The 107,677-nt window shown below is 59.6% G+C and overlaps 2 protein-coding genes across 6 annotated transcripts; both read left to right on the forward strand.

The window, feature by feature from the left end:
- Positions 1–52,498: 52,498 nt before the first annotated feature.
- Positions 52,499–80,403, forward strand: INF2 (inverted formin 2). Of its 4 annotated transcripts, XR_008201223.1 has the most exons (24): positions 52,499–52,588; positions 64,381–64,780; positions 65,891–66,006; positions 66,081–66,240; positions 66,684–66,717; positions 67,530–67,671; positions 68,492–68,633; positions 68,796–69,461; positions 69,885–70,030; positions 70,107–70,168; positions 70,763–70,865; positions 70,960–71,045; positions 71,527–71,627; positions 72,560–72,630; positions 72,726–72,833; positions 73,106–73,176; positions 73,838–73,958; positions 74,655–74,819; positions 74,928–75,030; positions 75,181–75,342; positions 75,955–76,590; positions 77,008–77,064; positions 78,305–78,357; positions 79,541–80,403. XR_008201223.1 is itself a non-coding variant. In XM_052659568.1 (23 exons), exons 2-22 carry the CDS (start codon positions 64,390–64,392, stop codon positions 77,061–77,063), a joined length of 3,642 nt encoding a protein of 1,213 aa, XP_052515528.1. In that variant the 5' UTR covers positions 52,499–52,588; positions 64,381–64,389; the 3' UTR covers position 77,064; positions 79,541–80,403. The 4 variants fall into 4 exon arrangements, 3 of the variants coding, with proteins under 3 accessions (XP_052515528.1, XP_052515530.1, XP_052515529.1); XM_052659568.1 differs by lacking the exon at positions 78,305–78,357; XM_052659570.1 differs by lacking the exons at positions 52,499–52,588; positions 78,305–78,357 and adding an exon at positions 53,780–53,864.
- Positions 80,404–83,819: 3,416 nt separating this feature from the next.
- ADSS1 (adenylosuccinate synthase 1) lies at positions 83,820–102,287 on the forward strand. Of its 2 annotated transcripts, none has more exons than XM_052660178.1 (13): positions 83,820–84,062; positions 90,262–90,415; positions 93,531–93,593; positions 94,309–94,359; positions 94,548–94,614; positions 95,796–95,903; positions 96,004–96,085; positions 96,706–96,832; positions 97,587–97,741; positions 98,412–98,536; positions 99,060–99,157; positions 100,189–100,338; positions 100,410–102,287. In XM_052660178.1, exons 1-13 carry the CDS (start codon positions 83,871–83,873, stop codon positions 100,460–100,462), a joined length of 1,425 nt encoding a protein of 474 aa, XP_052516138.1. In that variant the 5' UTR covers positions 83,820–83,870; the 3' UTR covers positions 100,463–102,287. The 2 variants fall into 2 exon arrangements, with proteins under 2 accessions (XP_052516138.1, XP_052516139.1); XM_052660179.1 differs by having other exon boundaries at positions 83,821–84,062; positions 90,262–90,364.
- Positions 102,288–107,677: the final 5,390 nt, after the last annotated feature.

Genomic DNA, 107,677 nt, shown 5'->3' on the forward strand with positions numbered 1-107,677 from the left:
GGCCCACGGGGCAGGAGACCCTGCCACTGTGGTGGGGAGTCTGCAGGGGCCTCCGGGGCCTCGCCAGCCTGTCTGAGGGGCAGCCCTTCCCTCTCTGCCAGACCCTCACCCACAGCCCTGCCCCCTAAACCTCACTGCCCTGTGCAGTTGACCTCACTGGTAACTCACCAGCTGGGCAGCGACACAGGAGCCCAGACCTCTGCAGGTGTCCTGACTGGTCAGCAGCGGCCCCTCTGCGAGACTCAGCATGTGGGGTGGTGGGGGAGGCGCTGGTCAGGGCCCAGGCACGCAGGGGATCGCCCCACTGCCAGCCCCACCCCCTGCTCCCCTCCCTGGAGACCCCACGTCCCCTACGGCCACCAGCAGCCCCAGCTTCAAACAGGTTCTTTGAGGGGGAGGAGAAACAATCTCCTTCATATAAATGTTTAATTGGTAATTAATATTTATGAGGCTCTTGAATGACGGGCCGCGGGTTTAATAAATATTAATAAGGATGCGTCTCCTCCGCCCCAGGAGCCGCGTTAATACCTGTTTGTGCAGCGTCCATTATTCACCCAGAAGCTCAGTTCCAGCCCCAGCTCCGGGGGCTCGTGGGGAGGGGAACATCCTGGTGGAGGGGGAAGGGGCCGTGGCGCGACCTCCCGGGCTGCTGAGTCCATGAGACGGACCCCTCTCCCCGACCGCCGGAGCCCCTCCCGTCCCCACCCGGGACGAGGCCAAACGTGCCGCCTCCCCCAGGAAGCCCCCCGCCCCTGGGGCGGAGTCCGCCTCCTCCCTCCTCCTCGCCCCTTCCGCGGGCTGGCGGGGCCAAGCCCAGCGATCTCGCTGACCCCTCGGACCGGAGGGCTGCTCCCAGCCCCGCTGCTGCTCGGCGCCGGAGAGGGCCGCGTTTCCTATTGGAAGCCGGGTGGTCCCGGAGGCCGCGCCCACCGCCCCCCTGTCTCGGGAGCCAGGGCCGTGGGTGGAGCTCGAGCCCCCTCGCGTGGCCAGTGCCGGCAAGACCCCAGCAGGGACGCGACGGGAACGGGGTCCTGGGCTGGGGGGCAGCCGGACACCCACGAGCGCCAACCCCACCAGCGGCCGGCCGTCCACTCCCGCGACCCAGCGCTGACCGCGTGACCTGCAGCGGCCGCCCGGGCTGCCTCCCACGGCCCTGGTCCCGCGGCCCAGGGAATGTCCGCAGGGACCCGGGGAGGAGCCCAGAACCTCTGCCCCCTACCCTGCCCCACCTTGGGGGCCTGGCCTTCTGGCTTTCCTCCTCCCCCCCAGAAACACTCTGGGGTCACCTCTGTGCTGGGGGACCCACTTCCATCCTTAGGGGGCCAGCCTCGCCTAAGTGGCTCTCACCGAGCCTGGGTCCCTGTGGCCTGGTCCTTGTGCCCCGCCCCCTCCGCACCCCCAGGGCAGATGGCTGGTGGATTTCAGCGGAAGGCATGGGGAGCCCCAGCGCCCCCTTCGTCCATCCGCCCCTCCTGTGAGGAAGAGAAGGAGGAGGGAAACGTCCTTCCTGAAGTTTGGGAGGTGGGGGCGGCAGACCCCACAAGCCCCCTCTCACTGCTCTGCCCAGGGTCAGCACCATCCCTGGGCCCCACTCACCCTCCCCCAGCCTGGAATCCACCATCCTCTCTCCCCTGGATGCCTACCCCACACCTGCCCCTCCTGCTGTCCTTAGATACCAGTGGGTCCCAGCACCACCCTGCTTAGAGACCATCTCAGGCTCTGTGGAGAGAGACCAGGGCCCACCACGCCGCGCCCCGCCAGGCCCTGCCCACCCCCACAGCTCCTCCAGGCAAGCACTTCTCTCGCCTCAGAGCACCCCGAATTTCTGTTCCCTGTCTGGAACAGCTTCCCACCCCCTCACTTGTGTCTCAGCTGCTTGGGTTTCAGTCTGACTTGCTTCCTCCCCTGACAGCCCGGGTGGGACTGGAGCCTGGAGACTTGGCTGAAGGAAGCCGCGGGGAGGCGAGAGCCATGCCCAGGTGAACAAGGTCATACCCCAGGCCCACAGGCACCCAGGCTGTACAGACGGGGATCCGGCGGCCAACACACAGGTGTCCACCAAGGTCACGGCTCTGGGGAGGCAGAGAGTTCAGTTCAGTTCAGTTGCTCACTCGTGGCCGACTCTTTGCGACCTCATGAACCACAGCACGCCAGGCCTCCCTGTCCATACCAACTCCCAGAGTTCACTCAGACTCACGTCCATCGAGTCGGTGATGCCATCCAGCCATCTCATCCTCGGTCGTCCCCTTCTCCTCCTGCCCCCAATCCCTCCCAGCATCAGTCTTTTCAGTGAGGCAACTCTTCACATGAGGTGGCCAAAGTACTGGAGCTTCAGCTTTAGCATCATTCCTTCCAAAGAACACCCAGAGCTGATCTCCTTCAGAATGGACTGGTTGGATCTCCTTGCAGTCCAAGGGACTCTCAAGAGTCTTCTCCAACACCACAGGTCAAAAGCATCAATTCTTCGGCGCTCAGCCTTCTTCACAGTCCAACTCTCACATCCATACATGACCACAGGAAAAACCATAGCCTTGACTAGACGGACCTTAGTCGGCAAAGTAATGTCTCTGCTTTTCAATATGCTATCTAGGTTGGTCATAACTTTCCTTCCAAGGAGTAAGCATCTTTTAATTTCATGGCTGCAGTCACCATCTGCAGTGATTTTGGAGCCCCCAAAAATAAAGTCTGACACTGTTTCCACTGTTTCCCCATCTATTTCCCATCAAGTGATGGGACCAGATGCCATGATCTTCGTTTTCTGAATGTTGAGCTTTAAGCCAACCTTTTCACTCTCCTCTTTCACTTTCATCAAAAGGCTTTATAGTTCCTCTTCACTTTCTGCCATAAGGGTGGTGTCATCTGAGACAGCGAAGATCGCCTTAAAAACAGCCAGACTCGTGACATGTGAGCTGTGCCATTCACGACACGTTGTAATCAGCCTGGTCTTTCATTTACAAATGCAAACACAGAACTAGGAAAGCCCAGAGAACTGAGGGAAAGCAACAGAGGGCAGGCCTCCCTGGTGACTCAATGGTGAAGGACCCACCGGCCAGCGTGGGAGATGAAGGAGGCACGGGTCCAGTCCCTGGGTGGAGAAGATCCCCCGGAATAGGAGATGGCAACCCACTCCAGGATTCTTGCCTGAAGAATCCCATGGACAGAGGAGCCTGGCGGGCTCCATGGGGTCGCAACGGGTCAGACACGCCTGAGCGACCAAGGACGAACAAATGCAAGGGAAGCACTAAAATCATAAACAGATCAACTCGTGAGGCGGTGGAGCTGTCACAGGAAACGGGAAGGCTCAGCGAGATCCCGAGATTCCAGAGGGCAAAACGGCCGCCAGGGAAGAGCATCAGAGCTCCTGGCATGAAGTCCATGGGTGAAGATCACGGAAAGGCCAGCAGCTCAGACTGGGCTGAGCACTGGGGGAGGAACCCAGGAAGTGTGGTCACGAAAGTCTGTCTGGACGTGAGACAGAAGCAGGAAGGGGCATTTGCTGTTTGTTCCAGCCGCCAGCTATCCCCCTTGCCCAGCTCCTAGCCTGCGGTCTGGAAAGAGTCAGCATTTCATGTTCCCAGTCTGCCTTGGAGCAAGTGTTGTCATACGACGCACAGCTGGGAGTCTGCTGAGGGGTTTCTGGGCAAGAACTTTCTCTCATACAAAAGAAGAAAGGCTCGTATGGAAAGGCATGCCAGCCTGGCATCCCCTGCTTCCTGCCTTTAAACACTTGTGAAGCTGATGGCTGGAGCTCTGGCAGCTGAATTGTCACAAAGAGGCAACAAATCTACACGGGAAGATGACAGAACAGGAGGAGAATGCAAAGCCTCAGGCCTCGCAGACATTCGGGGGCCGCCGGCCCCTCCCTGGACCTCCGTCCTTCAGCTTCCTGATGAGCACGTGGTAACTGTCCACGGGGCACTGTGGCATACGACCACGTGGTTTAAACCACTTACACCTGGGGCTTGTCACTGGCAGCTGAATAAACCTTTCCAGGACAGGATGAGAGAAGGAAGAGGAGGTCCAGAAGCTGTATAATAGAGGCCCTAGGCAGATACAGTGGGGAGGACGGAAAGAAAAAGAAACAGGGAGAAATATTTTTGAAGAAAATATTCCCGGTAGGGTGACTCTAGCATATGCCAGCACGGTGACTCCAGCTGACTGTGCTGAACCCTGGCTCCGAGAGATTTCACGCGCTGTCGTCATGACTAAGTGAGGCGATGAGGTCAGTTAGCTTGACCGCAGGAATCATTTCACTGTGTGTCTGTATATCGAACCATCGTGCCTTACACCTTAGATGTTTAATATATGAAATTTCTATTTCAAAAATAAAATGAATTTTTAAATAAAACATTCTTTAAACTTTTTTAAGTCAAGAAAATTTTCCTGATCTTGACAAAGACTTGGTCCATTGACTGTCTGGTAGCAATGGTCAGCTAACTGTCAGGCAGGAGTGACTTTTTTTTATTTAAAACATTTTTATTTTATGTTGGAGTACAGTTGTTTAACAATGTTATGTTTGCCGTTCGACGTGTTCAGCAAAGTGATTCAGTTACATACACACATATATTCCCTCTTTTTCAAACCCATTTCCTGTTTAGGTTGTTACAGAGTGTTGAGCAGAGCTGGTGTGTTATACAGTAGGTCCTTGCTGGTTTTCCATTTTAAACGCAGCAGTGTGTACAGTCCCAGCCTGCCAGTCTATCCTCCCCTGCCCACTCTTCCTCCCGGTAACCGTAAATTCATTCTCTAAGTCTGTGACTGTTTCTGCTTTGTAGATAAGTTCATTTGTATCTCATTTTTTTAGATTCCACATATAAGCGATATCATATGATAATTCTCTTTGTCTGACTTACGGAATAGTTTTTTTTCTTTAAAGGACACACACCCAGTACACACAGATGAAAATTCTGAACTCCAGGGATGAGAAAGAAAAGCTGCCGTGGTGAATAAACAGATCGCCTGGTGAGCGGTGCACATCGGAAGGGCAGACGGCTCCTTCGCAACCCAAATGACCAGGAGATGAAGAACCGTCCTCCGAAGGAAAACATCTATGGAAGGAAAACATTTGTTTCCTCAATGCCCAGGCCAATTGCAATTCAAGTGTAAGGGGAAATCATATTGTCAGATACGGAAAGACTAGTAAACTGCCCAGAGCCTCGATGAAGAACAAGAGAACTTATATACCGCCAGCAGCAAAATGAAAAATGAGTTCAAGAAACGGGGAAAATTGGCACGAAGGAATGATGAGGAACAAAGAAACCATGAAACAGAGAATTATTCTTGATAATTATCAGCAATGCAGTCATAACGTTTAATGTGATTATTAAGAAAAGATTCCTAAAATAGTAGATAATTAAAGTAAAAGGCATTAATGACAGCTGGAAACTAAATTCTGGAAGACAGTCGGCCAAACGAGAGAGATGAGGGTGAAAAAGAGAGGACTGAATGGGCGCCAAACGTCACACCCTACTCAAGGGAGGAGACAGGCGTGATCAAGACGCAGTGTGAGTGGGAAACACACTTCGATGTTTCCATTTTAAAAATTTAAAGGACATCTCAGACCCAATGGCTATGACTGCGCATCCACTGCCGGGGGCCCAGGTCCAATCACTGGTGGAGGAACTAAGACTCCACAGGCCACGCAGGGTGGTCAAAAAAAAAAAAAATTTAAGGTTGACCACTAATAAAATATAAATGAAATGTAAGACTTCTAAGAGGTCTGGTGTCTATTCCAACCCTACTGCTCACTGTCTGTGACCTTGCAGGGTGACCTCATTCCTCTGAGCCTGGGAGTAACAAACTCCACCTAAAAGACAGCATTACTACAAACAAAGCAGGTGGAGGTAACGGAATTCCAGTTGAGCTATTTAAAACCCTAAAAGATAATGCTGCGAAAGTGCTGCACTCAATACGCTAGCATATTTGGAAAACTGAGCAGTGGCCATAGGACTGGAAAAGATCAGTTTTCATTCCAATCCCAAAGAAGGGCAATGCCAAAGAATGTTCAAACTACCACACAATTGCACTCATTTCACGTGCTAGTAAGGTTATGCTCAAAATCCTTCAAGCTAGGCTTCCACAGTACATGAACCAAGAACTTCCAGATATGCAAACTACGTTTGGAAAAGGCAGAGGAACCACAGACCAAATTGCCAGCATTCGTTGGATCATAGAGAAAAGCAAGGGAATTTCAGAAAAACATCTCCTTATGCTTCATTGACTACACTAAAGCCTTTGACTGTGTGGATTACAACAAACTGGAAAGTTCTTAAAGAGATGAGAATACCAGACCACCTGAGCTCTCTCCTGAGAAACCTATCTGGGGATGAAGAAGCAACAGTTAGAACCAGACATGGAAAAACCAACTGGTTCAAAATTTGGAAAGGAGTAAGGCAAGGCTGCGTTTGTCAACCTGCTTATTTACCTTATATGCAGAGTACGTCATGCGAAATGCCAAGCTGGATGAACCATAAGCTGGCATCAAGATTGCCGAGAGAAATATCAACAACCTCAGATATGCAGACGGTGACTGCAGCCATGAAATTAAAAGGCGTTTGCTCCTTGGAAGAAAAGCTATGACAAACCTAGTCAGCTTATTAAAAAGCAGAGACATTAATTTGCTGACAAAGGTCCATATAGTCAAAGCTGTGGTTTTTCCAGTAGTCTGGCATGGATGCGAGAATTGGACCATAAAGATGGCTGAGTATTGAAGAAGTGATGCTTTCGAACAGTGATGTTGGAGAAGACTCTTAAGAGTCTCTTAGGTTGCAAGGAGATCAAACCAGTCAGTCCTAAAGGAAAGCAAGCCTGAATGTTCATTGGGAGGACTAATGCTGAAGCTGAAGCTCCAATACTCTGGCCACCTGATGTGAAAAGCCAGCTCACTGGAATAGATCCTGGTGTTGGGAAATACTGAAGGCGGGCGGAGAAGGGGGCGACAGAGGACGAGATGGTTGGATGGCATCACCGACTCAATGGACATGAGTTTGAGCAAACTCCAGGAGATGGTGAAGGACAGGGAGGGCTGGCCTGCTGCAGTCCATGGGGTCGCAGAGAGTCAGACACGACTGAGCAACTGAACAACAACCAGTCTAATGTCAGAAAGCAAAGAGGAACTAAAGAGCCTCTTGATGAAGGTGAGAGGAGAGTGAAAGCTGACTTGAAACTCAGCGTTCAGAAAACTAAGATCATGGCATCCAGCCCCATCATTTCATGGCAAATAGAAGGGGGAAAAGTGGAAGCAGTGGCAGATTTTATTTTCTTGGGCTCCAAAATCACTGCAGATGGTGACTGCAGCCATGAAATTAAAAGACACTTGATCCTTGGAAGATAAGCCATGGCAAACCCAGACAGTACACTGAAAAGCAGAGCCATCGCTTTGCCAGCAAAAGTCCGTCTAGTCAAAGAGATGGTTTTTCTAGTAGTCACGTATGGACGTGAGAGCTGGACCATAAAGAAGGCTGAGCGTTGAAGAACTGATGCTTTTGAACTGTGGTGTTGGAGAAGACTCTTGAGAGTCCCTTGGACTGCAAGGAGATCCAACCAGTCCATCCTAAAGGAAATCAGCCCTGAATGTTCATTGGAAGGACTGATGCTGAAGCTGAAACTCCAATACTTTGGGCACAGGATACAAAGAGCCAACTCCTTGGAAAACACCCTGATGCTGGGAAAGGTTGAGGGCAGGAGGAGAAGGGGGCGACAGGCTGAGATGGTTGGACAGAATCACTGACTCAATGGACATGAATGTGAGCAAATTCCGGGAGATAGTGAAGGACAGAGGAGTCTGGCGTGCTGAAGTCCATGGGTCACAAAGAGTCGGACACAACTAAGCAACTGAAAACAGCAACAACCACGTGTGTCTGTGTGTCTGTGTGTCTGTGTGTCTATATGGAGATAGGGAGAGAGAGGTTTATTACGAGGAACTGGCTTGTGCAATTATGAAGTCTGACAGGGCCCCCTCTGCTGCGGGCAGTCTGGAGACTCAGGGGAGCCAGTGGTGTATGTTTCAGCCTGAGTCAAAAGGCAGGAGACCAACGTCCCAGCTGGGAGACAGTCAGGCTGGAGAAGTTCCCTCTTACTTGACCATTCTCACTAATCAGGCTCCACCCAACTGGGTGAGGCCCACCCCCACGGGGGGTTCAATCTGCTTTACTCCGTTCAGTGATTCAAATGTTAATCCCCTCCAGAAATGCCCTCAGAGACACACTCAAGGTGCTGTTAGACCCAATGGCTGTGCCCTTTGTGGCCCAGTCAAGCTGACACAAAAATCAACAATCACAGGTAGCCAGCCCTCCATCCATCCCCAGACACAACTGGGGTCAGCACTTCACTTCTGAGTTCCTGGCATCTCGAGCCTGTGCTCATGGCCCCTGAATGATGGGGAGACGAGGCTGTCCACGACGGCCACAGCTGATTTCTTTCCCTGGCGTGATGTCAGAGCCACCAGTGGCAAACACGGCCCCGTCCGTGAGGCTCCCGAGCCCAGCCCACAGCAGGCCCTCCCAGGGACTCCCCCACGGCCACGCTGCGGGGCCACACACCGCCTGAGCTTGGCAGCAGCGAGCACCAAAGTCATCAGATCAGAAGCCCCAGCTCCCATGAGCTTGGGAGCTGACCCAAGAGCAGTCCCAGACAATAAGCCCTCTCTCCACCAGCCGAGTGGCTCCCGGGAGGGCCAGAGCACAGCGGGTCTGGGAGCAAGAGAAGCTCCCCCCAAACCCAGGCAGCGCTCAGCACCTCCCTGCCTCCTTGTCCTCAGAGCTATCTTTACTGGGAAAAGATGCGGGGATGCTTGTGTTGTTTTCTAAAATCCTTCAGGAGCAAGAATCGCACACAGTCTTGTAGGAAATTAAATTTAGAAACGAGATGCTCGGCTTGGCAGAGACCACTGCAGAGCCTCCAGCTGGGCCAGACCGACACATTCATGAGACCACATCACAGTTATTAACCTTTTGGTCCAAAACGTATGGAGAAAAGCTGCTAGAAACCCAGGGAGAATTTGCCTAAATGACAGTCACAGTGGGAGACCAACACACCTCGAGCAGCAATTGCGAGATCAAAAAAATTAGTAAAGGAAACGGGACCATTAATAGAGCGGTTAACCACCATAAATTAACAGATATACAGGACTTTACATTCCACAGTGAAAGAAAGTGCATTCCTCTCAAATGCCAAACAAAGAGCACGTATGAGAACTCCCGGAAACTCTCATAGGTTCCTAAGGTCAGAAATCACAGATAGTGCCCCCTAAACATGTGCAATAAACACAGAATTAATGGCAGGTGGTGCTTTTAAAGTTCTGACTTCTTGTGAGCCTGACAGAGCGGAGTCCCCTCCACCTGTCCTGCCACTTGCAGGCTGGGCGAGCCCACGTCCTCCCCTGCAGGACAGCCATGCCGCCGGCTGCACACCTCTGTGTCCTGAAGACGGAGTGCAGTGAAACGCTGAGTATACGTGCCCAGAGACCACTCAGGTAACGTCAGCCAGCGTCGCTGGTGTCAGGCGGGATGCACACAGCCCTCTGAGTTAAAGAGAAAATGAAACGTCCCATTACGGACTCTTGCGTTCGGTAACGAGGGCATTACCTACCAGACAGCAGGAATGCAGCCGAAGCAGCTCCCTGAGGACGACGGGTCAGTCTAGTCTGCATCGTTCAGGCGCGTCCGACTCTTTGCAACCCCGTGGGCTGTAGCCTACCAGGCTCCTCCCTCCATGCGGTTCTCCAGCAAGAGTACTGGAGTGCGTTGCCATTTTCAACGGATAGCCCTCAGGAACTCTGATAGAAGACAGGGAAGAATGACCGTGCGCTTTCCTCTAAGAAGCTCTCACGGGTGGAGCTTCCTTTATTCAGCTTTTGAGATTCGCTCGTGATGCCACACATATCAGAGCACTGAAGGTTCAGAAACGCTCTGGCTCGGTCTTTTCATCGCATTCCGCAGAATCGAGGGGCTCTTCATCGCATTCCGCAGAATCGAGGGGCTCTTCATCGCATTCCACAGAATCAAGGGACTCTTCATCGCATTCCGCAGAGTCGAGGGACTCTTCAATATATTCCACAGAATCGAGTGACTTTTCATCACATTCCACAGAATCGAGGGGCTCTTCATCGCATTCCGCAGAATCGAGGGGCTCTTCATCGTATTCCGCAGAGTCGAGTGACTTTTCATCGTATTCCACAGAATCGAGGGACTCTTCAATATATTCCGCAGAATCGAGTGACTTTTCATCATATTCCACAAAGTCGAATGACTCTTATTTATATTCCACAAAATCGAGTGACTTGAAACCCTCCATAATCCATGATAAGAGATAAATCTTTAATAGGCACAATTTCCTTCTAATTTACCTGTATTTTCATTCCTCTTTGCTCTTAGAATTTTATCTTAATGTAATGTATTTTGTGCATATCTTTGTGAAAGATAAGGAAGGGGAGGACCTGACCCCAGCAAGTCCCACAGGGGCCACCCACTAAAACACATACATAAACTGAAATGTCATTTTCTATACTTCATAAGACTCTTAATTATCTTTATGTTTGAATTAGGCTATTTTTACAGTCATTAGCTCACAATCAAAAGCACAAATTTGGGTGTAAATAATTTACATTATACATTTCGTTAGAAAGCTGACAGAGAAAGTAAGTTTTTGTTGGAAATGCATCTCTTGATGCGATGGATGGGGCTTTTTCCCGCTTAATTCTTATTTCCACGACTGGTTATGACTAATTGTTAAAGAGGTACAGTGCACAGCATCAAATTTACTCCCACTTTTTAGGGTTTTAGCACTTTTGAGGTTAGCACTAAGCAACTTTCTTCCCCATGTGTAGATATAAAGAATCCGCCTGCAATGCGGGAGACCTGGGTTTGATCCCTGGGTTGGGAAGATCCCCTGGAGAAGGGAAAGGCTACCCACTCCAGTAATCTGGCCTGGAAAATTCCATGGACTGTATAGTCCATGGGGTCGCAGAGTTGGACAAGCCTGAGTGACTTTCACTTTCAGACATATGTATGTAACAAAAGGACTTTTGTTACAGCAATTCCAAAAATCACATAAGATACAATATCAAAAATTACTGGAAATACCCTGGTGGTCCAGCGGTTAGGACTCTGAGGTCTCACTGCAGGGTGTACGGGTTTAATCCTTGGTCAGGGAACTAAGATCCTACAAGCGTCATGGCACTGCCAAAAAGAAAAAAATTACTGTTGTGGTCAGCTGATTCGCAGAGCCATGTGCCCCCCGGGGCTGGTGTCCCTCATATAGACAATCTCAGATTCGGGGACCCCTGTTCCCCAGTTCAGAACCACCTGCCAGACAGGGCAGGTGATGCCCCATCTCGCCACCAGAGGGCGTGCTGGGCTGCAAATGGACAAGAGGGCAGCCGCCCCCCTGCCTGCGGAGGGGCTTGCATCCGCCGGGGGTCGGGGGAGGGCAGGGGCCAGCATCAGAGAGCTCAATGTCCCTGCCTTCCGTGTATCTGCTCGGGGCTGCGGTGGTCCTGCCTCAGCCCCTGGTCGCCCCACCTCCTGGCTGGAGGCCTGGCCAACACCCTGCTCTCACTGGCCCCACTTCTGAAGCTCTGGCCGGGAGTGGGGGGTCCCCAGAGCTGGGTGAACCGCACCCCCACAAAGGCCCTGGGATCCCCTGCTGGAGCAAGGACTATATAAGGTCCTGAACTGGGTCTTCTCTCTGCAGAGCTCCTGCCCCCAGGCTCCAGGGAGGGGGTCCCGTGCCCCTTCAGGGAATGGCAGGCTTCCCAGAGTGATGGACAGGGGTCACCTGGACAGACCCTGGCATGGCCAGTAGGAGCCCTGAGTGATCCAGCTGTGGTCCTGCCTTGCCTCTGACCTATGGTCTCAGGTCTGCCTGTGGCAGTTCAGTGTGGGGCTGAGCATGGTTCCCAGGCCCACCAGCCAGCATCATGCCACCCCAGTCTCCCCGAGGGCATGTTCTGAGTCCCTTCTGCCCTCCCCCCAGCCCTAGGCTGGCAGATGAACCTCAGCCACGATGCCCAGGAAGAGAAGGCCCAGCTGGGGTCTGGAGCCCCACAGACCCTCAATTCTTGGACACGGTGCTCCTGACCCAGAGGACTCAAGGACCGGCCTCCCCAAGGTGCAGCCAGTCTGGCCCAGAGCCCTGGCCTGTCACCACCTCCATCACAGCCCAGCCCCGCCTGGGCCCTCGTTGACTCCTGGGCCGCAGTTTCCCCTCTGCAGAGCGGGCTGTTTATGGCTTGTGCTCGGGAGGCTCACAGGTCGGGGGCTGAAGTGGCCTCTGCCGCCTGCACGTGGCAGAAGCTCAGGACGTGGTGTTTCTCCCACCCTCCACTCCCCCAGCCTGGACCCCAGCCAGGAAGGCGGCCAGCGCTTGGGGCACCTCCCTCATCGACCCCACCCCTGGGGGCCGTGGGCCACCCCTGAGCAAAGGGTCCCCACACCGAGCCTCTGCCGAAGCTCCCTGCAACACAAGCCCCGGCCCTGGGAACAAGGGGCTGGGGGCTCATCCTAGGACCCCCGCGGCCCTGAGCTGGTTCCGCGCACAATGGGCGTGCGCCGCGCTGCCCTGCGCCATGCTGTGCTGCCAGCCCTGTGCTGAGCTGCCCTGAGCTGCCCTGTGGTGTGTTGTGCTGTGTTGTGTTGAGTTGTGTTGTGTTGTGTTGAGTTGTGTTGCCCTGTGCTGTGTTGTGCTGTGTTGTGTTGAGTTGTGCTGTGTTGTGTTGAGTTGTGTTGCCCTGTGCTGTGTTGTGTTGCCCTGTGCTGTGTTGCGTTGTGTTGTGTTGTGTTGCCCTGTGCTGTGTTGTGCTGTGTTGTGTTGAGTTGTGTTGCCCTGTGCTGTGTTGTGTTGTGTTGTGTTGAGTTGTGTTGCCCTGTGCTGTGTTGTGCTGTGTTGAGTTGTGTTGCCCTGGGCTGTGTTGTGCTGTGTTGTGTTGAGTTGTGTTGCCCTGTGCTGTGTTGTGTTGTGTTGTGTTGAGTTGTGTTGCCCTGTGCTGTGTTGTGCTGTGTTGAGTTGTGTTGCCCTGTGCTGTGTTGTGTTGCCCTGTGCTGTGTTGTGTTGAGTTGTGTTGCCCTGTGCTGTGTTGTGCTGTGTTGTGCTGTGTTGTGTTGCCCTGTGCTGTGTTGTGCTGTGTTGTGTTGTTGTGTTGCCCTGTGCTGTGTTGTGCTGTGTTGTGTTGCCCTGTGCTGTGTTGTGCTGTGTTGTGTTGAGTTGTGTTGTGTTGTGTTGAGTTGTGTTGCGTTGAGTTGTGTTGCCCTGTGCTGTGTTGTGTTGAGTTGTGTTGCCCTGTGCTGTGTTGTGTTGAGTTGTGTTGCCCTGTGCTGTGTTGTGTTGTGTTGTGTTGAGTTGTGTTGTGTTGTGTTGAGTTGTGTTGTGTTGTGTTGAGTTGTGTTGCCCTGTGCTGTGTTGTGCTGTTGTGTTGAGTTGTGTTGCCCTGTGCTGTGTTGTGCTGAGTTGTGTTGCCCTGTGCTGTGTTGTGTTGTGTTGTGTTGAGTTGTGTTGTGTTGTGTTGTGTTGTGTTGTGTTGCCCTGTGTTGAGCTGTCTTGCCCTGTGCTGAGTTGCCCTGAGTCGTGCAGGGCACACGGCCGCCTGCACCGCATCTGATCTGCCTGCGCAGCACAGCAGCCTCGGGGGCGCCATCTGCCCACACAGCCCACAGCTCCATCGCCTGGATGGGCCTCTTCCAGGATTTCCTTACTTATTTTAAGGCCTTGGAGCCCCAGATCCTCCACATGGAAAGTTCCACGTGGGCGGTTTGCAGACGCCTGGATCCTACAGACAGGAAACACTAACAGCTTAGGGGTGGGGGGCCTGTGACCTCAGACTGGGGCGAGCCTGGCAGGACATTCCAGCCTTTGCCCCAGGGAGGGTGACCTGGAGGTGGATGGACAGACAGTGGGACGGCTCGATGCCTGGCCAGCTGAGACCACAGAGCTGTCAGGAACAGCAGCTTGTGGACCAGAGAGCGGGGGGCCCAGGACAGAGGATGCACCCCCGGAGGCTCACGGTGCCCTCACCGCGGGCCCTGCTGACTGAGCCCAGTTACCCTGGAAATAACTAAAAGCCACAGGGAAGCAGTGAACTGGGCACAGGGGCCCCTCCTGCTCAGTGGGCAGAAGCAAGGCGGTGACCACATGGCTCCTTGCAGCCTCTGATTCCCGCATTTTCAGAGCTGGAGTCGGCCCCTCCTCCTGCCTAGAGGCCCTGGCTGCTCCAGAGGGAGGCGGTTTAAGGACCACAGGCTGGGCACAGGGGATGCCGACGGCCCCAGGTCCGCACCCCTCACCTGCAGACGATCCACTCCCCCCCCACGAGCAGGGGAGTCCCGTCCTGGGGGCCGCCCGGCCGCCTCCTTGTCCCCAACCCGCTCACAGGCACCTCTGTTCTGAGTCAGCCTCCTCCGGCGGCTCCTTCACTAGCGGATGCCGGGTTGTTTGTGTCTAAATCTTATGAAAGCGCCCTCAATACCTGCACACGTGTGATGGAAACGACTGGTGAGTTTGGAATGTTTCTCCATCTCTGGGAAGTATCCCTGAACATATTTAACACAGTCCCTACTCCAGGCTCCATCCCCCCGCGAAACGTCCGTGTCTCTTGGCTGTTCCATCGTCTGACATGTCCCTTCGTGGGTTCTAACGAGGAGGCCTGGGGACAATCTCTCTAAACGCTTGCATGTCGAAGGCAGTCTGTCAACAGCCGCTGTGTGTGCAAGTTACTTGGACAAACGTGAAAACCCAGCTGTCACCCTTTACTGTCCTAAACAGATCACTGCATTTTCTTCCTCCGCATACCATTGCTTTTGAAAAGTCACGGACAATCTGATTTTTCCTTCGCTGATAGACTTCAGGCATTTTGCCTGACTGCAGGATTTTTTTCTTGACACAATAATGTTACAAAAATACATCTCATGCTGGGTCACTCTCCCTGCGGATGGAAATCCTTTCGGATGGAAATCCTTTCAATACTTAAGTTTCAGACCTTTTCATGCTAGGTGAGTCGTCTTGGATTTTAATTTTTAACACCTGCTCTCTTCCGATGCTTCTGATTTTTTGTTTTTCCAGGAATTCCTTGATATGTATGTTAGCTCCTGTTCTTTCTTTCCTAAATACTTTGATTGAGATATAATTTACATGTCATAAAATTCAGTCAATCAAAATGTACAAGTCAGGGGGGTTAGTGCACTTGCCGTGTTGTGCGACCAAACCATCACCGTAATCTGACCTTAGGACATTTTCATCAACCCGGAAGAAAGTGCATGCCTGTCCCCAGGTCCAGCCTCTGGACATACGCCTTCTGTCTCTACTGGTCTGCCTGTCCTGACAGTCCGCACAAACAGAGCCCTTGGGCTGAGTGAAGGAGTGAACCACCTCCTTCACTCAGGGTGGTTTGCAAGGTTCCTCATGTCGTAGCAGGTGTCAGGAGGTCGTCCTTTTCTATAGCTCAGTAATATTTCTGTTATTCGATTCCATCAATACAGCATATTTTGTTTATCAGGGTAAGATCAGGCGGACTCCTGTGATCAGAAACGTGGGGGGCCGTGAAGCGTTGACTCTGGGTCACAAGTCACAGAGGGACTGCGGCAGGCTGGGCTGGGCGTGTGCTCATCTGCCAATAAAACCCCTTGGTTTCTCGGTGCGCTTACCCCGGGGAGGCCAGCCACCTTGCTGTCGGGACAGTTGACCGAGCCATGGCGAGTCCCCACCGTGGACCCGACTTGCTTCCGAAGGAGTCGGTCACCTGGGAGGAGTTCCTGAGCCCCAGTCCAGCCTTTGAAAGTCAGTGACCCAAACAAGCATGGACCACGCGGGGGACCCGGAGCCCAAGCTTCCCGGATGAGCGCCAAGCGCCAGCCCACAGAGCGCGCGGCAGACGTGGCTGGGTGCGGTCGCGTCCACCGTCTGGGGGGCGGCAGGCTGCCGGTCCGGGTCCGCGGGGCTGCGACGCTCCAGCTGGCCCGCTCTTGCGCGGGGTCAGGATCTGACCACAGGCCCTTCCTTTAGCTCACTTCGGCATAAAGCGGGTGCCGGGTGCTCAGAACCCGCAGCGGCGCAGACGCACCGCTCACGACCCCCGAGCCGCCCGGGCGCTGATGCCGGGACTGCTCCCCCGACGGACGGCCCTTCCTGCCCTGCTCCGCAGGACTTAACTTCGGCCGCCGTCTCCCCGCTTCCGAGTCTGGGGCGGTCCCAGCCCTCGCTCCGAACGCCCCGCACTGCCGGCTCAGGGCCTCTGGGCGGCGATCGCGGCTGGGCGTTTGCTGAGCGCGCTGCTCCCGAGCGTCTGCAGAGGTCCTCCCGGCGCTTGATGTCCTCAGGCCCGCCGGACGCCCCCTGCTTCCCCTCTTGCTCCCGCTCCGAGGGCGCCGGCCCCCGAGCTGCCGGCGCGGCCTCCCTGCCACCAGCAGAGGGCCGCCCTGACGCCTGGCTCCCTGCGGACGATGTCCCCGCGCTCTGGTTCCGCCGCCCTGGAGGACGTGGGGGTTTAGGGGAGAGCCGAGTCCTGTGCCGCTTCTAACACATCCTTCCCCAGACAGGGCGTTAGAGAGTTTCAGGACCTGAGAACAAGGAGCATGGCATTGTACCCAGGACCTGGGAGCCAGGAGTCCAGGCTGCGGCGGTGATGGACTGTTATTTGCGGAGAGGGGAATATTAAGGAGATAAAATGCCTATAAACCACGTTGACCTCTTATACTATGTGTATGTATAAAATTGGTAAAAGCTAAAACCTAAAAAAAACAGCGGTGTTGAACCCCACTGATTCTTAGGTCTGTGTGTGTGTGTTAAGTCGCTTCAGTCTCCTGTCCGACTATTGGGAGCCCGTGGACTCAGCCCGCCAGGCTCCTCTGTCCCTCGGATTCTCCAGGCAAGAATGCTGGAGTGGGCTGCCATTTCTTCTCCAGGGGAGCTTCCCGACTAGGGATCGCGAGTGACTCTTCTGTCTCCTGCTTTGGCAGCCGAGTTCCTTACCACGAGCGCCACCTGGGAAGTGTATAAATTTTATAAAAATCAAATCTTAAAAACGAAAGGGAATTGCAAATATGAGCAAGGTACATGCTGCTGCTGCTAAGTCGCTTCAGTCGTGTCTGACCCTGTGCGACCCCATACACGGCAGCCCACCAGGCTCCCCCGTCCCTGGGATTCTCCAGGCATGAACACTGGAGTGGATTGCCATTGCCTTCTCCTCAACGTACATGAGACTACCAAAAATTTTCAGACAGATTTTTAAAGACTTCTAAATATATAAATATATACACATATCTCCATTGAAATCTGAAACTTGGTTAATTGGCTTCACAACAAATCTAATGCAAATGAAGAGGGAACAGTGACCCGGACGGTGATCTGAGAAGGTCCCCCAGGCTCCAGCAGACAGGCCAGGCAGTTCAGTTCAGTTCAGTCACTCAGTCGTGTCCGACTCGTTGCGACCCCATGAATCGCAGCATGCCAGGCCTCCCTGTCTATCACCAACTCCTGGAGTTCACTCAGACTCACGACCATCGAGTCGGTGATGCCATCCAGCCATCTCATCCTCGGTCGTCCCCTTCTCCTCCTGCCCCCAATCCCTCCCAGCATCAGAGTCTTTTCCAATGAGTCAACTCTTCACATGAGGTGGCCAAAGTACTGGAGTTTCAGCTTTAGCATCATTCCTTCCAAAGAAATCCCAGGGCTGATCTCCTTCAGAATGGACTGGTTGGATCTCCTTGCAGTCCCAGGGACTCTCAAGAGTCTTCTCCAACACCACAGTTCAAACGCATCAATTCTTCAGTGCTCAGCCTTCTTCACAGTCCAACTCTCACATCCATACATGATCACAGGAAAAACCATAGCCTTGACTAGACAGACCTTAGTCGGCAAAGTAATGTCTCTGCTTTTGAATATGCTATCTAGGTTGGTAATAACTTTTCTTCCAAGGAGTAAGCGTCTTTTAATTTCATGGCTGCAATCACCATCTGCAGTGATTTTGGAGCCCAGAAAAATAAAGTCTGACACTGTTTCTACTGTTTCCCCATCTGTTTCCCATGAAGTGATGGGACCAGATGCCATGATCTTCGTTTTCTGAATGTTGAGCTTTAAGCCAACTTTTCCACTCTCCTCTTTCACTTTCATCAAGAGGCTTTTTAGTTCCTCTTCACTTTCTGCCATAAGGGTGGTATCATCTACATATCTGAGGTTACTGATATTTCTCCCGGCAATCTTGATTCCAGCTTGTGTTTCTTCCAGTCCAGCATTTATCAGGATGTACTCTGCATATAAGTTAAATAAGCAAGGTGACAATATACAGCCTTGACGTACTCCTTTTCCTATTTGGAACCAGTCTGTTGTTCCATGTCCAGTTCTAACTGTTGCTTCCTGATCTGCATATAGGTTTCTCAAGAGGCAGGTCAGGTGGTCTGGTATTCCCATCTCTTTCAGAATGTTCCACAGTTTATTGTGATCCACACAGTCAAAGGCCTTGGCACAGTCAATAAAGCAGAAATAGATGTTTTTCTGGAACTCTCTTGCTTTTTCCATGATCCAGCAGATGTTGTCAATTTGATCTCTGGTTCCTCTGCCTTTTCTAAAACCAGCTTGAACATCAGGAAGTTCACGGTTCACGTATTGCTAAAGCCTGGCTTGGAGAATTTTGAGCGTTACTTTACTAGCATGTGAGATGAGTACAATTGTGCGGTAGTTTGAGCATTCTTTGGCATTGCCTTTCTTTGGAATTGGAATGAAAACTGACCTTTTCCAGTCCTGTGGCCACTGCTGAGTTTTCCAAATTTGCTGACATATTGAGTGCAGCACTTTCACAGCATCATCTTTCAGGATTTGAAATAGCTCACCTGGAATTCCATCACCTCCACTAGCTTTGTTCGTAGTGATGCTTTCTAAGGCCCACTTGACTTCACATTCCAAGATGTCTGGCTCTAGGTGAGTGATCACATCATCATGATTATCTGGGTCGTGAAGATCTTTTTTGTACAGTTCTTCTTTGTATTCTTGCCACCTCTTCTTAATATCTTCTGCTTATGTTAGGTCCAGACCATTTCTGTCCTTTATCGAGCCCATCTTTACATGAAATGTTCCCTTGGTATCTCTCTAATTTTCTTGAAGTGATCTCTAGTCTTTCCCATTCTGTTGTTTTCCTCTATTTCTTTGCATTGATCGCTAAAGAAGGCTTTCTTATCTCTTCTTGCTATTCTTTGGAACTCTGCATTCAGATGCTTATATCTTTCCTTTTCGCCTTTGCTTTTCACCTCTCTTCTTTTCACAGCTATTTGTAAGGCCTCCCCAGACAGCCATTTTGCTTTTTTGCATTTCTTTTCCATGGGGATGGTCTTGATCCCTGTCTCCTGTACAATGTCATGAACCTCATTCCATAGTTCATCAGGCACTCTATCTATCAGATCTAGGCCCTTAAATCTATTTCTCACTTCCACTGTATAATCATAAGGGATTTGATTGAGGTCATACCTGAATGGTCTAGCGGTTTTCCCTACTTTCTTCAATTTGAGTCTGAATTTGGCAATAAGGAGTTCATGATCTGGGCCACAGTCAGCTCCTGGTCTTGTTTTTGCTGACTGTATAGAGCTTCTCCATCTTTGGCTGCAAAGAATATAATCAATGTGATTTTGGTGTTGACCATCTGGTGATGTCCATGTGTAGAGTCTTCTCTTGTGTTGTTGGAAGAGGGTGTTTGCTATGACCAGTGCATTTTCTTGGCAAAACTCTATTAGTCTTTGCCCTGCTTCATTCTGCATTCCAAGGCCAAATTTGCCTGTTACTCCAGGTGTTTCTTGACTTCCTACTTTTGCATTACAGTCCCCTACAATGAAAAGGACATCTTTTTGGGGAGTTAGTTCTAAAAGGTCTTGTAGGTCTTCGTAAAACCATTCGACTTCAGTTTCTTCAGCGTTACTGGTTGGGGCATGGCCTTGGATCACTGTGATATTGAATGGTTTGCCTTGGAGACGAACAGAGATCATTCTGTCGTTTTTGAGACTGCATCCAAGTACTGCATTTCAGACTCTTTTGTTGACCATGATGGCTACTCCATTTCTTCTAAAAGATTCCTGCCCACAGTAATAGATATAATGGTCATCTGAGTTAAATTCGCCCATTTCAGTCCATTTTAGTTAGCTGATTCCTAGAATGTTGACGTTCAGTCTTGCCATCTCCTGTTTGACCGCTTCCAATTTGCCTTGATTCATGGACCTGACATTCCAGGTTCCTATGCAATATTGCTCTTTACAGCATCGGACCTTGCTTCTATCACCAGTCACATCCACAGCTGGGTATTGTTTTTGCTTTGGCTCCATCTCTTCATTCTTTCTGGAGTTATTTCTCCACTGATCTCCAGTAGCATATTGGGCACCTACTGACCTGGGGAGTTCCTCTTTTGGTATCCTATCATTTTGCCTTTTCATACTGTTCATGGGGTTCTCAAGGCAAGAATACTGAAGTGGCTTGCCATTCCCTTCTCCAGTGGACCACATTCTGTCAGACCTCTCCACCATGACCCGCCCATCTTGGGTTGCCCCGCAGGCATGGCTTGGTTTCATTGAGTTAGAGAAGGCTGTGGTCCTCGTGTGATTAGATTGACTAGTTTTCTGTGAGTATGGTTTCAGTGTGTCTGCCCTCGGATGCCCTCTTGCAACACCTACCATCTTACTTGGGTTTCTCTTACCTTGGGCGTGGGGTGTCTCTTCACGGCTGCTCCAGCAAAGCGTAGCCGCTGTTCCTTACCTTGGACGAGGGGTATCTCCTTACCGCGCCATTCCTGACCTTCAACGTGGGATAGCTCCTCTAGGCCCTCCTGTGCCTGCGCAGCCACCACTCCTCGGGTTGCTCCTCCTGGCTGCCGGCCCTGGCCTCGGGCGTGGCTGGCTCCTCCCAGCTGCCGCCCCTGGCCTCGGGCTCGGGGTGGCTCTTCAGGGTCAGCACCAGGCAGCACGTATGATTTCTGCCCCCGAAGGCACACACACCCACGCTGGGGAGAGGTAACAGGCTGGGGATTTTCCAGAGCTGATAGACTGTTGAGACCTCGGTTTCAGCAAAAATCTCGAATAAGAGAAAGATACTCTGAACCTGCAGGAGCCCAGCTAGAGGGAGCAGCTGGAGCATGGCGTGGGGTGGGGGGCAGGGGCGGCAGGAAGGAGTCTGGATGTAAGAGAGATTCAGGGAGCGGAGAGGCCCCTCTGAGTGTGGAGAGCAACGGAGGGGCAGAGTCCGGAGTGCGGCCGAGGCTGGGGCTGCAGCAGAGTGTTGGAGTGATTTACTGGGATGCAAAAGCCGGCAGGGGTGGGGGACCGGGTAGAGAGGGGGGTGGGGGGCTCTCTTCTGGCCTCTGACTTGCATGGGGAGAGCAGACAGGAGGCTGGAGGCCTGGCAGAGCTCAGGAGAGGGACCCAGGATGGGGTGGGGGGGGCGGGTCAGCAGCAGGCAGTCTTCACGGACGGCCGGGATGGGGCCACCCAGGGAGGGTGTGTAGATGGATAGAGAAAAGAGAAGCTGCCAGGGACCACGCCCTGGGCCCTCAGAAGCTTCGAGTCGGGAGAGGAGGAGCTGGCAGAGGGGCTGAGGTGAGGGAAGAAGTGGGCGTCCTGGATGGAACCGTGTCCCCAGAATCCGCACGTGGGAGCCCTCACCCCTTGGGGACCAGACCTGGAGACGGGGTCTTCAGGAGGTCATCGAGGTTAAATGCGGTCATGGGGTTGGGCCCTAACCCAGCAGGACAGGGACCTCACAGGAAGGGGAGGACACCAGGGGTGTGCGCTCGGAGGGAAGGCCACGTGAGGACACGGAGGGAAGGGTGGAGGAGAAACCCCCCTTGCCGGCACTTTGACCTTGGGCTTCCAGCCTCCGGGACTGTGAGAAGATAGCTTCTGCTGTTTACACCCCGGTCTCAGGTATCTGCGGTGGGCCCAGCAGGCCGAGACCGAAGGGAACCACGACCGCACAGGGCCGGCACCCAAAGCAGGGAGAGGGCCCCAGTGGACAGCCCGCAGAAAGCCCCGAATGGCTCCTCAAGGAGCGGCCTCACAGGAGGCAGCCTCAAGCCCATCTTTAGGAAGGAAGCATCTTCCCAGCTCTTGTGGACACAGCGGAGAGGCAGCCGCCCCGCAGGGACCCAGTGACTTCTGTGAGGTGCTGGGCCAGCCCCCACCATCCTGGGTGACTGCATCTTCCAGCAGTGGCTGCACAGGGCACCCCGCTCCCGGCCCCGTCCTCCCAGCACCTTGTCCGGAGGGAGAGTAGCTGTGCCCTCCCCTGACCTGGGCAGGCCTGGTGATGGCAGAAGTGATGCTCCAGGACTGGAGGCCCCTCCCCGCGTCCCCCAGGCTCACCCACTCTTGGACCAGCCACCCTGCTGCCCGGAAGCCCACATGGAAGGCAGAAGAGAGGCCCTGGCTCACCAGCGAGTGAACCACCGGAAGCGTGGACCGACGTGGAGTGAGCCTCCCTGCCCAGCCCTGCCGGCGCGGCAGACCTTGAGCCAGACAGGCGCTCACTGCCATGGAAGCTTCGGGGCACTCTGCCCATGGCCGGTCAGCCCAGAGCTGTGCTAAGTCGCTTCAGCTGTGTCCGACTCTTCGCAACCCCATGGACAGTAGCCTGCCAGGCACCCCTGTCCCTGGGATTCTCCAGGCAAGAACACTGGAGTGAGTTGCCATCTCCTCCTCCAGGGGATATTCCCGACCCAGGAATCGAACCCCAGTCACCTGCATCTCCTGCGTCGGCAGGCGGGTTCTTTACCACTAGCCCAGAGCAGAACCCGGTTACTCTGCAGAGGGTGACCAGAGATCCCAGGTCATCCCCGTGTCCTGGGTCATCACTGGGGTGCCCCATTTCTCTCTCAAAAGTGTCCTGGCTTGGAGGGTGAGTTGTGAGGTCATCATGTCTGTGCAAAACCAGAGAGCCCACCGAGGTGGCTCCTTCCTGGGAGGGGATCAGGACCCTGTGATCGGGCAGGGCTGGGCAAGCTCCCTTCCTGTTCTTTGAAAGGGGTATGAAGAACCAAACATGAAAAATGTCCCATTACATCATAATTTGGTTTCTGCAATCTTCTTTTCTGGTTTGTGCTTAATCGAAGGTCCTTCAGGGAGGGGTGAGCTGAGTCCAGGAAAGGAAGGGGCTTCCTGGAGGGCTGGATGGGGGCTCCACCCTCCCTGCATGTGGGACCCTGTTGGGGCTCCCCGGGAGGGTCTCAGCAATGTGGCAAGGCAGCCTGGCACCTCTGGCACCCAGCACAGGTGGGTCCTGGATTCTGGTGGGATCCCTGGGTGGTCCAGTCCGGGGTCGGACCCATGTCTCAACCAGATCACAGGCTGCAAAGTGAGACAGGCTGTCCAGGCCTGTGCAGGCACGGTCCTTCCCCTGCCCTGAGCCCCACCCCCAGCCCCGAGCCCCACCCCGCCCCCTGAAGCTCCCAACTGGGGCCCCGCCCCACCCACAGGGCTGTCCAGGGCACCCAGGGGCCCACAGCTGCAGGGCATCCAGACCATCAGGCCTCCTCCTGGAGGCAAGGGCTTCCTCCCCAGGTATCCCACAGTAAGTCAGAAAACTGGGACCTCATGAGCTGCCCTGAGGTCATAGGTCCCCCTTCGAGGGACCTCACAAAGCCTGTTGACGCGCACCCCACCCCACCGCGGCCACCCCAGGGAACTCTGCAGCCCCACCGCCTCCCCACCCCAGACGAGACTTCAGGGGCCTCCGGGGTCCTCTCCAGGTGTCCCCCTCTCAACGACACTTCCCTCTCGGGTTCCAGAATCCTCTCTCCCCACCACGCTGGCCAACCTGCAGGAGCACTAGTCCTTGGGGGCCCCCACTCTGCCACACCCTTACAGACTGCCCCTCAACTACGCTCTCCTGCAATGTACTTAATCTGAAAGCAAACCTCTTTCTTCTGGGACCCTGAGGGATCTAAGGTCTCTGGGGATTTTGAGGAAGGTCCAATATCAGAAACAGATCAATGCAAATCCCATAAGATTAGATTACAGGACAAAAAACATATAATTCTCTCAGGTTATGCAGAGAGAGCACTGACTTAACACCTGTTTATGACATTTAAGATTTAAATAAAGATTTAACACTTAGTTGTGACTTTTTTCAAAAATCTCTCAGCAAATTAGGAATAGAGCCAAAGGAAATATTCCTGACTTGATAAATTCACTGAAAGCCCACCACAAAGGTGTGTTTAGGTAAACAGAGAGGTGGCTTAGCAAGAGGGAGGTTGATCAGGCAAAGCACAGAGCATGTTTCAGGGCCTATTCTGAGGGTGGATACAGACAATAGATAAAGATCGAAACTTTAAATTCACTGTGGACAGTGACTGCAGCCATGAAATTAAAAGACACTTGCTCCTTGGTAGAAAAGCTATGACAAACCTAGATAGTATATTAAATAATAGAGACATTACTTTGTCAACAAAGGTCCATATAATCAAAGCTACGGTTTTTCCAGTAGTCATGCATGGATGTGAGAGTTGGAACATAAAGCAGGCAAGAATTGATGCTTTCAAACTGTGGTGTCAGAGAAGACTCTTGAGAGTTCCTTGGACTGCAAGGAGATAAAACCAATTCTAAAGGAAATCAAGCCAGAATTGAAAGGACTGATGCTGAATCTGAAGTTCCAATACTTTGGCCACCTCATGTGAAGAGCTGACTCACTGGAAAAAACCCTGATGCTGGGAAAGATTGAAAGCAGGAGGAAAAGGGGACGACAGAGGATGAGACAGTTGGATGGAATCACCGACTTGATGGACATGAGTTGAGCAAGCTCCGGGAGTTGGTGATGGACAGGGAGGCCTGGCGGGCTGCAGTCCATGGGGTCACAAAAGAGTTGGACACGACTGAGCGACTGAACGACAAGAACAAAAACTAAGACAAAGGAAAGATAAGACAGCGCCTGAGCACAGCTGCTTCCCACAGGGTTCAGTCCTGGAGCCACTCTCCGTGCGCTGGAGTGTGAGGAGGAAGTGAGCCTCCGTGCGCTGGAGTGTGAGGAGGAGGTGAGCCTCCGTGCGCTGGAGTGTGAGGAGGAGGTGAGTCTCCGTGCCCTGGAGTGTGAGGAGGAGGTGAGCCTCCCTGCGCTGGAGTGTGAAGAGGAGGTGAGTCTCCATGCCCTGGAGTGTGAGGAGGAGGTGAGCCTCCCTGCGTTGGAGTGTGAGGAGGAAGTGAGTGGGAGGTGGGTGGGGGCCAGTGTCCTCTGCTGAGTGGGGATTTTCAGATGAGCAGGAGGAGTTCAGAACAATTGCGTGTTGATGGATCCGCTGTGGAGACACCGGCAGGAACAGGACCTTGAGTGCAGTCAACAGAGACGCAGGTGGGCACGTGTGGACACATGTGCATATGTGTGCATGCACACCAGTTAGCACACGCGTGTTTTCCCTGGCCGTGTCCGCCGAGAGGGCTGAGAAGCAGCAACATCCCAGCAGCAACCAGCCCCTCACCAGGGCCCAGATCTCAGTTTCTAATGGGATTCTCCAGCAGGAGGAACCAGGGCTCCCTAGAGAAATGGCTGATTCTAGGGCTGGGGCAGAGAACATTCCAGAGAACCTGCAGCTTCCTGTCACGCCAGACAGTAGGAAAGCGTCAGCAAGCTACAGGCATGTCCCAGACACAAGAGACCCCTGAAGGGCTCCCAGCGACCAAGACTGGAACAATTTGAGCAATAAAATAAATAGTGCAGGGCTCTGATCCGAAGCGTGAAACAAACATCCAAAGCACATAGCCACGTGAGCCCAAGACGAAATAAACAATAGAGGAGAAGATACAAATCTCACTGTGCAAGCAAGCTGCCTTCCCAGGGCAGAAGCTGCATCCCCCCTCCCCGCTATGTCCTCTGCGTGCTTCCTGTTGCCTCCTAGGCCTTCCCCGAATTCCAAAGGCTAAATTTAATCAGAGACATGAGAAAATACAACAAGAAAGGAAAACAAACAAGACAAAATAATAGAGATAGTTTAGTCGTTAAACCAAGCCTAGGGCCTTCAGTTCTTCTTCAAGGACAAAACGTGACAGCCTTAGGCATGTCTTCTGAGCTGTTTGGCAGATGCTGAAACCTCCACCAGGCAGGAGAAGTTAACGGCATGCCGCCCACAAGCACGTGGACCTCAGGCCGGTGGGAACCAGAAGGACCAGCTGGCCGGAGATGAAAGGCTCAGCCAATGTCACAGTCACAAGGGACAAGTGACAGCGGTGTACAGCTGGGTGAGAGAGACGAGCGTCTCCAAAACTAGAAGACTGGCCCCTGCCTCTTATCCCCGGGTGATCTCCGAGCAAAGCCTGGGAAAGGGGTCGCTGGTTCACCGGGCCGTGAGTCCGCCTTCTCCCTGGGTCGGCCAGCTTCCCCAGCACAGCTGTCTTTCCTCTTCCCCAACCCTTGTCTCTCAGTTTGGAGTTCTTGAGTGACGAGCAGCTGAACCTGAGTTGGGTCACACCTGCAGAAGAATTCCGCATGGTTTATGGACAAGCTCAGGGAGGCAGAAGGCGACCCCCCAGCCCTTGGGTGGCTGCAGCGAAGCCTCCTCCCAGAGGACAGTGTGCAAAGAGGGGAGAAAGGCACTCAACCTTGGAGGCCTCTGAGAAACACACCTCGGCCTGGTGATTGGGACCAACGTCCCGGGTCATATGTCAAGGTGACACTGAGTCCCCGTGAAGAGAAGAGGTGGAAATGGCTCGTTCCCTCTATACGCTTCCTGCCAAGCCGGTGACCGCAGTGTAACCATGAGGAAGACATCAGACTAACCCCACTTGCGGGCCATTCTGCAAAATACCTGCCAAGTCTTCCTCGAGGGTGTCCGGGTCAGGGCAAGTGTGAGAACTGTCTCCCCAGTGAGAACCCCAAGGCCACAGCGTGACCGGGGCGATGTGGGGTCCGCATGGACGGCAGAGGACATTCACATAAACCAAGGATACCTGAACAAAGCAGGGGCTTCAGCTGGTGGCGAGGCATCGACCCCGGTTCACTGGTCACGACAAGCATCTCTCTAAGGCGAGATGTTCACCTTGGGGGACATTCGGCACAGGGTAGACAGGGATTCTGTGCCATTTTTGCACCTTTTCTGTAGCTCTTAAACCTACTCTAAAACAAACAGGCTATTTTTTTTTTTAAGCGCGTTTACTACAGCATCATTGAGACCCATTCCCTACAAGATCCGGAACAAGAAAGGAGGGGGCAAGTGGGGAGCCAGCCCCCTCCCTCCTGTTCCCCACCCCCAGCTCCAACCAGGACCCCCCAACCCCAGCTCAGCTCGTGAGAAGTTGCAGAGTCTGAAGTCCACCGAGGGGCTTTTCCGGCCAGGCTCCCAGGCCAAGACCAAGGCCAGAGGCTGCAGCGCGCAGGAAGAGGCAGCCAGGAGCCCAGCCCTACCCAGTGAGTTACTAGCGAGTTACCCGGGGCTTTCAGCCTAAGGTCAGAGGGGAGATGCGCGGGGCATCGTTTCATACGTTTACCTGGTTTTAGAGTGAAGGTTCATTCTAGCCTCACTATGGGAGCTGGGCAACCTTGCTTGTGGTTCTTTCTCTTTTCTGAAACAATTTATCCAGAAAAGGAATCAACTGATCCTTTAAAGTTTGGTCCCTTGTAGAGCCAGCTGGGCCTGGGCAGGTCTTTGGCAGGCTGGCAGTCTGACCGCCACTTCCGTTTCCTTAGCACTGACTTGTGTTCAAGCCGCCTCTTTCCTCTGGGCCAATTTAGCCTTTCACAGGTTTCTAGTGTACCCGCCCCCGCGCCCCAGGTTCTAAGATTCATCATCTGCAAAGGCGGCGCTGCACACAGGCCTCCTCTAATCTGGAGCCTACTCTGTCTCATCAGCTTCTTTCTAAGGCCCCCACAGCTGGATCCTGCGGATCTTGGCATGTGCTGTGAACACCATTTAATCCTAAGAGCGTCTGATTTCCTTTCCACTCGGCGGTCCCGAAGCGGCCAGGAGTGCTGACGCGTGCGGAACTTGAGAAGTGCCAACTCACCTGCCCTCCATTCCCCTTGTTTTACAGATGGGGAAACTGAACCACAGAGCCGTGCCACGAATTGCAGAGACCCTGCAGGGCAGTCAACCAACCCCTGGGGTGTGGGGGGCGGGGTGAGCCTTTTGCCGCGCCCCTTTGGGGAAGCCTGCGGATTCCCTTCCCAGCGCATGATTTGTAAATGCATAAAATAAAAGGCATCGTGCTGCAGAGCAAACCATTTCCACTGAAATACAGCTACCGAAACAACAGCAAGCGTAGCTGCTTATGCAGTAATGAATGAGTCTTCTCGCTGGTGTGTTAATGGAGATCCAAAGATGGGTCTCATGACCACCAGTATGGAAACACCAACCAGTGCTTCTGAGACCCTGGACCTGGATTCCAGGTGGGGAAGGGGTTCTTCCTGCCAGCACAGGTGAGTACTCAGTTTAGGCAAGGGAGGGGCTTCCCAGGTGGCGCTGCTGGTGAAGAACCCCACTGCCAGTGTGGGAGACGTAAGAGATTTGATCCCTGGGTTGGGAAGATCCCCTGCAGAAGGAAATGGCAACCCACCCCAGTGTTCTTGCCTGAAGAATCCCGTGGACAGAGGAGCCTGGAGGGCTAAAGTCCACGGGGACGCAAAGAGTCAGACGTGGCTGAGTGACTCAGCGCACTCTGCGAAAATAGAAGCTGGGACATTTCCCGTCCAGGTGCACAGACGCCCGGAATTCGGTCCTCAACGCGGTCCAGCTCCGGAAGCTGGAAACTGTTTGCACCTGAGGGCTGTGACCAGCCGGCTCCTCTTCCTTCAACCAGAAGTGTTCTCAGATGACGGTCATCTGAGCCCGGGGTGTGGTCCCTCCTTCCCAATGCCTTGAGGGGTGGGGTGGACATCCTCCCTGATTCCTCTCCCTCCCCACTGACCGCTCCCTGCAGACAGATTTCCCAGGGCAGGGGGGCGGGGCGGGGGGGAGTCGTGGAGCCAGCTTCTTTCCTGTCGTGGCTGAGTTCACCGTCCGCCCTCGTGCGCACTCCCGGGTCCAGGGACGCTTTTCTTGTGCGGACTTGGCCCCACTCTGCGCGTCACAGCTGCTGTCGGGACGCCAGATATCAACCTGACTTGTGCTCTTTGGTGAGAAGTCGTCTTCTCTTTTGGGGAAACTGCTAGAATTTTCTTTTTGTCTCCAGTATTTGGAAACAGAAGCGTGCCTGGACGCCCTTACCTTCCCCATCAGCATCTGAGCCCTCGAATCCTTCCAGCTCAGATCTGGAAAACGTCTCCTGTGTTTTCAGATGGTCCCCACCCTGACCTGGACTCCTGGGGCCGGCATCGGAGACACTCTGTGTGTTTCCTGATCTCGGCTCGCCACAGTTTCTGGCTCTCTGCTGCTTTCCCAGCCCTGCAACCTGCCCGTGGGCTCGGCCGCATCCGTCCTGCTCCCTGTCCTCTCTGTGGTCCGATTCACGTTGACAGTCACAGGCGTCACACTGAGCATCTCTGCTGCGGTCCTCTCACGATTCTGAGCTCGCTTCTCATTCACTCTCTCCTCCTTTATCCGCTTCGGGGGATCTACCCCACGAGCTCCACTTTAATCCCAGCTGCATTTCACACTCGGAGAAGGCAATGGCAGCCCACTCCAGTGCTCTTGCCTGGAGAGTCCCATGGGCGGAGGAGCCTGGTGGGCTACAGTCCATGGGGTCGCTAGGAGTCAGACATGAGTGAGCGACTTCACTTTCTCTTTTCACCTTCATGCATTGGAGAAGGAAATGGCAACCCACTCCAGTGTTCTTGCCTGGAGAATCCCAGGGACGGGGGAGCCTGGTGGGCTGCCGTCTATGGGGTCGCACAGAGCTGGACACGACGGAAGCGACTTAGCAGCAGCAGCAGCATTTCACACTCTTGGCCCACCTGTTCCAACCATAGTGCCTGACTTCGGGGGTGTGGTGGGAAGCTGGCACCGCTTCCTGTGGTCGTGTTCGGGCTCCACAGGGCTGCCCCCGCTGCTCGCCGGCCCCAGAGCCCAGGGAAGGCAGGGACGCGCCCACCTGCGATGTTGTGACTTCTGATAGAAACACATCCACGTTCAGGCTTCGTCCTGTTTCTGGCACAGAGCCTCCAAAACCCTCATTTCCTAAGAGACTGATCAAGTTGTCGTCTGTCTTCTGAATGAGCTGACTTTGGAAGCGTGACGTCAGGAGGACCAACCACGTGATAACAGTTCCCACCCCCGCAGCCTGGCCACGCGTCCCCCTGAAGGGCGTGCCCACAAAGGCCTTGCTCCCGCCGCCCGCTGCCCCCACCCCCACGAAGCTGGTCTCCTTCTCAGGGGCCTCCCTGGGGTCTTGCTTGGTGTTTACCTTCCCCTAAGTGCATTCTTCCTGCTCTCTGTGGTTTCCTGGGGCTGACTGGGGAGGAGCCCACCTACACCATGAGTCCAGACAGGATGGGGAAGACAGGCTCTGGGGGTACCTGCATGGGCAAGGCTGTGGCCCCCCACAGCTCTGCTACCCCTCTTGTGCCATCTGAAGCTTTGCCAGGTCTGTGCCTCCGCACAGCAGGCCCGTGCGGCTAGTCCCAGGGGCAGCATTTCACACTCTACATGGGGGCATGAAGTGCCCCCATCCTGCAGCAGGGCCTGGGCATAGGTAAGGGGGTCTGCCGAGGGGGCCTGATGCACCAGGAGTGTGGCCGAGACCACCCCCTCCCAACACACACACCTGCACTCACACACAAACTCCACGCCCTCCTCCCACGCCTGCTGTGGGGCATTTCCCACAACCGGATTAACTGGGAGATCGGGAAGGGAGTCCAGGGCAGGGAGGGGCCTCGATAAACAGATCCGAGCCCGAGCTTAGCAGGCAGCTCCCCTCACTGCGAGTGCAGTCCTGAGCTGCCGTCCTGCTGCCGGCGGGCACACGCACTCAGGGTCTCCAGCGGCAGGTGGAAACCCCACTGCCTATCCCCACTTCCTCCCCGAGGACCAGGCACCCCCTCCAAGGCCAGCGCTGCTGCAACTGGGGGGCTGGGCTGGGCAGAGAGCAGCCCCGGGTGTGGGAGGATTGGGCTGGCAGACCTGGGGGGTGGCACCTGGGGAAGGAAGAGAGAAGGAGCCCAGGAACCCTCACTAGGACTCCCTCCAGGACAGAGGAGCGTGGCTGCACACCCCGCAGGCCCCGGCCCAGTGCCCGGGTATCGTGGGCTGAACCATGTCCCCCAGCTGCATCGGTGGAGCTCCAGCCCCCGTGAGGCTGTGGAGATGGCGCTGTGGAGCCGGGCGTGCGGCCCCGACTCTGCAGGGCTGGTGCCCTTACAAGAAGAGGAACAGACACCAAGCTCACAGCCCCTCCCCTGTGTGCACACTGAGAAGACGGGGCCTGCCCCCCAGGGGAGAGGTCTTCCCAGAGCAAAGCAGCTGGGATTTAAGCCACATGGCTGTGGGATCTTGGCCGAAACAAGGCCCTTGAGGCTACTGCAACCCCTGGGGCGGCTCCACACTTTGTCCCCAGACCAAACTCCTCTCCTGAGTCAGCCCGCCCTCGCCTGCCCTGAGGCTCCTGCCGCCCCAGCTGGGTTCCAGCAGGGCTGACTCTGGGCTGGCAGCTCACAGGACGTGCCTCCCCACCCCAGGAACGCGGCCTCCCGCCCCCTCTACAGGGCAGAGGACGCCCCTGGTACAATAGGCCTTCTGTCCCTCGGCCAGGTGACCCCATGCTGACATGGGAGCTGGAGGGAGGGCAGCCTCGGCCAGGCGGGGCAGGGGGTGCAGGGCGGGTTCCTCCTGCTGCAGGGCCCGGGCTGCCAGGTCCCGGAGACAAGGATAACGTGGACACGCCTCCCTGAGCTGCAAACACGGCTTCTCCAATCACTGTTCACCCACAGTCACGCGAGGCCGAAAGGAGGCACAGGGGACTCTGGGGGTGGAAACTCGCCTTGATCTGGGTGAGGGTCACACAGGGGTATTTATTTGTCAACAGTCATCAAACTGCACACATTGGGTCAACACATTTTACTGTATGTAAAGCAAACTTCAAAAGCACAGAATCAAAAAGGAGTTGTTTAAAAAATCAGAAAATACAGGCAACCAGAAGATAGTGAATCTCTGTACCCTGTGGTGATAGTGAATGCCTGAGCCCCCGGCTAGGAGAGCAGGCACACTGGCCCAGCCAGACTCCTCTCTCCAGCGGGGACGCGTACATGACGGCCTCAGACCACACGTGGGCCGTGAAGCCTGCAAACTTCTATCAACAGTAAAGCCTGAGTGTGTTTCCACTATGTTTGCCACCACTTTTTTTAACAACTACACCCTTCACACTGTGCATAAACCAAAATCTTTTCCAACAAGTTGCTTATTATTCAGGGGCCTTTCTCTCAGCATCCTCAGGTGCTGCTGCTCGGTGTCTAAGTCCGTTCTAACTCTTTGCAGCTCCCTGGATCGCAGCACACCAGGCTTTCCTTCCTGCACCATCTCCCCGAGTTTGCTGAAACACATGTCCGTTGAGCCAGCAATGCCATCCAACCGTCTCATCCCTGTTGCCTCCTTCTCCTCCTGCCTTCAATCTTTCCCAGCATCAGAGTCTTTTCCAATGAGTCAGCTCTTCACAGCAGGTGGCCAAAGAACTGTAGCTTCGGCTTTAGTATCAGTCCTTCCAGTGAATAGTCACGACTGATCTCCTTTAGGATTGACTGGTTCGATCTCCTTGCAGTCCAAGGGACTCTAGAGAGTCTTCTTAAGCACCACAGCTCAAAAGCATCAATTCTTTGGTGTTCAGCCTTCTTTATGGCCCAACTCTCACATCCATACATGACCACTGGAAAAACCATAGCTTTGACTAGATGGACCTTTGTTGGCAAAGTGATCTCTCTGGTTTTCGATATGCTGTCTAGGTTTATCATAGCATTTCTTTCAAGGAGCAAGTGTCTTTTAAATTCATGGCTGTAGTCACGGTCCACAGTGATTTTGGAGCCCAAGAAAATAAAATCCGTCACTGCTTCCACTTTTCCTCCTTCTATTTGACATAAAGTGATGGGATCAGATGCCATGAGCTTAATTTTTTCAATGTTGGGTCTCAAGTCAGCTTTTTCACTCTCCTCTTTCACCTTCATCAAGAGGCTCTTTAGCTCCTCTTCACTTTCTGCCATAAGGGTGGTGTCATCTGCATATCTGAGGTTATTGATATTTCTCCCAGCAATCCTGATTCCAGCTTGTGCTTCATCCAGCCTGGCATTTCTCATGATGTACTCTGCATAGAAGTTAAATAAGCAGGGTGACAATATACAGCCTTGATGTACTCCTTTCCCAATTTTGGATCAGTCAGTTGTCCCATGTAAACTTCTAACTGATGCTTCTTGACCTCCATATAAGTGTCTCAGGAGATAGGTGAAGTGGTCTGGTATTCCTATCTCTTGAAGAATTTTGTACAACTTGTTGTGATCCACACAAAGGCTTTAGTGTAGTCAATGAAGCAGAGGCAAATGTTTCTCTAGTAATTCCGCTGCTTTCTCCATGATCCAATGAATGTTGGCAACTTGATCTCTGGTTCCCCTGACTTTTCTAAATCCAGCTTATACACCTGGACGTTCTAAGTTCACATACTGCTGAAGCCTAGCTTGAAGGATTTTGAGCATAACCCTACTAGCGTGTGAAATGAGTGCAACTGTGCAGTAGTTTGAGCATTCTTTGGCATTGCCCTTCTTTGGATTTGGAATGAAAACTGACCTTTTCCAGTCCTGTGGCCACTGTTGAGTTTTCCAAACTTGCTGGCATATTGAGTGCAGCACTTTAATAGCATCGCCTTTTAGGACTTGGACCATCTCAGCTGCAATTCCATCACCCGCAGCAGCTTTATTTGTAGTGATGCTTCCTAAGGCCCATTTGCCTTCACACTCCAGGATGTCTGGCCGTAGGTGAGTGATCACACCATCGTGATTCCCTGGGTCACTGAGACCTTTTTTGTACAGTTCTTCTGTGTATTTTTGCCACCTCTTCTTAATCTCTTCGGCCTCTAACAGGTCCTTACATACTCTGTTCTTTACTGTGCCCATCTTTGCATGAAATGTCCCCGTGGTATCTCTAATTTTCTTGAGGAGGTGTCTGGTCTTTCCCATTCTGTTGTTTTCCTCTGCTTCTTTACAGTGTTCATTTAAGAAGGCTTTCTTATCTCTCCTCGCTGTTCAGTTGGATATATCTTGCCCTTTTTCCCTTGAAACTTCTTTTCTCAGCTATTTGTAAGGCCTCCTCAGACACCACTTTGCCTTCTTGCATTCTTTTTCTTTGGGGGGGTTTTGGTCACAACCTTCTGTACAATGTTATGAACCTCCATCCATAGTTCTTCAGGCACTTCAACTACCAAATCTAATCCCTTGGACCTATTTGTCACTTCTACTGTTCCCTGGTGGCACAGATGGTAAAGCATCTGCCTGCAATTCAGGAGACCTGATTCGATCCCTGGGTTGGGAAGATCCCCTCGAGAAGGAAATGGCAACCCACTCCAGTATTCTTGTCTGGAAAATCCCATGATCAGAGGATCCTGATAGGTTATAGTCCGTGGGGTCACAAAGAGTTGGACATGACTAAGCAACTTCACTTTCACCTTCACTGTATAATCATAAGGGATTTGATTTTGGTCATACCTGAATGGCCTGGTGGTTTTGTCTACTTTCTTCAATTTAAGCCTGAATTTTGCAATAAGGAGTTCATGATCTGAGCCAGAGTAGCTCTCAGTCTTGTTTTTGCTGACTGTATAGAGTTTCTTCATCTTCAGCTGCAAAGAATATAATCAATCTGATTTTGGTGATCATTCGGTGATGTCCGTGTGTAGAGCTGTCTTTTGTGTTGTTGGAAGTGGGTGTTTGCTACGATCAGTGTGTTCTTTTAGCAAAACTCTGTTAGCCTTTGCCCTGCTTCATTTTGTACTCCCAGGCCAAAGTTGCCTGTTACTCCAGGTATCTCTTGACTTCGTATTTTTGCATTCCAGTCTCCTATGATGAAAAGGACATCTTTTTTGGTGCTAGTTCTAGAATGTCTTGGTCTTCATAGACCTGGTCAGCTTCACCTTCTTCAGCCTCAGTGGTTGGGGCACAGACTTGGATTACTGTGATATTGAATGGTTTGCTTGGAAATGAACTGAGATCATTCTGTCATTTTTGAGATTGCACCCAAATAATGCATTTCAGGCCCTTTTGTTGACTGAGGGCTACTCCATTTTTTCTAAGGAAGAGATTCTTGCCCACAGTAGTAGATATAATGGTCATCTGAATTAAATTCACCCATTCCCATCCATTTTAGTTCACTGATTCCTAAGATGCCAATGTTCATGCTTGCCATTTCCTTCTTGACCTTGTCCAATTTACCTTGATTCATGGACCTAACATTCCAGGTTCCTAGACAATATTACTTTTCACAGTACTGGCCTTTACTTTCACCACCAGACACATCCACAACGGAGTGCAGTTTCCACTTTGGCCCCGCTGCTTCATTCTTACTGGAGCTATTAGTGATCGCCCTCCTCCGCTCCCTGGTGGCTCAGACGGTAACAAATCCGCCTGCTGTGCAACAGACCCAAGTTCGACCTCTGGGTTGGGAAGATCCCCTGGAGAAGGAAACGGCAACCCACTCCAGTATTCTGGCCTGGAGAGTTCCATGGACAGAGGAGCCTGGTGGGCTACAGACCTGGGGTCACAAAGAGTCGGACACAGGTGAGCAGCTAACACGCACACTTTCCCATCGGCATACTGGGCCGCTTTTGACCCGGGGGCTCAGCTCCCAGCGTCACCCTCTCGCCTTTCACACTGTTCGTGGGGACCTCACGGCAAGAGTACTAGCGGGGTCTGCCACTCGGTCTTGCGGAAGATAGCATTTTGTCAGAGCTCTTCACTATGTCCCGTCTGCCTTGGGTGGCCCTGCATGGACCACATGGTTCGTAGTTTCTGTTATGCGAGCCCTTTGCCAGGACAGGGCGTGACCCGTGAAAGGGAACATTCTAAATAGTACTGCCATAAACACCAGAGCAGCTTGATCTCCGGGCACATTCTGAACTCCTCTCTGGAGATATAGTCCCAGGATTGGGATTGCTAGGGCAAAAGTCACTAGCATTTTAAAACTTTCTTGTGCTTGTTTAAAGACCAGCTGGGAAGCAGAGATTTTGACAGGTTTTGCTTTGTTTTTTCATCGAATCTCTCATTTTATCTTTACAACTCAAAGGAGGCCAAGCCCAGAGGCAGCATCAGGGGCATCATCCCACTTTGGATTTGAAGCTAAACGATCAGCTGCAGACCAGAAAGCAAATAACGAAAAGTAAAGATAATTACTGGATGTCTGCTTCTGAGGGGGCAAGGGTGGGTCCCATACAGAAGGCCATCAGTCCTGAAGCCAGCCGCTGAGAGAGGCACTCATTACAGAAATCCTACAGCAGAGCCAGGGAGCTGTGGGCAGCCTGAGGACTAAATGGGCTGCAATTCTGAAGACGGGAGAACGGTCCATGTGGGCAGATAGCTCACAACCGTCTCGTTCCCCGGGGGACACCTGTCAGTCTGGGCGCCGGGCCGAGGCCTGGGCTTGCCCCTGCGGCTGAGGAGAAGAGGAATCAGCCACACTCTGCACAGTCCTGGGAGCATAAGGGCCAAACAAAAGACTTCAGGGGCCTCAAACCCATCACTGGCCGCCCATCAGCCCCACTCCAAAGCATTTGCAGAATCGTGTCGCTGTATTTGGGAGGAGGCTGACCAGCGAGCTCTCAGGCGAATCTCTGAAGAGGCCAGTCCCCAACCAGGGAGGCCCCTCCTGCCCCAGGTCACGGCCACTCCGGCCGCAAGATCCGCCTTCCTCCAGCCCTATAACTGCCGGACGGTCTGCTCCTAGGTGGCCCTAATCGGACCAGCTCTCACACAGGTAACAACTGCAACTTCTGGACACAGAGACGACTGTCGGACAGCCCCGGAGAGCAGCCAGAACCAGGCAGACGCCGTAGGGGACCGACCCGGGGGAGAGGGGACAGCTGGGGGTCCGGGTTCAGAGGGCAGCCCCGTCCGGGCCCGGCAAGGTGGCTGGAGGCACGCTGCACACGAGGGCTTACTGCCAGGAAGAACCAGAGGACAGAGTGCCCGCAGCAGCTAGAAAGAGAGGACACGTCCCAGAAAGGAGAGAGAGCCACAGACAGGGGGCCCAGGCCACTCCCTGATAAACTCGTCTCGAGCCTCCGGCTGGGCTGTGAGCTGAGCTCACACAGGACCCGCTCCAAGGAGCTCAGCCACACGACGGAGCTTCCCGCCAACCCCCACAGAGGAGGCAGCGGGCGGGCTGAGTGCTCAACCGCAGGAGAAAACAAACCAAAAGTTAATAATCTTAAAGAGAACACAACAGAATCCAGTCCCTGCACCGCGTCATTCACACCCTTCGGGGTGGGGAGGCGGACGTAAGACCAATACTTGGACACAAGCACCACGGTGCCACTGAGACTCCAGAAGAAGCGCTGATGGAAGCCGGGGGACGAGGGGACGGATCACTAAGGTGCTGAAACCACGGAGACAGCCAATCTCGATCCCGCTCCTGGGACTTCCCTGGCAGTCACCAGGTGAGCCTCCACGCTCCCAGGGCAGGGGCATGGGTTCAGTTGATCCCTGGTCGGGGAACGAAGACCCCATGTGCCTCCCAGCCACAAAATAAATAAAGTAAAATTCTGTGCCCTTCAAAAATATCCTTCCGAGATGAAGATGAAATCAGGACTTCGCAGAAACACAGACTAAAACAACCCGTCTTTGTCAGATCTGCACTGAAATGAATATTAAAGGAAATTTATTTAGGCAGAAGGAAAATGGTCTCAGATGTCAACACAAAAATGTAGAAAGAAAGAATGATACCAAAAAGGATGACATGTGTAGGCAGATTGAAATGAATATATACTGCAGAACAACACTCATTTACAGAGTTTAAAAATAAGTCAAGGACCTCCCCGGTGGCCCAGTGGTTAAGGCTCCATGCTTCCACTACAGGGGGTGTGGGTTTGATCCCTGGTCAGGGAACTAGATCTCATGAGCTGCACAGCATGGCCAGAAAAAAATAAGATAAAAATATAAATAAAGCTATATGCATAATGACCGTAACTATAACGGTGGGGGATATTTGCAGTACATGTGCAGCAAATCGCCAGAGACTTTTGTCCAGAATATATAAATATATAAAGAACGTCTACAAATCAACAGGTGAAGAACAGAGGACTCCATAGAAAAATGAGCAAAAAGACCAGAACAGACACTTCACAGAAGAGAACAGTCAAGAGATCAGTAAACACATCAGAAGTGACCCAATCGCATTAATCATCATGGAAACGCAATTTAAAATCACAGCGGAAAAGCCCAATCCCAAAGAACGGTCAACATGATAAAGATGAAAACGTCCAATTACGAGCAAGGATGCATAGTAAGGGGCTTCCCAGGTGGCGCAGTGGTAGAGAATCCGCCTGGCAATGCAGGAAGAGATGCGAGAGACGCAGGTTTGATCCCGGGATCGCTAAGATCCCCTGCAGGAGGGAATGGCAGCCCACGCCCGCATTCTTGCCTGGAGAATTCCATGGACAGAGGAGCCCGACGCGTTACAGTCCACGGGGTCTCGAAAGAGTCAGACACGACCACCGAGCACCTAAGGGCAGACTCTGCAGTAAGCGGGTCCCGCGGTCACCGGCGGCGGTAGAAGCTGGGGAGGCCCCTTGGGGAACGTGCACGCACGGCTGAGCTTTAGCCGACAGAAGGGCGCGGGCGGAAACCGCGCACGTGACTGTGGAGGGCAGCAGGCATCCGAGGCAAAGGCCGGAGCCCCTGGAGAGCCGATCAGCAGGGAAACGGTGCGGGCGGGTGGGTGCAGGGTCCGGTGCAGCGTAAACAACCCAGGCCAGTAACGCCTGTTTCCTGGGCGGGGAGCTGACGGGAGAAGAGCGCGGGCGCCGCGAGGGCAACTGGGATGGTCCCCTGCTGTGCACGCGGTTATAGGGTGAGTCCGGGGTGCCCGGAAAGGCGCGGAGCTCCGCTGACCTCGGGGCACTTTCCTGTGTGTGCATGAGGCATCACCGAGAGCGCAGGGGAAGGGGGCGGAGCCTTGGGGCGCCTCCCATCTGTGTTCCCAGGGGCTCCGTACGCCTGAATCGCTGTCAGTCACGCGCGTGCATGAACACACGGACGCCCGTTCAGGCCTGTTTGCCCGTTTTCCTGTGGATCGTCTATCCTTTTCTTGTTGACTTGCAGACGTTCTTGATATATTTACATATTCTGGACATAAGTATTCTGTGGTTTGCTGCACACGTACTGCAAATATCCCCTACCTTTAATGTTACGCATGGAGTTCTCTCTTTAAATAATGACCCCCGTTTTAAAAAATGACGATGGAAAACGCAGCCCTTCTAGGAACCAGTCTCTTTTGTTAAAATATTTATCTGAAAGTCAGCAAGTTCTTCCACTTAAATCCAGATGAAGCTCAGCGTTTTATTTTAAAGCACTAAAGCTTTAGCCCAAGTTGGTTTTCAGTTATCTCCAAACTTCATTCCACAAATTTGTGAAGCAAGGTGTCTGGGATAGGACTGAGCAATGGAATGATGGTTACCTCTAACTGACGCGGTTTCAAGTGACTTTCACAAACGTTCTTTTCTGTGGTTTTTGCATTAATTTATATTTTAATAACAAGCATTTTCCAAAATGATGAACTTGTGCTTTTGTGCTCCTGGTCGGGACGTCCCCAGCGAGTCACCCTGAGGAAGTTTCTTATCCTTCCTGAGCCTTCGTATTTACAACTTTAAAATGTAGATCATGATATTCCCACATTCATAGATTTGTTTTAAGGATTTCATTAGATCATTTTTCAAAGGAGGAGGGCTTCCCCAGTAACTCAGTGGTAAAGAACCCACAAGCCAATGCAGGACATGGGTTCCACCCCTGGATGGAGAAGATTCCCAGAAGGAAATGGCAATCCACTCCAGTATTCTTGCCTGGGAAATCCCACGGACAGAGCAGCCTGGCAGGCTACAGTCCATGGGGTCGCAAAGAGTCGGACTTGACTGAGTGTAACAATTTTCAGAGAGGAGAAGCCTGTCCTGCACAGTAGCTGTAGCTGCTGGCTGCCTGGCATGAACAGGTAATAAAGTAACAAAAAGACTGGGCCCCTCCCAAAAGGAGATTATAAACCAGCAGCAAGAGGTGAGGGCAAACACCCAAGCCCGGCCCAATAAACCACCTGCTGCCCAGGCTGGCCAGCAGCATGAAGGGCAGAGAAAGCAGGGCCAGGAAGGAATGGGGCGGGGGGGGGGGGGGGGGGGGGGGGCAGGCAGGGGCCAGCACAGGCCTCCTGAAGCACAGAGCACTCGGTGCAGGAAGTCAGGAATTCCTGGACCCAAATTCTCCCAGCCTGAGAGGTGGGGGGATCAGGCCGCAGAACCTGGGGAGGGCCCACTGGAGGGCCCATCCGAGGAAGTCACCAACACCCCCAGAGACTCCCGTGTGGAAATGGGTGCCCTGGACCCGTGCTCTGGCGCACGGGTGGCTTAATGAGAGACCCGAGCTTACCTCAGAGCTGCCGGCAGAGACGCTGCTGGGAGGAGGGCACCAAGGTGCAGCCAAGGGGTGGTGGGACTGATGGCTTATGGCTTCTGTGCAGAGGGAAGCATTCGTCCCCTCAAGGAGCTTTGCCCCAACTCTCAGGGGCAGGAGGAGTCGCCCTCCGACCTGGAACGCTGATGCATCGGTCATCCTGCATCATCCCACCAGCTCAAAGAGCTCCTCAGGCTGGGGCTGCTAGATCACACACAGACCACCTGGTTAAGTCTGAATTTCAGATAGGCAACAAATAAGTATCAGTATAAGTATATCCCACGCAGTATTTGGGACATACTTATATCAGATATTGCGTGTTTACATCAAATATGCATGTATGCATATAAACACTGCATACGTACTTACAGTAAAGTATTCGTTGTTTATCTGAAATTCAAATTGAACTGAGGGTCCTGTGTTTCCCATTACTTCAGCTGGCAACCCTACCCGAGGGTGATGCTATGCCTTTGTTCACCTGGTATAACCAATGTTAACCTCATGCCCAGCACATGGCGAGCTTTCAGTAAATGTCAGGCAGATGGATGGATCCATAAGTAGATGATGAGTGGATAGGTGCATGAATGGACGGACTGATAGACAGGTGATGGATGGGTGGATGAATAGGTGAGGGGATGGGTGGACAGAAGAAAAGATGAATGGATAGATACACGCATGGGTGATGAATGGGCGGATAGATGATGATATACGCATGGACAGATGGACAGATGGATAGGTGTTGGATTCTAGAAGGGCTTTAACAGTAATCCGTCTTAAGTACCTCATGGCAGAGCCGGAGAGCAAAGGAAGCGTCTGCTGACGGGACAGCTGTAACGCACCTCCCTGTCGCTGAGGCCTCCTAGTCAGATTCTGTATGTATAAATGGGAAGCCTCTGTCACGCCCCAGAACCCTGGTGTGCCAGGGCACAGATTGGATGTTCCTGACACGGGGAGGGGCAACAGGACTTGCCAGCAGGCTTCACAGCCCTGCTGGGGTCCCTGACTTCCCAACCTCGACCATCACACAAATGACCTCTCAACTCCCAAGACCACCAAGCTGCTCTCAGACTGCCAACCACCCTCATGGCCAAGCCCAAGCCCACCAGTGTCACCCAGCAGCCCTTCTGAGGCCTCCTCAGTCCTGGGGTCCAGAGGGATACACCTCTCCCACCCAGGGGTCAGGAGCCAGGGGCGCAGCACCTTCCCAGAGAGAGCCACCTCCGCCGGCAGGAGGGGCCCCGCGGCAGGCGCACCTTGCCAGCCCGCTCTCCCTCCGCTCCTTTGCAGAGCAGGCCCTGCTGAACCCGGGCCTCGAAGAAAAGGCCTCCCATTCGCAGCACCCCATCTCCCACCCCCTTGGTGCCTCAACACAGACTGCCAAGGGCGGGTGTGGGGCCCAGGCTGTCCGGAGAGTCCAACCCCAGGATTCTTCCTCCGAGGAATCCAGGCGAGGAGCTGCAGAAAAGACAGCGCTGGTGGGGTGGGGCTGAGCCTGGGGATGGAGAGGCCCTCCTGACCCCGCCCACCCCCACCATGACTCCCATCCATCAATTCCCATCAATTCCACCTTCTCTCCTCCACCAGGTTGGGGTTCTGACCCAGGCACCCAAAAGGCTCTTGACTATTTCTGCATCCCTGGACAAGAACCACACATGGTCCCTGGGGCCTTCGAGTCCCCGGGTCCCTCAGCTGCCTTGAGGGTCCAGAGCGCCCCCACTGCCCCATACATAACATGACATAACAGGGAATTTGCCATAATTCCAGAAGGGTGGGAAAGCAGTGCAGCCTAATGGAGGGGACAGAGTGGGGTGGGGGAGTGGGCAGCCATAAAGGGTGTCCCCTCCACCCCCGACCCGGGCCCAGGGAAGGGTCTGACGCAGAAGCCAGAGGAGGGCTTCAGGGTCTCCCCACTCATAGGTTGATGGTCTCAGGAATGAGCTGCATGGGAGGTTGGGGGCTGCTCAGAGGCTCTGAGCTGAGGTTTCCCAGCCTGGGAACAGAGGCTATCGGTCCCAGCTGGGGGCAGGGCATGCCTGTGCTGGGCTGGACTCAGGAGAGCCCTGCAGGCTCTGGGGTCCCTGGACCGAGCTGAGGGGGTCCCTGAAAAGTCCCCGGGCTGGAGCACCTAGTGTGGCCTGGGTTTGCTGGCTGAGTATCAGACGCCCCTCCGTGCTGGCTTGTGGGGCCCCTCGCGGGGCTGAGGCAGAGCGACATTGGAAAGAGCCCGCAGCGTCCCCAGGGCCAGGCAGGGAAGAAGGGCCCGAGGCCCTTCCCCCTTCTCTTCCCGAGGAGACAGCTGGCGGTGGGAGCGGCCTCCCCCGTTTTCCGGAGCATGACTCAGACGCAGCTGCCTTCTCAGCCCCACACAGCGGCCTGCCCTCCCTCATCCTCCCCAAGCAGGGGACCAGCGCTCCCAGGGCCCCCCAGCTCCACCTGGGGCACGTAGGGCAGAGGAGCTGGGAAACTCCCGCCAAGACCCCCACCCCAGGCCTGGGCAGGGGGAGGAGGAGGCTGCCTGTCCCCGGTCTGCACTGATCCTGCGGAGCCCTCTCCCGCCCCCTCTTGGTACCACCTCTCCAAGCCCAGGTAGTAGGGAGACCGGCGTGTTCTGGCCCCCCAGGTGTCCGCAGTCGGGGAGGGGTGGGGTGGAGCTGGGACCGCGAAGGGAAGGGACCAGGCGCCCGGCAAGGCGCGGTTCTCCCGGGGCGGGGCTGAGGGAAGGGGCGGGGCCGCGGGAGGGGCGGGGCCGCGGGAGGGGGCGGAGCTGAGGGAGCCGGGGGTGGAGGACTAGAGAAGTCTCCAGAGGCAGCAGGTGTGACGGGCAGGGGTCCATGGAGAACGGCGCTGCCACCCCCGTGGAAAGCGGACAGGCCGGCCTCCTCCCAGGATAATGTGGGCCAGAGGCGCTCAGGTCACCCAGGACTTCTCCCGCGGACACTGAGTTCAGGATAGCGTCCCCGCCGCCCGCCACGCCCTGCCCCTGGAAGCCTCCAAGAGCACTCTGGAGGGGAGCCTGGAACCTCTGGACCACCGCTAGGAGCCCTGCCAGCCCACCCCTCCTCCCCCGCCTGGCCTGGACGCGGGCGCACACATGTACACACGCATGCATACACGCATGCACACCCTGAAAACAGAATTCTGTCGTTGGAAGGCCTCTTCCTGGAGCTCTGCCTTCACCCCGCCCCTCCAGTCCTAGCTGACAGTGGGCCACGAGGAGGTCAGCTCACCCTGCCCAGAGCAGCAGACCTGGCCCCAGAGGGGACCATGCGGTTCCCTCCACCGAACGTCCCCACTTGTCCCCCATCTGCACTTGTGCGCAGGACCCAGGCCTGTCCAGCCAGGTAAGGCCTCCCCTGAGAGGGCTCGGCACCTGACCTGAGGGTCACCTCCCAACCAGGAACACCAACGCTCACGTGTCCTGCTGGGTCCCTGGGCCTTCCTGCACCCCAAGGGCCCCCTGAGACCTGCGCCAGAGGCCTGCCTCTGCCCGCTGGGTATCTCCAGCACGGTCCTGCGGTCCCTCCCAGACCTCCCTGACTGGGCTGCTTCCGGCTCCAGCCTCAATTTCTGCATCTGTAGGTTGAGGACAACCAGACCTCACCCCTAGGTCCCAACCCAGCCTCTGGGAGGAAGTGGGTGGGGTGAGAATGTGAAGGGGTGCAGGGGGAGGGGACAGGGATGCACAGAGGGGCCTGGTCCTCCCCAGGGTGGGAGATGCCCACCCAGGGTGGAGCTGGTGCTGGCAGGAGGACCCGGGCTATGGGCTCCAAGCCCGGCCACGGTGCCTGCTCTCTGTGGCCACGAGCGCACCCTTAGCATCAAGGACCCCATTGGCCAACAGGTGGCAGCTGCCGCAGAGCCACACGAAGGTGAAGGAGGCGAGTCTCCGCAGGTGCCTGTGTCCAGCGCTCAGGGCCCTTCCAGCCAGGGCTGGCCTCCTGGCCTCATCTGCCCATTGGATGCCTGCTTCACTTTCTGGGGCCCCGGGCGCTGGCCCACATCCATCAGTGAGGTGAACCACGAAGCCAGGCTACACTGAGCCATCCAGAGACAGCCAGAGAGACACGGAGCTCTTGGGGTCCCAGCCCGGTGTGTCTCCGTCACTCTGATGGTTTTAAGCCCAGGACCCGTGGGAGAGCCAGCCACCCCAAGGGGCCTTAATCTAGGCAGTCAGGGGCTGAACAGGGCCTGAGGCCCCAAAGGAAGGCAGCACTATGATCGAAACAGGCTCTCGAGCGTCCCCAGCCTTTGTAAATTGCCAGCTGTTCCCACAGGCCGAGCTGACTTCATCACCATCGAACGCCAGGGGGCCTGGCCGCCTTCACTGCTGGACACTTGAGTTTGCCCTCTCACCCTCATCCCAGTCTTCCCAACGCCAGGCGGTGCGCCTTTTCCCCCGTAGAGTGAAAGCTGAGCTCCCAACACTCTCCCACATGTGCACGCCTGTCTAACCCCCACCAGATCCCCTATTACAGCCTTGCCTGGGATCTTTCATGCGGGCAGTCAGGGCCCCCCACCCCATCCCTGCTCAAATGTTGAGAAATGGAATATTTCCTGCCATATCTGCAAACAAAGGGTGACGCAGTCCCCAGGGTCTGCAGCCCCCTACTGTGAGCTCATGAGCTCTGGGGAAACTCCGGAAAAGAAAACCCAGGAACCTGGCCCCAGACCGCTGAGGTGCAGATCAAAGGAACGGTTGCAGTGAGCCCAGATTCTTGCATGTTCCCATACACTGTAAAGCACTAAATTCTTTAACCTGGATTATATGGGTTTCTTTAACAATCACCTTTTGACATTCAGACTGTCTAGCCTCTGTTGCAAAGGTAACCTGGCTCCTCCCCTCACCCCCTCAGAGCAGTTCACTCAGGGTCACTTGAAATGTTGCCTCTCAGGCTTGAAGTCCTTAAGATTCCCACCAAATAAGACGTAGCTCTCGACTCTCAGGCTGGGAAGAATCTTCCAGCCAAGAGCCCCTTCGAACCCCTCCTGCTCCCGCGTCTTCTCACCCTGCACGCTCTCCGCCCTGACTCTGATCTCCACCAGGCAGCGTGGGCTGTGGTGCGAAGCGAGATCTTGATTCCCTGCCCAGGGATTGAGCCTGGGAACCCTGGGTGAACACCAGGGATCACAGCCACCAGACCAGCAAGGGCTAGAGGCTAGAAGCTATTTTTCCCTGGATCTTTGTTGCCAGTTAAAAAAAAAAAAAATGCATTTATCACAGAGGCAGAAACTGTAAATGCAGGCACAAAGTTTATTAGTAGAGGCAAGGCACAACAATACATGGAAGAGCACACAGAGGAAACGGTTGCGATGGGACGGCAGCAAGGCCGAGGCGCACACCCAGACAGAAAGGGTGTGGGCACCCGCCGGGAGGAAGGGTGCCGCGAAGAGGCGGTTAGGCCATTTATTTAGGTCAGTTCTTCTGGGTCTTTGCTTACCCTGAGCAAACTCTCTGATTTCTTTTTCCACACCTGACCTACCCCAGGACCCTCCCCTGGATAGGACCCTCACCTCAACCAAGATGTCTCTTGAAGTCTCGAAGGGAAGGCTTCTGGGAAGAGCAAGACTCACTATGACCTGGCATTATTCCTTGACTTTTGGCCCACAAGGAAGCTTTCTGCACATGTGTGGTGTTTCCCTTGCCCCAAAAAGGGGGGAGCGGAGACCCCTTAACTCTTCACGCAGACAGGGCCTTGCCCCTCTTTGTCCCTGACTTGACAGTCACCTTGACTATTGCTGTGACTATCACCTTAAGGTGTTTACAAGAGACAAAGACCGCCTGTTGACCCAGCTTCTGTTTTGACTTCTATTTTGGAGGCCAAACAAGAGGTTGATTGTAAATTCCTCAACTGGAGCCCACCTATCTCTGGTCTCAGGAAATGCTCACAGCTTTAAGTGTCCAGCCTGAAGCCCACATTTTTGTGTCCATGAAATGCAAACAGGAGCCAGTAGTAAATGTCTAGCCTGGAGCCCACCTACCCCTGCCTCAGGGCTCCCTCTTGCCCGCCTGGCCTGTCTGAAGGCACTGTCCCTGCCCCAGTGAAGCTGCCCAGCACCGCCTCCCCTGGACTTGAGCCAGGGCGCCCACTCACACCTCGGACACTGCTAGAGGCACAGATGGGAAGGGGGCCTCTCAGAGGACCACCCCCCACAGCGGGAATGTCACTGCTCTCCCCCTCAATGGGGTCGGGGGGCCCAGCTCTGAGCAGCCAAGGCCAGGCAGCTTGTCAGCCGCAAAAACAGGATCTGGGCCTGGGCCGTCTGGCTACACGGCTCCTGGACCGGACCACTGGACACCACCACCCACCGTCTGCAGCGGTGTGCCTGGCTGCCAGCAGGCTGGGACAGGCCCGGCGCTGTGGAATTCGGCCCGTGGGAGGCACACCCTGGCTGCACGGGGCCCAGCCCGCAGGCCCTGCAGGCCCCCAGCCCACACGGAGCCTGCCCATCCGCCACTCCCCTCCAGCCTCAGCTGCTCTTCCAGATGACGCAGGCCTGAGTCAGCGGCTGCAGGAGGACATGGCCACTTCTCTGCCAACACGAGGTGGGGGGTGCGGGGGGGACCAGAAAGGCCCCGGCCCTGTTAGCTGGGGTCAGCAGGGACCCTGGCCAGGGCTGAACTAACCACACTGCTGCCTGTTCCCAGAGCCCTGCGTCCGTCTTCTGGGGAAAGCTTACACACACACACACGCACACACACACACACACACACACACAGCCCACCCTGGGGCGAGCTGCGGCTGGAGGGGTTACAGCCCAGCCCTGGAGGAGGAACCAGCGGCAGTGAGGCGGGGTCTTTCTGGCCCGGCCAATCCACAGCCAGCTGCCTGCCCATTGCCCAGCACCTCCTGCCAGGCCCAGGAGCAAATGAACACACAGACCTGTGCCTTGCGGGGCGCAGGCCTGGGGAGGGGGGCACCGGGTGGTGGGGACCCACAGATGGGAAGAAACAGCACGAGGGTCAGAGCTCCCCGGAAGCTAAAGCAGGGAGGGGGGTGTCTTGCTGCTGCCCTCCCCCCATATAGCCTGGTGAATCTGGGTCTTAAGCGCTCAGGGTTCAATAAATAAATTGATACAATTTAAAATGCAAAAAGTTAAAAAAAGAACATCCCTTGACCATCAAGGGAAAGATCGTGGCTGTCCCTCGCCTTTGCAGTGCCAGATGTGGTTCCGGCTGCCTCCCACACCTCCTCCCTCCCGGTGTGGTCTAGAGAGGGTTGGGGTAAGACTCGGGGTAGGTAGGACTCACTGTAAGAGTGCCGGGCTTAGGGCCTGGCTTAGCACCCAGCACCCTGCGCACGGCAAGGTTCCTGCCCCCGCCCACGGATCCTCCCACCCCAGGGCGCTCAAGCAGCAATCGGCTGTCCCAGAGCGCTGCGAGCCGCGGTGCTCGGTCCCGGTTCTGGCGCCGCTCGTCAAGTTAGAGCTTGATTTCTAGTTAATCTCAAAAGTATGGCCAAGGTAATCAGAAACTGATGGATGAAAGGAAACGGCGTGCCACCCGGGTGGCCACAGAGAGGAGGGCTGGGTGCAGAGCTCAAGGGGGATGGCGGGCGCGCAGGCACGGAGAGCCTGGCAGGTTCGGAGCTGCACACGCAGTGGGGCCCCACAGAGGCAGAGCGCACGGGGCTGGGGGTGGGGAGGCGGCTGGAGCTCACTCCTACCTCCCACCCCGACATCCTGGTCACTCGGGGCTGCTGGCACGCTGAGCCACAGCCACTCCCCGACTGGAGCTCACAGTCCAGCCAGGGAGCCCGATGGCTGCCCCACAGGACTGGTCACGGAGGGCTGAGGTCCACGGTTCCTGGGAGAGGGGAGCACAGTGATCCTTCCAGGGTGGGGAGGATTGGAGTCAGAGAATCCCGGCAGAGGGGTCCTGGCGGGGGAGTTCCCTGGGAGGTGGGGGAGGGCAGTGAGCAGGAGTGCGGAAAGCCAGCAGAGTCTAAGACCAGGCACTGAGCGGGTAGGAGAGGTGCGGGCAGAGGCTCATGCTTGGGTTTGGGGTTATTTTTAACCCTTAAACCTCCCCACTGTTCTGGAGGAATAAAAGGAGAGTTCTGCTGGGGTCAGGAAGAGGCTGAGCAAGGGGGTGGGCCAGGAGGGGCGGAGACCCCCAAGGGGGTGGGCCAGGAGGGGCAGCAAACCCCAAGGGGGTGAGCCAGGAGGGGTGGGGGCAGAGATGTGTCCTGGGGCCTTCAGGGAGCAGGAAACTAAAGCTCAGCACCTCCAGGGGGCAGAGGGGCCACAGGAGCCCCTTCCTCCGCCCACTCACCCCCAACCCCCCAGCATGAGATCTATAAACTCTTCCTGCACGGGAAAGCTCAGATGCCAGCGGATTCTTCTCCACGGAGGAGAGGCTCAGAGCCTAATTCAAGGATGGCTGGGAGCCAAATGGAGACAGCTATTCTGGGCCGAGCAGGGGGCTGCAGCGGGGCGGGGCCTGGAGGCTGGAGGCGCGAGGGGTGGCTGCTGCAAGGCAGGCCAGCTGGGATTAGAGACCCGAGGCCCAGGCTTGGCCCTGAATCTCTGGAAAAGACAGCCCAGCAGCCAAAGCCAGCAGCAAGGGCTGCGGGTCTGGTCTGCAGTGTCAGCCGCTCAGCCGTGCCCGACTCTTTGCAACCCCATGGACTGCAGCCCACCAGGCTCCTCTGTCCCTGGGATTCTCCAGGCAAGAACGCTGGAGCGGGTTGCCATTTCCTTCTGGTCTGTAGAGTCACCACAAACACTGAACTATCGAGAACTGAGCCATCTCCCTGGGGGAGCCCAGAGTCAGGGTCCTCAGACCACGTGGCTGAAATAGCAGCCCATCAATACATGACCTTGTTCTGTGTTCCTTACTGTTCAAAGACACCGCATTTGGTACATATTGTATTACTGGTTCAGGAGCCCTGAACCCAAGGCTGCTGCTGCTAAGTGGCTTCAGTCATGTCTGACTCTGTGTGACCCCATAGATGGCAGCCCACCAGGCTCCACTGCCCCTGGAATTCTCCAGGCAAGAACACTGGAGTGGGTTGCCATTTCCTTCTCCAATGCATGAAAGTGAAATGTGAAAGTGAAGTCGCTCAGTTGTGTCCGACTCTTCGCGACCCCATGGATGGCAGCCCACCAGGCTCCTCCGTCCATGGGATTTGCCAGGCAAGAGTACTGGAGTGGGGTGCCGTTGCCTTCTGCCCTGAAACTCACATGGACAGGAAACTCCTCAAACACACGTGTTTTCTCTGTGAAGCACACCCAGCCTTCCTGCACTTTTAGGGACACTGGGCACATTTAGGGCTAGGCTAGGGCCACTTGAAACAGGACTGTCTCCCCCCAAAAGCACAAAACTGTGGAAGACTGAGTGCTAAACTGGCCGTGTTTGCAGCGTGAACAAGAAAGCCCAGAGTGGCTCCTTCTGACCTCAGCTGAGGACTCAGAAATTCTGCTGGTCTACACATGTCAGCAAATGATTGCGAGACAAGTATTGATTTTAGGGTTACAAATAGATTGTAGCGAGGAGGCAAGTTCCCAAATGCAGAATCAGCAAATGATGAAAATCTCCTGAGTGTGTGAGTGACCCTCAAAGGAAGAGGCTAGATGTCACTGACCTACCAGAGCCTCTGACTGATCACCCAGCCCACTGTCCCACTGGGGTCCCCCCTCCCCTCCCCAGACCAGGGGTGGGCCCTGGTCCATCCTCCTGCACGAGAGGACGTCCGCCTCCTGCCATGAGAGGGTGTTGAGGTTACAGCAGCCGGAGCTGCCAGGCTACAGAAGAGAGTGGCTGAGGCAGAGGTAGGGGCAGGAGCGGACCGAGGGCCAGAGCCCCAGCCACTGCCCCACCAGAGCTGACCTTTCTGGGGATGAGCAGAGTGGTCAGGCCCGGATCAGCAGGACCAGAGGCGGAGCAGCCCGGGGTGCCACGGCCACTCTGTAGCAGGGCTGGGTCCCACCATTCTTGCTCACCAGGAAGACTTAGTCCTGGATGGATGAGTGGGTGGGTGTGTGGACAGATGGATGGATGGAAGGATGGATAAGTGGATGGGCGTAATGAGTGGATGACTGGGTGGCTGAACCACAGATTCCCAGCCAATGCCAGGCTTCCCTCTTCAGCCTCTGAGAGGGAGGTTCAGGACTCTGCCAGCTCCCCACGCCAGGTGGGTAAGAGTTGGGGATCTGGGGCACGGGACACACCCCTGCTCAGCACTGGTCTCACAGCTGGGTCACCCTCCCCAGCCCAGCCTGAAGGCTGGAAGGTCACTTCCCACCATCCTCCCCTGCCCTCCTCTGTCCTCTGGATCCACAGACACACCCACTGACCACAACCGGCTACAGCCAGGCGCCAGGCTGGGAGACCCATGAGTCAGTGACTAGTGCCAACCGCCCCCCCACCACTCCCTCGGGAGGGTCCAACTGCTGGATCCCAGGGAACAATGGAGAGACCGGAAACCCAGCTCAGGGGAGCTAGGAAAGCTTCCGGAGGTCGGAGGTCGAGGAGAGGGCCAGGGCGCCGGGCGGGGGTGCCAGCCAGCCTTCCAGGCAGAAGCTCGTCGGCAGAGCTAGGACTCGCGCATTCCAAGAACGGCAGTCCCGGGGCAGGCAGCCGCCACACACATAGGTCCGCGGCTGGACGGTGTCCAGGAGCCAGTGCACCCTCCTCGGTGGCTCACCTGGCACGCCCGGCACTCATTCCACACGGGCCTGTTGCCAGAAGCTGCTCCCACACCAGGGCCGAGCCAAGGAGACTCCAGGGGCTGAGGCCGCTGGACCATCAGGGGCTGCGTCCGCCAGTCTCAGCCCTGCCCCTGCAGGGGCGCGCTGGGCACCAAGGGGTGTGTGCTTGGCCCCAGGGAGAAGACGGAGCAAGGCTGTGAAGCCACCTAGACCCCGATCTGAAGGGTCTGCTCCCAGCCGCCTACCCTCTGTGAGCCCTCAACCCCCAGCGCCACTCCCCTAGCGTCCAAAGGCGGCAGGTCTCTGGGGAAATTTGATAAGCCAAAGCCGTCAGTGCAGACGTTTCACCCACTGTTCTCATATCACCCAGTAACCTTTCGGCCGAACTGTCCATCTCTTTAACAGATGGGGAAACTAAAGCTCAGCAATTCAGGTCAGGCCCTGCCAGTGCAAGACCCTGCATAGGGTGGTGTCTCCCCCACCAGGCCTGGGGCTGAAGGCACGCCTGCCCCTCCCCCAAGGGCTGGCCTCCTGCTGGGCCATTAGGGCCTCTTGATGAAGTGGGCACCCCCCTTCGCCACCCTCCCTGCGCCTAGTCTGTAGGAGTGATGAGGCAGGACAGAAAGAGGGGGAGGCACTCAGGCCTGCTGCTTGCAGCCAGCAGCGTCCAGGCCCAGAGACCACTCAGACCGCATCTCTGCTGGGGACCAGGGACCAGGTCCCAGGCTGCCCCCCTGATGGGGACGCTCTGCATTCCAGAAGACCAAGCCGCATGAGGGGACCCCAGGCGTCAGCTCGCGGGGTCATCTGGCCCGAGGGGGCTCCCACGCGGGGTTCAGCGAGCACGGCCCGGGAGGCTGGTCCACTTGCCGCCAGGCTTTGACAGGAAGCCTCGGTGGGTGAGCCGGTTACCTGGCGCGCTGCCAGGGCGAGGTGGACCTGCAGGAGGTTTGTGGGAGGGGGCGGAGCAGCGGAGCCCAGGGAGGGGGGCGGACAGAGAGGGCTGAGGCGGGGGGGTCCACTTCCAGAGCTTTCCCGGGACCCCCACTCCCCGCTCCGTGTGTCCCAACCCCCAGCGCCACCCCCGCCCGGCAGGAGAGAAACTGGGAGGCCCGGGAACAGACCGAGCCTGGCGGAGGTGGCGCGGGTATTTACCGGCTTGGGGAGAGTCCCTGGGCGCCCCGCCCGGGGGGCAGCGGTGGGCGGGGCCTCTCTAGAGCCCCCCCAGTAGACTCCGCCCCCGGCCCGCGCCCGCTCCCCACGTGGCCGCCAGCGGGAGGGGCTGGGCGGGGCTGGGCGGCGCCTCCTCTTCCTCCCGCGCGCCCCTCGGAGCCTGAGTCCCAGCCCAAACCCGAGCCGTGCGGAGCCGCAAGGTGGGCCGGCAGCCCGCGGCCCCCTCATCCGACCCGGACCAAACGCCGGCCCCATCCCCGCCCTCGGCCGCCGTCCCTGTTTGGTAAGTCCGCGCCCTCCGGGTCGGCCTGGAGCCGCGGGGAAACTGAGTCGGGGCCATGGGGCGCTTGCGGCTCGGGAGCGGAGTTGGGGTAGCGGCGTGTGCAGCCCGGGTGGCAGCCCGCAGCCCCGCGGCGCAGGGCAGCTGGGTCCCGGCTCCCCGGCGGGGATCCCGCGCCGCCCCGGCCCCGTAGGCTCCTGCCCCGCCCCAGACCGCTGGCCCCGGCGCGGAGACGCCGCCCGAGCGCGCGCTGCCCGCGAGCGGAGGGCCGAGGGCCGGCCGGGCCGCCGCCCTATCCAGTGCCGGCAGGTCTCCCCCGCCTTGCGGCTGCCACATCCTGACCATGAATCAGCCACAGTTGGGAAAATAAACTTCATTTTCGCGGCCGCCGCCCGGTGACACCGAGCACGCGGTGGCCTGCGGCCCCGTCTGAGCTGCTGGGTCTGTAGGTGCTGGGGAGCAGGTGGGCGCAGGCGTCCTGGGCACTCCTCAGGCAGGCCTTAGGGGATTTAGCCCCGGCCTTACCCTCCGTTCTCCAGAGTAGGGCTGGCAGTCTAGCCCCTGCTCCTCACCCTGGGACCCCTTACTGGGGAAGAACCTGGGGAGTGACCACAACCTCAGGAGGGAATCTGTGCCGCCCCCCACCCCCAGCTGTGCCCGCCTGACCCCTGAGGCCCCAGGCTGCCCCTCCCAGCGGGACACACCAGGAGTCAGAGGCCCTGTGATGGCCAAGCCCTTGCCCCAGCCAGGAATCAGAAACAAGGCCAGAGGTCGGGCACACCCATGCAGGATCGGGAGTGGGAAGTCCCCTCCCCACCAGCCCTTCCCCCTTCTCCCTCTGGCAATGGGAACCGGTCAGGACTCTGGCCTTCTAGGGCTTCAGTTTCCCTATCTTCACCCACAGAGTGGGGACAGTGGCTCAGGCCTGGACCTCCTATGTCGCCCAGCAGTGGAGGAGTTGGGGACCCGGAGCAAAGCCCTAGACTCCCTGGCATGGCTGCCCAGGGCAGGGGAGGGGGCAGGGGGTGGCGTGCATGCTGCGGCCCTCCTGCAGCCGCTGCCAGGGCCTTCGGTCCCAGTCTGGAGTCTGAGACCTCGCACCATTCCCACCCACCCCTTTCCAGCCCAGCATCAACTTTCTGCTCAAAGCCCAGTTGGTACCGTCAGCCCCTTCTGACCACTGCCCAGGTCCACCCTCCCAGGAGCTGCCAGCGCCCAGCTTGGAGCTGACAGGTCATCAGGGCAGGTTCGGGTGGAGGCGGAGCTGGTGTGAACCCAGGTGACCGGTGGGGCTGCCCTCCCGTGACCAACTTAGGTGGCCAGTCCCCCGAAGGCTCTGCTCTTTCGTGACAGAGAGTTAACCACCAGGTGAGGCCCCCACTGCGTGGAGGTGCTGACGGGCTGTCGGAGCTAATTGCACACACCTCCCCCTTAAACCGGGCCGGGAAGCTGTGCCCTGAATAGACTCCGTTTGCCTTTCGTCAAAGTGCAGTTGTCTCCCGGGTTGGAGAAGTGAACTGGTTCGTGAAGGTGGTGGGAGGGAGGGATGGATCCTGGGCAGTGAGAGGGGCATGGCCCTGTGTGCAGGCATGACTAGCTGGCCTGGTCTGGACCCGGGCAGCAGTGTGCCCAGAGGTGGGCTTGAGCCCCTGGCTTGTGAGGGTGGCCAGAGGGGAAACCCAGAGGTGAAGTCCCCGCCACCGCCTGAGGGTCTGTGGGCCGAATGAGTGGAGGAGAGTAGTCGGTGAGCTGGCCTGAACGTCCCCACCTGCTCTGACTGCCACGCCCCCGGGGGAGGGTTGGTTGTGTTTCACCGGAAGAGGAAGAGGAGACCGAGACGGGGTCGTTGGTTGATGGGATCAGTGCCTGCCGTCCTGGAAAGAGGTGCCAATAAAGCCCCTCCTGTGTGCACCAGCCTCTACAGGGGCTGCGGTGCTCACCACGCTGGGGATGGGGGAAGCACTGCCCCGAGTCGGAGAGAAGTAGGCAGCCGGGGGATCCAGCACCTGGAGGCCGGGCTGTCCCCCTGCCCCTCGTCACCCCCACAGTCCCCCAGGAACAGCAGGCACGTGCGTGCAGCCGCCTCAGGGTCCCGCCAGCGATGCTCTGGGAGCTGGGGGAGCTTCATCCTGGCTGAGCAGCGCCCCCTGCCCCTGGGCCTGCAGTGGAGGGCAGGTGCTGGCCCACCCTCGGGGCACCCCCTGTGTGACTCCAGAGCCCAGCAGCCCTTGCAGACAGATGGCAGCGCTGGACTCCGGGAGCCACATGTTCTTCGAGGCAGCGGACCCTCCTAGGAGTAGGGGAGGGGGCAGGCACGGGTGGAGGGCCCCCCCCGAGCTGTCTGAGGACTGAGGGGCTGAGGGCAAGGGCGAGGCCACTTTCCTGCAGCCCCCATCCTCCCCACCCCTCCTTCACCCCCACTCTTTCCAGCTGCAGTTCCTGAGGGCCTCGCTCAGGCATCCCCCTGCTCATGGGCTAGTCCTGAACCCTCCAGCACCCGACTTGGCGAGCTGAGTCCCCATCAGAGCACCCTGGGGCCTGATGGGGAAGGAGGCTGAACTGGGGGACCACCTGCTCCCACAGGCTGTGCCTGGACCCACCCGACAGGGAAGGCAGACCCCCGGGAGGGGCTGTGCGGCCTGCACCGCTAGGAGGGCCGCTCGACTGGGGCCATCGAGCAGCGCCCTCCTTAGATGGGAGGCCAGCCTGCAAACACGCTTGGGGAGGTGCAGGAGAGCGTGTTTTGCACCCCTTCTGCAGATGGTGCCACTGAGACCTAGCATCTCAGGTGAGCGCTGTGCGCTGTGGGTCGGGGAGGCGGAGAGGGCCGTCCCACTCTGGCCACATGAACAGCCCTGGATGGTGCTTTCCCGGGGCTCCTGGGAGTCCGCACTGGGCTGCTGTGGGCAGAGGCCAGCCCAGCCCCTCGCCCCCCAGACAGTGGTGGTCCCCCCACCACACCCACGTACACACACTCTCCCAGCAGACCCCACTGCTGGGGCAGGCACTGCTCCATTCCTGAGCTTGGCCTTGATTCTTGCCAATGCCAGTGGGTCTGGGAGTGGATACCAGCATGGGCCCTGCCCAGCTGGGTGAGGGGGCCTCAGTCTCTCTGTCTGGCCTGGTGCTGGGTCGTCTGGGACCCTGGGATGCGGCCTCAGTGTGGAGCATGCCTCCCTTCACCCATGCGCCTGTACCAGCGTCCCCGTTTCTGCTCACGCACAGCTCTGCACGGCCGCCCGCGCAGGAGCCAGGAAGCAGACATCTGCTCTTTCCCTGGCCCCCGGGGTGGGGGGCGGCGGGGGGCGCTGGCCATCCACCTTTCCTGCCTGGCTCTGCCGCTCCACGTGCACGAGCATAAATGGCCTGAGAGCACCAGCCCGGGGCGCCCAGACCAGCTGCTGCCCCCTTTGGGGACACCCATGCCCCCCACCCAGCCCCTGTGCTTCTGGGCTGTTCCCCGGGGGCAGGACCGGGCCATCCAGATGGAGGCGCCAGTGATGGAGGCACGGCCAGGACCTGGGCAGTCACCTCTGAGAGGAGAGGGCGAGCTGGCCAGGCGGGCCCGGCCCTGTGCAGGCGGCAGTGGCTTAGCCAACCCAGGTCCCTGGACAGCATCCTGGCCATTTTACAGATGTGAAAACCAAGTCCAGGCTGGGCCTGGCCCTTGGTGCCTGGCAAAGAGCAGCGTGCATCGTCTCATGCCCAACACTCAGGATCCTGCTCGCCTGGTCCGGTCGGGCTGCTGGCACCGCCACGTGGGTTGGGAGGCCCAGGAGTGCTGAGTGGGGCCCTGGAAGGCGGTGACCCTCCCGCTCAGCGTCGCCCGGTGAGCCGGCCGAGGAGGTGGCAGTGGGCAGGGGCCCGTACTTTCTGGCAGTGGTGGGCCTGCTTTGCAGCTGGCATCCACGGATCTGTTGGCAGATTAGGGGGCGGGGGTGGCATCAACCTGCTTGTCCCTGGGTGAAGACAGGAGTCAGGGCCAGAGGTGCTGAGGTCCGTGCCCAAGGGACATGGCTGGTCCGCAGCAGAGCCTGGTCTCAGCTGGAACCTGAGCTGTCCCCTGCCCCCGGCCCTGGCCACAGCCCCTGGCGGTGCCAGGCTCTGCAGGCTGGGCCCTCCCCCCTCCCCAGTCTGCTGCTTTGTTCTCCCTCCTCTGGGCAGGCAGCCTGGACCGGGCACACAGGACAGGCGGGCTGGGGCTGGGGGGACCCCTGGGGCAGGCAGTGGGTGGCCTTCAACCCTGAGACTCCCAGACAGGCACAGGGTGGTCCGTGACTGAAGCTGGCCTATCCCCTCCTTTACCCAACTCTGCGGCTCCTCCCTGAGTGGCCTTTCCTGCAGGGTGCAGGGGCCAGGGGAGGGACCCTACGCTTCCTGCCCTGAGCTGTGTCTGCTCTTCGGGGAGAGAACCCGGGCAGAGCGGATGCTGGTGGCGAGCCCCGGGTCTGCGTGTGGCCCAGCAGAGCCTGCAGGTGAACGCTGTGGCCAGACACCTTGCCCCTCGGGGCGCCACCAAGTTCCTCACCCTCTAACCACAGGCCTGCACACATCACTTCCCTCGAGCGCCGCCGCTGACTCGGCGATAGGGGGTGGCAGTGGTGGCCACTGTCCCTGTCGGCCCCCGAGCCACTCCCCGCCCTTCCAGCCTCGGGCCCCCGGAAGCTCGATCAGAACCCGAGACTGGCAGGGGGGCCAGGCCTCTCCCTGTCAGCCCGGCTTGTGCACCTGGAGTGCTGAGCCCGGAGAGGAGGTGACAGCGGAAGGCGAGGACAGACGCGGCCCCTGTGTGCCCGCGGGCCAGGTGGAAGCGAAAGCTGGGCTTCCTGGTGCGGGTGCCTCCGCCCTTCCTGTTCTCTCCCTGCACCCAAACCCGAGCCGGCTCATCCTGGGGGAGGGGGACTCCCAGATCCCCTCAAGCCCATCCCCCAAAACCCAACACCCGCAGTGCCCAGCGCAGGGTGGGCCCTCCTCCCAGTGCGCCCAGCACAGGGGCAGCACCACCCACCGCCTCCAGTGGCAAGCCCTGTGGGGCCCCCGCCAACTCCTGCTCCTAACGAGGACAGTGGGGTCCAGAGAGGTCTGTGTCTATCACCACCCAACCTGACCCAGGTCCTGGGGCACCAGGGACTGAGCCCCAGCCTGGCTCCCCTGACTGCTGGTGCAGCCCGCCCGGGCCCCGATCCTTCTCCACTCACAGCGCAGGAGACCCGGCTCCTGGCTCTGCCCTTTCACCCCTGGTGACCCAGCTGGGGACAGACCCGCTCGGAGCCCAGGTCTCCCTGTGAGATGCCGCTGGCCCCCTTCTGTCAACTGTGCTTGCAGGCTCCCTTTCTCATGGTGAAATGACCATATTCCCCCTGGATGCAGCCTCTCTAGTGTCTGGTGTGTGTCCTGTGTGACACACCCCATTTCATGTGGTTGGAATCCCACACAGTGCAACCAGCCTCCTGGTGGTCGTCTCTGTTTCGTAGTTCGGCGCTGCCCTGGATGTCTTGGTGCCCACCCGCCTCCCCGGCCCCTCTCTCCTGCTGCTGGGTGCCACGGTGGCCAGCCAGCCTCTCACGCGCAGTCAGGCTTGGGAGGCAGAGGCCTCGCACCCTATCCTGAAGACGTAGGTGGCAGTGGGCAGGAGGATTGTGTGGACAGGAGATGGACCAGGGAACCATGGGACCCTGCATGCCTGAGGCCCTGTGGACTGCGCCCAAGCATGGGTGGGCGGTGGGCGGACACTCAGTTACCCCCCCGAGGCCCCCTGTCTGCAAGACCCCCTACCTGGGATGAGCCCAAAGCAGGTGACCCACACAGGTCAGTCAAGATCCCCAGAGGGCTCGGGCCTGGTGCATGACACAGAGACGCCGAGATTCTGGAAAGGAGGGAGACAGGAAGTCACGGCAGGGCAGCCTCAGCTCCCCCTCCCACCGGGAAGGGCCTGGGCTGCCCCTGAGCTCCAGGGAGCTGCCAGGAATGTAATCCAAGAGTTGCCAGGCAGTGGAAAAATTTTGGTTTTGTAGGAGCTAAAAATATTGTGTGGCAGCCCCTGCCTCCCAGTTCCGGAACCCCGCTCCTGCCGGTTTACCGCCCACCCCGGAGACGAGCTCACTCTGTGCGCCCCGCCCCCAGCCTTGCTGGCTCTGGGCCCAGAAGCACCCCAGCTCAGTGCTGATGCCAGCAGGGCTGCCCCAAGCTGTCTCCCCAGCTGCCAGCAACCGTTCCCCGTCACAGGTGCCTTCCTTAGCCCTAGTCCCCACCCCGGCCCCAGACCCCTCACCTTGCACCCCTCACCAACAGGGACTGCGGAACAGAAAACCTCAGCCACTTCCACAAGGTGAGAGGCTCAGTGCCGTGGCTGGGCTGCCCGCCCACCAGGCTGCTCAAAGCTCAGTGGGCCCTGGACCCCTCCAGGGCCTCCTAGCCGCGCAGCTTAGTGTGTGTCCAGGATACAGCCCAGTGTCTGCCCAGCTCAGCTTCACCATCTGCAGGGGCTGGTCTCGGGGCTCTGGGAGGCCAACTTTGACCCTGCCCCCTGCTACACACACAGAGTTTGATTATTGTAGGCAGAGGTAATGGCTTCCTGTTGGTCAGCACCACTGCCCAGGTATGAGGGCACCCAGGTGGAGGGGCCAGCATCACCATGCCAGGCTGGCCATGTGCAGGAGAGCCAGATGGGAGTCTGAGGAGGTGGCACCTGTGTGGGCTGGGTGATGCTGGTGAGCAGGACACCCAGATCAGTGAGTGGACCCTGGGAAAGCTCAGAGGGAGACCCTATCTTCCAGAGTCCCAGTCGGAAGGGGAAGGCATGACCCCTTCCCAGAGGACACCCCACGTTAACGGAAGAAGAAAGATGAACGCTAAGGATCTATGGTCAACATCCCACTAATGTCAGAGACTCGGGGGCTTCCCCTGCAAAGGGCCCTTCCCTTTGTCCGCTGTAGTTTCGGTACGTGGTGGGGTGGTCTGCTTGGAGGACAGAAGTGCTGAAGCACCCGACGTTTCAGATGCTCAAGGTACAGGGTCTGGCCTGAGCCTCTTGAACTTGGACCCTGGGAGCCCCAGACTTTCTCAGCCTGCGGTGCTGATTCCAAATTCCTGCGCAGGCCCAGCCCTTGGCGGGCTGGCCACGCCCCTCGCTTGAGGGAGCCCTGAGCGCCGGGAACACATTCCTGAGCTCGCGCCCCCGCCCAGAGCAGAGCCGCGGCTCCGCCCCTTGGCCCCGCCCCATCTAGGCCTCGGCCCCGCCCCATCTAGGCCTCGGCCCCGCCCCATCTAGGCCTCGGCCCCGCCCAGAGCACAGCCGCGGCTCCGCCCCTCGGGTCCAGTCCCTCGGAGCCCTGGTCTCTGCGCCCGGCCTGGCTGCAGGGTGGGCGCTCAGTCTGTGGACAGGGCAGGCCGGGGCTGAGAGCCTGGCATCCACGGACTGAATGACCACAGCCGTGAGGGCCCTGCGCGCTCGCCCGGTGCCCGCCAGGCCCAGTTTCAGTATGAAAACCCGCTGCAGCCCGGCTTCCGGCTCGCTGCCTCCCACGCAGGGTCCCTGCGTTGTCCCCAAGGACCGTCGCCCACAGCCTGTGCTCCTGAGAGCCGTAAACGTTGGTTCCCTCCTTGAGTCCCTCCAGTGTTCCCTGCAGAGATGCTCAGTCACCACCCAGAAGGGAACAGGCAAAGCTGTTTATTCGGAATTGCGGCAGCCAGGGAATCACCGCCGTGTGGTTACTATATACATAGAACGCTACCTACACACCCTTGACTATATAACACGTATTACTATGTTGAACTATTTTCTGTGTATAGAAAGCTTCTTTACAGGACGGGACTTCCCGGGTCCTGATGGGGGCTGCAGGGCTCGGGAGCTGCACGGCTGAGGAGATGAGGGCCCCCATGCAGTGGCTGGGCGATGTCCTGTCCTGTCCAGCTTTCTCTGCTTGGTCCTCAGTGGGAAGCGAGGACAAAGCCCAGGAAGCTGTGGGTTACTGATGGAGCCTGGGCCGTGGGGGGATGTCCCAGGGCCTTCGGAGGGCTTCCGGGGCTGTCGCTAGAGATAGCAGTCTGACACCCTGCAGGTCTGGCCCACAGGGAGTGGGCTGCGTCCTGGGCTGCTTCCTGTGGGGGTGCTGGTGGTTCTGGTCTGGTGGCTGCCCCTGTGGGTCAGAGTTCTGTATATGGTCTGGCTGAGCTCCATTATATATTCACTCTTTATCCTGAAAAGTGGTTAGAATGTTTCTAGGAAGATGTCCTTGGCCTAGGGCCTGACCAGGTGGACCCTGGACGAGGCTGGCAGCCTGGCAGGCATCACAGAGGGAAAAAAGTCACCCACCTCAGCCTCTGGGTCCCTAGCTGAGCTCGCTCTCCCAGCTGGATGCCCCGCGCTCACTGGGCTGTGCGGGCTGTGGCCAGCGGAGCCCCTCGCACCCTCTCCGACTGGCTCAGTGCGTGGGGGGGGGTGGCGGACACCCAGGGCAGCTTGGCTGCAGGACACAGGGCCTAGGATCAGGCAGACAGCTGGGCAGACCGGGCTGGTCACCAGCTGGGCTTCCCCTCCCCTCAGACCCAGGGGCTCCCCTGTGGGGGGTCTTTTGGGGCAGTGAGCCTGTGGCCCCGGGAATTAGGGGTGTGTGGGGAATCCTGGGCAGCTCTGGTGACCCGGTGGCCTCTGGGAGCTTGTTTCTCCGCGTCAGGGGACCCCTGGGGCTCTTGGCTGGAGACACACTTGGAGGCCAGAGCGCTGGTCTGGGAGAGTTCTGCTGGGTCCGCCCAGCCTGTGCCAGGCAGCCGGGGCCTCGGGCCAGGGGAGGCGGGGGCAGGAAGGGAGGGTCAGCTCTGGGTGCTCCTTAAGCAGCGGCACCCACGGCCGGTGGCAGTGTGTGCGGAGATCTGTCTGTCCGTCCGCCGGGCTCTTCGAAGTGCTGGTGGGAGTGCCCCTCCCCCACACCGCAAGGCTGCCTGGGAGGGGCAGCTGGGCTCGTCGGTGGGCAGCAGCGATGAGAAGCCAGGGGAGTGTGGGGGGCAGTCCCAAGCAGGGCCCAGCCTGGGTGGGCAGAGGCAGCCGGAAGGTCCTTCGTGTCTGGGTGAGTACCTGGGGGCCTGGAGGGTGGGTTAAACCTTGCAGTTGTGGGGCGGGCCAGGTCCAGTACAGGGCCCAGGCCACAGGGGCCCCTGGGGACACCCCGCATGTCCCCACCCCCACCCCCCCAGCTGCTGCAGCAGCCTGACCTGGGGCTCGGCCGGGGTCTGCTGAGAGGGCCGGAGCTGGGGGTACAGTGGTCAGGGGCCCCCCGCCCTGCCCCAGCCAGTCTGCCTCCTGGGAGGACCCAGGGGTCCTGCAGGGCACGGGGGAGGATGAGGGATGGGAGGGCCCCTGCAGACAGAGGAGGGGCTGCTGAACTGCCAGGAGGCCCCCAGGGGGGTGGGGGGAGGCTCTGGAAACTCAGGTGTTTCCAAAATCTTGGCTCCCTGTCCACCAATGCCTAATAGAAGAAAACGGAAACAGAAAACGGAAACAGAGTTTGGTGGAGAGAAACGGGCGGCTTTACCATTTGCCAGGCAAGAGGGAAACCGGAGGCTAGTGCCCCAGGAACGCTGCCCCCCTCGGGAGAGGGAGAGGCTTTGTGACCTCATGAAGGGCTTGCCTTTTTTTTTTTCTTTTCCCTTTCTTTTGCAAAATTTCAAAGTGGTCACAGCTGACATTGGGCAACTCAGCTGACATCACCAAGTCTGGTGTCCCTGAAGTTTTCGACTCCTGATCTTTGTGAAATGTAGAATGCTACAAGCGTGGGGCTTCCCTGGTGGGTCAGTGATAAAGAACACACCGGCCAAGGCAGGAGACCAGGGTTCAATTCCTGGGTCAGGAAGATCCCTTGGAGAAGGAAATGGCAACCCACTCCAGTATTCTTGCCTGGAGAATTCCATGGACAGAGGAGCATGGTGGGCTACAGTCCATGGGCTGCAAAGAGTCAGACACGACTGGGCGACTAAAGCAACAACAGCGAGAGGGGAGGGGGAGGATAGTGCCCAATACAGAGCAGCTGGCGCGAAGCCAGAGAGCCCAGCCCTGCTGAGGGCAAGTCTACCTGTGAGTGCTCTACGCTAGTGGCAGCAGGTCAAGAATGACTGAGATTTTTAAACTCTTAGGCCTGTTCACGCTCTTTTCCCAGCCTGTTCATTGTTGCCTTCCTCTCCTTGTCTATCAGGGAAGTCTCATTTCTATTTAAGAAAAGCCTCACGTCTGTTTTTGCTGTGGCAGATTCCTCACTGCTAGCTCACCCCTCCGTATCAATGGAGGAAGGGAAACAGGCGTCATTCACGTCGAACTGAGGGCAAAACTTCAGTTCTGCTCCCATTTGACACACACCAGCTTCCTGGCCCAGGGGCCCGTCTATCTCCTAATTCACAGGGGAGGACACCGAAGACCCTTACCCAGGTTGTGGGGGAGGGCCTCCAGGAGTGAACAGCGAGTGCTGGGGACCCCAAGCCCTGCCCAGCATGGGCGCCTGGGCCATTGCCCCTCAGCCTGTCTCACGCATGGCCCCAGCTGGCCCCCGGGGTCTCCTCCGTAACTGGCCAGAGCCAGCAGCCTTTAGGGTGATGCCACAGTGGGCGCCAGCCTCTCAAGGGCCCCAGGCCACCTTCTGGGGGCCAGCCTCGCTCTGCCATTTCCATCTCTGGGACTCTGGGCACGTGTGTGACCCTGCTTCCCTGGGTGCCACCTCCATTTCCCTCCTGTGAAGTAGGGGGTGTACCGTGACCCCCCTCCAGGTGGTGGGAGGTCAGGGGTCAGGGTGGGCAGTGCCAGCATGAGGCCCCCCGGCATGAGGCGCAGTGGTGTCACCGTGCCCTGCCCCTTGAGCCTCCAGCCCAGGAGCTCCACGCTGCCCCGCTCACATGCTAAATACAAGGCCATACATGGTCACAGAAGAGCCTGGGCTACCTCTGACCCTCTGGGCCAGTCCCAGGGCTCGGGTTGGGGCCCAGATCACAGCCCTGGGCCCCAGGAGAGGGACCCAACCAGTTCTCGTGATGACACAGAGAGACTCCCCTCCATTACCACTCTTCTGGTCTGAGAATGGAGTGTTTGGGAAAGTCCTGACCTGGGCCACCCCCCACCCTCTGGGGGATGTTCTCTGGGCAGCCATCAGACTGCCTGTAGCTGAATCCAGGTCAGTGTCCGAGAGCCCCGGGCCTGGGGGACGCTGGTCCCTGCCCCCTGCACACTGACTGACAAAGTGAAGCCCACAGAAGCTGGGGCCTGGCAGGGCTGCTCCCCAAAGGTCCCTAGTCGTGCCTGGAATCAAGTGGGCCTTGCACGTGACCCTGGAGCCAGCCACATTCCTGGTGCCGTGGGCAGTCTGGAAATGCCCCGGGTGTGGAATTGTCCCCGCCCACCTATCATCCCCATCTGGGCCTGTCCACTGGGCAGGGGACCACCCTGGGGTCCAGGTGAAGGAGCCCCAGACACACTTTCTGCTGCCTGAGCACCACGGGGTCAGTGGCCTTCCTGCCAATGAGGCCTCCTAGGGTCTTGGTGCCTACCGTGAGGGCAGGGGTGCGGCCTCCTTGGTTGCTATGACGACCGAGACAAGGGTGGGTGTAAGAGGCGCTTGGCACAGGGGCCGCCTGTGGGGAGCGGGAGGCCTGGCGGGATGAGGGATTGCCAGCACAGCGGGTCCCCCGGGCATCAGCAGGCGAGTCCTCTGTCGGGAGGTGGAGACACGGAGCAAGGGCCACCGCCTGCCCCCGCCTCTCTGGGCCGCGGGTGCCCTGTAGGCCCCGGGCTCACAGCCGTCTCCTCCCGCCCGCAGTTGAGCAAGATGTCGGTGAAGGAGGGCGCGCAGCGCAAGTGGGCGGCGCTGAAGGAGAAGCTGGGGCCGCAGGACTCGGACCCCACGGAAGCCAACCTGGAGAGCGCCGAGCCCGAGCTCTGCATCCGGCTGCTGCAGGTGCCCTCCGTGGTCAACTACTCGGGGCTGCGCAAGCGGCTGGAGGGCAGCGACGGCGGCTGGATGGTGCAGTTCCTGGAGCAGAGCGGCCTGGACCTGCTCCTGGAGGCCCTGGCGCGCCTGTCGGGCCGCGGCGTGGCTCGCATCGCCGACGCCCTGCTGCAGCTCACGTGCGTCAGCTGCGTGCGCGCCGTAATGAACTCCCAGGAGGGTATCCGGTACATTCTCAGCAACCAGGCCTACGTGCGCCAGCTCTCCCTGGGTGAGGCCCGGGCACGCGCGCAGGGTGGGAGGGACGGGCGCCCACTCTGAAGCCCGGACACTGCAGCGTGATCCTCCGCCAGCTGCACCTGGTCACCCGCTCTGCTCTGTGACTTCCCCTGCGTTTCCGCCCAGCCCGGTGCTAGTCCAGGCTCTGCCCCAGCCTGAGGTTTCTCTGGCCTTGAGGGCCCGGTCCACACCGTGGCAGTCGGAGTCAACTGGATCAGAAACATGTCCATCTGAGGCGGGGGCCCCTCCACTCCGCCTGGTTTCCAGCTCCTCAGGTCTGGGCCACCCGCTGGCATCATTCTCCACCCCCAGCCCCGCCTCTGCACTGGCCTCCTGGGGGCGCCTCCTCCCCACTCAGGCTGTGGTGCCCATGTGTGCCTGCCGAGTCCTGCTCACCCTCTGAGCTCTGGCTCACTCACCTATTTTAGGGAGTCTCCCCAGGCTGTGGCTAGACGTAGTCCCCAACCTGGGGGAGACCCCAGGTGGCCCTTGGTGGACAGTGGTCACTGCATGCTCTGCCCGCCAGGGTGTGTTGCCCCCACTGATGCGTGGGGCTCCAGGGCAGGCAGGGCCCAGGTGGGCGAGTGAACCAGAAACCACCCAGCTCAGGCCCAGCTGTTGCCGTCTGCAGAGTCCTTAGTGCCTTAGTCTCAGCAAGGTCAGCCAGGAGACACCCCCAGAGCTCCCCCAGCTCCGGGAGTGCGGTGGGAGGCAGGGGCCACGGGGACAAGGCGGCTTCGTGGGCTGTGAGTCGCAAACACGGTTGCTCTAAGTTTGGAGAAAACATGGGCTCAGTGCTGGGAGCAGTGCCAGTGTGGGCCTTGGGCCCAGAGCCCGCAACTTAGACCTGAGGGCTGTTGGGAGTAGAACCCCAGTGACTGGGGCCGCGCCTGCCTCCACACCCCTTCTGGGGGTCCTGGGGGCAGCCAGCATGTCCAGAGACCAGTGCCTGATGTGGGCAGTGGGCCCTGGTCTCTGCCAGCCCAGCAGGTTGGCAGCTGCAGGGTGGGAGCCTGGGCCCGGCAGCGGATGCAGGCATGGGGAGGGCAGGACCCAGAGGAGGGGGCCCCGAGCCCCTCTGAGAGGCCCCTACCTCTGGCAGCTCTGGACACGTCCAACGTGATGGTCAAGAAGCAGGTGTTTGAGCTGCTGGCCGCCCTGTGCATCTACTCGCCCGAGGGCCACGCCCTGACCCTGGACGCCTTGGACCATTACAAGGTGAGCCACATGTGGTGGAGGCCGGGCCGGAGCCTGGGGGCACGCTGACCCCTGCCCGCCCCCCCACCCCGCAGACGGTGTGCGGCCAGCAGTACCGCTTCAGCGTCATCATGAGCGAGCTCTCGGACAGCGACAACGTGCCCTACGTGGCCACCCTGCTCAGCGTGGTCAACGCCATCATCCTCGGCCCCGAGGACGTCCGCGCCCGCGCCCAGCTGCGCAGCGAGTTCATCGGTAACCTTGACCTCTGCACCGGGCCCTGGCCACTCGGCCCGCGCTGCCCACTTCGGGGACGATGCCCCTCGCCCCTCTCCAGGGCCCTGGGGCAGGCTCTGCTTGGGCCTGGGAAGCCTCCTGCCCTCCCGCTCCCTTCAGTGGACGCAGGGCCTCAGGACCCCTGGACAGTAGCGCTGGAGGGATCCCGGTGCAAGGCTGCCGCGTGGAGGGAGGCAGGCCGGCTGGCTGACGTCCAGGCCTGGCCCTGCTGGCGTGACTGTTCCCCGGGCACCACGTGTGTCCAATGAGATCTTTCCAGAGCCTCATGCCTCCAGCGACCCGAGGGAGCGGGTTCCCCTCCTGCCCTACAAGCTGGGCACTGTGGGTGGTGGGAGTGAGTCCGGGGAAAGGGCGGAGGGGAAGGCGTCCCACGTGCCGGTAATTTGCTTACCCCTTCCCAGGGCTGCAGCTGCTGGACGTCCTGACACGGCTTCGGTGAGTCCCCACGCACCTCCCCCCCACCCGGCTCCCAATTAGCACCTTCAGGAGGGCCGGGAGGGGGCCTCCCAGAGTAGCCCTGACAGGCCCCCCCATCCTGGGGCCAGGCCCAGGGAGGACCCAGCCTGCCATCCCTAGCTGGACAGGCCATTCTGTGGAATTTCCCCCAGCAGCCAGCAGCTGCCCCAGAACCAGGGTCCCCGGGTTTAATACAGGATGCGCAGTTAAACTGAAGTGTACGCAGACTGTTCCATCAGTGTGTGGCCCAGATATCGCACGGGACACACTTAGACTGTTTATCAGTCGATGTTTAAAGAAGCCGGTGTAGCTGAGAACCCCATCCTGGTCCTAACCAGGACCACGCTCCCCCCGGGGAGAGGGCGGGGGGGCCACCCCATGAGGAGGCTCCCAGCTGATGTGACTGGGGCTGAACTGGCCTTAGCGGAGAGAGGCCTGCTGGATGTTAGGACTGGTCAGGGCTGGCTTTGGTGGACACAGCACCCCAGCTCAGGCCAGCGCTGAGGCTCGGTGGGCCCCCCAGAGGCCTTGGTGCTCCCCTGCCCTCCGCCTCACGCCCCAAGCAGCACAACCATGCTGTCTCTCCCTGCAAGTGTGAGAACTCACGTTTTCTGTCCCAGGGGGCGTGAAGCTGACCCAGAAGCCCACCCCACAGATCACCGCGCCTCCCGCCCCTGCTGTGGGAACCTCAGGCCCTGCCCAGGGTGGTCTGCGTGTCTGTCCAGGGAAGGGCAGCTGGCATGGGGGGCAGCCAGCTGAACTCCCCGGCCCCCTCCCCTCCCCCACCCCAGAGACCTGGAGGATGGGGACCTGCTGATCCAGCTCGAGACCTTCAGGGAGGCCAAGGCCGAGGACGAGGAGGAGCTGCTGCGGGCCTTCGGCGGCATCGACATCAACAGCCACCAGGAGGTCTTCTCCGCGCTCTTCCACAAGGTGCATGCGGCGGGCAGCGCCTCCCAGGACTCTGAGGGGGCCCAGGGCTCAGAAGGGGCCGAGGGCCTGCCCCGCTCACACCCCGCCCTGCTGGGCCTCAGGCAGCTCGAGAGCCACACCCCGAGCCCACAGGGGTGGGGGACTGGAGAGGCGGAGCCTGGGGCGGGAACCCAGCAGGACAGGGTGGCTGCGTGGTCCTGGGCCTAGCAGCCCGGCCACTGTGGGGTGGTCCCAGGGGATGCTGGGACAGTGAGAGGCTGAGACAGAGCTGAGTTCCAGTCCAGCCCAGGCCCCATCTTCGCTGAACCCGGCAGCTCTCAGCCAGGGGCCGGGGTCCGCAGAGGCCGTCCAGAAACAGCTGGAGACACTGGGGCTGTCACCCTGGGCAGGGGCGCTTCCAGTGGGCGGGGACCAGGGGCGCTGCTGACACCCCACAGGGCACAGGCAGCCCCACCGCGCTGACCCGGCCCTGATGTCACCAGTGTGCCCATCGGGGAGCCCTAACTCAGGCTCATTCCCGGGGCTCCCCTTGCAGCTCAGCTGGTAAAGACTCCGCCTGCAATGCAGAAGACTTGGGTTCAGTTCCTGGGTGGGGAAGATCCCCTGGAGAAGGGCATGGCAACACACTCCAGTATTGCCTGGGAAATGCCCATGGACAGAGGAGCCTGGCAGGGCCTACAGTCCATGGGGTTGCAAAGAGTTGGACACGACCGAGCGACTACACCACCACCACCTGGGGTGTAGGGACCCTCGCGGGGAGGCCGGCGGGTGACGCCCGGGCGGTGACGCCCACCGACCTGCACCCCTCGCCCGCCCCCAGGTGAGCTGCTCCCCGGCGTCTGCCCACCTGCTCTCGGTGCTGCAGGGCCTCCTGCACCTGGAGCCCAGCCTCCGCTCCAGCCAGCTGCTCTGGGAGGCCCTGGAGAGCCTGGTGAACCGGGCGGTGCTCCTGGCCACAGACGGTGAGCCTGCGGGGCTGGGGGAGGAGCACCAAGCCCGCAGCCCCAGCCTGCGCCCCCCTCCCGGACCCCAGGCGGGTGGGCAGACGGGGTTCTCGGCCTGCGGGTGGAGGAGGCCAGCCTTGGCCCCTGACCCCATCCTGAGCCCGGACGTCCCCACCCCAGGCCAAGAGTGCACCCTGGAGGAGATGGTTGAACGCCTCCTGTCCATCAAGGGGCGGCCCCGCCCCCGCTCCCTGGACAAGGCCCACAAGAGCACCCAGGCCGACCTTGGCCAGAGCCAAAGGGGCAGCTCCCCGCAAAACTCTGGCGCCCCGACAGCAGACCTGGGTGGCCAGCAGCCAGCCGCGGCCCTCGGCAGCCCTCTCGTCGCCAGCAACCAGGGCGAGCGCGGGCCTGCACCGCAGCCAACAGCCCCAGAGCAGCTGGAGCGACCCCCGCCCCCACCGGCGCCCCCGCTCCCTGGCCCCACGACCGCGCCCCCTCCCCCGCCCCCTCCCCCACCTCCCCCTCCGCCGCCGCCCCCGCCCCTGCCGAGCATGAGGGCTGCATTCCCCTCGCCCCCGCCGCCCCCGCCACCCCCACTGCCTAACTCTGCTGGGACCATACCGCCCCCACCTCCCCTCCCGGGCCTGGGGGGCCCGCCCCCGCCGCCGCCCCTGCCCTGCGTCTCCGGGCCCCCTGCCGTGGGCGACGTGGAGGAGATCATCGTGGCCCAGGTGGACAGCGGCCTGGGCTCGGCCTGGGTCCCCCGCCACCGGCGCGTGAACCCTCCCACCCTGCGCATGAAGAAGTTGAACTGGCAGAAGCTGCCATCCAGCGTGGCCCGCGGTGAGGCCCAGCCCACACGGCTTCCCTCCCGGGGCAGGGGGCGGGGACAGGTCGGGGGTCGCCCCTCCGGCCCCTGTGCTCCCACACGCCCCCTGGAGGCTGCGGGTCTCTGCTGCTGGGGCCCTGCACTGCGCGGGCCCAGGGGCTGGGCGTGCGGATGCCAAGAGAAGGTCAAAGCCAAGGGTGGCTAGAGGCCAGGTCGCCGGCCAGCCTGGACACAGGGCCCTGGGCACCCGCACGCACGTACACAGCATGGCATCAGCTGGAGGGCTTCTGTGGCTGGGCATTTATCAAGTGCCTGCTGTATGCTTGCCTTGGGCTGGGCCCCAGGCAGGGCACCCCTACCAGCCCTCCAGGCCTGCACCACCTGCCCCTGGACTTGGGGGGCAGGCATGAGCCTGACTGGAGGCCCCTCACCCACAGAGCACAGCTCCATGTGGGCGACGTTGAGCAGCCCCGACGCCGAGGTGGTGGAGCCCGACTTCTCCAGCATCGAGCGGCTCTTCTCCTTCCCCACGGCCAAACCCAAGGAGCAGGCGGTGGCCCCGGCCAGGAAGGAGCCCAAGGAGGTAGGGATGGGGCCGGGGCTCGGACAGGGCTCTGTAGCCGCCCTCCAGGTACTGACGGGCTGGGGCTGTTTTGCAGATCACTTTTCTGGACTCCAAGAAGAGCCTGAACCTCAACATCTTCCTAAAGCAGTTTAAATGGTGAGCATCCAGGATCTCGATGGGTCAGAAGCCCTGCCTCTGCCGTGGCCCATCTTGGGCTCAGCAGTGCCCTCTGCAGGCCGCCCTGGGAAGTGCACACCCCGTCCTTGGGACTGCAGTCAGATAATAGCGGCAAAGGATTCCTGCCGGGGGCCCTGGAGACCACCAGTCCTGCCTCCCTGGGGAATATGAGACCCAGAGAATGGCAGGGACCCCCTAAAGCCACAGACGAGTGGTGGCTGCGGCAGGCTGAGGACCTGGCCCTGCCTCCCTGCCCTGAGTGCTTCTTAGCTGCAGGTGCCCTGCCCGGGAGCTCACTGGGTCCCGCTCAGCCTTCACCCTTTGTCCTGAGCAGCCCCCTGGAAGGAGGAGGCAGGGGGCGGTCTGGCAGCTGGGGAGTGCGTCATTCCGCCGCGACCTGGGCAGGTGGCCCGCCTTCTCTGTGCCCTGAGACTCCCTAGGTGGAGGGAGAAAGCTTGCTGTGACCGGCGTGGGGCTGTGGGCCCAGGGCCATCCCAGGCAGGCAGGGTCCCAGGAGGCCAAGGGCTGTGGCTCATGCTGTCCTCGGCCACCGCCACCCTCTCGCCCCTCCAGCTCCAACGAGGAGGTCACTGCCATGATCCGGGCGGGGGACAGCACCAAGTTCGACGTGGAGGTCCTCAAGCAGCTCCTCAAGCTCCTTCCGGAGAAGCACGAGGTGAGTGAGCGGGGCAGCAGGTGAGCCCGGGCCCCTCCTGCAGAGCTACGCCTGTGAGTGGGCTGCAGCGAGCATGTGTGGGTGCCTCCCGCAGATTGAGAACCTGCGCTCCTTCACGGAGGATCAGGCCAGGCTCGCCAGCGCCGACCAGTTCTACCTCCTCCTGCTGAGCATCCCCTGGTGAGCCGGCAGCCCCGGGGATGGAGCTGGGCCTGGGCTGTGCAGACCCCTGTCTGGGGTTCCGTGAAGGCTGGGGGCTGACAACTCTGGTGCAGCCCCCAGCCTTGGGTCCCTCCAAGGGGCCCTGTGGGGTCCAGCCCTTCCTCCAGGCCAGGGACATCGTGGGGGTGGGTGGTGGGCAGGGCTCCGTGGCCTCCTGCAGGCCAGCCCAGGCCCTCCTGTGTGACCCCTCTGCTCTAGGAGGGGACTGTCCCACAGAGGGCGACCGCCCTTGTCCTCAGCACCTGAGGGCTTGTCCAAAGTGCTTTTGCTGAGCCCTCTCAGTCCTGCCGGATCCCATCTGGGGCCTGGCTTGGGAATGTGCTTGTTAAACCAGGCCAGGCCATGAGACCCCTGGCAGCTCCAAGCTGAGAGGACCCTGCGGGCCCCAGGCAGGTGGATGGGGGCCACTGGAGCCTGAACTCCTGCTCTGCCGCCCCAGCTACCAGCTTCGGATCGAGTGCATGCTGCTGTGTGAGGGCACGGCCGTCGTGTTGGACATGGTGCGGCCTAAGGCCCAGCTGCTGCTCGCCGCCTGTGAGAGTGAGTGCAGCTGCGGGGCTGGGCGGGCTGGCCCTGGACGGCGCCTGTGGGTGCCTAGCTTCCCCTCCCCACAGAACACCGCCCGGTCCTGAGGGCTGTGCCACGCATGCACAGTCACGTGTGCACATGCTGTGTGGGCGTGCACACACACACACATGCCCACACACATGCTCTCACACATATGTGCATGCATGCGCCCACACGTGCATGTGCTCAGAAACACCCACACGCTCTCACGTGTGCACACGCACACTTGCACACTTGCACACATGCAGACACGTGCATGCACACGGGTGCACACACATACACATACACACAGATGTGTGTGTATACGTGTGCTATCATATACATACACCGGTGCCCACATGCATGTACACGTGTGCACACGCTCTCTTGGACACATGCAGACACCTGTGCGTGCACATGCTCTTGGTACACGTGCACATGCTCTCGCACTCAGGTACACATGCATGCGCATACATATACATGCACGTGCTCTCTCACATGCACAGGTGCACACATGCATGCACACGCTTTCACACACGTGCACACACATACCTCTTTCCCTGAGTGAGGAGCCAGGGAGTCACCACAGCTGCGCGGCAGGGACGTGGACAGGCTTGGCCGCCGAGGCACAGCCCGGTTCTGCAGGCACAGCCCGGTTCTGCTGGGCATGCATCCAGGGATATCCCTGTCACCTCGCCCACAGAGCCGAGAGCCAAGGTGGCCGCAGGTCCCAGAAGGTCTTCTCAGCATCCTCGCCCACAGAACGGGCACTGGGGTTCAGGGAGCGCTGCTGGCGGCACGCCCCAAGCTTCCTGGGGTCAGGGCTCCGCCGTCCTGCCCCTCCCTCGTGCCCTGTGCCCCTGTCCCACCCTGGGCGGAGCCTGGGGGCCAGGCCGGGGGGCTCATGAAGGGACCTTGTCCCACAGGCCTGCTCACCAGTCGCCGGCTGCCGGTCTTCTGCCAGCTGATCCTGAAAATCGGGAACTTTCTCAACTACGTGAGTGGACAGCACCCAGCCCGCCACTGCTCCCAGACCCCCGACCCCACCCCTCCAGCAGGCCAAGGGACTCCCTCCCCGCCCTCCCCTCGCAGGGCAGCCACACTGGGGACGCCGATGGATTCAAGATAAGCACACTGCTGAAGCTCACGGAGACCAAGTCCCAGCAGAGCCGGGTCACACTGCTGCACCACATGCTGGAGGTACCGGCAGGGGGCGCCTCCTGAGTGCAGCACACGGGTCCAGAGGCCCCAGGGGCCCCACCCAGCCCCCCAGGTCTCCCCTTTGCAGCACTGCCTCACCCTGCAGCCCCCACCCACTCTGACCAGCCCCTGTCCTGCCCCAACCCCGGGACAGCAAAACCGTGAGAACTGCAGTCAGGCGGGACGTGGACCAGAGCTACTGAGGGTGGGGCTTGCATGGTGGCCTTGAGTGTGTGGCCTCAGTGGGCCTCACTGGACACGTCATGCTGCAGGAAGTGGAGGAGAGCCACCCTGACCTCCTGCAGCTACCCCAGGACCTGGAGCTGCCTGCCCGAGCCGCAGGGTAGGTGCCTCCCCTCCCCCGCCCACACCCCAGCCAGTGCAGGTGGGCTCAGCTGGGCTGCTCCCGTACTGGGGCAGCCACCCTGGACCCTGGATCTGCTGCCTGACAGTCATCCCACTTTGGCACAGGACCTTGTGTCCACTGTGGCCTGTCCCTGCACAACCTAGAGGGAAGGGGAGTGACCCGGCCACGGTCACACCAGGGGCTGGTCTAGCACAACCCCCTCACGAGGCTGACTTTCATGTCAGGTCCATGCTTCCCCCATTATACAGTCAGGGAAGCTGAGGCCCCGGGAAGTAGGGTCAGGGCTGTGGGGTCACATAGCCCCAGGGGCGGCTCTGGGAGGGCAGGGTCCACACTCAGCACTGGCTAGCCCGGCTCCATGCCACCGTGGAAGGTTCTCTGGTCCTGGGGAGGCTGAGCCTTGCAGAGAGTCAGGCAAGGAGGGCAGGCTGAGCCGACAGGGTCACTGTCCTGACACCACCCGCCCAGCACCTTCTCAGGTGGGCGTCTGAGCCCACACTGCTCAGCCCATCCTAGACCTCTGACATGCCTCTGGCAGCCACTGTGCTGTTGGGGGCCACTGTCCCTGAGGGTGTGCCGTCCGGGGGCCCCGCTGTCCTAGCAAGGCTGGACAGCAGCTTTCAACTGGCGCCTTCAGGATCAACCTTGATGCCGTCCACTCGGAGTCCAGCACTAACCTGAAGAAGCTCCTGGAGATGGAGCGGAAGGTGTCCTCCTCCATCCCGGAGGTGCAGGAGCAGTACACCCACCGCCTCCAGGCGAGCGCTGGGCGAGCACAGCCCTTTCCAGGGTTGGGGTGTCTGCCGGGCCTGGGGTCTATTGTAAAGTGGGAGCTCGAGCCGGGCGGGTGAGCCTGGGGAGGAGAGAGCAAGAGCGAGGGGCCCTGCAGGAGAGCAGCCCCTGTTCCTGGCCCCCAGGCGGTTTCCGCAGCTGAGGGGTCTCGCCTGATGTTGGGCTGAAGGGCTCAGCGCCCCGGCCCTCAGAGCCCTGGCGACCACTGCCTGCAGAGCCTGTGCTGGAGGCCGTCCTGCTGTGGCCGAACCCAGCGCTCTAGAGGCTCCCGAGCAGGCGTTTCCTGAGACAGTGGGTGGGGCCCTGGCCCGGCCCCGCCCCGGCCGGCCCCGCCCCCGCCGGCCCCGCCCCTGCCCCTTCGCAGGCCCTGACCCCTCCCACCGCAGGCCCCTGATCCCCGCCCCCTCCCACCGCAGGCCCCCCACCCCGACCCCGCCCCCTCCCACCGCAGGCCCCTGGCCCCGCCCCTCCCACCACAGGCCCCCCCCTTGCCCCGCCCCCACCCCGCCCTGGCCCCGCCCCTGACCCTTCGCAGGCCCTGACCCCTCCCACCGCAGGCCCCCCCGACCCCGCCCCCGACCCCTCCCACCACAGGCCCCCCTGGCCCCGCCCCCTGGCCCCCCCAGGCCCTGACCCCCACCCCCCGCCTCCCCCCTACATAGGCCAGTATCACAGACTCACAGGCTCTGGAGGAGGTGTTCCAGGTTATCGAGCAGAAGCAGCTGGAGCTGGCTAGTTACCTGTGTGAGGATGCCCAGCAGCTGTCCCTGGAGGACACGCTCAGCACCATGAAAACCTTCCGGGATCTCTTCCTCCGCGCCCTGAAGGTGGGTGGGAGGATGTGTGGTGGGTTTGCAGTCGCCGCTGTCTCCAAGCAGGGCGGGCAGAATTGGGGTGCCGGAGGCCTGGGGTCACGGACTGCGTCCGTCCCGCAGGAGAACAAGGATCGGAAGGAGCAGGCGGCCAAGGCTGAGAGGAGGAAGCAGCAGCTGGCGGAGGAGGAGGCCCGCAGGCCGCGGGCCGCGGGCGGCAAGGCAGGTGAGGCGAGCGGGCAGCGGGCGGCTGGGGACCGCCGAGTCTGGGCTGTGGTCTTTCCGCCCTCCTCGAAAGTCGAGGAGCCACCGCCCCTCCCTCTCGGGGGCTCTGGGGACCCTAGGCAGTGTCCCTGAGGGTCTCTGGGCTCCTCAGCCAGGAGAGGAGGCGGGAAGCAGGAAGAGGTGTGTGTCATCGACGCCCTGCTGGCTGACATCAGGAAGGGCTTCCAGCTGCGTAAGACGGCCCGCGGCCGAGGGGACGCAGAGGCAGCCAGCAGGGCACCCACCACCGACCCCCCGAGGAACAAGGCACCTGGTGAGACCCTCCACCACCTCCCGCCACCCTTCCCTTCCCACCATCCTTGCAGCCTAGTGCCTTCCTTCCTCTAGGAAGCCCTCCTTGATTGCACAGGTGAGCCTGCTCCTCTTTCCTGTTGCCCTGAGATAAGGGACACCTCACTCCCATGATCCTTGCACACATCTCTGCTGCAGCGGAGGGTTCCCTGGTTGCTGTGATAGCCATTCGTTTGGCCCCCAGGCGGGCGGGAGAGCTGGGCCAGTGGGCTCGTTGACATATGTCCTGGGGCTCAGAGGGTCTCTGAGGTGGCTGGCGGAGGCGGAATGAGGCCCTGGGGTGGGACCCTCCACTCCTGGCCAGGTTGCCTTGGGGGCTCTGGGGGCAGGAGTGATATATGTCATCGCCGTGGGCCCAGTGTGCCCTGATACCCCATGCTGGGTACAGACCATGGAAACCAGGGCCCAGGCTTGCCCCGTGGGAACCCACTCGACCACCAGGGAAGGCTTCTCAGGGAGGGGGCTTCACAGGACAGGCGGTATTGACTTGGAACATCCTCAGCAGGGCCCTGGGGGTTGGGATCACTCAGGGGGTGGGGCCTGTGCCCTCCACTGACCAGTACTTCATCCACAGCCACCACCAGGGATGCCGTGGGAGGTGCCAGCCCCCCCAGCTCTGAGCCTGGTCTGGATGCTGCAGCCGCCAGGGAGCCCCAGAGCTGGGACCTCGCGGATGCCACTCCCACCAGCCTCCAGCCCACTGGAGACTCATCAGAGATGGGTGGCCCTGGGTCCCTGGAGAGGCGCTCTTCCTGGTACACAGATGCCAGTGATTTCCTGCCCATGGAGGACCCCCAGGGCCCCCAGCCCCCTGCAGGGGCTTGGCCAGTGGTACTGGGAGACGCTCAAGTCCTGAAGCCCCTCGACTTCAGTGCCCAGCCCCCCAAAGCCATGGATCTGAGGCCAGACGCTGAGGAGCCCCTGGCCGCGCTGGGTGCCTGCCAGGCCGAGGCCAGCAGCACAGATGAGGGCCCGGAGGATGCAGCTGCCCACTGCCGCCACGCCGGCCTCCCCGCTGCAGGCCCTGATGAGGACGGGGACGGGGAGCTCACGGCCCCAGACTCCGCGCTGGACACCTCCCTGGACAGGTCCTTCTCCGAGGATGCGGTGACTGACTCGTCGGGGTCCAGCACCCTCCCCAGGGCTCAGGGCCGGACGTCAAAGGGCACAGGCAAACGGAGGAAGAAACGCCCCTCCAGGAACCAGGAAGGTAACTCAGGCTCCCTGTCCCCCCCCCCCCCCATCCTGCGGAGCAGGGGTACCGGGTGGGCGAGTAAGCAGGGCTGGGGGCATCGACACGTGGTCCAAGCTCATCCATCCCACGCCGGAGCCTGGACCTCCCCTGAGGCCGGCCGCTGCCCCTGAGAGTGGGCAATTCCCCGCCCGCCCCTCCGGTCTTCCCCCAGAGGAGACAGCAGTGTCCCTGCACTGGGAGGGCCCCGCCTGGCAGCTGCACCCCTAACCCACTACCTCTGCCTGGTGATGCCAACCCCAGCCGGGTGCGGCGGGGGGCCTGGGGCACGGCTGCGCTTCAGCTCAGCGTCCATGCGGCCCCAGCCCCGACTCTGAGTCCAGGGTCGCTTGTGAGGGACGAGCTGTTGAGCGCATTTCTTTTATTTGGAAGCAGAGGTTGCCCCCGACCCTGACGATAATAAAACAAAAAGGCTCTGTGTGATCCAGTGAGGTAGGTACCCGCCTGGCGCTCAGCACTAACTGTAGGCAGGGCCAGGCCCGCGCCGGCCCTCCTGAACACTAACCGCTTCCCCCAGCCCTCCCCGGGACCCTCCTGGCGCCCGGCTTCCCCTCCCGCCCTCTCGGAGCCTCGCTTAGCTGCCTTCTCTTCTCTTCCTGGGGCAGACGGGGCCTCCGCTGCCTGCAGACAGGTGAACGGGGCTCCAGGGCGCTGAGGGCGGGAGAGAGGCCCTCCTGCCTGAGCAGCTGGCTCACTCCCGCCCCCAGGGCCTCCCCTTTCCCCGCGTCTGTCCTCAGGGCACCCTCCTCTGGCCCTGGTGCGAGCCACACGCATCCCCAGGGAGCCAGCGAAGGGAAGGCAGGCTGCCCGCCCCTGCAGGGGTGCTCAGGCCTCCCTTCTAGTGGGGAGGAGACCTAGGGAGGGGCCTGTAGGCGCCTCCCCAGTGACGGGCTCCCGGCCTCCCAGAACCCCTGAAAGTGGGCGGGCCAGCTGGGGTCTTTGACAGAGCTCACAGGTGTGACCAGAGCAACAGGTCCGGGCCCTCGCCGCGCCCCGGCCTGGGCTGTGGACCATGACCAGACACGGGGACTGGGAGCCCTGCGGGGTCCAGAGCTGCACGAGGGCGGCCCTGGTTCTCCACGCACCTCCTGCCCGCCGGACTTGAGGCGAGGTCTAGCAGGTGCTGGAGGCTGGGGCAGGGGTGTGGTCCGGGGCAGCTCTGGCCACCGGGCACAGCTTTTCCCTCTGCTCCAGGGGTCGCCCCTGGGGGGTTCCCAGCTGGGCTTTCTGCTCTGAAACACTCGCCTTCACTTTACAGGAGCCCTGCACAGCCCTCAGGGCCAGGATCTGGCCTTGCAGCCCCAGCTGCTGGCCCTGGGTGTGGGGGACCTTGGGGGTTGCTTCTGTGGGTTTGGGGACAGCAGCCACATGTGACCCCTGTCTGGTGAAGATCACTGAGCCCAATGTGGGGTCTGAGCTCCCTCGAGCTCTGCCCGCCCCGCCCCTGCGGGCCTCTCATCCCTGGGTTAGGAGGGAGGAAGGGCCCCTCCTCTTTGTGTCCCCAGCTTTTTGTTTGGAAAAAAACTTCAAGTTGAAGGAAAATTTGCAAGGAAGTCCCAGTGGACACCATCTACTGTTCACCTTGAAATTTCAAAAACATGCAAAATATAGGAAAATTGCTAATATCTGCTTCCTTCTCCCACCCACACCCCCTCCCCATGCGCCTTCGCAGACCAGTTTGAGTCGTCAGGACATGCTGCCCCTGGGCTCGTCCCTGGCCCCCAGGTCAGAGCCACCCCCCCCCCCCCACATACCTGGATGGTGAGCCGGCTTCCCCTGCAGCCTCAGGGCGGCCCCGTGCCTCCGTCTGCCTGTTGTGGCCCTTGCTTTGCTTTTCTGGACCGAGGTCCTGCCAGGACCGCACACCCAGTCCCCCCATCTTGTGTGACGCTGAAGACACAAGTCACTTTGGGGGCATCCTGTTCGTCCCCCGCTGGGTCCAGACTGCACAGGGGGCAGGACCCACAGCCAGTGACAGGAGTCCTCCCCAGAGCACTGCAGGAGGGGCTCGTGGGCCTGTCTGCCCCGTGCTCAGCGGCACGGACACCAGCTGAGAGGCCAGCTGGCGATTCCGGCGGACCCTCCGCAGCCCAAGCAGGGCTTTTGCTCTGGGGTGCGTGAGCAGCCGGTGGGCGAGGCCGGGGGTGGCTCGCGGTCTGCACTGTGGCTTCTGTTCCTTCCTTCCTGTCACGAGCTTCCCTGCCGCCCTCGCCCTGGTGGGCAGTGTCGGGGGCGGGTGGTCTGTGCTCCTGTGGCCACAGGACGAGAGGCATCAGGCCGCCGCCTCGGGTCCTTTCTTAAGCAGAGCTGCACCCCCTCCATCTGTCCACCCCCGCCGGCCGGGCCCTGCCTGCTGGCTCCTCATGGGGCAGGGCCCCAGCGGTAGTGGCCGACCGTCTGCTTCTGCCCCGGTTGTCCTCGTCTGTCTCTTCTGAGCACTGGTGCCCAGGCCCTGAGCTGCCTGGGTCCGTGGGGGCCAGGAGAGCAGGGCTTTTGAGGGAAACAGCCAGGCAAGAGCCCCTGGACTCGGGAGTGTGGAGGGCGCTGGGTGTGCACAGGAGCAGGAATTGGGGGCCTGGGGCGGTGCTGGTGCCCTGAGGATGGAGCAGAAAGACCACAGGAGGCCCCCACCGAGGGGCTGGTGGAGAAGTGGCTGAGCAAGCCCTGGGGAGAGCCGGCGACAGTGGGCCGGAGAGTGTGGCCGGGGTGGGACTCGGGGACAGGACACCGTGGAGAGCCCGCCTGTTTCAGGCGAGAAGCATGCCTGGTGACCACGGGCCGGACGGGTGGACGGGAGCCAGCCTGCTGGGGGTCAGCTGGCACCCGCCGCCTGGGGGCGTCTGGGGTGGGCACCGTGCCGCGGCCCCTGGCCAGGCTGCTCTGATCACGTCTTCTCCTCTCCCCACAGGCCTCAGGCCCAGGTCCAGAGCCAAGTGAGAGGAGCCATGGCAAGGCTGCTGGGTGAGCTGCTGGGCGGGGCCCCGGGCCAGGCTGGGCCAGCCCCCAGGAAGCCCAGACTCCGTGCCTTACCCGGCCTCACCGCGGCCTCTCGGAGCCTAGGGCCGTTGAGGCCAGGACCCCCTGGCGCCCCCTGGCCTGCCTGCACGCCCCTGCCCTCGTGGTTTGCTTCCTAAATGCCGCTGCCCAGCCCCGACCCACACGGCATGCACCACCCAGGGCGGACGGCCAAGTGGCTGCATCCGGGGCACCCCGAGCTTGTGACCTGGCTCCCAGATTACCCTGGGGATAGGCCCTCACAGACCTCCCGCCGAAGCGACGGAGCCAGGGAGGACCGGAGCCCCCGCTCCACAGCTCTGCCCCCAACTCACTCAGCTGGGCTGAAGCAGTCGTTTTTTAACTGAAATGGGATGATTTGTGGGTTTCTACTGTTTTGTGTGGCTGAGCTGGGGACAGGTAGGTGGGTGAGAGGACCCAGGGCCTTTGGGTAGAGGCAGGCTGTCTGGCCGTGCACGGGAGAGCCAGGGCCCCTCTACTCAGAAGAGGGGGAACCCCATGGAATCGGCACCCATCCCCACACCTCCAGCCCTGAGGTGGGGAGGGGGCTGCCCTTGGGGTCCCTTCGTCAACAAGACACGCGGCCTGCAACTGCTGCCCCCTCCTCCAGGCCCCACTGGGCTGAGGGGAGGCCAGGATCCAGGCTGAGGGGCCAGAGGGGCTGCCATCTCTCCTCACTGACCTGTGGGCCCCTTGCACTGCCCCCACCCTATGTGTGTGTGCTACCAAGACTGGAGAAACTTTGGCCAATAAAGAACAAGGCTAGCCCAGCAGGGACTGATGTGTTTACAACTCATGGGTGAATGTGGTGTGATCACAGCAGCTGTGATGATGTGGGTGGATGGGCAGATGATGGACAGATGGGTGGATGGATGGATGCTAGATGGGTGGATGGATGGACAGACGGATGGATGGATAACGGGTGGGTGGATGGATGGATGATGGACAGATGGGTGGGTAGATGGACAGATGGGTGGATGGATGGATGATGGACAGATGGATGGGTGGATGGATAGATGTGTGGGTGGATGGATGATAGATGGGTGGATGGATGGACGGACAGATGGATGGATAACAGATGGGTGGGTGGATGGATGGATGATGGACAGATGGATGGGTGGATGGATAGATGGGTGGGTGGATGGATGATGGATGGACAGATGGGTGGATGGATGGACGGACGGATGGATGGATGACAGATGGGTGGGTGGATGGATGATAGATGGGTGGATGGATTGATGGGTGATGGACAGATGGGTGGATTGATGGACAGATGGGTGGGTGGATGATGGACAGATGGGTGGGTGGATGATGGACAGATGGGTGGGCGGATGGACGGATGTGTGGACAGGTGGGCAGAGGAAGGGAGGAATATACAGGTGGATGGATGGGTGGGTGGCTGCTTTGGCAGGAAGGTGGGTGTGTGGATGGGGGGATGGAGGGGCCTCGCTGCCCCCACAGAACACCTGGGAGAGTGTCAGGGCGGACGGTGAGCAGACGCCAGCGCCATGGTGAGACGAGCATAGCCCCACAGGGACGTAACTTACACGCGTAAATGTTGCCTGTTGTAAGTGTGTGGAACGCAGCTGCCTTTTCAGCAGATTCACAAGGCTGTGCAGTCGTCACGATCTACTTTTGGAATTTTTCCGTCCTCCCCCTGAAGCTCCTGCATCCCCCCTCCCCACAGCCCCGGCAGCCACTGCACTGCCTTCTGTTGCTATGGGTTGACCTTCCGTAGACATTTCACTTGAGCAGAATGGGATAGTACATGGCCTTCTGTGACGGGCTTACTTCACCTAGCGTGACTTGGAGACTCAGCTGTGCGGAGTGCACCAGGACCCCATTCTTTCATGTGGGTGAGTTCTGGTGTACAGACGCACCACGATCTGTCCGTCCGTTCTGTGGACACACCACGTTCTGTCCGTCCGTTCTGTCCATGGACACTCGGGCAGTCTCCGTGCGAGGCTCTGTGAGCCACGCCGCTGTGAATGTCTGTGTTCTGCAAGTCCATCTTCATTGCTCAGGGACAGATTCCTAGGACAAGAATGGCTGGGTCATACGCCAAGTTCTATATTCAACTCTTAAAGAAACTGCCATACTTTGTTCCAAAGCATCTGCACCAGCGTTCATTCCTGCCCTGTGCCAGGTTCAGAGGTGTGTGTCCTGGGGCATCGTGTGCGGTGTGCAGTGAGGTCACGCAGGGAGCCCCCCCAAGCCCCAAGCCCTGTGCTGCCCCCGCTTTGGGGACAGGCCCGCCGCCTGCAGGGCTTCTGCTGGGGAGCGTTCTAATTCGGGCTGGGCTGTGTGACTGGCCAGGCCCCAGCGGCCGGGCCTGGACAGGGCTGTTTATAGAAAAGCCCAACTCCTCACCCTCACCACCAGGCATGCTGGCTATTTATAGACCGGGGCCTGGGGGAGCGGGTGCCTCAGCCAGCACCTGTCTCTGGAGCCTGTCTGAACCCCATGGCACTCCCCTGGCCCCCCCAGGCCTCCATCTCACACCTGCTGGCCCGGAGCCCCGGGTCTCCCTCGGGCAGGGCTCGGGGCCGGCACTCCCCGCGCGGGCCCTTCAGCACCAGTGACGGACAGGGAAGCACCCCACCGCCTCCCGGGTAAAGGTGACTTCAGCGAAGTCCTCTCCAGGCTCCCGGTGGGCATCCTGAGGCTCCACCCCCGCATTCGGAGACAAAGAGGAGACCCCTCCACCCCTCCTGCCCCGCCCACCACAGTCCCGCCCCCTCAGCAGGGACACGGCCCGCCTCCCACGCCCTCCCTCCCGAAACCCTGCGCCCCCGGCCGCGCCCCGCAGCCCGCCCACCCTCAGCCTCCGCAGCCTTGCACCCAGCCCGCCTGCAGCTGCTCCAGCGGATTCCCAGAGCGGGTGGCCCGGGGCTGAGGGGACAGGAGCATTGTCTGTCCCGTCACCATCACCAAGGGGGGCCTGGGACCCGACTTGTAACCCGTGGTGTCCCCGTGTGAGAGAAGAGGGACTCGGACACAGGGGCCAAGCGACCTGCCCAGGGTCAGAGCCTGGCTCTGCCCAGGAGCCCGGGGGATGAGGCTGCGGTGGGGGGAGGGTGGGGGAGGGGGAGGGGGGGCTCGGCGCGGCCCCCTCCCCCCGGGCTTGAACCCCTAACCCCCACGAGGGTGTGGCAAGAGCAGGCAGGGGGCGTCTGGGCGGCCCTGCCTCGGGCCTGGGAGCCCAGGGAGCTCCGCGGCTCTCTGAGCCCTGGGCAGAGGCCAGGGGGCAGACTCCAGACTCGTCCCTACAAGCGCACCCCAGGAAAGAAACTAGAGGCACTGGCTCCCAGCACTGCGGCAGGGGCCGCATAGACCACCCCTACCCCCTGGGGCCTACCCTGGCGTTTCTACGACTTGCAGGGCCAGTCACGTCCAAGCCCCAGTCCCCCTGGGGTGTGCCGGGCTGCAGTGCACTCAGCCCGGACACGGGAGCCCAGCAGACCACGTGCACCGTCTCTGGGCGCCCAGTCTCTGCACAGGAGGAGCCGGAAGGAAGTTTCGGGGTGGCCAGTGAGCACTGTGGCCGCCCTCTCCTGTGCCGGCCAGGTGACCTGAAAACACCGTCGCTTCTCCCTGGACTCAGAGCCCTGAGAACCGAGGGCAGCTGGAGGGCAGCCGCACTCCTGGATGGATGGGGACCGCCTGCTGATGCCAGGGTGCCCTGTGACAGGCAATGGGGGTCCCCGCCCGAGCGGGTGGACCAGGGGACGCGCTGTCCTCTCTGTGACCACCAGAGGGCGCCCACGCCAGGCCGGCGTCCCAGGTTCACCGCGGGGCAGGTGCGTGCCCAGAGCGCCCCGCGTGGAACGCAGAGATGCAGCTCCCTTTGGGCAAATTGCACGCCCGCCCTGGAGGGGATCTAGACCCCCAGATGTGGGTTCGCCGGGCCCAGGCCCCGCCACGGGGAGGACGAGCGCGATTGCCCCCAGGAGCATGCCCGGGTCGCTCCAGCCTGGCAGCGCGGGAGGGACCCCGGAGTGCGCCTCTGGCCCGCGAGCCCCGCGGCCGGGCGCGCGGCCCCACCGGGCCCCGGCTGGCGGCGGGGGCGGGACCGGCGGCCCCGAGGTCCAGGCGGCGCTTCACGGCGCCAGAGAGCCCGCCCCGGCCCCGCCCCCCGCCCCAGGCCGGCTCCTTTTAATGGCGCGGCGCGCGGGTGCGGCGGGCTCTCGCGCGGCCCAGCGCAGAGGACGAGCCGAGCAAGCATGTCCGGGACCCGAGCCTCTAACGATCGGCCCCCCAGCGCGGGCGGCGTCAAGCGGGGGCGGCTGCAGCACGAGGCGGCGACCACCGGCTCCCGGGTGACTGTGGTGCTGGGCGCGCAGTGGGGGGACGAGGGCAAAGGCAAGGTGGTGGACCTGCTGGCCACGGACGCCGACATCATCAGCCGCTGCCAGGTGCGGGCCGGGCGCCGGGCCCTCCCCCACCCCGATCCGGCCGGACCCTGCCCTCCCTGCCCTCCCCCCTCCCCAACACGCCCCTTGGACGCCTTCCCTCCGGGGACTCCCTCCCCAGCCGCCACCCCCACCCACTCGGGGCAGAGCGTCTTCCCTCCCCCATGGTCTCCCCCAGGGACCCCGCCTTCCCCGCCGGCCCCACCCCCAGGGCCGTGGGCCAGGGGCCGAGCTATAAATACAAGTCGCTGAGTTGGGGACACCTGATCCTCAGGGGGTGGGTTGTGCCATGGGTGACACTGGGGCGGGCATGTGGGGGGCGAGGCGGGGACCCCGGCCCCCAGTGGCTTGGAGGCCACCCAGACTCCGCACTTCCTCCTTCTGCCTGGGGCTGGGACAGTGCTGGCTGACCACAAGGGGTCAGTGTGCAGGAGGAGGCTGCCGGCTGGAGCCCAGAGTGGGAGCAGGCGTGGCTTCTTGGAGCCGCGGAGGGTCAGCCAAGCTGGGGCAGAGACCCGGGCAGGACTGCCGGCCAGGGCCCGAAGGAGGAGAGGGAGGAGCCTGGGTCTTCTGGCCAGGGTGACCCCGAGGCTGGTGGTGCCACCCAGGATGCCAGACACAAGCTCTGTCCCCCAAGGGCCCCTGCCCGCTGCGGGCTGCTCTCTGCACCCCGTCTGTCTCCTGCACCCCTCGGGCTGTGCCGCGCTCAGGGTGCAGTGGGGTTGGCCTGGAGGGTACACTGCTCCTGAGGCTCACAGCCCCATGCGGGGAGGCTGCCAGAAGTGAGGAAGGGACGCCCTCTGGGCACCTCATGCCTGAGCTCCCGCCAGGTGGGGCCCAGGACTCAGCGCCACCGGGGCGGGGGCCAGTGTGCCCACTGGGGCAGATGCTGCTCGCAGGCTGACTGTGGGCTCCTAGAAGGTGTCTCCTGGAGTAGTGGGAGCCTCCCACCGTCTCAGCCCCTCAGCCACAGCGAGCAAGTCCACCCCCCCTCCCCTGGCCCCTGGGCCGGGCGCGCAGCCCGTCTGCTGCTTGTCCCCTCGGGGGGCCTGCCTGCTCCAGCCGTGACGCCCAGGGCCCTCCATGTGACCTGCCCGCTCTGGGCAGCCTCACCCACCCTCCTCGAAGTGACCTCAGGGCTTGGCAGGTGTCCATGAGGGCCCTCGCCTCGGAACCGCAGGGCTCCCCGCTGCCGACGCGGTTCTGGAGGAAGGCCCTCGGTGCTCTGCCACCTGGGTCGGCAGGCTGGGCCCTGCCCTCTCCTGTTGCTTGTGAGAGCCGTGGGCGGGACCAAGCTAGGGCAGAGCCGCCTGGAGCCCCCCACCCAAGCCGGAGCCCACACAGCACCCTCTCCCTGACCCAGCTTCTCCCTGAGATCCAGTCTCCCCGTGCAGGCCTCCAGGTATCCTGGGAGCCCACCGTGACTTCTCCCCTCCAGCCTCCAAACAAGCTGGTGAGGCGGGGAAACGGGACCAGAGCCACTGAGCCGTTAGAACAAGCGGCACATATGGGTCCTCCTGCATGCCACACCCGCCTGGCACCAGTGCTGGGCTCTGGTTGGCGCAGGGAGGGTCCAGCCCCCACCCAGGGAGGACTGCTTTTGCCTGGAGCCCAGCGTTGTGGCCTTCACACGCACTTGGCCCCAGAGCTGGGTCGATCTCGGAGCTCTGGGCCAGGGCAGCGGGCAGCTGGCCGCAGAGTCACGGGTGAGGGACAGGGTGGGCTGGGAACCCAGTCCTGCCTGGGTGGCTGTCTAGAAGGGCTGAAACCAGCCAGCTCGTGACCAGAGGGGTCGCCTGGCCTGTCACCTGGGCCTGGGGTCATCCCGAGCGGCAGCCGCGACCCCCGCGGCCGCCGGGGGCCCCTACTCCGGTCCTGCCGCTGCACCGCCCTCCGCCACGCCCTCCCGGCGCCCGCGGTCCACCTGGGAAGCCCTTCAGCGGCCTGGCTCAGGGGAACTCACTTTCCACCTGCCCAAGGCGCCCCCAGTGGCCACCCTCGGTGCTCCCCATCCCGGGGGTCTGGGGCCCGTGGTCAGCATGCACCGCAAGACCCCCAAGACCTCCCTTAGGGTCCAGAGACCTGGGCCTTAGCCCCCTGCTGTTCTGCCTGCCTCCCCCTCCCCGTGTGGATGGCGCCCGAGCCTCCCCCGGCGTCGGGAGGCCCCCGGCGGCCGGGGCGCAGGTCCTGGGGCTGCTCCGGGCCCCGCGGCCCCAGGGCTCCCTTCTCCCCTCACTCGCCGCCCAACGCCCCTTCCCTCTTCCTGGCCCAGGTCCCGCGGCAGCCTCGCGACAGCGACCCCAGAGCCGCCTCCGCCTCCCTCCGCCCTTTGCCGGCCTCCTCGGGCCGCGCGCTCCGCCCACTCCCTGGGAGACCCCGCCCGTGTGCCGGGCTTTCTCTCGCGGTGCCCGCGGGCATCCTTCCTGCTGTTTGAGGTACCCCACCCCCGACCCCCGTCCGGACGGGAGCCCGAGAGCCCGCACGCCTGGCCTGCCTGTCAGGGCCTCGGGCACGCCCCCTCCTGCGCCTCGTGCTGTCCCCAGGACACGGTGCCAGCCCTCCCTCTGTTTCCAGAGTTACCTTCAGCAGGCTTTGGGCTCCACAACAGCCCCGAGGCCTCAGGGCACCCCGGGCAGGATTTATATACGATTCCCCCCTCCAAGGGCAGTGAGGTGGCTCGGTGCAGGAGTCCAGCGCTGTGGGCCCATCAGCTCCGGGGCGCGGTGACCGAGGGCACATGGTCTCACTCCTGCGGGGTGAGGAGCCGCGCCCTGTGGCTCGTCGGTGCTCTGGGATCTCTCTCCCCGGGCGGGAGGCCGGGAATGCCCTGAACCCCAGGCCGGCCCAGGGGCTTCTCGGGTCGGGGGCTCTGGGGGAGACGCCCGGTGGTGCCTCCACGTGTGCACCCTCTCGTGACACCTGTCCCCCAGCAGAGGTTCCAGGGGGAGAGCCTCCGCAGGGTCACCTGGGCGGCCGTGGCCCTGGGCGGGGGAGACCTGTGCACCCACCTGGGGCCCCTGCCCTCCCCCCTCTAGGCCTCTGGTGCCTCACGCGCAGAGCAGTTCTTTTTGGGGTGAACGGATGGATGGTGGACCGATGGTAGAGTCCCTCAGAGCAGACACCCAAAAAGACACGCTTTCACCCAGACCACGGTGGGGGTGGGGGCCAGTTCCCAAGGCTCTCCACCTGGAGGGCAGACCCCTGGCTGTTGCCTGCTGGGCAGGATCCTGAGAAAACCCACCTCGTGGCCGCCCAGAGGCACCGCCTCGGCCCGCGGCCACGCCCAGGGCCGAGAGCAGTGTCACAGCCTCGGAGGCCTGCCGCCCACACCCACCCTCTGTGTCTTGTTCGTCCACTCTGCGCTGGCCCCAAGGAGGGTGGGCTGGAGGACACCCGCAGAGATAGCAAGGGCCGGGGCTGGCCAGATCTCGGAGTGGGCAGGCCTTGGTGCTGTTGCTGTGTCCTTGAACGAGAAAGCCCCACTTGCTTAGATGCCTGCCGCCAGGGCGGCACCTGGTGGGGCCATCCACTGGGGACTTTGAGTGCCCGGCCAGGTCGTGGGGGCGGCGGCAGCGTCCCTGGGGCCTCTGAGCTGGCTGTGCCAGCTGTGAGGCTCCATCACGGAGGGGAGGACCTGCAGGGAGGTAGAGTCCTGAGGGTCCCCCGGGCAGAAAAGAGGGGTGAGGCTGGCTCCCGGTCACTCTGGACAGGAGCCTCCAGAGCCTGTCCACCTGGGGGGACAGGGAGACAGTGCAGCCTGGAGGCAAAGGCCCTGAGGGGGCTGCCAGGCTGGGCCTGGGACTCTGAACCAGCTGTCCCTCTAGGTGGCTTTTCCCAGCCATGCCCCCAGCTCTCCCAGCCTGTGGACTGCAGACCACAGCAGGGCTGGGGCGTTAGGAGTGGGGGTGGGTGGAATATCCCTGCCCCGACCTCACCCATGCCCCGGGAGAGGGCAGATGGGGGTTTCTGGGACGGTTGCCTGGACCTCTGCAGAGCTGCTGGGAGGGGCGCCCTCAGGTCAGCCGGCCCTGAGCTCAGCGTCCAAGGCTGGCTTACACCCCAGGAGTGGACCGTGGCCTGGTGCCTAGGCCCTGTAGCCAGCGGGGGTCATTTGCCACCCATGGACCCACGGCGGCCTGCGCCTGTTCCTAGGCACTGGTGTTTACCCCAAACGAAGGTGGAGTGTGCTCAGCCCAGCTGACGCTGGCACTGGGCAACTGAGAACCGGGGAGGGACAGAGTGTCTAGGCCCCCGCCACCGCAGGCAGGACGCGGCTGGGGGTGGACCTGGCTCACAGGGAGAGAGGCTGCAGGGAGGCCATCAGCCCGCCACCCAGTCTCGCTGCAAACTCCTTTCCTGGGACCTCGGGTCCCCCCCACCCTCCGCCAGGCTGCCCCACCTACGTGGCAAAGGTGACCGTGGGCATGAACTGCACAGAGAACCTCGTGTGCTGGGAGGCACTGCATGTGTCCCGAGGTGAGGTCAGAGTAAGGATGGGGTCTCTGAGGGGGCCCAGTGACCCCAAAACCCAGGCCATCAGTCACAGTGACTCAGATGCTCAAGGCTGAGCCCACCACCTCTCCCCCCCGCACCCTGGTCAGCATCAGCTCCCTCCCCTCCAGCAGCCCCCCTGGGGTCCCTTACTAGCTGGCCCACCCACCCGGTTCACTCCCAGCTGGCTCCATCCTGAGCCCCTTGTGGCCTGGCACTGCGCCACCCCTGCTTGTGGGGCCCCCTCCCTGGTCCCCAGCCCCCCTCCACCATGTCCCCTGCCCCCCATCATCGGCTCAGAGCCTGTGGTCAGTTCCCACAGGGACCACCTGGCTCAGGCGGCCGGGGGTCGGCAGGCTGTTCTCCAGGGTGAGTGGGCTGTGGCACAGGCCCCTGCTGTGCAGCAGGGGCCCCAGGACACACACCGGGACCCCACTGACCCCAGGGGTCAGTTAGAGGCAAACCCGCCCTGGCCCTCCAATCCTGGGGTCATTCCAGACAGGCCTCTGCACATGCGCGTGACACACGGAACACTTGGGGTCTGCAGGGCCATTGGGGGTGGCTGGGACGGAGGCTGGGAAAGGGGCGTTGAGGGGAGATCGGGCTCTGGCCACTCTCCTTAAATTGCCCGAGTGTGAAGTGAGGGAGGTCCAGGAGAAAGTGCCCCCACTCGGGTCCCCCCACCCCCGCTTGGGCCCTTTCCGTGGGGGAGACGGGAGGTGTGTGTACCTCCCCAGCCCCGCCACGAGGAGCAGGTGCCCCCGGGGGAGGACATGGCCCTCATTCGGCCAGGCCTGGCCGGGCAGGAAGCGACCACGCACACGTGTGGGGTTCGCCTCTGCTGGGCCCTGAGGGGCACGGGTGCTGGAACCCTCACAGCCGGTGGCCATCACCTCCTCTGCCAGCCAGGAGGAGAGCGGGGCATGGAGGGCAGGGGCCCAGCTGTGGAGGGGCCCCACGGATACGCGAGTGCCTTGCAGGAGGCGAGCTGGCGGGGCTCCAAGGCCTCGGGCAGCAGCCAGGACACATCCCCTCCCCGGGCCCTGCTCACCGGCTCCGGGGCCCACGGTGGGGCCCACACTGGCCTCTAGAGCCTAGACCTGGGGCTGGAGCCCGGCTTCCCTCCTGGGTGGGGCCTCCTCCTGGCTACCCGCACACCGCAGTCGGCCTCAGGATGGTTTTTCCCGCTTTATTCCTAGGTGTGAGGCGCAGGCCCAAAGGAGGGCTTGCTGTTGCACCGGCTTCTGGTCCCGGAAAGGCTGTGCTGCCTGCCCGCCCTCTGCCCCCTCCCCCCTCGGAGCTCAGGCTCTGTGGCAGCAGGGCCTGAATCTCTGCTCCCTGCATCATCCTCGCGTCAGAGGAGGAAGCCCAGGGGGAGCTGTGGGCGGGCAGGCAGGGCTCTGAGCCTGTGGAGGCTTCAGGGGCTTCACTGAGCCGGCCTCCCCGGAGAGTCAGCCCAAGAGGGTCCTGGGTGTGGGGGCCAGCCTGTTTCTTGGACCCAGTGTCCCGGCCAGGCCCTGGCACCCCAGACACGCATCGGAGCCAGCCACTGGACCAGGCTCCCCACGCCCAAGCAGAGATGGCATCTCACACTCCTGCCACACGGGCAGCCCAGAGGGGGCTCCTGAGCACCTGCATTTAGAGCTGCCCGAGTGAGCCAGGTGCCAGGCAGGCCTCCTGGGGTGGATGCCGATCCAGTTTCTGTCCCCAGGGAGGCAACAATGCTGGCCACACCGTGGTGGTGGACGGCAAGGAGTATGACTTCCACCTGCTGCCCAGCGGCATCATCAACCCCAAGGCCGTGTCCTTCATCGGTGAGTGCCCGCCCGCCAGCCTGCCCCACCGCGGCCCAGGAACCCATGGATGTGAGTGGAAGAGGCCTGGACATCGTCGAGCCCAGGGGTCCATACACAGGCTGGACGTAGGGGGGCACGGGGCTAGGCCCCGAGGGTCAAGGTTCCAGCCCCACCGGGACCCCTTGCAGAGGCCTCTGATCTGGGGACCCCGCCTCGGGGCCCTGCTCGGAGCCCAGGACCCCCTCCTCCCCACGCCTGGGATGGAGGGACAGGTGGAGGGTGCAGGAGGCTCCCTGAGCGCTCAGACTCCCTGGATGTGTGTGTGTGTGCAAGCCTGTAGGTGTGTGTGTGGGTGAGCGAGGGTGTGGGTGTCCACGCGTGTGTATGGCAAGTGTGGGTGTCACGTGTGTGAGTCTGTGTGCGTGTGTGCATGCCTGTATGGGTATGTGCGTGCCTGTGAGAGTGTGTGCACGTGTGATGCCCGTGGGTGAGTGTGCGAACGTTGTGGGGCTGGCTCCCTGTGGGTCTGCGTGGGCTCTGCGTGGGCAGCTGTCCCCCACCCTCCTCCAGCCCCTGGGCAGCCCCTCCCCCACCCCTTCCCACCGCCCTCTCCTGCCCATCCCTCCAGGACACACTCTGAGAGCTTCAGGGACTTTTCCTTCCGGCTCTTTCCACCACTGAGCAGGGCCACACGTGTGACTCACTGCCCCCCCCCAGGAAGCAGGGCTGGCACAGCGAGTGTGTGCCCGCTGGTGGCGTGGGTCCAGCCCTGGGTGTGAGCCCAGGGGCGCTATTGCAGCAGTGGGCCTGTGGGACAGTGGGCGGTCAGGCTGAGCAGGAAAGGGCGGTGGCCCAGGGGCTTCTCCGTGGTGCAGACTGGGCCCTGGTGGAGGGTGAGGACCCCAGTTCAGCCGGGACCCCGCACCCAGGGGCCAAGTCTCTGCCCCAGGAGGCTGCTGGGCGCCACTAGGTGGGAACCAGGCCAAGCAGGCACCGCGTGCTGTGGGGAGGGGAGAGGCCGTCTGCCCGGTGTCCGGGAGCCGGGGGTGGATGGGGGCCAGCGGCCCCCAGGAGCATGGGCAGGGGCCAGCCCGGCCAGATACTGACGGGAGACCCCGGCAAGGGTGGGATGCGCCGGCGCTCACGCGGCCCCCCGCCAGGCCCCACCCCGTGGCCATCTCGGGGCTCCTGGCATTTAGATGACCTTTCAAGCCCAGTGTGGCTTGCCGCCTCTGAGTCACTCCCATCTGGACCTGTGTCCCATCTCCCTCCGCCAATCCTGGCGCCCTGGGGACGCACCCCGCGGGAAGGCCGCGGGGGCCCCACCCGGCGGGCTTTGGTCTCAGAGGAAGGGGCAGCCTTGGCTTCAGCCTGGGCCCCTGGTGGGCTTGTGGCCGTGGCGAGCCCCCTCCTCGGCTGGGCTCAGTGCCCGCCCTCTACTCACCCCCGCTTCAGTTTTACAGGGATGGGGAGGCCTGGCTCAGTTTCACGGGGATGGGGAGGCCTGGCTCCCGAGACCAAACAGCTGCAGGCTGTGTTTCTCCCCGCCTGCTGCTTTCCCGTCTCCGTGTACATCAACCACAACAGCTCTGTTGAGGTATAACTTACGCACCGTGAAATGCGCCCCGGGAGGGTAGGATGGCGCATCCGTCCCAGCTCAGTTCCGGAACAGTTTCTCCCTCCTGAAGACCTCCCCCAGCAGCCCTCATCTGCTGTCTCTCTAAATGAAGGCTTTTGTTTGGACCATTTTTTATTGTGATAGAGTACACGTAATATAAACTTTCCATCTTTCATAAAACAATTTATTTTATGTAAATTCATGTATTTTCTTCTAAATTTTATGCCCTACTTCCTTTCTGGGTATTCAGATTCCCTCTATTTGATGAAACAGTGGCCACACAGTTTTTTTTGTAAATGCCCTTTCGTGGCAAAACAGTTGGCAACCCCAGATCCATGCGCTAATTTTTCTTTGAAATGTGGAATCTTCTTAGAAGCCCTGGGCAGCTCAGTGGTCACCTGACAGCCAAGTCTGTGGAGGGGACAGGCAGGTCTGAGTTGACCAGATGTGAGCTGACCGCATCGGAGCTGACCCCAACCCACCACACAGCTGACAGTGAGCTATGTGACAGTCGGGGAACGTTGGCCCAGTGAGCAATTTAACCACTCATTTCTTCCAAACTGCATCTTGGGAATTTAGCATCTTAATGAGAATTATTAAGCTCCTTCTCGTGGCAAAAAAAAAAAAAAAAAAAGTTTCCATGTTAACCATTTTTAACCGTCCAGTTCAGGAGCATCGAGTACGTTAGTGTTGTCTTGCAGCGTCAGCATGTCCGTCTGCAGAGCTCCATCCCCCCTGGACTCTCCATCCCCTTTCCCTCCCCTCGCCCCCGGCCCCCAGCACCCTGCCCTCTGTCCCTGTGAGTCTGACTCCTCCAGGGACCTCGTACAAGGGGGACCTCATACAAGGGGGTCATACAGAGAATGGCCGTTAGTGTCTGGCTTACTTCACTTTATTTATTTATTATTTATTTCACAGAGGGGCTTCCCTGGGGGCTCAGATGGTAAAGCATCTGCCCTGCCGTGCAGGAGACCCGGGTTCAGTCCCTGAGTGGGGAAGATCCCCTGGAGAAGGGAATAGTTACCCACTCCGGTATCCTCACTTTCACTTTTCACTTTCATGCATTGGAGAAGGAAATGGCAACCCACTCCAGTGTTCTTGCATGGAGAAGCCCAGGGACAGGGGAGTCTGGTGGGCTGCCGTCTATGGGGTCGCACAGAGTCAGACACGACTGAAGCGACTTAGCAACAGCAGCAGCAGCCGGTATTCTTGCCTGGAGAATTCCCTAGACAGAGGAGCCTGGCCAGCTACCATCCATGGGGTCACAGAGTCAGGCACGACTGAATGGCGAAGGCTTCCACCCTTATTTCACTTTACGTAGTGTGCTTGACGTCCATCCGTGTGGCAGCATGCCCTTCCTTTTCACAGCTGTATAATAATCCCGTTTTGTGGCTGAACCACATTTTCTTTGTCCATCATTGATGTCCACTGACGGACAGCTGGATTCTTTCCCCGTCTTAGCCATCATGAACGATGCAGCCGTCAGCATGAGGGCGTGAATTTCACGGCGTTTTAAGTGTGAAGTCCCTCTGTGACCCAATTCAATCTCGTGTCCATGTCTCTCAGGCAATGGAGTGGTTGTCCACTTGCCGGGCTTGTTCGAAGAAGCAGAGAAGAACGAGAAGAAAGGTAGGTCCGTGTCCCCGCGGAGCCGCGCCGTCCAAGAGCCATGTGTGCTCCCTGCGGCCGAGTTGGCGGTGCTCCCCGTGTGGTTTCTGCCGATGGCGGCGGCAGGTGGGCAGGTGGTGTGGTTTCCACGCTGGCCCCCGGCCCGTGCCTGCTGGCCCTGCTCACACCAGCAGCCTGAGAGCAGGCAGTCAGTCCAGGGGCCCCAGCCTTTGGCTTCAGGCCACAGCCTCTATGTCGCAGGCGAGCTTTCCTGACACTGGGGACCGGTGATGCCAGGAGCTGCAGACGCAGGCTCTCCAGGACAGAACCCTGAAGCCTGGACTTCAACCCTGATGTCCCGAGAATGGGGACGGTTGGGCCGACATCCCTGCAGGGAAGGGTGTGGTCCCTGGGGGCTGCTCAGGGGCAGGAGGCGGGCAGGCAGTGACTAAGGCTGCCAGCCAGGCACGCGGGCAGGTGGGCCCCCAGTGGTTGTCGAGAGGCAGGTGGGCGGCACTGCAGCCCTAAGGTGCCCTGGACGGAGCAGAGCCTCCGCCTTGGGGCCCAGGCTCAGAGCAGGTGCAAAAGGAGCCAGCGGGCCCTGGCCCCGGGACGTGGGCTCCAGGACGTGCCAGGACGGAGCCCGTGAGGAGACAGAGCCGCCTGTGGGGACGCGGGTGGATGTCCCCAGGCCCCCGGGGGAGGGCCTGTCTCCGACCGCGTGCCGTGTCCGCAGGCCTGAAGGACTGGGAGAAGAGGCTCGTCATCTCTGACCGGGCCCACCTCGGTGAGTCCTGGGACCTCCCTGCTCGCCTGCGAATAAGTGACCCCAGGCCCCCCAGGCCTTCTCCGAGGCCATGCCAGGTCAGGGTGACTGCCAGTACAGGCCTAGGGGAGGGACCCGTGGTGTCCCCAGAGACCCCGTAACCTTCTGTCTCTCTTGCCCCCGGATGCTCCTGCCCACCTGGCTGGCAGTGTTCGACTTTCACCAGGCGGTGGACGGGCTCCAGGAGGTGCAGCGGCAGGCCCAGGAGGGCAAGAAGTGAGTGGCGTCTGCGCTGCCCCCGGGCCTCAAGTCCACAGCCGCAGAGCTGGGGGCGTGTCGGGTGGAGGTGGGGGCGTGCGTCCACCAGGAGCCCCGAGGACAGCGTCTCTCAGTTCACCCTGCGCCTCCCCAGCCCTGAAGCCCAGGCGAGCCGCCTCTCCCAGGGCCAGGCAGTCCTCCCTGGGGCCACCCCCAGGAGTGCCCGTGCCATCTGTCGCCTGCCGCGCCCCCCGCCCCTGCTGCAGTCCCAGGCCAGCCTTGACCGCAGCTCCAGCAGGCGCCAAAGCCTGCCTAGCCGCCTCAGTGGCCAGTCACTGGTTCTCCAGAGACGTGCACTGCAGTGGGCCAGGGACAGCATCAAAGCCAGGACAGGAGCGAAGCAGACCAGAATCCTGCCTCTCACACATGTGCACACACGCACAACCAGTGCATGCGTGTGCACAGATTATACACACACGGCCGTGCACACTCACATAGAGGGATACGCATGCCTCACACAGGGGGACACGCATGCTCACTCACACGGGGGGACACGCATGCTCACTCACACGGGGGGACACGCATGCTCACTCACAGGGGGACACGCATGCTCACTCACACAGGGGGACACAGATGCACACTCACACGGGGACACGCATGCTCACTCACACGGGAACACGCATGCTCACTCACACGGGGGGACGCGCATGCACACACACGGGGGGATGCGCATGCTTACACGCACGCTCACACATGCTCACATATGAACACGCCCTCACACTCATGCACAAGTACACACACACAAGGCTTGGCTGCTCCTCAACCTGGGCTGGGCTGTGGTGGGCAGTGGGTACAGGGTGGCACTGCCAGGTTCCAGTTCTGAAGAGAAGGCAGGTGCCCAGAGCAGCAGCCTCAGTGCTGGGCAGAAGGCAGCTGGGCCAGGGAGGGCACCACCGGGCACTGGGCCTCTGGGGGCCACAGGAGGGCCAGGGCCGGGACTTGGACCCATGTGCCAGCCCCGCAACCCAGCCACTGAGGCTGGGGCTGGGGAGGGCCCTCGGGCATCGCCCGGCTCAACCTTGGTTTACAGGGGTGGATGCTGAGGGCTGGCCGGGGGCCCCGGGTTCCCAGGCTCCTCCCCCAGTTCCAGCAGGTCCGCCTAGGCCCCCTGAGCTCATGGCCCTTGCCCTGTCTTCCAGCATCGGCACCACCCGGAAGGGGATCGGGCCGGCCTACTCGTCCAAGGCCGCCCGCACTGGCCTCCGCATCTGCGACCTCCTGTCCGACTTCGACGAGTTCTCCTCCCGGTACCTGACCCGTCCCCAGCCCTGGGCTGGGGGAAGCCAGGCCAGGGAGGCGGGCGCGGGGCTCAGGCAGATGGGGTGGCAGTCACTGTCGCTTCCGCAGATTCAAGAACCTGGCGCACCAGCACCAGTCCATGTTCCCCAGTTTGGAAGTGGACATTGAAGGTCAACTCAAAAGGCTCAAGGTAGAGCTGAGCACCCCAGCGTTGGGCAGGCCCAGCCCCACCGAGGGTCCCTCCACAGCCGTGTGCACTGCCGCGGCGCCCCGAAACAAGACCTTATTTCCTGGTGGCTGGGCTCGGGGACTACAGGCCTCCTGTGGGAGCCCCCAGTTGGCGGTCTTCTCAGGAGGCCAGGGGCTCACCCGCTGACCTGGCCGCTCTAGTCCTCTCTGAGGAAACGACCCTGGATACTCCAAGGGCCATAAGCAGACCCTGTCGGTCTGGGGCAGGAGGCAAAGGCGTCCCAGCTCACTGCTAGAGGGATGGAGTGGGCGGGATGGACGTGCTGGGGGACAGAGGCCAACCCCGTCCATCGCGGGAAGGAGCTCGAGGTGTCCCAGCTCACTGCTAGAGGGACGGAGCAGGCGGGAGACAGGAGGGTGTCCGCACGGAGCCCTTCTGGAAACCTCCAGGGCCGGACCCCAGCTCCTCCAGCCTCCTCTGGGGCCCTAGATGTAGACAGGGATGGACCCACAGGGATGCATGCCGACCAAGGGCCTCACTGGGCAGGAATTTGCTGGAAGACAGGGGAGGAGGCCAGAGCCGGGTGGACCCCCTTCTTGCATCCTGGCCCCTTCTCCCAGGGCTTCGCCGAGCGGATCCGCCCCATGGTCCGAGACGGCGTCTATTTCATGTACGAGGCGCTCCGTGGCCCCCCCAAGAAGATCCTCGTAGAGGGCGCCAACGCAGCCCTCCTGGACATTGACTTTGGTGCGTCCCCGGCCAGAGCCCCGCGAGCCCCGCCTGTGCTCTCTGCCAAGGGGACAGCTGTGGGCGCACCTTCCACGCCAGGCTGCCCTCTGTGCCCGGGAAAGAGTGCTACTGCCCTCTTCCCACGACCTCAGCTGGGAGGGGGGAAGGGAGGCTAGGCTGGGGATGAGGGACGGGGATGAGGGGCGGGGATGAGGGGCGGGGATGAGGGATGGGAATGAAGGATGAGGGGGATGAGGGACGGGGATGGGGATGAGGGTGGGGATGAGGAGCAGGGATGAGGGATGGGGATGAGGGATGAGGGGGATCAGGGACAGGGGTGGGGATGAGGGACGTGGATGGGGATGAGGGATGAGCGGTGGGGGTGAGGGGGATGAGGGATGGGGATGGGGATGAGGGACGGGGATGAGGGATGAGGGACGGGGATGAGGGATGAGGGATGGGGATGAGGGAGAGACTGGCTGGGCCGGGGAGCCCCAACTGCCCCACCTGGGCCTCTGTCCCCGCAGTCCCCGCTGTCCCCACTGTGTGTGTCCCCACTGGTGTGCCCAGGGACACACCAGTCCTGAGGCCGCCTGGCGCAGGCGAGGCACCCACCATCCAAACCTGAGGGACCCTCCCCCTCCCCCCCCCGGCCAGCTCATACGCACAGCACCCTGCGTCGGCCATGCCCCCTAATGGTCCCTGGGCCCACCGGGGCGACCCCTCGCCAGGATTCCTGCAGGGTGGCAACCCGACTGGCTCTGTCTCGCAGGGACCTACCCCTTCGTGACATCCTCCAACTGCACGGTAGGCGGTGTGTGCACTGGCCTGGGCATCCCTCCCCAGAACATAGGCGAGGTCTATGGCGTGGTCAAGGCCTACACCACACGCGTGGGCATCGGCGCCTTCCCCACCGAGCAGATCAACGTGAGTCCCCAGCCCCGGGGGACTGCGGGCGCCTTGTGGAGGGACCGGGGAGGCCGCAGAGAAGATGCTGAGGCTGCAGCTCCAGCCACCCCCCACCTGCCACGTGGCTGCCCCACAGAGCCCCCGGCTGAGGAAGGACCCTGAGGGCCTCCTCTCTGGCCCCTCCTGGGCACCCCGGCCGCCTCCCTCGGGCCTGAGCGAGCCTGGGCTTGGTCCCAGCCGGGCGAGAGCAGAGTGGAGCAGCAGCCCGCCTCCCAGCAAACTGCCCTCCAGCCTGGCGGGCGTCTCTGAAAGCTCAGGACGGCCCCTGCCGTTCTCTCCCCAGCCTTGTGCCCGCGAGGCTGGAGGGACACTAGGCTCCTGTCCTGAGCAGGTGTGTGAGGGCCAGAGCAGGAAGGGGATATGCTGGGCAGAGTTATGAACCCCGGAGAAAGAAGCACAAAATAAGCACACAGCTGCCTGGGGGCAGCTGCAGGGTCTACAGATCCACCCTCACCTGCCCATGAGGCCAGGGCGGGGCTGGCCACGAGGCTCAGCTGGGGCGGGCGTGCCTGGGGCCCGGGACGGGCAAGCGGGCGTGAGGAAGGGTGGTCGTCAGGGGGCCACAGCGGGGCGGGCAGCCAGCTCGGGCTCCGTCCCCGCAGCCCCCGGGCCCTCTGTCGCCCCGCAGGAGATCGGGGACCTGCTGCAGAGCCGCGGCCACGAGTGGGGCGTGACCACGGGCAGGAAGCGGCGCTGCGGCTGGCTGGACCTCATGATCCTGAGATACGCCCACATGGTCAACGGATTCACCGCGTGGGTGGTGCTGAGGCGCCCTCCACTCCCCAGGCGCCCACCCCCCGGGGGCCCCGCCCCAACTCCCCAGACGCTGCAGGAGCAGGGCAGCCGGGCCTCGGGGCTCAGGCCCACAGTCCTCCCCACACAGGGGGACCTCACCCCAGGGAGACCCTTCCACACAGCGAGGCCACTGGGGGGTGATGGGGAGGGCCGTCCAGGGCGCCCTGGGGCTGGCCCTGCCTTGGCTCCTGAGCGTAGACAGGGAAGGCAACATCGTGAGGCCAGAGGGTGTCCCGCCACCGGAAGTGGTGCAGACGGCTCTCCTGGAGCCAGGGAGCGATCCCAGAGCAAAGGGCCTGCACTCGTCCAGACCCCTGTTCTGCTGGGCCGTGGGGCCGGGGCAGTGCTGGACTCCCGGCCTAACCGTCGGGGGCTCTGCCATCCTCCGTCCTGGTCCTGCAAACAGAGGAGCGAGGGGTGGGGCTGGGCGGGAGCAGCGAGGCAGCTGACGGCCCTCGGCTTCTCGCTGTGCTCTGGACAGGCTGGCCTTGACGAAGCTGGACATCCTGGACGCCCTGGACGAGATCAAGGTCGGCGTGGCATATAAGCTCGGCGGGAAGCGGATCCCCTACTTCCCAGGTGCGGGCACCGCCGCCCCCCTGCCCTTGGCCACTGGTCTCGGGCGAAGGGACGGCGTGTGCGTGTCGGGCGCATGGGGCAGCCTGTGTCAGAGGCTCTTCCCACTTCTGTGCGCTGCAGGTTCTCACCCCGAGCGGAGGCCTGTGCGTCCACGCTCTGAGGAGGGCTCAGAGGGACTCAAGGGCTGGCCTGACCCCAAGACCTTGGGGAATCCCCAGGGTCAATGCCCACCTCCCGGGAGCTGGGGACTCACCTGAAATAGCAGACATGGGCTCTGGACGCTCAAAGCTCTGGACAAATAGGAAGATGATGTTGACCCAGGAAAACACATGTTTTTGGTTAGACTTTTTAAGGTCTCCCTGAAGTTTCTGTGACCAAGCAAGTGTCTCTTCTTCTGAAAAGCGTAAAGGCAGTGATGTTGTCCTGTGTGTCTGGCCTGGGGTCACGGAAGACCCCACCCCCACCGGCGGCCATGGGCGAGCTGCCCCCGCTGCCCCCCAGTGTGTGTGTGCGCAGACTCTTGGCTGTGGGAGCCCCGTGCGTCCTCTCGGCCAGTGTCCCCCAGACCGACTGACTCTGAACTCTGAGAGGACACAGCAGGGGAGCGCTGGGACTCAGGGCATGTACTTGCAATGGACAGCTCCTTCCAGCAATTTCTGACCACAGGGGTCGTTGGCGTCTGCTGTGAGGCCAGGAGTCCAGACCAAGTGGGATCCTTGCCCTGGGGAGGGGAACGTAGACCCTTCAGGAACCCTAACACCGCAGGACCTCAAATCCCCTTAGAAGCGGGGGCCTCAGAATTGCTCAGCTGAGGTGTCCCCTGGAATCCGTGTCCAGGGTGGTGTGTCCTCTTGGCTGGAAGGGGATCAGGCAGTGTCCCAGAACCACCCCCCAGCCCTGAGAAAACCAAGCAGAGCTGCTTGCCTTCTCTGCCCCCGAACGCTGGGGCAAGCAGACCCCGGGCTGGGGGTCCCAGGCCCACAGCTGCACAGACATCGGTGGCACACGGCTCACCCAGCCCATGTCCGCAGCCAACCAGGAGATCCTGCAGAAGGTGGAGGTGGAATACGAGACACTGCCGGGGTGGAAGGCGGACACCACGGCCGCCCGGAAGTGGGAGGACCTCCCCCCGCAGGCCCAGAGCTACATTCGGTTTGTGGAGAACCACATCGGAGTGGCAGGTGGGTGCCCTGCGTCCAGCCACGCCCTCCACCCGCCTCACCCCAGGCTGAACCTCCCCTTCCCCTTTCAGTGAAATGGGTTGGTGTCGGCAAGTCCAGAGATTCGATGATCCAGCTGTTTTAGACAAAGCCGGAGCTGACCCCAGCGGCGTGGCCCACGTCGTGTCTTTTCCTCGGCCGGCAGAACCAACGCCGTGAACAAAGAGATTTGAAAGCTATTTTCTGTACTTTTGTATTACTCTTTAAGCCTTCAGCCCAACCCACTGATTTCCACAACTGGAAACATCTGAAAGCCAGTGCTGTGTGCATTTTTTAAAATCCTGCTGTTTCACATGAGCTCAAACCAGAGCCCTTTTCTGGCTCCTTAACTGTCATGTGGTTGTCTATGCAGTTGGAGCCGCTGAGTAATAAACAAATCCCGCAGCCGCTGAGCAGCAGTGAGCAGTGCAGGTTTTTTTCTGACTTCGTCATCGTTGCTTCGACTTTTAACTGCTCAAAGGCATCACTCGGCAGCATCGGTGGCCTGGGTGACTCACATTTTCGGTGTCAGGAAGCCAGGCCGTTTGTTTGCTCAGACAACAAAATGGGAGCAGCCCAGGGGTGGAAGACCACGGGCATGAAGCATGTTTTCCAAGATGGAATGTCTCCGCAGACCCGCTCCAGATGCCAGAGCCCTTCCCCACACGGCAGCCCCTGCCTTTCAGTGGGACACCCTCTGCCCCGCCCCATGTTCCCCAGGCGAGGAAGACGCTTCTCAGCTGGCAGAACCTGCAGAGACCCTGCTGTGGTCTGTGCTCAACTGGAAGCCGTACTCGGCTCATTCAACAACGCTTCAGAGTGCGCAGTCAGTTTAGAAAAATAATTGGCCTTTTGGTATCATTTCAGAGAGGGGAGGGTTTATACACATGGAGAGACTAGGAGTCTGCCAGGCTTAAACCCTCACTTTCTGGAGCTGAGGATGTCATCTGGGCTCCCTGGCATTGGGCAGATGCCAACCGGCTTGCTTCCCGTGGACCCCGCCAGCCCCAGGATGTTCTGGCGGGCCCGGTGTCACCGGCTCACACCCTGGAGTCCCGGACTCTCGTGACAGCATATTAGGTGAACGGGCCGCATATTGGGAGTATGGCTTCACACACACACTAGTGAGCTTTTCCAAACGGCCGAGAATGGCCTTCGGTGATTTGAAAGAATGCGGGAGCACATGTGTGCACCAGCTTCCTCGGGCAGCAGGGCTAGAAGTGAGAGACACCAGAAGAAACAGACCTTGGCGTTCCCTTCACGACAGAGCAAAGGAGAGGAAAGGAGAGAGCCCCGAGGCAGGGTGAGCTCTAAGGGAAGGAGGAGGTGGACCCCAGCTCTCCTCCCTGCCCCCGGGGACTGCGCTTCTCGTGACCAGATGACCGTCTCATCCCATCTTGCTACAACAGAGGGGTGCATGCTCTGGGCAATCAACCAGAATGGACATTTTTCAGAAGAAAGAGAAATCACGTTGTTCTGTGTAAAAAGCTGCACTTCTGGCTCAGCAAGGTCAGCCTGCAACTTAGATTAGAAAGCTGCTAAATCCTTCACTCCAGTACAAGCTGTTGTTTCCTTCCAGCTCTGGACCACATCCTGGGGAGGCAGCTGCAGGCGGTATGTCTGACTATCTGCAGAAGTTTTACAGAAAAGACCAAACTCGAGGGGTCGCCATTCTTGGCTGGCACTGGCGTCCTCACCCTTGTGTGGCCCAGAGATGGGAGGGTGGGGGGTGAGGTTAGCTGCCTTCTATCAGCATCAGGTGCTGTGAGGGTCTGAGCAATTATAACCTGGTGTCCTCTCTCCTTGGCACCAACAGCAGACCTCCAGGATAGAGGAGCTTACACTGGTCTCAATTGAGTATGTGGGGAAAAGACAAGTAAGTGATTTGAGGCTGTTGCTCGATAAAATGTGTTTTTCACGCCCTTTGGAAAGCTGTCGTTAATGTTCATTACCCTACTACTGAGCCATCCCACTCCTAGGCACTGGCCCATGAATGTCCAGAAGAAGCCTCGGAAGAGAATGTTCAGAGCAGCTGCCTTCACCAGCACGAAATCCAGCACAGCCCATGCGCCTGTCCACAGGGCAACGAAAGCTGTGGTCCGTCCACACACGGGCACACTCAGCAACCGGAGGGCGCGACCACGGGCGGTGCGGGACCCTGGACGGTCTGGGAGTCAGCCAGCTGAGGGGGAAAGCCAGACACAGGGCTGCGCACAGAGCGAGCAAGGATCACTTCTGCCGGGGCGGGGAGGGGCGACGGGTCACCATGGCAACACTGACCATCTGGGCATTCCAGTGGACGTAAGGACACGCAACTGCACTAGAAGTAAACGATTTCCCAAGCTAACGGCCACTCAAAGCAGGACAGCCATGCTGCGCAACTGAGATGGTTAGCACTCAGAACTGCAGGACCCCGGGGAAAGTGCTTAGACATTTTAGCAAAAACACTTCCGGCCGGCCCTGCCCCTCTGCATTTGTCAGAAGGGAACTTCGCTGCACTTCTTCTGGGAAAACACAAAGCATGTTCCTTCCTCATCTGACGTGTATTCAATTCCAGAACGTCCAACTTCCTAAGATCAAACTATGCCCTTCCACAGATGCTTTGCCTGCGTTCAGTTCCCGGCCAGCCAGCTTTGCTGGGGTGCCCCCCCACCCCGGGCAAGGTGGGTCTCCTTGCTCTGCTTCCACAGCTCCTTGGGCTGGCCCTTTGGTAACGTTTGTCCCACCAGAGGGCAGGGACCCAGCTGGCTCTGCCCAGCAGCACCCCCGAGGGCCTAGCACAGAGGGTGGCACCAGTCATGGGCTGGACTGTGTCCCCCTGGAATTCACATGTGGACATCTCAACTCCTAGCACCTCACACTGTGACTGTGACTGTATTTGGAGGTAAGGACTTAAAAAGAGAATTAACAATCATGTGATTGCTGTTCTTATTCAGTCGCTAAGTTGTGTCTGACTCTTTGCAACCCCATGGACTTCAGCACACCATGCTTCGCTGTCCTTCACCATCTCCTGGGGTTTGAGCAAACTCATGTCCATTGAGTCAGTGATGCCATCCAACCATCTCATCCTCTGCCATCCCCTTCTCCTCCTCTCAATCTTCCCAGCATCAGGGTCTTTTCCAATGAGTCGGCTCTTCACATCACGTCACCAAAGGATTGGAGTTCAGCTTCAGCATCAGTCCTTCCAGTGAATATTCAGGGTTGATTTCCTTTAGGACTGACTGATTTGATGGCCAAAGGACTCTCAAGGGTCTTCTCCAGCATCACAGTTCAAAAGCATCAGCTCTTTGGTGCTCAGCCTTCTTTATGGTCCAAATCTCACATCCATACATGACTACTGGAAAAACCATAGCTTTGACTAGACAGACCTTTGTTGGCAAAGTAATGTCTTTGCTTTTTAAGATACTGTCTAGGTTGGTCACAACTTTTCTTCCAAGGAGCAAGCATCTTTTAATTTCATGTCTGGAGTCGCCATCCACTGTGATTTTGGAGCCCAAGTAAATAAAATCTGCTACTGTTTCCATTTTTCCCATCTGTTTGCCATGAAGTGATGGAACCAGAGGCCATGATCTTAGGTTTTTGAAGGCTGAGTGTTAAACCACCTTTTTCACTCTCTTCTTCAGCCTTCATCAAGAGGCCCTTTAGTTCCCCTTCAATCTCTGCCATAAGGGTGGTGTCATTTGCATATCTGAGGTTGTTGATATTTCTCCTGGCAATCTTAATTCCAGCTTGTGATTCATCCAGCCCAGCATTTCACATGATGTACTCTACTAAAGAGCCTCTTGATGACAGTGAAACAGGAAAGTGAAAAAATTGGCTTAAAACTCAACATTCAGAAAACTAAGATCACAGCATCTGGTCCCATCAGTTCAGTTCAGTTCAGTCGCTCAGTCGTGTCCGACTCTTTGCGACCCCATGAATCGCAGCACGCCAGGCCTCCCTGTCCATCACCAACTCCCGGAGTTCACTCAGAGTCACGTCCATCGAGTCAGTGATGCCATCCAGCCATCTCATCCTCTCTCGTCCCCTTCTCCTCCTGCCCCCAATCCCTCCCAGCATCAGAGTCTTTTCCAATCAGTCAGCTCTCCACATGAGGTGGCCAAAGTACTGGAGTTTCAGCTTTAGTATCATTCCTTCCAAAGAAATCCCAGGGCTGATCTCCTTCAGAATGGACTGGTTGGGTCTCCTTGCAGTCCAAGGGACCCTCAAGAGTCTTCTCCAACACCACAGTTCAAAAGCATCAATTCTTTGGCACTCAGCCTTCTTCACAGTCCAACTCTCACATCCATACATGAATGCAGGATAAACCATAGCCTTGACTAGACGGACCTTAGTCGGCAAAGTAATCTCTCTGCTTTTGAATATACTATCCAGGTTGGTCATAACTTTTCTTCCAAGGAGTAAGCGTCTTTTAATTTCATGGCTGCAATCACCATCTGCAGTGATTTTGGAGCCCAAAAAAATGAAGTCTGACACTGTTTCCACTGTTTCGCCATATATTTCCCATGAAGTGATGGGACCGGATGCCATGATCTTCGTTTTCTGAATGTTGAGCTTTAAGCCAACTTTTTCACTTTCATCAAGAGGCTTTTTAGTTCCTCTTCACTTTCTGCCATAAGGGTGGTGTCATCTGCATAAGTGAAGTTATTGATATTTCTCCCGGCAATCTTGATTCCAGCTTGAGTTTCTTCCAGTCCAGCATTTCTCATGATGTACTCTGCATAGAAGTTAAATAAGCAGGGTGACAATATACAGCCTTGACGTACTCCTTTTTGTATTTGGAACCAGTCTGTTGTTCCGTGTCCAGTTCTAACTGTTGCTTCTTGACCTGCATACAGGTTTCTCAGGAGGCAGGTAAGATGGTCTGATATTCCCATCTCTTTTAGAATTTTCCAATTTGTTGTGATCCACAGAGCTTTAGCGTAGTCAGGCAGGTAAGATGGTCTGATATTCCCATCTCTTTTAGAATTTTCCAATTTGTTGTGATCCACAGAGCTTTAGCGTAGTCAGGCAGGTAAGATGGTCTGATATTCCCATCTCTTTTAGAATTTTCCAATTTGTTGTGATCCACAGGCTTTAGCGTAGTCAGTGAAGCAGATTTTTTTCTGGAATTCTCTTGCTTTTCTTATGATTCAACATATATCAAGATACAATCGACACAGAACGAGCAATTGGCACATATATAATGCACACTTTAATTATACACTCTTGACCTACAACAATAAAAGAGACCAGCAAAATGGGCTTATTCGGAAACAACCAAGAGTTGCAGTTTGGAACATGTAGTCTATGGCAAACCACAGGTAAGTCTGGAGAACAAAGAGGCAATTCTTTAATAGAGAAGAATGGAGAATTAGGAAGGGCCCGTCTAAGCAAGGAGTCCATTGGTGGAAACTGAGAATTTGGCATGTAAGCGGTCTTCCACTGGTTGGCTTGTTGCCAGGAGTGGAGAAATCCTTCCTCCCTCCTCCTATTAGTAAAGTAACGCAAGGCACTCTCTTCCTTGCAGGAAGATGCCAGAGATATGGGTTTAATTCCTGGGTCGGGAAGATCCCCTGGAGGAGAGCGTGGCAAGCCACTCCAATGTTCTTGCCTGGAGAATCCCAGGGACAGAGGAGCCTGGTGGGCTGCAGTCCATGGGTTGCAGAGTCTGAAGTGACTGAGCGCACGGCACACACACGGTCTGCTTGCTCCCTCTCTGGCCTCCTGACTCCAATTTATTTTTTTAAGTTTTTGACCACGCCGCTTGTGGGATCTTAGTTCCCTGACCCAACCCCCAACCCTCGGCAGTGAAAGTGCAGAGTCCTGACCCCTGGACCGCCAGGGAATTTTCTCTGACTCCATTGTATTTCATTTAAATATCGAGTTATCTGTCTGGCTGTGCTGGGCCTTAGCTGCAGCACACGAGATCTCAGTTGCAGCATGCTTGAACTCTTGGTTGCATGTGGGATCTAGTTCCCCAACCAGGGCTCAAACCCAGGCCCCCTACATTGAGAGCCTGGAATCTTAACCACTGGACCACTAGGCAAGTCCCTCCGACTCGTTTCTAAATGAGGTTTCTGTTTCTCAATTTTTATAACACTAAGGTGTACAACGTCATGATTTCATACACATACATATTGCAAACTATGATAAGGTGAGATACTACATCCTTCACCTCATATAATTACCATTTGGCTCTTTTTGTTATGGTGAGTACATTTAGGATCTACATTTAGCAACTTTCAAGTACATAATACTTGTTAACTAGAGTTACTGTGCTATACATTATGAGAACCCTGGAACTTCATCTTATAACTGGAAGTCTGTACCCTCAGACCATCAGCTCCCCATTTCCCTCAATGCCAGCGCCCAGCAACCACCATTCTACTCTGCTTCGATGATGATTTTGAATTCCACATGTAAGTGCAATTATACAGTACTATATTCGTCTTTCTCTAAATTAGCAAAATGTCCGCCAGGTTCATTCATGTTGTTCCAGTGGGCAGGATGGCCTTTTTTATGGCTGAATAATATTTCCTTATATGTAATTCCTAATACCACTCACTTCTTTATTCATTCATCCACAGACGAACGCTTAGGTTGTCTCCGTGTCTTGGCTGTCGCAGGAATGCTGCAGTGAGCTTGGGGCACAGCACTCCAAGATACTGGCTTCAGTCCCTTTGTATGCACCGAAGTGGTATTGCTGGATCACATGGCAGTCCTACTTTCAACTTTTTGAGAAACCAGGATGTAATAAGTTTTCAAGAGGTCTTATGGCTTCGCCTTAATCCAGTCTGACTGAGATCCTTGTAAGAGAAGGGGATGAGGAAGAGGCCTCAGAAGTCAGCTCTGCCCACCTCGATCTGGGACTTCCACCTCCCAGAACTAAAGAGAAGAAATGTGTATTGTCTAAGCCCCTAGTCTGAGAGCTTTGTTACTAGCACCTCTAGAAAAGGAATCCAACACTGACCAGGCCCTCCACAAATATTTCTTAAAATTGAGCTAGAAGAGCTATCCAGATTCTCTTTTAATCACAATGTTTTGCACCTGCAGAATATTTACTGTGACTGAAAAGAGTCTGAGGCAGTTTCAAATCTGAACCCAAAGAAAGTTTTTAAAATTCCCAAGATCTGTAAGATTAAAAACAATATTCTTGGGAATTTTGTCCATTTCTAGGATAAAACCAATCAAGCGTCTCTTCAGTCAGTTACTGCAGATGGCTAACAGGAATAGTACCACACGACAGCCACACGACCGGGAAAACGCTGCCAAAGCCCCCTCCGGACCTGTTTCTTCCAGACCCACCAGGCCAGGCGGGAAGGGGCACCTGGACCAGAGG

The sequence above is a fragment of the Budorcas taxicolor genome, chromosome 21 (genome assembly GCF_023091745.1).
Source record: "Budorcas taxicolor isolate Tak-1 chromosome 21, Takin1.1, whole genome shotgun sequence".
Taxonomy (NCBI): Eukaryota; Metazoa; Chordata; class Mammalia; order Artiodactyla; family Bovidae; genus Budorcas; species Budorcas taxicolor.

What these genes read in the sequence shown, in the direction of transcription:
- INF2 (XM_052659568.1), top strand. Translation starts at nt 64,390, where the DNA reads ATGTCGGTGAAGGAGGGCGCGCAGCGCAAGTGGGCGGCGCTGAAGGAG. An exon ending in GCCATCCAGCGTGGCCCGCG is followed by an intron (nt 69,462 to 69,884) that starts GTGAGGCCCAGC and finishes CCTCACCCACAG; the next exon opens with AGCACAGCTCCATGTGGGCG. An exon ending in TCGGGAACTTTCTCAACTAC is followed by an intron (nt 72,631 to 72,725) that starts GTGAGTGGACAG and finishes CTCCCCTCGCAG; the next exon opens with GGCAGCCACACTGGGGACGC.
- ADSS1 (XM_052660178.1), top strand. Translation starts at nt 83,871, where the DNA reads ATGTCCGGGACCCGAGCCTCTAACGATCGGCCCCCCAGCGCGGGCGGC. An exon ending in CGGCCCAGGAACCCATGGAT is followed by an intron (nt 90,416 to 93,530) that starts GTGAGTGGAAGA and finishes CATGTCTCTCAG; the next exon opens with GCAATGGAGTGGTTGTCCAC. An exon ending in GCGGATCCCCTACTTCCCAG is followed by an intron (nt 99,158 to 100,188) that starts GTGCGGGCACCG and finishes CCATGTCCGCAG; the next exon opens with CCAACCAGGAGATCCTGCAG.